This window comes from Ylistrum balloti, unplaced genomic scaffold, assembly GCF_031769215.1.
Source record: "Ylistrum balloti isolate Yb309-2 unplaced genomic scaffold, AGI_CSIRO_Ybal_v1 Utg370094, whole genome shotgun sequence".
In the NCBI taxonomy this organism is placed as follows: Eukaryota; Metazoa; Mollusca; class Bivalvia; order Pectinida; family Pectinidae; genus Ylistrum; species Ylistrum balloti.
In genome coordinates, this window is record NW_026782124.1 from 434,804 (window position 1) to 556,285 (window position 121,482).

General features: G+C 36.3%; 8 protein-coding genes across 9 annotated transcripts; 4 read left to right on the forward strand and 4 right to left on the reverse strand.

Annotated features, from left to right (window-relative positions):
* Positions 1 to 14,502: 14,502 nt before the first annotated feature.
* LOC132549979 (endoribonuclease Dicer-like) lies at positions 14,503 to 34,556 on the reverse strand. Its single transcript, XM_060213974.1, has 16 exons — positions 34,461 to 34,556; positions 33,771 to 33,933; positions 31,611 to 32,998; positions 31,035 to 31,136; positions 30,647 to 30,804; positions 30,315 to 30,456; positions 29,843 to 29,918; positions 28,809 to 28,951; positions 28,185 to 28,361; positions 27,504 to 27,717; positions 23,408 to 26,421; positions 22,445 to 22,662; positions 19,961 to 20,219; positions 19,228 to 19,384; positions 15,770 to 15,845; positions 14,503 to 15,343 (listed from the first exon to the last, which is right to left on the reverse strand). The coding sequence occupies exons 1-16, from the start codon at positions 34,554 to 34,556 to the stop codon at positions 15,181 to 15,183; spliced, it is 6,546 nt and encodes a 2,181-aa protein (XP_060069957.1). The 3' UTR covers positions 14,503 to 15,180.
* Positions 34,557 to 35,600: 1,044 nt separating this feature from the next.
* On the forward strand, positions 35,601 to 39,783 carry LOC132549975 (alpha-ketoglutarate-dependent dioxygenase alkB homolog 6-like). The gene is given in 7 exon segments (XM_060213970.1): positions 35,601 to 35,631; positions 35,634 to 35,695; positions 36,632 to 36,761; positions 37,330 to 37,376; positions 37,820 to 37,930; positions 38,392 to 38,502; positions 39,472 to 39,783. Coding segments are annotated over 7 exon segments (765 nt in total). The 3' UTR covers positions 39,745 to 39,783.
* An 8,029-nt stretch (positions 39,784 to 47,812) lies between these two features.
* On the reverse strand, positions 47,813 to 57,422 carry LOC132549980 (myb-like protein X). Its single transcript, XM_060213975.1, has 4 exons — positions 57,370 to 57,422; positions 49,731 to 54,130; positions 48,729 to 48,917; positions 47,813 to 48,276 (listed from the first exon to the last, which is right to left on the reverse strand). Exons 1-4 carry the CDS (start codon positions 57,420 to 57,422, stop codon positions 47,813 to 47,815), a joined length of 5,106 nt encoding a protein of 1,701 aa, XP_060069958.1.
* A 909-nt stretch (positions 57,423 to 58,331) lies between these two features.
* On the forward strand, positions 58,332 to 69,063 carry LOC132549964 (breast cancer metastasis-suppressor 1-like protein-A). Of its 2 annotated transcripts, XR_009554204.1 has the most exons (10): positions 58,332 to 58,507; positions 59,826 to 59,916; positions 60,293 to 60,420; positions 60,671 to 60,750; positions 62,356 to 62,452; positions 63,462 to 63,554; positions 64,110 to 64,174; positions 64,617 to 64,691; positions 66,127 to 67,792; positions 67,957 to 69,063. XR_009554204.1 is itself a non-coding variant. In XM_060213950.1 (9 exons), exons 1-8 carry the CDS (start codon positions 58,387 to 58,389, stop codon positions 64,659 to 64,661), a joined length of 720 nt encoding a protein of 239 aa, XP_060069933.1. In that variant the 5' UTR covers positions 58,332 to 58,386; the 3' UTR covers positions 64,662 to 64,691; positions 66,127 to 67,825. The 2 variants fall into 2 exon arrangements, 1 of the variants encoding a protein (XP_060069933.1); XM_060213950.1 differs by lacking the exon at positions 67,957 to 69,063 and having other exon boundaries at positions 66,127 to 67,825.
* Positions 69,064 to 71,594: 2,531 nt separating this feature from the next.
* Positions 71,595 to 75,976, reverse strand: LOC132549977 (cytochrome c oxidase assembly factor 6 homolog). Its single transcript, XM_060213972.1, has 3 exons — positions 75,913 to 75,976; positions 74,361 to 74,502; positions 71,595 to 71,912 (listed from the first exon to the last, which is right to left on the reverse strand). The coding sequence occupies exons 1-3, from the start codon at positions 75,933 to 75,935 to the stop codon at positions 71,769 to 71,771; spliced, it is 309 nt and encodes a 102-aa protein (XP_060069955.1). The 5' UTR covers positions 75,936 to 75,976; the 3' UTR covers positions 71,595 to 71,768.
* Positions 75,977 to 76,225: 249 nt separating this feature from the next.
* Positions 76,226 to 83,316, forward strand: LOC132549968 (N-alpha-acetyltransferase 30-like). Its single transcript, XM_060213959.1, has 4 exons — positions 76,226 to 76,892; positions 77,497 to 77,620; positions 78,297 to 78,352; positions 78,871 to 83,316. The coding sequence occupies exons 1-4, from the start codon at positions 76,335 to 76,337 to the stop codon at positions 79,006 to 79,008; spliced, it is 876 nt and encodes a 291-aa protein (XP_060069942.1). The 5' UTR covers positions 76,226 to 76,334; the 3' UTR covers positions 79,009 to 83,316.
* Positions 83,317 to 94,932: 11,616 nt separating this feature from the next.
* LOC132549982 (uncharacterized) lies at positions 94,933 to 97,924 on the reverse strand. Its single transcript, XM_060213976.1, has 3 exons — positions 97,861 to 97,924; positions 95,684 to 95,782; positions 94,933 to 95,075 (listed from the first exon to the last, which is right to left on the reverse strand). The coding sequence occupies exons 1-3, from the start codon at positions 97,922 to 97,924 to the stop codon at positions 94,933 to 94,935; spliced, it is 306 nt and encodes a 101-aa protein (XP_060069959.1).
* A 5,287-nt stretch (positions 97,925 to 103,211) lies between these two features.
* Positions 103,212 to 116,876, forward strand: LOC132549969 (putative transcription factor p65 homolog). The gene is made up of 12 exons (XM_060213960.1): positions 103,212 to 103,329; positions 108,200 to 108,331; positions 108,786 to 109,048; positions 109,246 to 109,391; positions 109,628 to 109,719; positions 110,088 to 110,228; positions 110,677 to 110,775; positions 111,354 to 111,454; positions 111,952 to 112,090; positions 112,925 to 112,996; positions 113,349 to 113,441; positions 113,816 to 116,876. Exons 1-12 carry the CDS (start codon positions 103,320 to 103,322, stop codon positions 114,433 to 114,435), a joined length of 1,908 nt encoding a protein of 635 aa, XP_060069943.1. The 5' UTR covers positions 103,212 to 103,319; the 3' UTR covers positions 114,436 to 116,876.
* The last annotated feature ends 4,606 nt before the right edge of the window (positions 116,877 to 121,482 follow it).

The window sequence follows — 121,482 nt, forward strand, 5'->3', positions numbered from 1 at the left end:
TCAAAATATCCCATAAAATCAGTTGTTATGTCCTTCTCTAGAAAATTAGAAAAAAACATATATGTATATCAAGATGACATGCGTATCGAATACGTTCATAAAGTCAGATAACTAAGCATGATGTTAGACACGAAACTAACACGGAAACCACATTAAATTACATAATAGAAATGTGTAAAAAAAGAAATATAAAAACTCTTGATACACTCATTTATTCAATGAGTTGGTACTTATAGGGTTTACTTTACGGCTGATCGATCAAACAAAACCAGACAGAGCTTTAGTTTTGTATGATAGTCACTAGGCCCGGCAGTCAATAAACAGGGCACTGTGCACAACATCATAATAAAATGCATTCAAACACCGTATGTTTCTGCAGGATTTCCACATTTGAGAAATAGTAAGCGTAGGAAACCCCTTCCCCGAGAGGTAAGGACCCCTCCCCCATTTCTACACCCCGCCCAATACCTATCAGTCTATATTTCCTACTTGTTCTCTTCCTTTATCGCCCCCATACTTTTACGCTAGAAATTCAAATTGTCCTATAACACTCATTCAGACAATAGGTAATCTCCTAACAAGTCAATTTCGTTAACCTTTTGGTAATTCCTAGTAATACTTCCAACCCCTCCCAGTACTTACAACATACCAATCATAAATACATAAATGTCGGAATGTGAACAGCAAGGTGAAGTCAGGAACGGTATGTATTTACAACAAGTATGGACATTGATATAGCGAACAGTTTACAGAGTGGCACACAGAAGTGGAAAGAAGACTTACATATAAACACCCAAACACATCATCACCAACACCTTGCTAACAATTTATCACTAACACATAGCCCGCCGGATGGAACTTAAAATGATGGCCAGCGTGAAAATGTCCAACTCGTACGATAAAGATCCTTCTGTGGTTCTTTGAAAAAGAACAGGTGTGATAAGGTCGGTCCAGAGGTTAGGGTTAAAGTAGTAATAGGGATTAACTGTCACGAAATTTTGATTGTCTCCAAATTATTAGCATATTGATATGTATTTAGTGTTTGATCCCATTCCTCTTAGTGTTAGGCTAGGTCTATAATTTGGCCACAGGGTTCGTCTTTAAATTGACATTTTAAGAACAGATCAGGTAGTAAAGACGGCCCTCACTACCCAACTCTCTTTCATCAATTCATACTGTTCTGTTAAAAATAGGTTTGGGTGAAACTTTTTTATGTAGGAATTTTCCAACCACATTTCATCCTCTTATGAAGAAGAGTTCTCTTTCCCGTAACAAATTTACACACCAGGCTATTGCTAAGTGCCCGGTACACAAATTGGACGTTACACATCCCCCAAAATTCATGTATTTCACATGTTAATACATAACGCTCGAAGAAAGAAATTTTCAGTAGTTTGTATCAGCCTATTATACAAAGTTAGTATAACGTGTCACGGTTGACAGTATGGCCTGATAGGGAATTTTGTATTCGAAAGTAAAAGAATTAACAAAGGGTTGTATTTGTGTACAATATATAGCTGTCTAGAGTCTAACTGATCGAAGAAAAGACAGTGACAGTGACAGATTTCGTGACTTGTCGTTTAGAACCTTTATTTTACATTCAGTATGTGGATCAATTGTACGAATACAAAGAAACGGCTGTGGTAAGTTACTGAACACTTGTATCTAAACACGTCAAAATCACGTTCACTGGTGGTCTCTTGGAGTGAGACTGCACGTAAATTAATAGTGATCTACACTCGACAGGCGATGATCAGTGGTCATGTCTTATATATGTAGAGTTTGCATTTATTTGTTTAACGGGGTTTACCTGCAGCCTGTGTGAATAAATAAACGTTTCAGTGTTAAGATGATGGGAGGAGCTATGTAAAGAGAGTACATCAATGAGTTGTATTGTCAAAACTATAATACCGTCAAACTTCTATGAATCGAATTTCGATGACTCGAATTTCTCGATGAATCGAAGTATTTGTTCGGTCCGGGTTTTATTCCTATGTATTATTACTACATTAACCCTTTAAGAATCGAAGTTGTATAAATCAAACTTTTCGATGTATCAAAGTTTTTTCATAGACCGTAAGCTATGATAACTTATTCAGTTACACCTTGTGATTCACACAAAACAATTACTTGTATTGTACAGGTATTTTCGCCCCGCAACAAAATTTCAAAAATTCCAACGTACGAAGAGTGCTACTTGACAATGGGATTACGATATCCAGCTATCATTAGCTCTGAGTTAGGAGGTTATGTAATGACTGGAGACAGGATTTTCAATCAAAAATTATGTTAAACGCCGCCATTGCCGTAATGGTTAGGTCTCATTTAATGAATTTTGAAAACGATAGGAGGAAATCCTAGGACTTGTATGATGATTTCACCCATGCCCAAGGCGTAACTTTTCAGTTTTACAAAACATAAGAAACACGGTGATTTATCTGTCAATCATGCGGTCGTCAGATCATCGGCAAACACATGTACACCTTTGTCATTTTTACGACCTAAGATGTGTGGTGTCAGTGCTGTAATTTCTGGTCAGAATATATTATGATATTAACTTGCTTTCTTTTTAATTAATTAGTACTTTTTGTAATTTTTTTCATGAATGAAAATAGTATGTTTTAAGAGAAAAATGAATCTTTTCAGTTAAACTTGTGTTTTGGTATTTGTTATGTGTTTGTTCAGGTAAAAACATCGTGTCATCAACTATATATAACCATGACCATGAAAACGTCGATATAACCCATCCCTAGAACTTCGAAACATCGAAAATTGAATATATAATGAAGTGTAACTTGATTCCAAAACTTTCCAAGACATCACCCTTGTTTAAATAGTTTAGGGAGATCTTTTCTTCTTCATTCAAGCTCTCGAATATCTGGCCAATGGCTGATGCTTCTATACATAGATAATCCCAAATGTTGTCAAGAGTTAGTTGACACAATAATCTGCCTGCATGACTCAACAAGTAAAACCTTGTAGCCTGTATGGAAAGGGAAGCTTTTGTGACATTAATAGACAGAATCAATCCAAAAGTCTTAATTTTAGTGTCCGTCAGAATAATTTCAATGATAAATCATTAAATACCACATTTTCCATGCAAATCTTGCCGTAACCTACCTTATAGCGGGGATAAATCGTCCTTTAAAAATCAAATCACCAAAAACTATTCAGATGGACAATACTTTATGACTGGTTTAGACAATGCTCTTTCTGGCAATATCACATTGCTATCACATATTTGTAGTATTTTTGTAAGTAAAACTGATCGAGTCAAGTTATGTCCCCGTGTTATCTCTTCAAGGGAAATATGGATGCTAGCTGCCATCTTGGTGTTGTGTAGTTTTGGTAGCGTATAGTGAATTCGGCTATGGGGTGAAATTCTCTTCAGTCAGATTAAATCCTGTAACAGTACAATAATTGTCATTTAGAGGTTGCACTTCTTGAAATTCGACGTCGATGTTCTTTATAATGCTCCTAATTCCTGTCAAGTGACTTATCGCTAGGTGCATATGAACCAAAAACGTCCCTATGCTGCCGGGTGCGATACTTTCTCAGTGTAAATAATTGCAACAGTAAACTAATAAAAAGCAACATAAATGGTGATACGAAATTCCTAAAATATTGGTCTGTGAAAATGACAGGCTATTGACATGAATGTTTGTTGTTTTATAGGTTGTTATTATTGATTGGATCGTGTGTGTTGGTCACTTTGTACAGTTTATGGACATCAAACAGTACCGCCGACGCCTCTTTCACGCAAAAGTTCAAAACAAGCAAGGAATTACTCTCTTATCGACATCGTAACTCCTCATATGCAAACACCAAACAACACGAATCCTTCAATAAGAGACGATATATTTCAAAAGGCTGGCCAGCTAATCATATAGCATTTCTAAAGATTCACAAGGCCGCCAGTACAACGGTTGCAAGTTTATTTCAACGTTACGGCAAGGAAAACAATCTCGTGTTTGCTATTCCAAGAGGCTTTGGCGGGGGCGGTACTGCATTAACATCACGCTTCTTCTTCCCACCACCAAAACGTGGAACTTATGATATAACTTGTGGCCATGTTCCATATAACAGAGAAGAATTTAGTCGAGTGTTACCTAACGACACTTTGTATATAGGGATCGTGAGGGAGCCATTCAGTCAATTCCGTTCCTTTGTAAGATATTTTCGACCTAAAAACATTCTCAGTTTATCTGGAGAAAAACCTGTATTGATATATTTATCTCAAAATGAATCACACATGGAGTTTCAACGCTATACTGCTACCAGGGTTCGAAGTAAGATACATGATTTCAATATGATGGCCAACGAGTTCGGATTTCCTGAGAGTCTATTTCAGAGTAGAGATAAAAAAACTAACTCGGATATATTTACGCAAACTAGATGAGGAGATGGATTTGGTATTAGTGGTGGAATATCTGGACGAATCCCTGGTACTGATGCGGCGACTCTTAAACTGGGATCTTAAATATATTTTGTATAGTAGCCTAAATGTCAATATGATCGAAGATCTCCGACTCCAATTTGGATCAAAAGAAGAAAGTCTGTATAGAGTAAGATCCTATCTAGATCATGCCTTGTATGATTTTTTTGCTCACAAATTGAAGGAGATTCTTAGACACCAACGAGCTGATTTTTATGAGGAGCTTGCCTACTTTAAGAAAACTAGAATGAAATTCAATCATTTCTATTTGTATTTTGATTCTGGTACCCTGGTCAATACCACAATTTCATTCGAACGCAGTGAGTGGAACCGGCCGTTTGTCATCACGAGAAAGCATTGTCAGCAACTAAGTAGTGCCACTTTTCTAAGACGGCAAGCTAAGAGTCAGGGTATAGTCATGAAAAATCAGGATAAAATACACCTATTTTCGCTTAATTCAGACATTACTAAAAACAAAACACTTTTTTGAGTAAAATAAAATCGAAGGCGTGTCAGAAAAATAGGCGTTATTGAGTAATTGTCTGTTGACATTGGGACAAATGTATAATTTCTTAAATGAATAATTTATACCTGTTAAAAAGTACTTTAAATAGATTGATAACGTAGAATTATAAGATTATTAAGTAACCATAACAACTCAGTATATACAAGTATCCTATATGCTTTAATAAAAATATAACATGTTTATTGACCACAAAACTCTGTACCATGTGAACCTTGATCTATCGGTGTGTTCCCCGAACGACTACTCATGTAATTGACACCTAAATATCTTGAGGTGTTGAGGGGCTCTCAGTGGGGAGTAGGCATAAAGTTTACCTGTAAACATTTTACATGTACAAACAAGTCTTATTACAAAATGGCATTAGATAAGCTCAGGTGCATAAACTATATATTTTATCATAGCATAGTATTGTAACAAATGTATGTTGCACATTAGATATAATATTATATATTTATATTGATATTGCACATGTATTGGATACAACTTGAGTTAATTAAAGATATTGACAGATAGATTAAAAAAAGATTTTTGTTACAATTAACCTATTCAACATATTTCAATATGACTGGAACAGTTATCCGAGATGGATGAGTTGGGATGCAGAATCTACATATGTCATCAGGTCGATGGTTCTGTTCTGGTATCTTTCCTTCAGTGTCGATAGGCGTCGGTCAATATTCATATATTTCTTGGAACGTGGTCGCATGGTTCCTCCGGCTGCTCTCTGGATTCTGTTGATTTCATTGGCATTTTGTATATCTTTGAACATTGAATTGCAGAATATATATATTTGGATGGGCGTGCTGTGTCATCTTCTTTATCTTGCTGTGCCATCCTTCTACACTGTTGGTGGTACGGTGTCCTTCGGTATGGAAATGGTTCCAAAGCTGTCGGTCTCCTTCTATCCAACTGCTCTGTTACATAGTCTGTGAAGGTCTGTGTCTGCTGGGTAAGGTCTGCGTCATCTCGATCTTCTAAGGCCTGGAACCAGACGTCTTCAATGTCTTCCAATGGCACAAGTGGTAGGATTGCTGCGCGTCTCATTAAGGTCTTCACTGCGTCGTTGTCTTTGTAGAGGATCTGTAGGCCTGTTGCTTGTGCTCTTCTCCATATGCTCTGTGTATAGTGGAAGAAGCATCCCTTGGTTGCAGTATCTGGAAAGACCCCTCTAATTGAGTTGTGGACTGCAGTCTCGAAGTCGGCGAGGGCACTGGTTGGAGAAAATCTTCAGTTGAGTTCAGCCATCTTGTCTTTTAGTAGCTGGAAAAATCTTCTGTAGATGGCTTGGCTCTTTCCTGAGAGAAAGGCATACACGACTGGTGTCATCTTCTCGTCAATCGGGATATGGATACCGTAGATCTGGTGGAAGAAGCTGGGACATGTGTAAAGGTTCCATCGCATAAGGAGGTTTCTGATGTTGCAAGGTAGTGGAGGTTCTCGGTAGTGGCGAAGGCTATAATTCTTTTGGCATCCTGGCTGTCATCAAATAGTAGAAATCTGTCCCCGGTTGCTGTCTCTGTCCATTTCCCTCCAAGTACAATGTCGTTCACGGCTTTTGGTAGTTGTGGTGTCTGACTTCGGCGGGATCTATACAATGATGATTTAGCTGTGTTGAAAGTTTGAAGACGCTCAACGACTTCTCTGCTGGCATCATCCCAGTCTTGGCCACGGAGTTTGTTGAGTTCGCCTGTGAAGAGTGTTGGTATTGGAGCTATCTCTTCAGCACAGCGCTTGGTAATCTGGTTCATAATCTGCTTGGCAACTACTTGTATCTGGTAGGCTGGGTGGAAATGGGGCTGTCTACCAAATGCTACTGGAATGTTGTTTGATGTGGTGATGGAAGCTGGACATCTTGTTACGGTGCATCTCCAGAATACTCTGTCTGGTCCACTACGATTAACTCTGTAGATATATCCGTCTAAGGCTAGGTTCTGACCTCCTTTTCGGTTGGTGATGAAATCCACATTGATCTGTGCGTTCGCCATTGCTGTTGAACTTTGGAATGATGAATGTTTGGTCCATGTTTCCTTATATGTGTTTTGCCAGCTTGGGATGTTTCACAGTTTCACACTTTTACCTTGTACAGTACATGTGATTAGCTTGTGTGAGTCTACATTTAAGTGATATCAACATCTTGTGTGAGCTGTGTTCATAAAAAAAAATAAAATTACAATTTACCAAATTGTTATATTTTATCATCAATAATTATAAAAACACATTCTGAGATCTGTTATAATATATGAAAATGATATTGATTGATTTTGATATAACCATTACTTATGATTATATATCAACATATATATATATATATATATATATATATATATATGCAAATTGAAAATAAGCCCAATAAAAGTACAATTTACCAAATTGTTATGATACGTTACCATCAATAATTACAGAAACATATCATGAGATCTATTATGATATATGAAAATGATATTGATTGATTTTTATATATTTCTATATAACCATTACTTATTATTATATACCAACAACATATATCTATATATGCGAATTGAATTAATAAATTTCATATGATAACCCAGTTTTGGAAAATTGTTTATTAATGACTATCATCATGTTTATTTAATTTTATAAAATAATTATAAATGTTCAATAAATCAGTCCTACTGTTTCCCTAAATTTTCTCCTCAATTTCATGTTAATATTTAGGGCAGCTAATACAGGTAACACAGGTAATAACTAGTTATCTCTTCTGAGGGCCCCTTAACACCTTTAGATAATTGGGTGTTAATTACTGGAGTAGTCGTTCGGAGACTAAACCAAGTATGCAATATCACGTTGTCAGTATACAACAGCGTTACCACCAGGTATAGAACTATAACAGGTAAAACAGATGGTGTATATATACAAAGGAAAATACCAGTGTGTATTTTTAAAATATGTAATCTGACAGAACTCCAAAACACAATCACGTCAACAATTATCCACAGAGCTTACGGTAAGCTACCAGATTTCGTGCAAAATGGAAATGTTCTGTAGGTAGAATATCGTTATATTAGATAATACATATATAGTTATACGTTATTGTTTGACAAGTCCAAAAAGATTTTTAACGCCTGTCATTAACGAGATATTGAGTGCTGAGGCTGGCCTAGGTTGCATGACCTTACCCCGTTATTCTTCTAATTGAAATCCATCTGGTGGCTGCTTCCCGTCATATTATTTATGTGCTAACTACAATTTCACCTTTATCAGAATGTTTTCATTCCAAAATGGTAATTCCATTTGACTGGCCTTAGATGTGACTAGATCCCAAACTCGTAGTGTTGTTGTTGCTGCGTGATAGAGTCGGTACTAAATAACACTTTCGAAGTTGTTTGCTATAAAATACTTTCCTCTCATTCATTGAAAAATTCAAGTTAACGTTAAAAATCCCATAGCTTATAGATATCAAATCCGTTAAACTATATTTTTGTTGTCTATATGAGAATTCATGAAAGCAAAAAAAAAAAAAAAACCCTAACAGAGACCAAACCTCTTATTTTACAAATTTGTTTATCTTTTTAAAATTCACAAAAAATTTACATGAATTCCTCAGTACTTGTACTGATATGAAGGTCTCACAATATCAAATGCAGAGTCATTGTGTAAAATAGATTCATGATAATAAATCTGAACAATTATGTAAGACTTTGTTCTTCCTATAACCAAAGCGACCTGAATATAGATGATATTTATGTAATAGCACCGTTTCAGTTATGTTGGTGTCTTCTTGGGATAAGGTATCAATATCAGTAGGATAATTTCAGATCAACATAAAAAGGTGTGCAACATGCATAATTCATTGGTTCAAAAGTGTCAAAAATGTCCACATTATTCATGATTCTAAAATTATTTTTAGAACATGTGCAAGGTATGCCCAACATTCAGGAAAACTTTGAGTGAAAGGATATATGCTACCTTACACATTATATCTGTGATTTGTGTTAAGAGTTAAGGATATATGCTACCTTACACAATATATCTGTGATTTGTGTTAAAAGTTAAGGATATATGCTACCTTACACATTATATCTGTGATTTGTGTTAAGAGTTAAGGATATATGCTACCTGACACATTATTCCTGTGATCTGTGTTAGAGTTATGGATATATGCTCCCTTATACATTATATCTGTGACTTGTGTTAGAGTTAAGGATATATGCTACCATACACATTATATCTGTGATTTGTGTTAGAGTTAAGGATATATGCTACCTTACACATTATACCTGTGATTTGTGTTAGAGTTAAGGATATATGCTACCTTACACATTATATATGGGATTTGTGTTAGAGTTAAGGATATATGCTACCTTACACATTATATCTGTGATTTGTGTTAGAGTTAACAATATATGCTACCTAAAACATTATACCTGTGATTTGTAGTAGAGTTAAGGTGATATGCTACCTTACACATTATATCTGTAATTTGTGTTAGAGTTAAGGATATATGCTACCTTAAACAGTAATTTGTGTTGGAGTTGCTGATGTATCTTGCTTAACACTTTATACCAGTGGTTTGTGTCGATGCTCCTATCATATGCTTTGCTATAGACTCAGATTGTAGTTTGTATTGTAATAAAAGTTTATGCTGTTACCTTTCTTACTTTTGATTTTATTAGAGTTAAAAACAAAGAACAATACTACAAATGCCACATTTTATTTGTTTCAGAAATAAATTTGGATGCTTCCTTCCATGTGTGATGTTTGATGTAACTAATGTTATATCATATTCATTACAATAAGTCATGATCTGGTTATATCCCAATGTTAGATAAGAATACATTTCATGCACATTTCAAATCTCATATTAATCAAATGTAACTCATTCAACATTTTTTTTTACATTATAACAGTTTTTTTTAATAAGTTTGCCATCATCCTCAAGTAAAATTACACTGAAACAACTTTACTATGCTGAACATAAAGAGACTGTGTTACAATACTGATGCCACTACATTTAAACCACTGCTGAAAAAAACTGCAAACCATAAGGAAGAGTAATCATAATTACCACTGATAAATATCAAGTCCTTAGTGATAATCTACTCTGCTTAATGAAATATGGGAGACAAAAAATTTTACATTTAAATACTATACTATTCCTATTGATCTAGCACTTTACAACCATAGCACCAATTAATATGTAAATATACTTTATAAAATCCAGTTTATTTGTGACATAGTCAATACATAACACAAACTCAGTATATATCTACCACAACTTTGTACACAGAACAAACTCAATAGAAAACTTCTTTTATCTTGTTCTTTAGTAATTTCATTCCAAATATACATACTTCCTATAGAATCTTCCAAGTACAAAACTAGAAAAATATTTTCAGTCTTATTTAATTTTCAGAGAATATCGTATTATAAATCTGACCCAATTTTTTTTTAATCATCGTACAATGGAAAGTCACTTTTGAGCAAAAAAGTTGCAACTAGAATTTTTCAGTACTTTTTCTGAATTTTCACAATTTCATTTTGTTTTAAAAGGGTTGAAATCATCCCCGCCAAACACTCTTTATTTACACACAAATCCTAAATTAAACTAGAGGGTCATGGCCCTTAACGGTCATCTGACAATCGACAAATGGATGGATAAACCCCAGAATTTGTTGATGTGGTTTGACAAATATGACTGATTCAAATTTTGAACATTTCCTCAAAGTATAAACTCATAAATCATAGGTTTTGTGCATGAAAAACAGTTGTGCAATCAAGTTACAGAATGACAACTCACTACTGTGGGTACCAAGTTTTTATCAGGCTGAAAATAACAACATATCATCTCTTTCTTTTCTTTCACAAACAAAATTCAAAATATTTTTCTCAATGGTGTGAAGAATCTTGAAAAGTAGTTCAGACTATTTGTTCTAGATGAGTTTTGTTGGATTTTGGACCAAATCAACATAAATAAGATTTGGACAGGACAATCTCAGGATCACTTCATACACGTTTCACATTCAGTGATCATTGCCACTCCATGATAATGTTTCAGGCCAAATTTGGTTGCAGTCTACCTTGGCATTAAGAAGGAGTAGCGTTCTGGAGCAAAATATTGTCTATCTTCCCTTGGGGTCGAATCACCTATTTGAATATAAGAAATGATTCCCCACTCATAATGATCTTTCAGACCAACTTCGGTTGAACTCCATTCAAGCATTAAGGAAGAGTAGCATTTAGAAGCAAAATATTGAATTTTAACTTCCCCATTTGGGGCCCTGGTCCTAGGGGTCGAGTCAACTTTCTGAATTTAAGAAATTATAACCTACATGTATCTACCAAGGGAAAAAATCTAATTTGGTCAGGACAATCTCGGTATTACTTCATACACTTTTGATACTTATTGCTTATTTCAACTCTGTGATAATGCTTCTGACCAAATTTGGTTTAAATCCATTCAGACATGAAGGAAGAGTAGCATTTTGAAGAAAAGTATTGTCTAAATACTCATTTGGGGCCCATCCCCAGGTCCTTAGAGGTCGACACAACATTCTGAATTCCCAAAATAATTCCCTGTCCCCAATAATGTGTCATACCAAATTTGGTTGAAATCAGCCAAGACGTTAACCAGGAGTTGTGTATTTAAGTAAAAGTTTACAGATGGCGCACAGCATACGATGACGGATGATGTACAATAACAACAGGGTATCTTGACCCTTTGGGTCAGATGACCTAAAAATAACGCAAGAAAAAGGATGTTCTTGTAAGTGAAAATGATGATAAGGAAAGCTAGGAACCAATAAACAGGAGATACATTAAATATTTTGGAATGTCATACAAAAGAAAAAATGCTATAGAAAACATGAGTTGTATTATATGTATTACAAAAACACTATAAAAATATAAACATTCATCGTGTACTACAAATCACTACAGAAGAGTTGAAGAATAGATGAAATGATATGCCATGCATGTAACATTGATCATATTGCACAAACACTTAATCACAGCCTTTAATTAGAAAGTGGAAATCATTCTTTCTCACCATTTATATGTCAACTAAATCATTTTGTATAAATGTATTGATAAGAAATTGTATAACTAGTTTATAAATCAACATATTTGACCCCTGTGATCTTCAAAGTGGGTTAAGGTCATATATTTCATAACGCTTCATCCTAGGATGTTCCTGGCCAAATATTATGATCTTGGGACATCTAGTTATTCAGAAAAAACGTTTTAATCATCATGTTTGTCAATAGACATTTTGAAAATAGATCAAAGTTAAGCATGAGAGCACACATTAAAGTCCTTCACCCCAGCAAATTACTGGTCAAGTATCATGGCTCTACAGATCTTGGATATTAAGAAGTTGTTAGAAGGTGACACAGAACATACATTACATCTTTTTGGCAAATGAGTTAAAATCAAAGCAGTCAAATTTCTTTCTACACTTTTTTAAACTCTACAATAAAAAGCAAATGTATTATATAGAAAAAACAGTGTCAGTCAAAGAATTTCCTTTTCCTGTCTATTATAAATTCACAACAACTATCCAGGCCACATGGGTAAGATTAGTAGAATCTGTTAAGTGTATGTGAGATAGGAGACTGATTCATCTCAGTCGAGGACTGACATTCTGTAAAGGAATTCTAATTCATGACAAAGTCAAGTGAGATGTTACAGATTGTCAGCCTGAACCTATACACATAGCAAAATTTCTTCTTTTACATGATTTTTCAATTATTTTTAATTCCATATTCTTTTATCAAATCAAATTACTTCCTTTTTCACATAAACGTCAGAAAGACGACTAGATATTACTGAATTTGGGCCACATAAAGAAGGCAGACCAGATCAAACAAAAGAAATGTAGCACTATATATGGTGCAAGATGTATCAGTCTCATGCATGAGAAATGATTCCTACAGCCAGTTAACAGGAATTTGTACTAGTCTTATAGATAGAAATACTTAAAAAATACCTATCTGCTTTCTTAAGTCAAGACTTTACTCACAACATTCTGCTGTGGAATGTAGCAAAGAGATTAAAAATTGTGAAGTAGATAATAATTTTTCCTAGCAATAGATCTGAAGACAGAACATCATAATAAACTAATTATTGTCAGAAAATCTGATTTTATCTTGTTACATACAATCTACAAAAATAACATACAAAGTCACTATGAGACCGTTGTGTCAACATCTATTTAACGTGAATGCCAGATACCTGACAATGATAACGATATATAAAAGAGTATTAGAGATTAGAACAATATGTACCAGCCATATTTCAAATGGTATTTCTTTCAGGCGTGTTGTAACATGATTGTTCTTGTAACAAGAGGCCCATGAGCTGTAATGGTCCTCTGACTATAAAGATCTATATATGAAAGAGGCAAAATAGGCCTAAATTAAATACATAGAAGACATTGTAGGTTCATCAAGACATTTTCTGGAAACCTGAAATCATATTTTTAAGTCATGCACTACACAATTGCCATTACTCTAGATGTATTGCTTGTTGAAAAAGAAAGATACAGGCCCAATATCAAAACCCTTGACCTTTCAATTATTAAGAGGTTGCTTAAGCATTTCAATACATCTGACCCCAGTGACCTTGAAAGTTGGTCCAAAAAAGAGTAGCATTTTGTAGCAAAATATTCAAAACTTCTCCCTTTGGGGACCCGCCCAAAAGTCCCTAGGGTTGTATCAACTTTCTGAATCTTAAGAAATGATTCCCCACTATCAATGATGTCTCGGAACAAATTGGTCGAAATCCATTCAAGCATTAAAAAGGAAAAAAGAGTAGAATTCTGAAGCAAAGTATTGTATTGATTTCTCTTTTGGGGCGGCATCCCCAAGTCCCTAGGGGTTGAATTAAATTTCTGAATTTAAGAAATAATTGCCTAGCCTAACTGATGAATCAGGCCAAAGCTTGTTGAAATCCATCAAAGGATGAAAGATCAGGATTTTAAAGTCTTGACCCTTCAGGTCTGATGACCTAAAAATGTATCAAATCACTGAAATTCAAGAAAACTTCAATTGTACTACAAAACTTGAGAGAAAGTTGATATTTTGTGCTTAAAAAGAAAACCATACTATATTTTATTTCATTATGTTGAAAGGTCAGGATGACCCAATAACACAGATTGATACATGTAGACAAATCTTTGTTGACATAGCATAATATAGATGATATACAAAGTCTTCTACTTACATGTTCACTCCTAAATCAAACCGTCTTCCCGTTATCTTACTTGTGTGAAATATTACTTATTTTACAATGCACCATTATGCAACCTCAAGATTCCTTTGATGCACATCAAAGGATCAATCTAGTCTTTTCATCTTGTCCACAAGGTGTCACACATGGAACCTTCAATTTTGCCATGACATGTTCCATGGGTGCAGAGAGCGAAAGTGATTGTTACCCCTGGAGTATCGAGGATGGCTCCTGGTCCACTGCTGGACAAACTTTGATAAAGGTGTTTCATTTTAACAAATTTTATAACCATAAATGGTTATTAAATTATCAACTGAATAAATTAAGATTACGATGAAATTATATATCTGCATCAATTGCTGTGAAATGACATACAGTAACTGAAACCAGTGCAGTTTCATTTTAGCACAATATACTGTGTTTTGATCATGAAAAGCATTATAATAGGATTATATCTTGTCTTTTCTTTACCATTATTTGGTCAAGATCATGCTTGCTGGATAAGAAATACTGAGACTCAAGAGCTAGGGTTAAATACTCCATAATATTTTCATCTGTTCTAATACAAAAGGAATACAAATATTCCATTTTACAATAATAAAGTGTTCTCTCTGAGAGCCTCAAATTTCTACAACTAAAGTACCTGAGCTACATTGGATCATCTATCTGTCAGCAAAATATTGTGTCTTGATAAAACGATTCACGTAGTGAAAAACACTAACAGATTCTAGGGGAAAAAAAGCCTGTTGATTTGATGTGAATTTATCTATGGCCATGTAAAATTTGGCACAAACTGTCATATTAAAGATCAAGTACCAGACAGATGAAGGGGAGGGGAGGGAGCATAGAGGTACCAGAAGGGGACGTTCCGAACTGAGGTGAAAGTAAAGATAACCTAGGCTTAATCACATGAAAGGATCTCAAAAACCATGTCAATATGTCCATGTACATCAAGACTAGAATATTCTATTCCCATTAACAAAGTAATAATCTGATCTGTAGCCAGGGACTGTAACAGTGAGGGGAGATGGTCTTAGATAAGACCTTGTGCTTGCATAGCTTTCATGCAACGAAGGGCTTTTTTAGCGGCGGCACTTTTGGCGATTCGGTAATTGCGTCCTATTCCAACAAACACCCCTTTACTGACGACGTTGACGGTGACTCTGATCTTTCCTTCTAAAGTTCGCTCTGGTTTCCTAGAAAAAATTGGAAATTATCATACAACTGAAATGCAAATGGGAAAATACTGCATTGTCTCCCCTTAATGTATTACCAAGCAAAACCAACATTTACTTGAAATACTTAAGCCACCATATTTAGTTTTTTCTTCTCCAAGATATGAAACTGATGCTATTAAAATGGAAAAAAGGAGGAAATTGTATCTTAAGTATTTTTGTCTCATAGAAAATTTGAAAACAAGAAGTATATCTCTAACAAAGCTGGTAAAATTCACCATATCATTTTCCTCTGTATGATTTCATCGCATTTTCAAATAGTGTGTGCTAGCTGGTTTATACAATAAGAACTGAAAATACTTTAAACCACCTAGTGGAGAACAACCCATTACACTCCTATAAATACATCAAAGAAGCTCAATATTTTAATAACCAATAAAGGCTTACTCAAATTTGGCTGTCTCTGGTTCCATCTCGAGTAATTCACGGACTGGTGACTTAGGTATACTCTTCAGGTACTTGTCTGTAAAAAACATCATATCACATGTAACTACATCGTACAGATGAAAGTGTTATTACATTGTACCTCTTAGTGTGTTACTACATGGTACAGGTGAGTGTGTTAATATATGGTACAGGTGAGTGTGTTACTATATGATACAGGTGAGTGTGTTACTACATGGTACAGGTGAGTGTGTTACTATATGGTATAGGTGATTGTGTTACTATATGGTAGAGGAGAGTGTGTTACTATATGGTACAGGTGAGTGTGTTACTACATGATACAGGTGAGTGTGTTTTTACATGGTACAGGTGAGTGTGTTACTATATGGTACAGGTGAGTGTGTTAGTACATGGTACATGTGAGTGTGTTACTACATGGTACAGGTGAGTGTGTTACTACATGGTACAGGTAAGTGTGTTACTACATGGTACAGGTGTGTTACTACATGGTACAGGTGAGCATGTTACTACATAGTACAGGTGAGTGTGTTACTACATGGTATAGGTGAGTGTGATTCTACATGGTACAGGTGAGTGTGTTACTACATGGTATAGGTGAGTGTGATTCTACATGGTACAGGTGAGTGTGTTACTACATGGTACAGGTGAGTGTGTTACTATATGGTACAGGTGAGTGTGTTACTACATGGTACAGGTGAGTGTGTTACTACATGGTACAGGTGTGTTACTACATGGTACAGGTGAGCATGTTACTACATGGTACAGGTGAGTGTGTTACTACATGGTATAGGTGAGTGTGATTCTACATGGTACAGGTGAGTGTGTTACTACATGGTACAGGTGAGTGTGTTACTATATGGTACAGGTGAGTGTGTTACTATATGGAACAGGTGAGTGTGTTTCTACATGGTACAGGTGAATGTGATACTACATGGTACAGGTGAGTGTGTTACTACATGCCGCTGGTGAGTGTGTTACTACATGGTACAGGTGAGTGTGCTACTATATGTTACAGGTGAGTGTGTTACTATATGGTACAGGTGAATGTGTTACTACATGGTACAGGTGAGTGTGTTATTACATGGTACAGGTGAGTGTGTTACTATATGGTACAGGTGAGTGTGTTACTACATGGTACAGGTGAGTGTGTTTCTACATGGTACAGGTGAGTGTGTTACTATATGGTACAGGTGAGTGTGTTACTAAATGGTACAGGTGAATGTGTTACTACATGGTACAGGTGAGTGTGTTATTACATGGTACAGGTGAGTGTGTTACTACATGGTACAGGTGAGTGTGTTACTATATGGAACAGGTGAGTGTGTTTCTAGATGGTACAGGTGAGTGTGATACTACATGGTACAGGTGAGTGTGTTACTACATGGTACTGGTGAGTGTGTTACTACATGGTACAGGTGAGTGTGCTACTATATGGTACAGGTGAATGTGATACTACATGGTACAGGTGAGTGTGTTACTATATGGTACAGGTGAGTGTGTTACTAAATGGTACAGGTGAATGTGTTACTACATGGTACAGGTGAGTGTGTTATTACATGGTACAGGTGAGTGTGTTATTACATGGTACAGGTGAGTGTGTTACTACATGGTACTGGTGAGTGTGTTACTATATAGTACAGGTGAGTGTTTTAAAACATGGTAGACAAGTGTGTTACGACATTTTCAGGTGAGTGTGATATTTCACTGCACAGGTGTGATAATGAATTCTTGAGAGCATTTCAAATAAATCTAAGAACTCATGCACCTAAATATCTATTATGGAATCTCTTTTATCTATTACAAAACCTAAAACATATTGAGGAGCCTACAAATGTATTAAACAACCTATATATCTATTACAAAACCTACAAACCTATTACAGAACCTATATATCTATTACAGAACCTACAAGCCTATTGAAGGACCTATATATCTATTACAGAACCTATATATCTATCACAGAACCTACAAGCCTATTGAAGGACCTATATATCTATTACAGAACCTATATATCTATCACAGAACCTACAAACCTATTGAAGGACCTATATATCTATTACAGAACCTACAAACCTATTGAAGGACCTATATATCTATTACAGAACCTATATATCTATTACAGAACCTACAAACCTATTGAAGAACCTATATATCTATTACTGAACCTACAAACCTATTGAAGGACCTATATATCTATTACAGAACCTATATATCTATTACAGAACCTACAAACCTATTGAAGGACCTATATATCTATTACATAACCTTTATATCTATTACAGAACCTACAAACCTATTGAAGAACCTATATATTTATTATAGAACCTATATATCTATTACAGAACCTATATATCTATTACAGAACCTATTTATCTATTGAAGAACCTAAATACCTGTTACAGAACCTACAAACTTATTGAAGGACCTGTATATCTATTACAGAACCTACAAACTTATTGAAGGACCTATATATCTATTACAGAACCTACAAACCTATTGAAGGATCCATATATCTATTACAGAACCTATATATCTATTACAGAACCTACAAACCTATTGAAGAGCCTGTATATCTATTACAGAACCTATATATCTATTACAGAACCTACAAACCTATTGAAGGACCTATATATCTATTACAGAACCTATATATCTATTACAGAACCTACAAACCTACTGAAGGACCTAAATATCTATTACACAACCTACAAACCTATTGAAGAGCCTGTATATCTATTACAGAACCTACAAACCTATTGAAGGATCCATATATTTATTACAGAACCTACAAACCTATTGAAGAACCTATATCTCTATTACAGAACCTACAAACCTATTGAAGGATCCATATCTCTATTACAGAACCTACAAACCTATTGAAGAACCTATATCTCTATTTCAGAACCTACAAACCTACTGAAGAACCTATATATCTATTACAGAACCTATATATCTATTACAGAACCTATATATCTATTACAGAACCTACAAACCTATTGAAGAATCTATATATCTATTACAGAACCTACAAACCTATTGAACCTACAAACCTACTGAATGACCTAGATAATCTATTACACAACCTACAAACCTATTGAAGAGCCTGTATATCTATTACATAACCTATATATCTATTACAGAACCTACAAACCTATTGAAGGACCTATATATCTATTACAGAACCTACAAACCTATTGAAGGATCCATATATCTATTACAGAACCTACAAACCTATTGAAGAACCTATATATCTATTACAGAACCTACAAACCTATTTAAGAGCCTGTATATCTATTACAGAACCTATATATCTATTACGGAACCTACAAACCTATTGAAGAACCTATAACTCTATTACAGGACCTACAAACCTATTGAAGACTATATAGATCTATCTTCTAATTGAAAAACCTATGTAAAAATTAAAGAACCTGATGTACCTATTTGAGGTTTCATCATCCTGTAGTACACTCTCCAGACCACATCCAGCGACAAACCACTGTCCAAGTAAATTGCTCCAGCCAGTGATTCAAAGATGTCACCAAGAGCCTTTGGTACCTCTAATTCAACATTCTCCTCACTAGCATCTTCATTCTCCTGAATAACATAATATAATAACACAGACATTCTTTGTGATAATTATAACAGGTATCTAAAAGCAAAATTTACAGCACTTTTCTTAAGTGTGTTGAATATGGCTTTAAATAACCTTATTTATCCAGCAGTAAAGCATGTCAGTCAATTAGCACATCCTTACATTTTTCTATTCATTAAAATTAGAAACAAATTATATTTCATTGTCCAGATATAAGCTCACCCCTGACTTTAAGTGATATATTGGTCCTGCAATATGCTCACCCCAATATTAAGTTGGAAGTGATGTGTTGGCACCATAGGGTCCTGCAACAAGCCCATCCTCTCACTTTGAGTAATAAAAAAGAAGCACCTTTGACCTAAGAAGTTATGCATTGCTCCCCCTCCAACACACACACAGCAGAGATTACCATAGGATAACAGCAGAAGATTTTTCTTTGGAACATACAAGTAATACAGATACTGATACTCATAATGTGCTGGAAATGAAAATCAATTTCTCACACGTCCATTTCCTGCTTTCATGGCACATCTATGTAACTCCCAGAAAAATAGGACAAAATATAGCCATCAACTTACATCTTCATCCTCCAAATCAATTTCATCCTCTCTCTCCTTCTGCCTAGCCACAAACTTCTCAATGACCTGGAATAATGGTGGTGAAATGGCCTTGAAGTACTTGTGAAAATCCCACTTTACAGCAAGTGCAGCAAAGATGTTGTTGTTGACCAGAGCTGACCTGAGGTCAGTGAGTACTCCTGGAGAGTACTTACAAGAGTCTTCATACAGGTGTCGTGTTATCACATAATCCAGGATGGCATCCCCTAGGAACTCCAATCTACAACATTTACAAGTATACAACATTTGTAGCCATGTCTTCAACATTTACAAGTGTACAAGACCTTGACATGGTAATCTACAATGTTTACAAGTGTACAAGACCTTGACACGGTAATCTACAATGTTTACAAGTGTACAAGACCTTGACAGAGTAATCTACAATGTTCAAAAGTGTACAAGACCTTGACACGGTAATCTACAATGTTTACAAGTGTACAAGACCTTGACACAATAATTTACAATGTTTACAAGTGTACAAGACCTTGACACGGTAATCTACAATGTTTACAAATGTATAAGACCTTGACATGGTAATCTACAACGTTTACAAATGTACAAGACCTTGAAATGGTAATCTACAAGGTTTACAAGACAAAATCATTCAAACTCTAGTCTAGAACGTTAACAGGTGTCCAAGACCTTGAAACTCAAGTCCACAATGTTTACAAGTGTCTAAGACCTCAAGTCTATAATGACAACAATCATATCAGACCTTCGGATTGCGAGTCTGCAATGTTTACATGTGTAGAAGACCTTAACAATACACTCCCTAAAATGAACATCAAATATCATACAATATACATCAACAGGAGGTTCCAGAGGGATCTTGTTACCAAACATTATTTTTCTTCATGTGTTTATTAAAAGTTGAATATTTTCCCTTCTTCTCTATTCTTTCCTCTGATTTTGTTTCTCTACTCAGTCCCAAAATCAAATGGTTATTAATAAGGACCAAGGAAAATCTACTGAGATTTAAGAAAATATATCCAGCACTTCTCTGGAAATAAATCGATAAAACAACACATGCAGCAAATCACAGTCCCCTACTGACACACCACCATACCAAGGTGAACCCATGTCAAGTATGAAGTTCAAATTCGAGAAAATGTCCAGGCTAGTTTTCTCTTTGAGAGAAGTCAAAGGTCAAAACATTGGTCACTAAGACCTACTTTTGAAACATGACACATTGCCTCACTAAGACAAATCCATAACCAAAATATCAAGTTCCAGTGACAAGTAATGCCATAGATACTGTAAACTTATACAGGTTCATCACTTAATAGACTTCCCACCTAGACACAGTGTGCCATTAAGATAAATACTGTTTTTTGTCAAGTTCTGTGTGTTCACTTGCTTAAATGATGGTGGGCGGAAAATGTAAAATTTTACAAACATGATGAGAAGTATATGATAATCTTCAAAGATCATTCAGTCAGGAAATATGTATATAAAATCACATGAATTCTGTCATATTTGAACAGCTTATATACAAAATCTCAAGAAAATACCCCGTTTATGGAATCGCAGTCGCAAATCAACAGCACAATCTTTGAAAAATATTGTTGGTTCATTCCTTCAAAATTTGGATTCTGTCAATCTATGGCTATGATATCCATCATTAATTTTGCAACAATCTAAAGATTAACACCATTGTCCTGTAGATCAGGGCTGCGAGATGATCTTTTTGTAGGGGTTTTAGTTTAAAGACAAAGAAAAATCTGTTTATTACTTTATGAAATAATACTTGTACATAACATACGTAGTATTTAAAGTATTTCCTTACAAATTAGGACCATTACCAATTTTTTTCTTCATTCACCTCTCTGATGCATAAGTAAGCTGACCATTTTTAAAACTATTCAAACAACCGTTGTTTGACCAACCATCAGTAACAATTACTGATATGACTCAGCCTCCTGTCAGTATAAAGTTGATAATTTTAAATATATTCAATCCTCTGTCAACAGAAGTAGGCAATGTTGTTCAACCCATCATCAGTAACAGTTGGTGATTTTGTTCAACCCATCATCAGTAACAGTTAGTGATTTTGTTCAACCCATCATCAGTAACAGTTGGTGATTTTGTTCAACCCATCATCAGTAACAGTTAGTGATTTTGTTCAACCCATCATCAGTAACAGTTAGTGATTTTGTTCAACCCATCATCAGTAACAGTTGGTGATTTTGTTCAACCTATTCTCAGTAAAAAAATATATGATTTTAAGTGTATTCCAAACTCTGCCAGTATAGTTGGCAATGTTGTTCAACCTACCACCAGTAAAAAATAGCGATATTGTTCAATCTATTGTCAGTAAAAAGTTGATGTTTTTAAATGTTTTTAACCATGTCAGTATAAGTTTGCAATGTTCAACCTACCATCAGTAAAAGGTGATATTATTCAACCTACTGTCAGTTAAAAAGATGATAATGCTATTCAACCTACCTTTGGTAACAGTCAGTGATATTGTTGTAGTGATAGGAGGCATGGGTGAAAGCCTGGAGAAGGTATGCCCGATCAGAGAATTTGTAGCCAATCTTTTCCTCAAAAGATGTGTATCCTATCAGGAGGTGTTCCATCAGATGTCTGTCTGTTTCCGAGTTAGATAAGAGAGGTGATGGCGGGCACTGGTAGCCATAGGAACTGACATTCTGACATTCCCCCTAAATAAACAAATATTTAATATTCATAGAGCTATATTGCACATTAGCAGCAAAATTGAAACATCTTGCAGAGTGAAGGGCAGAATATGATGCCCATAGGACCTGTATCACTCACATTGTTTAGTTTATTGAAACTGATTAATATAACTAAAGGAAAAGTATTTAGAAATTTCTGAATTTAAGAATAATTAGCGAAATCTTAATAGAATCCTTTCAAGCATTAAGAAAGGGTAGCACAAAAGAAATAGGTCATCTTGACCTTTCGGGTCAAATGACCTGAAAATCCACTTTGGTGTTAATTACTAGCAGTGAATTATAGGACACCGAACAATAGACCACTAAAGGTCAACGGATGCAGCAGTATGAAAATCAGGAGATGTGTCATCAGAATACACGTACAATGTATTTCAGAATCTCATCTGAATTAGTTCTCACTCCGAGCACAGAGAATGAAACCATTCCCATCTTAATAGAATTCGAAATACAGTTAAACCTACATTAAAACCAGTCTACTCTACCAACCAGTGGTACAAAACACAATGAGGCAATATGTTCCAAAACACAGGAATAGGTTCACAGCATTTCAGGTATTAAGCAAAATGTCAGATCAATAAGGGGTAAGATCTGAAAGGTTGTCAGAATACTCTGGGGTTCTATTAGACAGGCTGTCAGAAAATTCAGGATAAGATACAACAGCTTTTAATTATTGTTTCATTTAGTTACAGACTAGAATGCAGTCACATACCTGTGAGCTGGTGGGCATTGTCACTACCTCCTCCATTACATCACCTGCTGCAGCCACCTTGGGCGGCAAAACTTTCAATCCAAGTGAATACATGAACCTGAGTGCCGCCTTCTTTCCACAGGAAGTGAGGTAGCAGCCAATCAGTGACTCAACACAGTCTGCGATGGACTTGTCGGGGATACTGTGGAGCGTTTGTAAACAGTAAGAGTAAATATCGACACCCTTCACCTCGTTCACCTCCATGTCCTGTTCCTCGACTTCTTGCCACTGATCGATGTCCTTAATCTGTTGGTCTATTTCATCCTCTGTTAATGTTTTACCGTCAACCTGTGACTTCCTTCCATCTGTTTTCTCTGTTGAATTTTCAGGAGTTACCTTACCGTTTGTTTTACTCAACACCACATGTGGCACAGGTCCCTTGCGTTTTGTCTCATTAATGACATAGCCTGGTGGTAGCCAGTTTTCATACGGTTCAAACTTAGTGGAGATCATGCACTCTGCCAGACCTGTTCTTTTACCTAATCTATACAGATTACAATTACTAACCTGCTTACTACGCAGGTAGCTCAGTTTACCTTCATGAATACCTGGATAAGTACAGTACAGGAACACAGTGATAGCATACTTGAGGAAAGAATCGCCGATTGTTTCCAGTCGCTCCAGACTAAAAAAATCATTAGCATTAGACATTGTGAGAGCCTGCAGGATGGTGCATGGACTTGGGCCAATATATTTACTAAGGTCAATATCTACATCTAGTGACAACAACGGCTCTGGGAATGCTGTTGCTGCAAGATCGACAGAAACTGACCTCTTCACCTCATCTTTATCTGATCTTCCAAAATGTCCGACAGAAGCAAAAACATCAGCTTGTTCATCACTTTCACAAGTCTGTTGCTCTTTCCAACTGTTCTCATCAAATTTGGGGTCCTCCTTGTTTCTGACAAGTTCATCCAGGACTTGGTCCCTTGTACTGTCCATGATCAAATGTCCACATTTGTCTCTGCTATCAGGGGGGTCACCCCAACCTGAGGATGTGTGAGCGTTATCACAGTCAAGATGAATATCACAGCTTTTGGTTTGATCAAATTTGTCTCGATTGCCATCAGAAGGTAAACTTTCACAAAATGATTCATCTTCCTCCTTATGTAATGGATTAGAAGAATCTGACGTTATTTTGCTGAAATCTTTCATGAGGCCATTTGAAGAAAGTTCCTTCGAAAAAGCTGTATTTCTTTTGCATGATTTTATGCATTCAGTAATTGCTGTAGAATCAGATTCATGGATTTCCAGACTAGAGAGTTCTTTTTGTACACGACTCACAGAGTGAGATATATCACAGTCTTTATCATTTGGCTTGCATTGTTTGTCAATTTCTTCTGCATAGTTTCCATTACATATCAACGTTTTGCGAACCTCATCTCTCAATGAAACAGACAACTGACTGGTATTGTTCTCATCACTTTTTCCTTCATTGACAGAGGTAATTTGACTAGAGTAGCCTGCCCTTTGTTCATGCCCAGCAGGTGGAGCCTGCATTCTTTCTGACGTTAACTCTCCATCTGATACTTTATCTCTTTTCTTGTTTCTTCCAAAATCATCAACAACCTCAGTTTTCACAGTTTGTATCACAGATTCATGAGGCTTCATATTTTCACAATGATCTATAATTACATTCTGGCTGGATTTCAGATTTTCAGTAGCACCCGTTGTTGTGTCATGGCCGGAATTGAAATTTTCTGATGCGGTCATTGTGTTTTCATTGCCAGATTTCACATTTTCACAGTCAGCCATTTCTATTTCACTTGCTAAATTCACATTTTCACAATCAGCCATTTCTCTTTCACTTGTAGAATTCACATTTTCACAGTCAGCCATTTCTATTTCACTTGCTGAATTCACATTTTCACAGTCAGCCATTTCTTTTTCACTAGTGGAATTCACATTTTCACAGTCAGCCATTTCTATTTCACTTGAAGAATTCACATTTTCACTGTCAGCCATTTCTGTTTTTTCATTGCCAACATTCACATTTTCACAATCTGCACTTAGTATTTCATTGCTTGATTTCACATTTTCACAATCTGCCCTTAGTATTTCATTGCTTGATTTCACATTTTCACAAACATCTATTGACTTGTCATGGGCAAATTGAACATTTCCAAAATGCCTTTCCCCTGAACACACACCAGCATTATCTAACACTTCTCTGTGCATACTTCTGTCTCCTGATTTTTCTGAAGATTTCAACACTTCCATGTGTATATTTTCATTCAAAGATGTAGCCTGTCTGTCATTGCTATTCACATTTTTGTTTTCTCTCAGAGATGACTTTTGTGCATTTTCATCAATATGTTCTTTATCCTCCTGTAAAGAGAAACCAAAATCTAAAGCTGGGAATGAGAATCCCTCTGGGAGGTCCACCTGCCCAATATTAGCATCTGTTGCAATTCGAATTCTCATCTCCTCTGCCACCAAGAGATAATTTAATCTGTAAAGAATTGTTGGAAGACAGACAGCTTTCCTCCAAAGTGAAGATGGAAATACATGTACTTCACAAAGTTCTGGGACTAGAATTTGCTTCTGTTGTAAATTTTCTCTTCTGGCCTTTTTAGTCTCTGCACTGCTTGTTGGCAAGGCAACACCTTTTTGGTTCATGTATCTAGGGGTTAAAAGGTTAAGACGAGCTGATGTATGATCAACATCCAAGAGAGGCTGCTCCTGATTGGTCACTGTCAGACCATATTTGGTGGTATAATATTCACTAAATGTCTTGTAAAGCTCAGGGGACGGAAAGGCTGAGGAAGGGTTGAGATCACTGCGGATTTCTGCCACATAGAAATGCTGTGGTTGATCAATATTACGATACGAAGGCATAACTACAGCGTCTTCGTAATCCTGTCTTTTAAACTCAAAGACTTCACGCTTAGAGTCATATATATTTCTCTTCACAGACTGTTTGGATTTCTTCACCAAGTCAATAAAATCCCAATCAACAAAGTAATTGGAGTCATCTGTTTCTGAAACAGAAAAATATAATGAGACCTGTCTTTTATACAGAAATTAGTCCCCTTCACCAAGAATATTTTAGACCAAATTTGGGCAATATCAATTTATTCTTAGAGGAAAAATTTACCCATTTGGGTCTGTCCTAGCACAAACTTTGTTTCCCTTCACCCAAGAAGGCTTCTGATGAAAATTTGGGTGTCCATATGGAGAAGTAGGATTTTATGATATTTGCACTATTTCCCAATAGGGCCCTGCCCCTCCCACCTTAAGAGGCCAGAATCCACTGATTAAATATAAGCGATTCCGCTGCAACCAAGAATACTTCAGACTAAATCTGGGAAATATCCATTCATTCCTACCGGAAGAGTAGGATTTTAGTGAATTTGCTATATTTTCCCAATTGGGCCCCGACCCTCATCCCCCAGTGGGATGAGATTCATCGTTTATACAAAATTTATTTCCCCTTTCACCCAAACATGATTCATGCCAAATAAGGACAAAATCAAACCATTCCTATCAGAGGATTAGGATTTTAAAGAATTTGCTCTATTTCCCTCAACTGGGCCCCACCCTCCTACCCCAGGGGGCTGAGCACCACCATTTATACAAAATCTATTCCTCTTCATCAAAAGATGTTCTTACCAAATTTAGCCAAAATCCAATCACTCCTACAGGAGAATTTGGATTTTAAAAACTTTGTTATTTCACCCATTGGGACAAAATTTGGTCAAAATGGTAAAAAAAGGTTGTTCATGACTAGAAACATTTTGTAGAAAAAGTTGACAGAGGACAGATGACACATGCCAGACAACAGATTACAGACAACAGAAGAGGGGTGCCACTGAAGGGTCAAGTGAGCTTGAAATGTACATACACAGCTCACCCAATGAGAACAGATTTTTAGACTCAGCTGACCAATAGCATGAAAGAGACGAAACCACATATTTTTTGTTCCTAACTGGAAACTTTCTATGTTAGGTGCTCAGATTCTTGAAGATGTCAGGAGAGCATTCTAAGATGAAAGCAAACAGGGTCAGGATCATTCAAACATCAAAAGGTTTATTGTCAATCCTAACAGATAACTTACTGCGATTCAGTGGAATGATACAATAGCCTAAATCAGCCCTTTCTGGATGGAACTCCATTGGATCTTTCTCCAGTCTTAGCACCTCTGTGAACACAAATCGGTGGAACTCTCGCAGTTTGATGAGCTCTTCCTGTGTGAAGGCTGCATCTCTCCGTAACAGGTTTAAGGATACAGTTACCTCCCCTGATCTTGTATACAATGGGAATGTTGGGATCTGAAATATGACATACAATGAAAGAGACAGAGACAAGAACATTATATGCTGCCAGTGAGAATCTATATCAAGTCCTTTTACTGATCAGTGTATGGGTGTACCACAATTTAGTTCATACATATCCACAACAAAAGATACTCTAACCATTTCTAAAACAACAACTTTTAATCGATCTGAAAATTCCACATTTCAGTAACCTCCGTAATACTTTCCAACTGATATCTCATTGTGAAGTGAGCATTACTACTAAAACAATGCTAATCTAGTCCTTCCAGTGTTGGTTAAACTGCTTACTTGGCTGTTTTAGTATACAGACAGGCAATACTTTTCATAGAAATATGACTAAAATTCAATGAGCCCTCTTACTATTAGACCATTAATATCACTAAATTCAAATGATCCCACCTCTCACCTCCTGCAAGAAATACCAAATTAACAGGATATATAAGTCAATAGTGTTATCATACCTTTGGGATATGTTTAGAACTCAGCAATCCAAACCCTCTCTTTGTTTCATCTGGTGTGTACACTCGGCGCCCTCTCGTGTTTTGATCATCTGATATCGGCTGGGTCAGAGTTAGATGGATGAGATAAAGGAAGTTCTGATCTTCTGTAGGGTGACCTTTAACTAGTGCAGATCCAAGCTGTCAATAAATAAATAAGATCATATCCCTGTAACACTACTTCACCACAACAAACAACAGAGTACACAATATCAAATCAATTTTGATTTTACTACTGTAGTACTATATACACTTGTGGTACATCTACACACCTGATCCATCACACACTCATGGTACAATCATACATCTGTGGTACAATCACACACCTTTATTACAATCACCTACCTGTGGTACATCTACACACCTGATCCATCACACACCTGTGATATATCATACACTCATGGTACAATCATACATCTGTGGTACAATCACACACCTTTATTACAATCACCTACCTGTGGTACATCTACACACCTGTGATACATCTTTTTACACAGCTTTCGTACATACTTGTGGCCCCATCTCATGCCTGTGGTATACAATGTTGCATCCACACCTGTAGTTATGTGATAATTATGACAAACAAACCTGTTTGATATAGTACTGCTTCCTCTTTGTTGTACCAGGTCTCGCTTCACCAGCAAGATCTTCATTGTCCCATGCACTGGAATCTTCTTCCTCCTTCATGAAGAGTTCTTTTCCAACAGGAAGTAGCTGATCATCGATTTCACCTATAACACAAATCCACATCATGTCAAAATGTCTATGTTCTACCTAATAGCCTACAATGAGCCTCCTCCAGACACCAAACTTCATGTCATGCCTAAGGTCATCTAGGCTTACTAAGAATTCACCACCTTCAAGGAGTTAAGAAGGAACAAATTATCTACCTTGAAACCCTGCTAAAATCATTCAACATTCCTGCTATTGTGTCAAATGAAATATTTCCTTTTTTCAACATTACACATGGGGATGTAAGGAGACTATTGGTAGTAGTACACTACATTGTATAAAACTAAGCCAGCAATGTGTTGATATTGATGTAAAATATCTAAAAATTATATAGTGGCAGTCTAACTTACTTGAAGTACTAAAAAGATGAGGAAAAGCTGTCATCTTTTATTCCACCTGACAGGTAGAAGGTAACGCAGATATTTGTATCTTATCTGATTTACTGAAGATCTCAAAAAAGCTTGTATGTTACTTCATCAAGTGAAGATCGCAAGAATGTTTGTATCTTATCTGATTCACTGAAGATCTCAAAAAAGCTTGTATGTTACTTCATCAAGTGAAGATAGCAAGAATGTTTGTATCTTATCTGATTCACTGAAGATCTCAAAAAAGCTTGTATCTTACTTCATCAAGTGAAGATAGCAAGAATGTTTGTATCTTATCTGATTCACTGAAGATCTCAAAAAAGCTTGTATCTTACTTCATCAAGTGAAGATAGCAAGAAAGTTTGTATTTTACTTCATTCAGTGATTGTCACAAGAATGTTTGTATCTTATTTCATTGAATGAAGATCTCAAGATTGTTTGTATCTTATTTCATTGAATGAAGATCTCAAGATTGTTTGTATCTTACTTCATTAAGTGATGGTCACAAGAATGTTTGTATCTCACCTGACTTGTGGAGGATCTCACAAGCTTTTAATGCTACAGCTTGCTTGGCTAACATCTTGGTAGGCATGGGAATACCCTGAATAAACCAAAACACAAGACTTTCTTTAATAACATCTATCAGGAACAGGGACAAAAGAGATTGACTAACAGGAAACCGTGTACACTGTATCTACAATGTCATCCCAATCAATATAAATTTTATTTACTTTAAAACAATTGTGAAAATAGCTAGGCCTTATATTAATCACTCTTGTTGGCACAGATGGAAGCACTGTGGGAGGAAACCAGGATTCCTGGTAAAACACTGTGCAGTTGGGTTGGTGAACCTGAACTTTCCATGTCTATTCAGGAATTTGAACCATGGACATCTCAATGAAACATGAGTGCATTCCACTACAGCACCTGACCACCTAAACCTCACTCCAACAAAACTTGGTCTCACTCGGACATTAAGTTATAAATCTTGTCTAACCTGGATTTCTTCTTTCATCGGTGAGTTGATTGGAAGCCTTAAGGTGGCACTGTAAACAGTCTGGTCACCTTTCTGTGTTGAACAGATTGTACACTTGGGAGTCAAGTGGGTGAAAGCATCACTTGGCAACTTTGCACAATATCTGTGAGCAGATGAACAAAGTTAATAAGATATAGGTTTCAACATATCACAAAAGTTCCTTCAACTTTACTGTTCTAATCCTAACAGCATCATTTGTTTAAGCTTTCTAGATATAATTAACATAAACTACTAGGTAAGTATAGTTATTAAAAGTTTATACAATATGAAATTCCTGTAAAAACAGTGTTTACCTGTTGACGAGAGCAATGGCAGACGTGAGAGTGACCTGAACACCTCCCTCCCCATCAGAGGGTTTGTAGGGAGGCAAAATGTCATGGTACAGATCGGTGATGTTCTCACAATTCATTTCATCCTCATTATCATTAGCTTTCCAAATTCCTTTCAAGACCTTCAATAATCAAAATAATTTACTAAGACTACTTTGTAAAGTAATGACAAACGATACATATGCAATGTACACTAGACAATACAAAACACTTTTTTGTTTTTTTGCTTTTTTAAAACATTTTCAATCATTCAAAAACAGGACTAAATAAATACAGTTATAATTACCAACATGTCAAATTCCATTCAGTATATCTAAAACATAGTTTATTTATTTTATCATAACATTTGTACCCCTTCAATATCCTTATATTTTGCCAACTCCGACCTGAAGGCCTTCAGGTTTGACTTGTCCGCTAAAATCACATACTCAGATTCCCGAGCACGAGCTCGTCCCTGAAACATCAAAAGGAAAATTCATAAAGAAAAGTTGATGATGACCGAGATAAAATAAACAGATATATGCATATGAAATAAAGATTTTAACTGAAACATTTACACAATGATATCTACAGATAGTACCATATCAGAAAAGTAAACTGGTGGAAATCAAAGTCGACTGGGACAGTTACATTTCATTCACATCACTAGTTTTTCTTCAACCCTTTATAAAATTTTACCAAGATGGCTGAGGTAATCTACTGTTATAAAGTATTGGTTGTAAAATCCTTAAATATTTCTAGTATTCAGACTCCATTAATGACTTGACAAGCCTCATCCTGGAACAAAATATCAATAAATATTCCTGCACTATACATTTCAATTATTTGATGTAAAAAAAACCCACTACAATCAAGTTGGGTTACAGTATTTATCCCATAGCAAATGCCAACCAGATCGGTGATATACATATATATATATATATAATACCTTTGACTGACTGTAAGAGCGGTAATCCTTCGGGGGGTCAAATTTGACGATGAGGTTACACTTTGGTATATCAACTCCTTCTTCCAACACATCAGTAGCCAGTAAAAGGTTGAGTTCCTGAAGACGAAATTTGCGTAGGATTTCTTCCTGTTTTTTATAACTTTTACTGCCCTCTTTCTTGGACCCTTGTCCTGTGATGTGGTGACTCTTGATAAAGCACAACTGGTCATCCCACGCACAAACTTCTTCTATGAATTTGTTTAAGGCAAATGCCACATAGCGGTGATCGACAAACACAATGCCACATAAATATTTGTCATCACTTCCAGAGAATAATTGCAACCCCGACTTGTCATCAGGAATATCCTTTTTAACTGCCACGTGAATAACTTTGGACCCTCCTGTTCTATCCTCATCATCAGAAGAATCTGTTAAGGCTAGACTGTCATCTGACATGTAGGAATCTTCATCCAATCCATCTGCATCTTCGCTGCTGATGATCTTAAAGTCACACTCAGGTTTAAACCTTCGCAAATGGTCTACAAGTTTTTTCACTTTTGGGGTGGTGTACAATAGCAGTTCCTCAATGTCATACTCTGGAGAAAAGTTGTTTTCAAAGTGATTTATAAACAGTCGGAGCTGGGTGGCAGCCATGCGTAGAAATTTCTTTTTAACATCAATCGTCTCATGTTTGTCAATTTTTTCGAGCTGTGAGACAAACATCTGGGCGAGACTCACTGCACACCAAGGACCGAGACGATACAGGATATTGAGACACTCCACTATAACAGTCTTTGGTGTTTCTATCGGGTCTTCATTACCTTCCAATTTGATATTACATTCCTGTAGAAACTGAAGCGTGTTTTCCAAGATAATTTCTAGCTCCTCAACCATACCCGTTTTATCTTCATACTTATCACACTCAAACACAAGCTCTGTGGGTCGCATTCCATACCTCTCTGAGTAAACCAGTGTTGATGTCTCAGCAGACGCATTGAAACGTTTCTCTAACTGTTTGATGGTTGTAATCAACTCTACTGGGTCCTGACAGTGCTTGCTTGTGAAACAGGAAGTAAGACCAAGAATTCTGGGAGATTCTTCTGTACTGCATTGTGCCTGTAGTCTTTTGGTAATGCAATCATATGGATGATCTGGATCCAACACATGCTGGCAGTGATCAAAGATCAGCACATTTACTTGCGATAGCTTCAACAGATTTTCTTCAATAAGATGTTGAAAGAATGCAGGAAGCATGACTACTGCTTGTGACTTGTGAATTTCCTGTATCCACCAGTCATGGTCCCTGTCCTGACAGTCTGTTGAATACTGACCAACAGTCAGATCTGTGTGATGACCAATCACAAGAGCATACTGGGCTATGTCCTCAGCTGAAATTAGAAATGATTTGAATGACCAAATCATCCAGAAATAACAAAGTCATGGAGTTAAACCCTCATCATCATGAATGACTTTGACCTTTGATGGAAAACCCTCCAAAATGTGTGCTTCTTCCTCTTTTAACCCAATCATAAGGAATTTGATTACAAATAAAAGAAATTGTTACTTACATAGATTGAAATCCCTTCCGACATACAAATATGGCCCTGCAGAGTTTTCTAATGGTATATTTGTTTTTAAATAAATAACAAATGTCCTCAGGATTTCACAGGTTCACATACACATACAGCTATGTATGCACAACATCTTTTCCTTGTATGAGAATACCCTATGCTAAATTCACCTGTATTACATTTCACTCTCAGAGCAGTGTTAAAAAGTATGTTCTTATTTGCTCAAAAGGGAGTCACACATGCATCACATAACAAACTTTCTCATCAGATTTCCTCCAAACAATTTCAGCCTCAGTTTATATTCACAAATCAAAGCTAATTCAAACTATTTTGGAATTCAGATTTTTCATTAACAGAAATCTATTTCCACACTGAGAAAACTTGATTTATGAATGGAGACAGGATAAAAATGGTGCTGTAGACTGTAAAAACAGTATTATGAGAAATGATGGGATAGATTGAAGCAGGACCATCTTTCAGATTACATGACAATTCAATAATGGTCTTTAGTCACTCTTCAGTGTCACTGAGGGCCGCGGGAACTACAGCAACAATATACATATATGTATACAATGTGATTGGTAGATACCATTGTTGACGAGAAACACGCCTCGCTTTCCTCCCTGGTCAAGTGGCTGCTGTAACTGATGTCCAAGCTCCTTCAGCAACATTACACTGAGGAACATGCAACTTGAGGTGGCGCCAAGACACACCAGAGTGTTCTGCTGAACTGCAGCATCCAACAGCTCCACCTTGACAGCAAACAAACAATTAAATTGTCAAGCATACTTAACAAACCAGAATAATTAATATACATTTGACTGTTTTAAATCTGGATGCGGCATATAACTTTAAAGAAACTGTTCACCAATAGCTTATTTGAATTACCTGTCACATCATATCCAAACCTTTTCATGCATGCATCAATATCATTAGACAATTCCAAACAATTTGAAATTGTGCATTGCATTTGTCTGAAACTGTGTAAAACATATTTATATGTATTAAGGATGATTGTCACTATTAAAACCAAAAGAGAGATAAAAGATAAAATTGATGCCTTTTTATTTAATAATACCACACTGAGAGAAACCAAAGTCTAGAAGTGACCATAAGATCTAAATCGTAGGACATCTTTCTTGTTCCTTACAAAGTGAATATTTTATCAAAGGAAGTCATTTTCAGATCATAAAATATCTCTTAATAAAAAAAACAAATACTACATCCAAATTGAGACTTAATTGGTCATGGTGGTCAATACAGAATACTCAGTATGTACCTGATATGTTCTTGGGGTGAATGTATGTGTAGGAATATCCTCATATCTAAGATGGCGTGGCAATCGCCTGGAGGACTCACTTCCTGTACGACCCATCTGTAACATAATACATGAAATCATGTATAATCAAATATTACCCTGATACTAACAGCTAAAATTCATGTAATTTCCTTGCAAAGTTCGCTGTCACCTTGCAGTAAATTGAACTATGTTTTAACCATCTTTCATCAGCACTGTATGTAAATGTTCATCCCTCATGTAAGGTGCAATAAAACTTAAGTGGTTCGCATCAGAATGGAAGAAGAAGCCCTTGCAGTGGTGTCTACTTTCAGAGTAACCAGTCTACCAGATGATAGATGAGCATAGGTTTTCTAATAACTTGCAGATTAAATCTTATTGAAATAAATACTGAGCGGTCAAGTGGTCAATGACTAATACTCTTCTCATAATGGGGCGCCAACTAGCAGTCTCTCATTCTCGACTGGCTATGTGTCATACCACTTTATATGTACATGTATTAACAGTTAAGGAAAATCAATGCAGCTAATAATGGTAAAGGTCATGTATGCTCTCTTCTATCACATTTCTTATGTTTAACTTAACTTTAGTATTTCAGTTCGTTTGTTATTCATTCTCTGATGATAGTACACTGTGATAGGCCTACTGCAATCCACATTTGTATATTCAATATACTATCTTTAAAATCAATCACAAACCAAATCGTGTGTCATAATGTTACGCTTTTAAATAAAAGAAAATGTGTTCAGTTTACAAATGCCACAAGGCATTCTTTGTAAATCAGAAACGTCGTTTGCTTTACAATGCACAAATGTTTAGGTTTATATATTCATCTTGATTGTTTGACGATTGCGAACAATGCATTTCTGAGAACATTCTTTACCGATTGTCGATAAATCAATTGAAAACAAATAATTACGTATAAATTAAGTACCGTGCGAGTAGACAGCTTCTTGGGCGGGTTAGGTGGCTTCAAAACGTCATTGCAGCATCAAGTTTTTGAGAAACACTGAGCTGGAGAACAGAAGTCCACCATGCTGGATTTTCAAGCGGAAGTGAAGCCCAAACAATTATAAAATAAAACTTGATTGGCTGCAATCGAGACGCTAAATAATTTGACCAATGAACGTTCTCATAACAAATGTAATTACTTTATAAACAGAAAAATAAGAATGACAGAACACATGACAGAACTAGACGCACAAAAGGTCTTAAAAGTAAGATTAATGAAATATTTCTATTTAATCGAATAATTTAACCACAATTCGATCATTTTTCAAAACAGTTACCGTTTATTTTGTATGCGTCAGAACAGGAGAAGATTTGGCCCCAAATTAATAGGATAAAGTGAAAGTAGGGGTCTTAATTATGTAAAAAAAAATCCGTAATTGGCCTGCTTTAATTTTTGTACAATGACTCTAGAGTTTGAAATTCTTCTACTTCTACATTTTGATAACCACTTTCAAAACGATGTTGTTTGGAGCGAGCTTAGCACATGTGGACTGCGTGGTTCAAACAATATTCATAATCAAAAATCAAGATGATAATTACAGTGAATTTCCCTTGATAATGGCAATTAAGCTCCACAATACACAGTACAATAGCTCATTTATAACTTTTTCTTTAAGTAGAAAACAAGCCAAACCATGCAATCCTTCATCATTATATGTGTAACCCTGGTAAATACTAGCCACAATATACTGCTTGGCTAGAGAGAACTTCTCTTTAGCTCGATCAGTTGAACATCAGACTAGTACACCAGAGGTCCCAGGTTCACATCCTTGCAGAAGCGCTGAAATGAATAACAACCTCTTTTACTTTGGCGCCCATGTAGGCACGCAGGAATAATACTTAGCTTTACTTTCACAAGTACCTGTGTATCCCCCTAAAACTTGAGGATGAGTTATTTCCTGGAGAGGGAGTATGTAACCCTGGTAAATTCTAGCTGTAATATACCACTTAGCAAGAGAAAACTCTCTCTTTAGCTCAACTGGTTGAGCATCAGACCAGTATGCCAGAGGTCCTGGGTTCAAATCCTACCAGAGGCATTCTATTATGAAGACCGCCATTACATACAAGTAAGAATATGTCAAATGAGAAGGAGACTGTAAAACATGGAAAAATTAATGTATTATTTTCTATAATTATCACAGGCACCACCAACAATCTATTACATTCCTGAGTATATTACAAAAGAGGAAGAGGAATCACTGATGAAAAATGTTTATTCAGCACCAAAACCTAAGTGGACCCATTTGTCAAACCGACGACTCCAGAACTGGGGTAGGCACAACACATTTCTCCTGTATACCCAAACTTGCAAGATCTAAGAAGTAAAATGTGCTGAAAAAACTTTGAACAATTTCTCAAAAACTAAAACAAGACTCTTCAATCAGTTTTTCAGTAACTAATAGTTCTTGGGTTACATCTTATATGGCATGTGAGGAAGAAAATCTGTATCAAATCAGTAGCGCTGACCACTTTCAAGGTCACTGGGGTCAAGTGCTGTGTTAAAAGTTAAATTAGGCCAGAAGATTGCTTGGGCGAAGGCATTTTGAGTTTGAGTAAATTCTTCCAGCACAAATCTACTTTTCATATTTTGGAGAATTTATGAGTGTTTTTAGCCCCTTTGGCCTCTTGTTAATGACTGGGGTTTAAGTTTTCAATGAGTACTTAAAATTCCTTATCAGAATGTAAGCAAATTCTGATTAATTTACATGCTTGTATTTATAAAATCTGTTGAACGGATATCACATCATTTATTATAAAAATGATTGTTTTAATGACTAAACATAAATTTTATAAATATTCTGATGGAAAATTTCTGACTATCTTTCCCCTTTTTTTTAAGGTGGATTACCGCATCCAAAAGGAATGGTAGCAGAGGAGATGCCATCGGTAATATTTTCAGAGCGTTTGTGAGTGTTGTGGAATTAGATCGTCCACAAATGAATTTGTATATTTATTCTCTGTGTATCCTGTTAAACATTTAATCAGTCTTCACACCTACTCTATAACAAGAAAATGTTTTATACAAGTCAGAGACCTGTTTTTTAACATAGGTCATGGTTAAAGGAATTTCCAAACCCGTTTTTTTTTTGTATGAAGCTTAAAGACCTTGATTTAATACCAGGATTATACAGTTATTACCAAGTTTCAGTAATGACAGGCCAGTTTAGATGGAAGGGTTATTATTCAGCAATGACCCTTTTTAGGGTTAGGGTTAAATGGAAGGGTTATTTTATTTTATTAATAATTTATGTCATTGTAATAATAAATTTTGATGCAATTCAAATTTTCAACATTTGCTACAGTACATGTTAATTTTGTTTGTATTTCAGTGGCTGAAAATCTACACAGAGAAGATAGTAGGTACTGGTGCCAGACTTTTCGGAGATAAAAGTTTAAATCATGTCTTGGTGAATGAGTATGAAGCTGGACAAGGCATAATGGTAAATGTTTATAAAATCAACCATTCTTTCGGGCTATTGTATACATGGCATAGAATTAATTTAAGAAGACATATTCAAACTTGTTGTGTGCAAAAATGGATCCATATACCATATATTTTAGATATATTACAAGGGCTATTTTTAAATGGTAGGAAAGAGTTTTTTGTTGCAAATGGTCATAGGTAAGTCAGATGATCTTAAAAACCAGCATACAAAGATCAAACATTATAATGGTATAATGAATCAAGGTGTAAAAGAATTGGGAATCATCTTTTAAAACACCTCTTCTCAAGAATCGCTGGGTTGAAAAGTGAACCTTTTTAAGGAAATTACCAGCAGTAGGAAATCACATGATGGTCATTGAATTAGGTTTGTTTTCATGTTGGTTTCGTTTGATTTTGATGTGATTTCTGATAGTATTATTTGTTGGAGTTATGTGCCAGTGGTTTATCCATTTACAGCCCCATGAGGATGGCTCATTGTTCTTTCCGACTGTATCCACCATCAGTCTCGGATCACATACCCTGCTGGATTTCTACTATCACAGAGAACAGGATGAGGATTCCACTCAGGTACATTGAAGATATCATAAGTCAAACATTTACAAGATTTGGACCAATCAACAATATAAAACAAATGTTCACATGATCTAGACTGATCAAAAACATAAACATTTACATGATATGGACTTACCAAAACATAAATCATTTTCATAACCGGGATTCAAAACAGGTAGATAATGTATTCAAACATTCACAGGATCTGGAATAATTTACACAGTGGGTAAAATACAATAAACAGTTACATGAATTGATGAACTCTCATTAAGGTCACCTGAAATTGCTGAAACTTGCTACAAATATTTCATGCCTTAGTGGCTTGAATGAGTTTGTGTCGCAGAATTTTACAATTTTGCAGGCTTATGCAACATAACATGAAGTCATTTTTAAACACAGCTGTTTGATTCATCAATACTTAAGGAGTTATTGTCCTTTGTTTTTTTGCAGCATTTTCATAACATATCAAGATTTCCCTCATTTTTTCAACAATTTTTCAGAAAATTGATAGGCATTACAAATAATTGTGCATTCTTCAACTGACTGTGATTTTTCAATTTTGGAAAGAGTTATTTCCCATTGTTTTTTCTAACATTTTTATCTTTACCAGTCTCAACCCATTTCTTCAAAATTTTAGAAGATTGAAAACTACAACATGGTATTGTGTTCTCATAAACGGCATTTTGATTCAACAATATTTCAAAAAGCTACTGACCTTTACACATTTAATATTTCAGATTTTTATTTCAAAAAACAACACGAAAAAAAGGGAAAAAAATATCATGACCATGACCAGTATTTTCAATCAGGTAGAGTTGCAGAAAAACATAAATTCTCTGAAGAAATTGAAACCTAGGAATTTTTAGGTTTCCCATATTTCAAATCAAAACGCAAACATAAAGAAATAAAAGATCAGCCTGTTTAGGTTCATATCATATATATTCTCAAATGAAGACAATTTTTTTAAAATCATATATTTTACAGAGCAACATTACATCACAAGATGATCGCCATTTTGTGTCTATATTACTTGAGCCCCGGAGCCTTGTGTTTGTAACTGAGGACATGTACAAGCAACATCTTCATGGAATAGCAGAACGAACCTCTGATGTGATCACAGACAAAGTGGCAAACCTTGACATGTGTAAGTCTGTCAGTGTTGGTGACACACTCACACGGTCAACTCGTGTCTCACTCACCATCAGACATGTTCCAAAAACACTGAAAGCCAAACTCTTCTTAGGAAAGAAAAGATGACAAGATCTGTCATATTAAAGTTATGTTTTATTGTTTGAAGTTTGTTTTTGATTTTGTTCTGTTCAGTCAAAACAACTGATTTCTTTCATTGAGTTGATATCCAAGACCAAAAGTTTCTCAAAATGTTCCCTGCAGTCTCCGTATGTTCCTTGTGAACCTTGTTAATTTCACCTTCTCCCATAGTTCCCTTCAGTCCCTTTAGATAACACCCTCACAATGACCAGAGGTTCCTGATGGTGTTCCTTCACATCCCTATTGATAATATCATCACATTAACCACTGGATCTTCTGAGTGTTCCCTCCTCAAGTCCCTATAAATAACACCCTTTACAGTGACCAGAGATTCCTGTAGATAGCATCATCGCAGTGACCACTGGATCCTCTATATGTTCCCCTTCTAGTCCCTATAAATAACACCTTCACAGCGACCAGGGGCTCTTGTTAATGTTCCTTGAAGTCTTTTAGAAAATACCTGCACAGTGACCACAGGTTCCTCATAGTGTTCCCTCTGGTCCCTGTATATAACACCCTCATAATGACCACTGGTTCCACTCGGTGTTCCCTCCAGTCACTTCAGATAACTTGCCACAGTGACCACAGGTTCCTCATAGTGTTCCCTCCGGTCCCTGTAGATAATACCTACACAGAGACCACTGGATTTTCTCGGTATTCCCTCCTCTTGTCCCTATAAATAACACCTTCACTGTGGTCAGAGATTTCTTCCAGTGTTCCCTCCAGTTTCTAAAGATAACATCAACACAATGACTTCTGGTTCCTCCCAGTGTTCCTTCCAGTCCCTGTAACAGTGACCAGTGGCTCCCCCAGAGTTCTTTTAGTCCCCCTGTAGATAACACCATCACAGTGACCAGAGGATCCCCCAGTGTTCCCTCCACACCCTGTAGATAATGCCATCACAGTGACCAGTGACTCCCCCAGTGTTCTCTTAGTCCCAGTAGATAACACCATCACAGTGACCAGTGGCTCCCCCAGTGTTCTCTAAGTCCCCCTGTAGATAACACCATCACAGTGACCAGAGGTTCCCCCAGTGTTCCCTCCATTCCCTGTAGATAACACCATCACAGTGACCAGAGGTTTCCCCAGTGTTCTCTTAGTCCCTGTGGATAACACCATCACATTGACCAGAGGTTCCCCCACTTTTCTCTTAATCCCGTAGATAACACCATCACAGTGACCAGAGGTTCCCTCAGTGTTCCCTCCATTCCCTTTAGATAACACCATCACAGTGACCAGAGGTTCCCCTAGTGTTCTCTTAGTCCCTGTGGATAACATGATCACATTGACCAGATGTTCCCCCACTTTTCTCTTAATCCCGTAGATAACACCATCACAGTGACCAGAGGTTCCCTCAGTGTTCCCTCCATTCCCTGTAGATAACACCATCACAGTGACCAGAGGTTCCCCTAGTGTTCTCTTAGTCCCTGTGGATAACATCATCACATTGACCAGATGTTCCCCCACTTTTCTCTTAATCTCGTAGATAACACCATCACAGTGACCAGAGGTTCCCTCAGTGTTCTCTTCATTCCCTGTAGATAACACTATCACAGTGCTAGAGGTTCGCCCAGTGTTCCTTCCATTCCCTGTAAATAACACCAACACGGTGACCAGAGGTTCCCCCAGTGTTTTCTTAGTCCCTGTAGATAACACCATCACAGTGACCAGAGGTTCCCCCAATGTTCCCTCCATTCCCTGCAGATAACACCATCACAGTGACCAGAGGTTCCCCCAGTGTTCTCTTAGTCCCTGTAGAAAACACTATCACAGTGCTAGAAATTCGCCCAGTGTTCCTTCCATTCCCTGTAAATAACACCAACACGGTGACCAGAGGTTTCCCCAGTGTTTTCTTAGTCCCTGTAGATAACACCATCACAGTGACCAGAGGTTCCCCAAATGTTCCCTCCATTCCCTGTAGATAACACCATCACAGTGACCAGAGGTTTCCCCAGTGTTCTCTAAGTCCCTGTGGGTAACACCATCACATTGACCAGAGGTTCCCCCACTTTTCTCTTAATCCCGTAGATAACACCATCACAGTGACCAGAGGTTCCCCCAGTGTTCTCTTAGTCCCTGTGGATAACACCATCACATTGACCAGAGGTTCCCCCACTTTTCTCTTAATCTCGTAGATAACACCATCACAGTGACCAGAGGTTCCCTCAGTGTTCCCTCCATTCCCTGTAGATAACACCATCACAGTGACCATAGGTTCCCCCAATGTTCCCTCCATTCCCTGTTAGTAACACCAACACGGTGACCAGAGGTTCCCCCAGTGTTTTCTTAGTCCCTGTAGGTAACACCATCACAGTGGCCAGAGGTTCCCTCAGTGTTCCCTCCATTCCCTGCAGATAACACCAACATGGTGACCAGAGGTTCCCCCAGTGTTCTCTTAGTCCCTGAAGATAACACCATCACAGTGACCAAAGGTTCCCTCAGTGTTCCCTCCATTCCCTGCAGATAACACCATCACAGTGACCAGAGGTTTCCCCAGTGTTCTCTTAGTCCCTGTGGATAACACCATCACATTGACCAGAGGTTCTTCCAGTGTTCCCTCCATTCCCTGTAGATAACACCATCACAGTGACCATAGGTTCCCCCATTGTTCCCTCCATTCCCTGTAAATAACACCAACACGGTGACCAGAGGTTCCCCCAGTGTTTTCTTAGTCCCTGTAGGTAACACCATCACAGTGACCAGAGGTTCCCTCAGTGTTCCCTCCATTCCCTGCAGATAACACTATCACATTGACCAGAGGTTCCCCCAGTGTTTTCCTAGTCCCTGTAGATAACAACATCACAGTGACCAATGGTTCCCCCAGTGCTCCCTCTGGTCCCTGTAGATAACACCATCACATTGACCAGTGGTTCCCTCAGTGTTCCCTCCATTCCCTTTAGATAACACCATCACAGTGACCAGAGGTTCCCCTAGTGTTCTCTTAGTCCCTGTGGATAACATGATCACATTGACCAGATGTTCCCCCACTTTTCTCTTAATCCCGTAGATAACACCATCACAGTGACCAGAGGTTCCCTCAGTGTTCCCTCCATTCCCTGTAGATAACACCATCACAGTGACCAGAGGTTCCCCTAGTGTTCTCTTAGTCCCTGTGGATAACATCATCACATTGACCAGATGTTCCCCCACTTTTCTCTTAATCTCGTAGATAACACCATCACAGTGACCAGAGGTTCCCTCAGTGTTCTCTTCATTCCCTGTAGATAACACTATCACAGTGCTAGAGGTTCGCCCAGTGTTCCTTCCATTCCCTGTAAATAACACCAACACGGTGACCAGAGGTTCCCCCAGTGTTTTCTTAGTCCCTGTAGATAACACCATCACAGTGACCAGAGGTTCCCCCAATGTTCCCTCCATTCCCTGCAGATAACACCATCACAGTGACCAGAGGTTCCCCCAGTGTTCTCTTAGTCCCTGTAGAAAACACTATCACAGTGCTAGAAATTCGCCCAGTGTTCCTTCCATTCCCTGTAAATAACACCAACACGGTGACCAGAGGTTTCCCCAGTGTTTTCTTAGTCCCTGTAGATAACACCATCACAGTGACCAGAGGTTCCCCAAATGTTCCCTCCATTCCCTGTAGATAACACCATCACAGTGACCAGAGGTTTCCCCAGTGTTCTCTAAGTCCCTGTGGGTAACACCATCACATTGACCAGAGGTTCCCCCACTTTTCTCTTAATCCCGTAGATAACACCATCACAGTGACCAGAGGTTCCCCCAGTGTTCTCTTAGTCCCTGTGGATAACACCATCACATTGACCAGAGGTTCCCCCACTTTTCTCTTAATCTCGTAGATAACACCATCACAGTGACCAGAGGTTCCCTCAGTGTTCCCTCCATTCCCTGTAGATAACACCATCACAGTGACCATAGGTTCCCCCAATGTTCCCTCCATTCCCTGTTAGTAACACCAACACGGTGACCAGAGGTTCCCCCAGTGTTTTCTTAGTCCCTGTAGGTAACACCATCACAGTGGCCAGAGGTTCCCTCAGTGTTCCCTCCATTCCCTGCAGATAACACCAACATGGTGACCAGAGGTTCCCCCAGTGTTCTCTTAGTCCCTGAAGATAACACCATCACAGTGACCAAAGGTTCCCTCAGTGTTCCCTCCATTCCCTGCAGATAACACCATCACAGTGACCAGAGGTTTCCCCAGTGTTCTCTTAGTCCCTGTGGATAACACCATCACATTGACCAGAGGTTCTTCCAGTGTTCCCTCCATTCCCTGTAGATAACACCATCACAGTGACCATAGGTTCCCCCATTGTTCCCTCCATTCCCTGTAAATAACACCAACACGGTGACCAGAGGTTCCCCCAGTGTTTTCTTAGTCCCTGTAGGTAACACCATCACAGTGACCAGAGGTTCCCTCAGTGTTCCCTCCATTCCCTGCAGATAACACTATCACATTGACCAGAGGTTCCCCCAGTGTTTTCCTAGTCCCTGTAGATAACAACATCACAGTGACCAATGGTTCCCCCAGTGCTCCCTCTGGTCCCTGTAGATAACACCATCACATTGACCAGTGGTTCCCCCAGTGTTCTCTACGTCCCCCTGTAGATAACACCATCACAGTGACCAGTGGTTCCCCCACTTTTCTCTTAGTCCCCTGTAGATAACACCATCACAGTGACCAGAGGTTCCCCCAGTGTTCTCTTAGTCACTGTAGATAACACCATCACAGTGACCAGAGGTTCTCTCAGTGTTCCCTCCATTCCCTGCAGATAACACCATCACAGTGACCAGTGGTTCCCCCAGTGTTCTCTAAGTCCCCCTGTAGATAACACCATCACAGTGACCAGTGGTTCCCCCAGTGTTCTCTACGTCCCCCTGTAGATAACACCATCACAGTGACCAGTGGTTCCCCCACTTTTCTCTTAGTCCCCTGTAGATAACACCATCACAGTGACCAGAGGTTCCCCCAGTGTTCTCTTAGTCACTGTAGATAACACCATCACAGTGACCAGAGGTTCTCTCAGTGTTCCCTCCATTCCCTGCAGATAACACCATCACAGTGACCAGTGGTTCCCCCAGTGTTCTCTAAGTCCCCCTGTAGATAACACCATCACAGTGACCAGTGGTTCCCCCAGTGGTCTCTTAGTCCCCTTGTAGATAACACCATCACAGTGACCAGAGGTTCCCCCAGTGTTCTCTTAGTCCCCCTGTAGATAACACCATCACAGTGACCAATGGTTTCCCCAGTGCTCCCTCTGGTCCCTGTAGATAACACCAACACGGTGACCAGAGGTTCCCCCAGTGTTCTCTTAGTCCCTGTAGATAACACCATCACAGTGACCAGAGGTTCCCCCAGTGTTATCTTAGTCCCTGTAGATAACACCATCACAGTGACCAGAGGTTCCTCCAATGTTCCCTCCATTCCCTGTAAATAACATCAACACGGTGACCAGAGGTTCTCTCAGTGTTCCCTCCATTCCCTGCAGATAACACCATCACAGTGACCAATGGTTCCCCCAGTGTTCTCTAAGTCCCCCTGTAGATAACACCATCACAGTGACCAGTGGTTCCCCCAGTGTTCTCTTAGTCCCCTTGTAGATAACACCATCACAGTGACCAGAGGTTCCCCCAGTGTTCTCTTAGTCCCCTTGTAGATAACACCATCACAGTGACCAATGGTTTCCCCAGTGCTCCCTCTGGTCCCTGTAGATAACACCAACACGGTGACCAGAGGTTCCCCCAGTGTTCTCTTAGTCCCTGTAGATAACACCATCACAGTGACCAGAAGTTCCCCCAGTGTTCCCTCCATTCCCTGTAGATAACACACCATACTGTCTACTAGTTCCTGCTATTTTCCCATCCAGTCCCTGTAGATAACACCATCACAGTGACCAGAAGTTCCCCCAGTGTTCCCTCCATTCCCTGTAGATAACACACCATACTGTCTACTAGTTCCTGCTATTTTCCCATCCAGTCCCTGTAGATAACCCCATCACAGTGACCAAGATTTGCTGTCCCATCCTCCGTTGTTCATGCATTTTGAAACGGTCAACATATATTGTTTTTTATCCGGTTAATGTTCTCTTGGAAATGCTGATAAAGTCAGGAATTCATTGGAACTAGTGCAGTAATATCAGTCATGTCAAAAAGGACATGGACAACGCATAAACACATGATTTTATTACATGTCTTATAACAAAGACAATAAATGCAGGTTTTGAAAATAATTGATGACCATTAGATAAATGTTATATATACACAAAACGATAATTAATTCATATATAAGAAATGAATCTGCTGCAATGTCATTGCAATACTTTGGCACTAATTATTGCATATATACATAAAAATGTTGATATGTAGTTATACAACACATTGGGATCCTTTTTCTGTAATATTCAACACTATGTTCACTCATACTAAATAGTCCATTTCTCCTACAGTTGTACACTGACATATATTTCACTGTTTCACAATTCATTGGAGAATTGATATCGACTTTTCAATCTTAAATCACATTGGTGTAATTAAATATGACGTGATATAACTGATTGATAATTAAAACCATTAATTATAAGTACTGATATCAAATACTCCATTTGGATAATAAATATAACTATAACTACTGACGTCACTATAACAAAAGTTGTGATATCTCAAAATAGAAAAAAAACCAATAACCTAATTAGATGTTATCACTAAATGGAGCTAACTGACATCGCATGTAGCTGACCCCACCCCCTAAACAAAATCATATACATGTTGTAATATTGACTATGAAAACAAGAGATCTCGATCTGTCTGATTGCATTGGCAACGACACCTGTCAAAAGTTTCTCTGGAATTGAACATTTAACGATGTAGGTAGATGTAGAGCCCCAGGTGCAACATCAAAATGATCTCTTTAAGGAACATTGGAACAGTATATCATTTGACAAGAAATCGGTAAAGTAGGTAATATAGATAGCATACATACTGTTATAGGTAAAATGGCACATTGTATATACTGTAATAGGTAAAATGGCACATTGTATATACTGTAATAGGTAAAATGGCACAATAATAAAACAAAATTTTATCCAAATGTATGCCTCAATATTCCTGGTGTAGCTTAGAACACAAATATTAACTGGGCAAAAATTCTCCCTATTGAAAATTCAATTGTTTATCAGAACGTGTTCAGAGAAGCAAGCAGCCATTAGAATTATTAGATGCCCTTATTGACACTGGTATCTGATAATAAATACAGGTACTGTGGATATTGCACAACTCCCGGGACTTCATTTGAATTTCATAGCACTAATTAAATATTTATGTATATTTGTATATATATGTATATATATGTTTATGTATATAACATTTTACGCCTTATCATTTTGATTCAGATTTACAAAATCCGAGAACTTTTATCTCTTAAACAAATGTGATGGCCTCATTTCAGTACAAATTACTCTGACGTTCAACTCTTGACTGATTTAAAAGTTCAACAAACGTATGATATAATTCGGATTCGGTTATATAGTGTAACTAAACAGCACTTCGTTACCACAGAAAGTGTCTTTCTTATGTGTCTTGTTTTACAAGCTATTGACACATTTAAAAAAGTTTTCCCCAGTGTGACGTACACATTACAATGCGTTCTTGCTTTCATGGGATTATTTTTAGTATCGTCGGAATGTTAATACTAATTATACATTCTAGACAAACATTTTATTAAAGAAAAGGACATATCAATCGAGAAGATGAAATATACCGTTTCACTGGAGTGATTCGTGTTTGGTCGCTGTGTCACCGCCACCAAAGGACGTTGAAGTTCATTGCATACAGGAACTGTGTCCACTGAGCAAAAATGAGAAAATCATAACATTTTCGTCCTTTTATATCTCTAAAACCGGTCGATGCATTACCAAAATTGCTTTTTGAATAATAAGCGGTGTCTTTGTGCAAGAGGCTACAGAACACTTTAAAGTATAGGAACGGTTTCTTCTGTCAGTTTGAAAAGTGAAAAGGCGAAAAAATATCTTAATAATTGCGTTGAATAATTAAACTACTTTGAAATTAAATAAAACGATGCATTTTAAGTGAGACTGCTTGGTCTAATTTTCATCTCAGCACTTCTCAAGGAATAGTTCGACCCAGTCCAAGGTTTCCAAGTGACACCGTCGAAGAGCTTGGGCGGTATTACGCCGTTTCTGTAGTAGATCCCATTTAAATTTGACATGTAACACTTGTAATACCACCAAGCTCCACTGAAACGTTTGGCACAGCTTCCTCCGAATTCTTTCGTTAATTTGTCGTTATCTACGTCCGTAGTTGAGAATTTGTGGTTGTTATGCTTTGCCATGCCATCACCTGCGTCTCCATGGTAACCACCGATATGAAGTCTGTACCCTTCCTCCTCGTCATCAACCATGAAGTAATCGTACTCAGCGAACTTTTTAGTTTTGTTCCAGTCCGTAAGTTCAATCATCAAGGTGTAGTGGTCCTGATTAGTAAGGTAGTGAATATGGTCGTTTCCAAGCCAATGCTCCCCACGAATGCCTGAAAGATAAGCAACGTTCATTGTGATATCTGAGAGAAGCTCTCTTTGGGTTGTGTTATCAATGCTTGTACGAAAGACTCACAAGAGAATAGCACATTTCAATACCAAGCAAGAAGCAGATGAAGTAGCACCAAATAATGAATTAAGCTTGATATTGGAGCTGTTTTGTCCTTTTAGGACTTGTCAGTGATGCTAAGAACCGAAAGCTAGGTACAGTCAACCCTCGTTACCTCGAAGTCGTCGGGAATATGGGAAACCTCGTGATAACCGATTACTTCATTTAAGTTCGAAGGTTTTTGTATAAAGCTAGTAAAGTACCGACGAAATGCTTCGAATTTAACGGAGTCTTTGAGCTATACAATTTCGAGATAACGGGATTAGCCTGTATCAGATTTCATTTCTTCAATATTTCGTAAAGTTTTGCTTCGGATCCGCTATGAAATATTTTTACCTCCAAATCCTTCTTTAAAGTCTCGCCATTTCTTCATGAATTTTGTGGTACCGTCTTGCCTTTTCTGAATCACAGTCCATCCACCATTTTTCATATCACAGTAGACTTCCACCATTGACTTCCTGCCGTATGGTTTGATCTTGAATACACCGTTCTTTTGCTTACCACGTTTGTAGTAGTCATAGCAATCTGCAAGGGTAAGTACCAGAAAAAGTAGTCTGATATTTGCAGAAAAGTATTGTCTTGCAAAGTAATGATACCAGAAGTGTATTTTACTATTCACTAATAACGTCCTATAGTTTCAACAAAGCCGTCTAGTGAAGAGTATTGTAGTAAGGTAGGTATTCCTGACAACTGAACACAGTGGATGACTAACCTGATGTTTCGAATAGGCCTCATCCACAACATGTGATACTACTGTCATTAGGTGAATCATATATAATTTAAACACAAAGCAAGTCTTGAATTTCTTGAAAAAGATGATGACGACGAAAATCGAAGTTTCATCTTTGTACATTGGATTCTATGGCAAGAAAGTTTTAGCTACAAACTCTCATCGAGGAGTGACTTATTTTCCATAAACACGTGATCAAAATTCCTAAAAAAAACGATTGAGTAATAGCTAAATAAGGTACATGTGTCATTCAAATGCTCAAAACACCGACTTGGAGTCAAACAGAGCAAATTCATCGATTACATTTACCAATTGGTCTGAAAAGCCAAAACGAGGCAATTCAAGTTTACAGTAACAGTTTGGAGCTGTATGAGTTTTACCTAAGTATGCTAGAACGTTGGTAATGAAATGTTTTATTACAAGGCACGAGGTTGAAAGGAGAGAGGCGCCAAGAACGGAAATACAGTGGTAAAAGTAACTGAAGGAAATAGTCTCAGCGAGTCGACATTTAAAACTTTACAGGAATTATTCGAAACAGGAGAAAATGGTAGGGAAAACACTTGCTACATCGTATGACAACATGAACAGGGCAGTAATTAAAAGTTTACCTTTTGGCTCTTTCTGTCCATTGGCTTGGTACTTTATCGGTTTCCTCAAAGGCTCCTTAGATTTTTTCTCTGCAGATTTAACGTTTACCACTTTCTCTTTTTCCTTCGTCTTTGGCTTTTCTTTCTTTTGTTGTTCCTTTTTAAGACTTTTGACGTCCTCCTTTTTAACAGCTTCCTTTTTGTCCTGCACCTGCTGTGTCTCAGGTGTTTCAGGTTTTGATTCCTTTGCATTGTTTGCATCTGCTTTCTTCTTCGTAGAAGTATCATCCATTACCTTGTCGGCATTTTCTGTGGATTTCTGTTTCGAACTTTGAGGTACTTTCTCTAAGTCTGATTCCTTGGAGGAACCTGTATGTTTTTGAGACTGTGCGTCCTCGGCTGTGTTTAGTTTCTCGACTTCTGCTTGCGATTTTTTATCCAGGAGCATTTTGTCTTTTTCTTCTCCGGCTATAGGTCTTTCCTCTTTTTCAATTATTTCGGATTTATGTTTTTCTGTATTTGACGCCGACCTCTTCACTTTTTCATCACCATCAGTTGCTTTAGAGTTATTGTCTGATAACTTTTGGCTAAGCACATCTTTTGTGGTAGTACCTGATTCCCCTTCTTTCGTTAAAGAAATATCGACTTGCTTGTCTTGCCTTTCAGTGACTTTAGCTACTTCTGGCGCAGTATTCTTTACGTCGTCTTCCTTTTCTACTACTTTTCGGCTTTCAGTGGGGAGTGTTGTGTTAGAATTTACATCGTTTCCATTTATTTCATTCTCTTTAGCATGTGAGGCTTTTAGCAAAGAAGCATCTTTAACGTTGTCCCCTTCTTTTTCAACCTGTTGAGTTTCATGTGTAGCAGGTACCTTATTGGTATGTGAATCTCCTTGCTTTTCATGTTCTTTATTTTCAGACGTTGTCTTCACAGTATCTTTTGTGTGCCCTTCTTTTTGTTCGGTAGTTTGACTGCCGTCAACTTTAGTATCAACCGTATGGATGTTTTCATTTGCAGATTTTTTATTTGGGGAATTTTTTTTCATTTTTTTCATTTCGTTGTTCGAGGAGACTTCTGATTTGGAAGCTGCTTCCTTTCTGTCGATAACTGAAGGTGCTTTAGAAGACGAATTTTCGTCAACATTAATTTCCTTGCCCAGTTCAAGTGTTGAAGGTCCTGGTGTCTTCAAGATATTTTTCTGTGTTTCTTCAGATCTATCCTGTTTGCATTTTTTCCATTGAAGTAGTGAATGAGGAACACATATCGATTTGATAAACGTTGCGAAAACGCAAGTTCCGGAGGAAGCCCCACACCAGGGTTCTGTTTTCTTCACACTTTCATTTAGCATGTATCTCTCAAGTTCCTCTTCAGATTTATTCTTATTCACAGAAGGCATTTTTTCTTGTTTTAATTTCATCTCGTCATCTTCCAATGTTGTTTTTCGAACATCTGACACCATTTCTTCCAGTTTATACAACAGAAACTTGTCTGTTGTTTCGGTCACGCTCCGTTTGTTTACAATTTGCTCCATCTGCTGTCGGATTTTTTGTGCCTCGAATCTCTGTTGAATATTTTGCTCTGTAAGGTCCTGAACTCTGGTCATAATCTGGGTCATCAACGCTGTTTGATTCATGATCATGTTATAAAGCAGTCGATTCTGGTCCTCCAAATATTCAGATCTCGACTTAAGTTGCCTTATAGTCATAGACTGATTACTCAAAAGTTTCGTCAAGTAGGTGATCTTTGCCTGAAAGTCAACACTGATGGGATGGATTCGTCCGCTTACAGCAGAGTACCCATAAGCTGGTGTTTGTTGGGAGTTATGGCCGAGTTCAAGATATTTCTTCCGATCCTTCACCATTGAATCGCTCTTTTCTTTGATTTCAGTGTAACTCTGATTAAGCTTCAATAGTTCATTCTCAAGTCGAAGTATATGATTTTCCATCCTTGTAATAGTACTTGAGTGATTGTTTTTGTTAAGTTTTTCCTTCAATAATTGATTTTCCAACCTAACGACCATCAGCTCAAGATTCTGAAGTTTGTTTGAATAACTCTCTGTTTTACTGACCACTTGTTCTTGAAAATCATCAAAATTTGATTGAATTTGTTCGAGAAAATGATTTTGGTCTCGCATGCTTGTAGCCTTACTATTGATTTCCTTTGAAGGTTGTTTTTCGTCAACTTTTCCATGCTCACCTTTTGTTCGTTTTTCTTCAATTTCTGTTTGTTTCCCATCAAAAGTTCTTTCTGATTTTTTCAGCTTATCGATTTCTAATTTCATCCCTGACACTTCACTCTCTATCACTTTCGAGTCTCCTATTTCTACTGTTGGTGACATTTCGTCATTTCGTCTGTCATCATTGTCACTGCTGCTCTTATCCTCCGTGTCCGTTTCTGGTGTTAAAACCTTAACTGTAGTTTCTGATATTGCTTGAAAGTTTGTTTCCTGTTTTGTCTTTTGTTCAATTCCTGGTCCGGTCTTCTCTGTGGTTTCATCATTCCCTTTGTTTTCATCTCCATCTCTGACAATTTTCGGCTGGTCAGAGTTTGCGTCTAGTGATGAGATTTCACTATCTGACATTCGAATGTCGTTGTCACTAGACAAATCGTTTCCTTGATTGTCTTCTATCTTTTCTGTAGCAACAGTATCAGTGATATCTGTTTTGCCTCCGCTGCTAGCTCCAATTAAATCTGTATCTTTCTCGTCGGTTTTTTCATCATCTTTAGAATGACTTTGTGTATCTGACTTTTCCTTTATACTTCTTGATGGTGTTTCCAAAATGTCTTTTTCTGTCTCGTTCTCATTTCCAGATTTTGATGTTTCCATTCCTAGTGTAGTTTCCTTGGTTATATGAGAATCACTCTTAGTGTTCTTTTGATTTGTTTGCGTTTCGTTTGATTTTAATCCATTGAACCTACTTCCAACACTATTTCCACTACAAGAAGTGTTCGATGTAGAGTGTTGCAACAGAAGACTACATGGTGAACACACAAGTCTATTGTAAGTTAAGGTCACCGGGGAGGATAATCTTGATACACTAATATCTTGATCTAACTTCGATTTTTCCTGACTAAAACTATTTTGTAGTTTCGTTTGATTACTAAGTGTCGTATTTTCTACAAATTCAACCGTGTTCTGCACGAGATCGAATATATCAAACTGGTAGCTACATATTGCCCTACACATTCCGAAAGGAACGTGCTCATGTTCTCTTACTGAATCGGTAACGGGTGTGTTAGACGATAGTCTGGAAATGTCCCCTTTTTTCTTCTCAGTGTTACTGAAACCCCCGACACTAGCCTCCACTTCACTTTTTTCCTTTTGGTTAACAATCTCCTTGGTGTATTTTTCCTTGTCGTTGCTTTCTTCGTCTGACAATTCTTCACCAACACCAGACATTCCCTCTGCGTTTGTTTCCTGTGTGCTGTCCGCATCGATCGCTGCACTTTCCGCAGTTTGCTTGTCTTTATCTTCACCTACGTTTTTTTCATTTCCTTTCTGATTTGTTTGTCTATCTGACGGTTCATTTTCCATCCCTTTGGTGTCATCCGTTTCTTTAGTTTCGACTTTTCTGTTTTCATCCTTTTCATCCTTGCTTTTATCTGTAGAATCATCATCACTGACTAAAGTTTCCTCGCTAATTTCTACAGATCTATCGTTATCATCAGATGTTCTTTCATCAAATTCCTCAATTGATGAAGATGTTAAACTTTCATGTTCAGTTTTATCTAAATCCTTGGATGGATCATCTGATAATATCTTTTCTTCAACTATTTTCAATGTCTTCGTTTCCTCCTCGTCTTCTTCTTCCTCCTCTACTCCCTCTTCGTCATCGTCATATGAATCATCAGAAAGCAGTTCTGTTTCATCTACTTCCGTTTCTTCATTTTCGGTTGTATCTGTTTCATCATTATCAGTCTCGTGTGAAGTGTCTTGCTCTGTGTCCTCGCCTGCTGATTTAACCGTAGCACCTCCACTATTGTCCAATGCATTGTTCGTTTCGTCGTCGTTAGCATTACCGCTTAACAATGAATCATCTTCGCTCGATTTCATTTCTTCATTTGATTTTGACTCGCTTTCTTCTGTTTCTGCTGTAGTCCCGGCTGTGGAGCCTCCATCTGAATCATCAGATGACGCAACTTCCTGTGTTGTATCAGAATCACTTCTTTGCTGGTCATTATTTTCTTCGTTGTCTTTTTGTGTATCATTCACATCTCCTTCGTCGTCAGGTTTTAGCATCTCCTCGTACATTTCTAGAATATCACAACTGACTTTTCCTTTTGATGTGTCCTTTTTGCTTCTCAAAACCATTTCGTTGATAGTCTTTCGTATGATAATTTGTTCTTCACTAAGTTTCCCGTCAAAAGCTCCCTGTGATGTTAATTTCAGATACCACATTCTGACGTCACAGTCTTCTGTTCTGAAATTGTAAGGAATCGTATATTACTGTAAAATACATCACGAGTTGTGATTAACAAGGGAAGCGAGATGAAAGGCTTGCATGTGTGATGGCCGTGGTTTGAAGTTTGGGAATGTGTGGAATGGGGAGAGGGAGGCACGAGTTGATTGAAGTATAAAGGGGCGTTTGATGGCGAAAGAGGATGGATGAGAATAAAGAGGGGTATGAATTGGAGTAAAGTAGCGAAACATGTTAAGGATGGAGCAAAGAGATTAATGTGGTGGAGATGAGAAGAAATGTATGGTTTTGAGAGAGTCTGGGTGAAATATGGGTTGTAGAGGGGTAGACGTTATTGGATATGGGTTGTAGAGGGGTAGACGTTATTGGATATGGGTTGGAGATGGGTAGACATTGTTAGATATGGGTTGTAGAGGGGTAGACGTTATTGGATATGGGTTGTAGAGGGGTAGACGTTATTGGATATGGGTTGTAGAGGGCTAGACGTTGTTAGATATGGGTTGTAGAGGGGTAGGAATTGTTAGATATGGGTTGTAGAGGGGTAGAAATTGTTAGATATGGGTTGTAGAGGGGTGGACATTGTTAGATATGGGTTGTAGAGGGGTAGACATTGTTATATATGGGTTGTAGAGGGATAACATTGTTAGATATGGGTTGTAGAGGGATAACATCGTTAGATAGGGGTTGCAGAGGGGTAGACATTGTTAGATATGGGTTGTAGAGGGATAACATTGTTAGATATGGGTTGTAGAGGGATAACATCGTTAGATAGGGGTTGCAGAGGGGTAGACATTGTTAGATATGGGTTGTAGAGGGGTAGACGTTGTTAGATAGGGTTTGGATAGGGATAACATTGTTAGATAGGGGTTGCAGAGGGGTAGACGTTGTTAGATATGGGTTGTAGAGGGATAGCATTGTTAGATAGGGGTTGGAGAGGGGTAGAAATTGTTAGATAGGGGTTGTAGAGGGATAACATTGTTAGATAGGGGTTGGAGATGGGTAGACATTGTTAGATAGGGGTTGGAGAGGGATAACATTGTTAGATATGGGTTGTAGAGGGGTAGACATTGTTAGATATGGGTTGTAGAGGGATAGCATTGTTAGATATGGGTTGTAGAGGGGTAGACATTGTTAGATATGGGTTGTAGAGGGATAGCATTGTTAGATATGGGTTGTAGAGGGGTAGACATTGTTAGATATGGGTTGTAGAGGGGTAGACATTGTTAGATATGGGTTGTAGAGGGATAGCATTGTTAGATAGGGGTTGGAGAGGGATAACATTGTTAGATAGGGGTTGGAGAGGGGTAGACATTATTAGATATGGGTTGAAGAGGGGTAGACATTGTTAGATAGGGGTTGGAGAGGGGTAGACGTTGTTAGATATGGGTTGTAGAGGGATAACATTGTTAGATATGGGTTGTAGAGGGATAACATTGTTAGATATGGGTTGTAGAGGGATAACATTGTTAGATATGGGTTGTAGAGGGATAACATTGTTAGATATGGGTTGCAGAGGGGTAGACGTTGTTAGATATGGGTTGTAGAGGAATAACATTGTTAGATATGGGTTGTAGAGGGGTAGACATTGTTAGATATGGGTTGGAGATGGGTAGACATTGTTAGATATGGGTTGTAGAGAGGTAGACATTGTTAGATATGGGTTGGAGATGGGTAGACATTGTTAGATATGGGTTGTAGAGGGGTAGACATTGTTAGATATGGGTTGTAGAGGGGTAGACGTTGTTAGATATGGGTTGCAGAGGGGTAGACGTTGTTAGATATGGGTTGTAGAGGGGTAGACGTTGTTAGATATGGGTTGCAGAGGGGTAGACGTTGTTAGATATGGGTTGGAGATGGGTAGACATTGTTAGATATGAGTTGTAGAGGGGTAGACATTGTTAGATATGGGTTGGAGATGGGTAGACATTGTTAGATATGGGTTGTAGAGGGGTAGACGTTGTTAGATATGGGTTGTAGAGGGGTAGACGTTGTTAGATATGGGTTGTAGAGGGGTAGACGTTGTTAGATATGGGTTGGAGATGGGTAGCGCGAAGTATAGGTTCGGGAGGGGTAAAGAGAGTTATGTATTGAAGAGGGGTAAAGAGAGTTATGTATTGAAGAAGGGTAGAGAAATGTATGTATTGAAGAAGGGTAGAGAGGTATGTATTGAAGAGGGTAGAGAGAGGTATGTATTGGAGAGTTGAATTTGTCCTTATTTCTCTTTCTGCCTTTCAGAATATCCCATTTTATATCATGAAAATTTTTCAAATATTGTCCTATATCCTCCTTCGTATGAACCGGAGAGTATTGTATAAAACCCGTGGGAGATCGGATCGTTAACATCAAAATCACATGCAACAGTGATAAAGACAAAATTAAGTTAAATTCATATTTCAGACCTTTTGTGACGTAAATTATACAGTAAAATATATGATTTGATAAATAACTTGTCTATGACAGATTAAGTGTAACTACTGAGCCGTGATCATCTGCATATGCCAAACGGAAGCTAAAACTACATAGACCGCGCTGCTGAGGCTGATTTGACACGTGCCGGTTGGCATGGCGGGCGCGCGTGCGATGGGTAAATAACACGGCGCGTGCCTGGCAAACATCACAGGGATGTAAAAAATATATATGTAGGTAAAATGATCCATATCACATAGAAGTCTTTAATTAATGAGAGTTAGCCGTTTTTCAACCTTTTTAACTTTTTCATGAGTATATATTTATATATGTTGTCAGTCAATAGATATTATGAAGACATCTACAGTATAGGGTCGCGTTGATCACTCGCTACCTTTCTACAAAGTTATCTAAAATAAATTTAAAATTTAAAACGGCAAAAATAAAACAGACACCCCGTATCCTAACCGAAAACACACACACACACACACACACACACACACACACACCTATTCCTACTTTAGTGCCACTTATCTCCGAGTGAAAAAGAAAAGTTGGTTCTCATCTGATAAGGGTTATATTGACAATAGTTGCCGGCCGTTTACAAGCACCCAGTAAACACCAGCTTTATCAAAATCTCGCACTGCTATATATATTCATAAGTCGATAGCATATATTCCACATGTAGAAAAATAGGCATAAACAATAACAAAATAAATAATAACAAAGTAGAAAAACAACGTTTGTATCATTTAATGTAGAAAAACAACGTTTGTATCATAGTAATGTAGAAACAAACTATCAATAATTTACGTATAAAACAAAAAATCACTTACCTGATTAATTTGACGACAAATAAGAAAGTTATCACTGCACTTGCCGTGTTCATACTTCTTTAGTTATTTAGATAAAATAATCTGTAAGTTGTTTGTGTTTTGCATGGACTACCACGTCGGTTTTTATTGATAATTGACACCACGTGGTGACGTGGCTTCGTGTACACATCACCAGGCATCGATCACATACCCCGCCTTTTAAATAAAGACTTGTTTCTTTGTGTATATAAGCCATATCTGACGACACAAACTTCCATATCGATTAGGTTTGTAACATGTGTTGAATGAACTTGCTACGTCACTTCAGTCCGAACTTTCACCTCTGTCGCATAATGTATCGTTCTCGGGAATAAGTAGGATATATTTGTTCGTTTAATGGTCATTTTGAAAAATATTAATTTAAAATAGATTTGTATATAAAATGTCATTTTGCATCTAGAAAAGCTTCGTCGATCCAGGGACGTATAATACATATGATGTATTATACGTCCCTGGTCGATCAAATAGCTTTAAGATATGAAAACAACTTTATGAAATATTATATATGATAGTCACATAATACGCTTACTTGTTTTCAGATTGTGTGTAATCTAACACCTCCTCTAAAACACCAAGAACTTACATGGTATCTCAATCCTCTGTATTATACGTCCTCATTTATTTATTTATCTTTATTTATTTTATCTGGTTTTCTCTGTGACGTCATTAGGATATACAAATTACGTGCATATTATGGATGCACACAAGATATACGGTTGTCGTTGACTTTCGGTATGCACATGTATGATTCTTATTAACCCCAACAAATCGAGATCGAGTACAAGTTATGTGTTTATATTGTGAACTTATGCAAGTCTATGAAAAGGAGGCCTTCCCAAACTGAGAGGGTATATTCCATTGGTCATGCGCACACGTAATATTCTATTCTTACACACTTCCGCTTGGCGCACTTTGAAATGGAGGCACGTTTTGTTTTGATGGAGATTTTTTCATGTTGAACATCGTTTTGTCGAAGAAATGCCAACTATAGAAAACGGCAAAGGCGACGGAGAAGAGGAAATGGAACAGGAAACGCCAGATAGTGACAAAAGTTCAGAAGATGAGTCTGAATTGGGTTCTATGGATGAAGATGAGTCGGGTATGTGATACCGTTAGAGTGATCTCCCTGTAAGGAATCCCTGTGCATCGATGGAGACTGCATTAGTTCAATGTTCTTTCTTTTGGGAATATTTCTAACCACATCTCAAAACCGATGCGTTATTTTTTGGCTGTACAATCAATAAACTGTATTAACTCCGTTACTAAATAACGCGAAGTTGAATGAATGCTTTGTTCACAGATGCTATGTTATTGCCATTTTTATCACCTGCTCCCCCGGGCCCCTCGTTCGAATTATTCTGACTTTTTGATTCTGTCGACTTTTCAAAAAATAGTTACATCAGTCTGGAGTTCATTGACTGATGTTGATCGCGTCTATAGAACGTCAGAATAATTAAGACTACAGCCCCTCCCCTCTTCCCTAACCCCATCTGCTGAAATGACATTAATGAATGATTGACTAAAGGTTTACTTTCATTTTATGTGTTTGTTTATTTGAATGTTAATGTGTAGTGTAAACCAATGAGTAACAGAAATACAAGTAAATAGATGCTACTTAGATCCCTAGGGGAAGTAACATTACACTCCAATCTCCTGATACACTTGGTTCAACTATGGATCCAATATTACAATTCTAGAACGCTACTGGTCAAATTGGCATATTATCACATATACTGTATATGTATTGGTGCTTATCACTTATTTTTTATCATACGAGACCATTCTTGTCCTAGTGTACTGATGGAGCCACATAGAAATTCAAAGTAATATGTAGCTGGAAGGCGACTGATAATCCAATAGTCATACATTTAAAAATCCCATATAGTAGTCAAATAGTCAAAATATGAAGGAGATCAAAAACTATCAACAGTCTACAAAGGTAGGTTTCATTTTAAAACAATTTTGAACATGTGTATAAAGGCAATGGCAGTTGTGTGCAAGTAGCCTTGTTCTGCATTCAAAATAATATTCACCAGACAGCTAAAGGGATGGGGCCAGCTTTCGCAGTCATCTTTGTGCCAAAGGAGATGGGTTTCCATGGACTAAATATATTTTCGCATTATTTTAGACTGAAATATGGCGTTCTGAAAAATCATGAACCCTTTAAAAGATGAATACGGTAATGAAAATTACACTTCTCCAGTTAGAAGCCTTACTACCATGCCTAAGGGAAATCATTACTAGCTGAGTGTAATTAGGTGACCTGTTTTCCCTGCTTCACAAAGTCTACTACTAACGGTAGAATAGAGTACTATTTTCACCAGTCACTAAGGCCAATTACAATGTTTAACTTCTGTACACATTTTCAACACTTGGTGTTCCATTTAAAGTAAAATGTAACATATTGTCTGTTTCAGAACTGGACGAAGAAGAATGTGAAAGACGTAAAAATGAGTTCCTGGATGACATGATTGATCTTGAAAGACAATTCACAGACCTTAAAGAGCAGTATGTATTATGTGAGAGAAAAAAAAAATTAATTTGTTGATGAAAATGGCTTCCATTAACACTCAAAGCATTTCACATGTATGCAATCATTTTGGTTTGTCTGGTGCAAAAATGAACATTTTTTGAGTAGGTTGTGTAAAATATATGACCAAAAAATGAAGGTTGGTGCCATACCAAATACTTATATTGTTATTGCTACAGTATGAATTGATTGTATGAAATATAGACAAGTCAATTGCACCTTTCAGTACAAATTTAGAATAAGATAAAGCACAGCCAAATAATGAATAAAACTGCATCACACAGATGTTTCATATTTCATTCTCGTCCGTGATACTAGAAATCTAAAATTTAAAACCTCACCATATATTTATAGGCTTTACAAGGAGAGGATGGGGCAGTATGAAGCCAAACTTGAGGAAGTAAAGGCAGGGAGAGCTATTGAGTACCTCAACCCTCTGGCTGAGCTCCAGGACAATATGAGGATTCGTATACAGGTGTCAGGTACAGAGTAATGAGAAAAGAGAGACCAACTATAATAGGCAGGAATGTTCATAGTCATCTCTGTTATAGATAAAGTTAAATAGACAATAAAGAATATGACTTATTAACAAATTAAAAAAAATATTTGTTTTACCAAATCAAAAATTTTTTGAAACAGATTTTGTTTTGCCGAAAAAAGATACATTGTGAACATAAGGGATCAATTTTAATGCATTTCAAATATTGTTGGTTTTCATTATATTTATTTCAGGAATTTTGAAAGAATACAGAAAAATAAGTATCCAGAATAAATATGAGAGTGAAGAACTTGCTACGAGACAAAATATGGAGGTAACTTTTTCAAAATTATGTTAAACCATACTCCTCTTAAGATCACCAAGTCCTTTCTACCATAAAGTCACCCTGGCTGTCTTATCTTACAGTCACAAAGATCACCATTTGTCTTATCTTACAGTCACATAGTCACTATGTCCGTCTTATCTTACAGTCACATAGTCACCATGTGTGCCCTACCATACTGTTACATACAGGTCACCATGTGTGCCCTACCATAGTCACATACAGGTCACTGTGTGCCCTCCAAAACAGTCACATACAGGTCATCATGTGTGTCCTCCCAAACAATCACATACAGGTCACCATGTCTGCCCTACTATATAGTCACATACAAGTCACCATGTTTGCCCTACCATACAGTCACATACAGGTCACTGTGTGCTCTACTATAGTCACATAAGGTCACCATGTCTGCCCTACTATACAGTCACATACAAGTCCCCATGTTTGCCCTACCATACAGTCACATACAGGTCACTATGTGTGCCCTACCATACAGTCACATACAGGTCACCATGTGTTCCCTACCATACAGTCACATACAGGTCACTATCTGTGCCCTACCATACAGTCACATACAGGTCATCATGTTTGCCCTACCATACAGTCACATAAGGTCACCATGTATGCCCTACTATACAGTCACATACAAGTCACCATGTTTGCCCTACCATACAGTCACATACAGGTCACTGTGTGCTCTACTATAGTCACATAAGGTCACCATGTCTGCCCTACTATACAGTCACATACAAGTCCCCATGTTTGCCCTACCATACAGTCACATACAGGTCACTATGTGTGCCCTACCATACAGTCACATACAGGTCACCATGTGTTCCCTACCATACAGTCACATACAGGTCACTATCTGTGCCCTACCATACAGTCACATACAGGTCATCATGTTTGCCCTACCATACAGTCACATAAGGTCACCATGTATGCCCTACTATACAGTCACATACAAGTCACCATGTTTGCCCTACGATACAGTCACATACAGGTCACCATGTCTGCCCTTCCATACAGTCACATACAAGTCACCATGTTTGCCCTACTATAGTCACATAAGGTCACCGTGTCTGTCCTACTATACAGTCACATACAAGTCACCATGTGTGCCCTACCATAGTCACATACAGGTCACTGTGTGCCCTCCAAAACAGTCACATACAGGTCATCATGTCTGCCCTACCATACAGTCACATACAGGTCATCATGTGTGTCCTCCCAAACAATCACATACAGGTCACCATGTCTGCCCTACTATATAGTCACATACAAGTCACCATGTTTGCCCTACCATACTGTCACATATAGGTCACTATGTGTGCCCTACCATACAGTCACCTTCAGGTCACTGTGTGCCCTACCATAGTTACATATACGTCACCATATGTGCCCTACAATACAGTCACATACAGGTCAATGTGTGTCCTAACATACAGTGACAAAGAGATCACAAGTTTTGTTTGTGTTTCTGTACTTGAATTTTTTCTGTTTTATTATCTCCAGACAAGAATGATTTATATTTTTTAACATGCAGATTTATTTCATTTTCCACTAAATTTTTCCTTTCTGTTTTCGACTTTTAAGAGTGAAAAGGATATATTATTTGACACTGTCAAGCAGGACTTGGAGGAGAAGATCCGACGACTTGAAGAAGACAGACATAATATAGATATATCATCAGGTAACTAGGCAGATATAAATATATCATCTGGTAACTAGGCAGTCATAGATACATCATCAGGTAACTAGACAAACATAGATACATCATCAGGTAACTAGACAAACATAGATACATCATCTGGTAACTAGGCAGACATAGATACATCATCTGGTAACTAGGCAGACATAGATACATCATCTGGTAACTAGGCAGACATAGATACATCATCTGGTAACTAGGCAGACATAGATACATCATCTGGAAACTAGGCAGACATAGATACATCATCAGGTAACTAGGCAGACATAGATACATCATCAGGTAACTAGGCAGACATAGATACATCATCAGGTAACTAGGCACAGATAGATACATCATCATGTAACTAGGCAGACATAGATACATCATCTGGTAACTAGGCAGACATAGATACATCATCATGTAGCTAGGCAGACATAGATGCATCATCTGGTAACTAGGCAGACCTAGATACATCATCAGATAACTAGATGTTTAAACATAGGTTGGAGGGAGATGTCATGATTCTCGACATCTCTAGGTGACCATGATAGCTCAATTGGTTAGAGTGTTGGCCTACAAAACATTAGGTGATGATCTGAACTAAGTTGTTCAACAGTTCAATACTTCTTTTCCATGGCAGTTTGTGCTTTCAGGAAGCGGAAAAAACCACCAAACAAATATATCAAACACTGGTGTTTAGGCAGAAAAACATTTGCAAACACAAAATTAAAGATAAAAATAGGATGTGCATGAAATATAGTGTATTGATGATAAATGATCATATATATATATAGAATACATGATCAGGGCCTTAAATATCAGCTGTATTTTGGCTAGGATGAAAAAGACAAAAGTGGTGAGCCTCTGTTTTCTGTCAGTGCCGAATACAGCAAAACTATATGTGACAGGTGCATTCCGACAATGGCAGTGCCAATTGCAGGACAAATTGTAAGTGATGGTAATTTTATGGTGTATATGTACATACATGTATTATATTTTTATACTTCAGACTTATGGAACGAATCACAGTTTATGAAGAAAAATAAAAAGAATAAAGACCCCTCCAACCCTGACAGACGAAAGAAACCTGTAACAGTGGCTGGTATCCTTCAGAGAACCATAATAATGATCAGTCAGCACTTTAATTAACTCTCCATGAATTTGTTCCATGTTCATTTGTGTCTTTGTTTTCAACTTTTTCCAAGTGTACTTTCAAATTTACTTTTATAGAGATATTTAAATTATACATTATTTTTACAGTCAAATTAAAATTCGAAATAATTCACCATTTTATTGTCATCATAGGAGACTGCCATTTCAAAAAACAGATTAAACTACTGTCGTAGCCCTACTTCATTCAACAATAATCAAGGTCAGAAAGCTGATATCGTCAACCTTATTTGTACACTTAGATTGAATCGAAATTCGGATGAGTCGAAATATTTTTTACAGTCCCTTTAATTTTTGAGATAACAAGTTTCAACTACATTTTGTGCTTAAAACATGTAGCTTAAGTGTTAAACCATAAGCACACTTCTAGATATCTGAAAGTTTCAACAATGTGGACAACATGCTTACTATAACATTCTCAATTTTTACCTTACTGTCCACCTGTTTGTTTTTGTCCAATTTTGTTATTTCTTAACACCCATTTCAGGTCCCTATATAGTTTATCTATTAAAAGATGTTGATATTATTGAAGACTGGACAGCTATTAAAAAGGTGAGTTTCAGTTTTTGTAGTCATGGTCATAATATTACAGGATACCAACTTTCTTTTTTATGACAACTAATTATTGTTATTTCAGCACCAAAAGGGGTTCAAGATCATTTGAACTGGCACGAAACGGAAGAAACTAGACTGCACTGTAGTAGATGATTATGGTCTTTGTTTTAATTTGCAATTGTTAACCTTCACAAATTTATTTCTGTAAACTATCTTTGAAACAAAAGTTAATTATGATTTTAAGATTCATTAAGATTACTAAAACAATTCCACAACATTGAAGTTTTTTCCTCATTAAATTATCACAACACCCATTACCTCTAAATGTATATGATTATGTTTGTATACTTACACTAATTGTGAGTTTGAATCCAATTATGAATGGAACATGTACCAAGATACATGTTTGTTTACAAGTAAATTGCTTCGTCTTTTTCAGGCTTTAAAACAAAATCAGAAAAGGAAAGCAGAGATCGAGTTTTGAGGCTTTTAGATATTCCATTAAAATACGAAGGTATTATTGTTTATCTTAATTAGAAAACTGTATGTTCATGTTGAATTTTGATGAGGAATCTGCCAACTGAACCACAAAGCTGTCACATAAAGTGGGAACAGTTCACAAAAGTATGTTAGGATCAAGGTCGTGCTCATAAAGAGGGGGCAAAGTTTTGCAATGTGTCTGTCCAACCATCCTTCCTTCCACTCTCCTGTTCAAGCCTTATCTTTTACACAACTAATCATTTCAACTACATATTATGAGATATGGGTTGTGCAACTTAGTGAGACAGTGTGTCATTTATCAAAAATAGGTCACTCTGACCTACATTTTGACCTTTGAACTTCATCAAACAAAATATATGTCCAAGATTTGTCTTCTACACTATTAGTCACTGGAACTTCATACTTGTCATATGGGTTCACTTCGTTGAGGGAGAGCGTTAGTAGGGAAATGTAATTTGCATAATTGTATTCTTAGATTTGTGGCTAGCTGTCACCACTGATGCAATATTTTTTTCTGATCCCAGTGGACAGAAAAGGCAGAAAAATAATGGTAAGCCTTAAATGTCTTCAGAAGTAAAGTGTTTTCATAGGTTTACAGATACACAGATGCCAGTGACAATTTATTTTCCAAATAGCTGTATTTTAAATATACGGGCAATCAGAAAATGAATTGTGACTGGCACCGTTGTTTAGATACACCAAATATAGCTGGTATTCATATTATGTAAAATTAGATTTGTGTAAGAAAACCAACTTGATTCAGTCAAGGTACTTATTGCTTGTTGTGAAGCATTGACCAGAAATAAGGGGGATTGAGAGAACATCCTGATCAAGTTTTGCAGAAATATTTTAGCAGGTTGATGTCTTAAAGGTTTTGTAGAAATATTTTAGCAGGTTGATGTCTTAAAGGTTTTGTAGAAATATTTTAGCAGGTTGATGTCTTAAAGGTTTTGTAGAAATATTTTAGCAGGTTGATGTCTTAAAGGTTTTGTAGAAATATTTTAGCAGGTTGATGTCTTAAAGGTTTTGTAGAAATATTTTAGCAGGTTGATGTCTTAAAGGTTTTGTAGAAATATTTTAGCAGGTTGATGTCTTAAAGGTTTTGTAGAAATATTTTAGCAGGTTGATGTCTTAAAGGTTTTGTAGAAATATTTTAGCAGGTTGATGTCTTAAAGGTTTTGTAGAAATATTTCAGTATTATTGTAAGATGATTCACTCTTTTTTTCTTTTCTTTTTTAAGCTGTTCAGGAAGTGTAATTACACAGTATGATAAGATATATCCAAGTTTGTAGGATAATGTTGTAAACATTGTGTGTAGAAATTTATGGTTGTCGCAGTCATTTTAACAATATGACAGTATAACAAATTTAGTTCTGATGGTCTTAAACAGAGAATATTATACTCCCACTCATACATCATCTTCATAATGTTTATATTCTTTATTTCAGAAATCAGGAAGTGCCCATCATCATGACATGAAGTTTGACCTTGGTCCATGATATAAATGTGTATGTAGGAGACTTTTCAGAAAAGCCTACATATACATCAGAAATAGGAAAAAACATTGTATAATGGCATCTTATAGAGGTGTACATCAAAAATAGGAAAATTCCTTGGTGATTGTCGGAGATATAGCATACTTCAGTCAAAAATAGGAAAATTCCTTGGTGATTGTCGGAGATATAGCATGCTTCAGTCAAAAATAGGAAAATTCCTTGGTGATTGTCGGAGATATAGCATGCTTCAGTCAAAAATAGGAAAATTCCTTGGTGATTGTCGAGTATATAGCATACTTCATGATATAAATGTGTATGTAGGAGACTTTTCAGAAAAGCCTACATATACATCAGAAATAGGAAAAAACATTGTATAATGGCATCTTATAGAGGTGTACATCAAAAATAGGAAAATTCCTTGGTGATTGTCGGAGATTTAGCATACTTCAGTCAAAAATAGGATAATTCCGTGGTGATTGTTGGAGATGTAGCATACTTCAGTCAAAAATAGGAAAATTCCAAGGTGATTGTCGGAGATATAGCATACTTCAGTCAAAAATAGGATAATTCCTTGGTGATTGTTGGAGATGTAGCATACTTCAGTCAAAAATAGGACAATTCCTTGGTGATTGTCGGAGATATAGCATACTTCAGTCAAAAATAGGATAATTCCTTGGTGATTGTCGAGTATATAGCATACTTCAGTCAAAAATAGGATGATTCCTTGGTGATTGTTGGAGATTTAGCATACTTCAGTCAAAAATAGGATAATTCCTTGGCGATTGTCAAGTATATAGCATACTTCAGTCAAAAATAGGAAAATTCCGAATTGTGCATTTGAAATATAGCGTATTTCAGAGATGTATAGCAGAAATGTAGATGCCACATTTTCTGTCTGTGAGACACACTATACATGTCCTGATAATGACATTCCATACATACATATGTTGGAAAATCTATACAGTATGCTTTTCCAAGCATTGCTGTGTAGACGACTATTGCAGCTAATTTCTTTTGATGGATTTTCAGTGTTGTGTTCAGTACAGTGTAATTTCTTGAAGAAAATACATACACACGAAACTGTTTGATATAAACACCCTTTAGTAAACAAGTGACTGTTACAGTCTTACTTACATGGGTACACTACCTCCAACATATCAAAAGAGTGTACCATTTGGTGTCAGAATTGATATTTGATATAAAGGGGGTTGAGTGGTCAAGTCATCTTTATCACTAGTCCTCCACCTCTAGGATGCAGGTTTGAGATGGACATGGGGCAGTTGTCAGATACTGATGGAGGTCAGCAGTTTTTCTCCAGGAACTCTGTCTTTCCTTCATCACCTAAATCTGGCATGCCCTTAAATGGCCCTGGCTGTTAATAGGAGGCAAAGCAAAATGAACTGCTATAAGTATTGTCATTATGACCAGGGACTTGGATATATCTTGGTCTAGGTCTGTGTAATGACTTAAAATTTTCAGAGAGTTATTGAAAGTGACACAGGAAAAAATTTGTTTATCTCACAATTAGAATTATCATTTGAATATAGCTTATCTTAAAATGCAATAAGATGACAGGTCTTCTCGTCATTAAATAGACATGTGGTTTTTATCTCCAGAGGTCAATGTCATTATAATGACATGTGCTTTTTATCTCCAGAGGTCAATGTCATTATAATGACATGTGGTTTTTATCTCCAGAGGTCAATGTCATTATAATGACATGTGGTTTTTATCTCCAGAGGTCAATGTCATTATAATGACATGTGCTTTTTATCTCCAGAGGTCAATGTCATTATAATGACGTGATTTTTCATGTCCAGAGGACAAGGTCATTTAACTAATATTTTTCCAGAAGTCAATGTCGTTAAATTGAAGTGTTACTTTCATGTCTAAAGCTCAAGGTCGTCATATTGATATATGGTTTTCATGTCAAGAAGTCAAAGTCATTAAATTAACATGTGCTTTTTACACATTGAAGGTTCAAGGATACACATATCAGACTTTAACTTTTTTCAGTTTCTAAACTGTTACAGTTAGAAAAATAGATATTAAAAGTTTGTAGAAAATAGTATAACTGATCTGAAATCATGTGTGAACAACTTTTTTTCATTTTCTTTTCACAACATTATTTACATCAACTTGTTTTAACCGAGTAGCAGTGATAGAAAAGATATGAAATGCATCTCTGACATAGGTTAGCCCCAAAAGAACATTAAAAATAAGAGTGACTGTTAACACGACTTTGTGTAGGTCATGTATATTGGTACATAACATGTTTATAAAAACCCAGTACGGAAATGAATCAGTGTGATGACGAGATATCCAAAATTCAATTTTAGAAAAAGAGATCTTAATGTTAAAGCAGTATCAATGTGTGGTAGTGCTCTGAGTGTGATTATTTTAAAAACTTGGGGTCAAAGATTTTAGTCATCCTTAAAGCACCACAAACATTGAACCTGACAAAACGTGATACAGTTGAGTCCTTGTAAATTGTTGTTCAATTTTATTCTCTTTATATATCTACTTTTGATGTAAAACTGGGTCCAACTTTTCAAAAGCATTTTGTCAAATACTAAAATTGTATGTATTTGGTTTTGAATTTTCTTTACCATTAAGACAAACACAGGAAAATGTCTCATATCTGTCATACACGTTTTTTTACCCAGAGATTTAGTCAGATTTTGCCAGGATTTTATGATGCATGTAATAAGTTTTCCTTCACTGAATGGCTACTTTCTTTTCACTGCAATACAAAGTGTTCATTATGGCAGTTAAAACAGACATATTCTCCTAGGTTTGTAAACATAGTGAAGGATATTTATCAATCTGTCAATACAACTGTCATTTCTCTTGTAAAATTTTGTAAATTAAAATATAAATGATGCATAACGATTTTGTTGGTTATATATATATATATCTACCTTTTTTTTAATTGACTATAGGTTGATTTTAAACAATCCTGCAGATAAATGAGTTTGTTGGGGTTATCCCCCTTTCAACAGCCATTTAGGGCGAAGTCTCCTTGTAGTTGTGAAGTACATAATAGTTCCTCACTATTGGCTGTCTACATGACAATGTATAAACATTGTATAAAAGATATCTGGAGTCTTAAAGATTTAAACTTATTTGAATGATGGTCTTGTTGAGTGAATATTTGTCTGGTCACAAACTTTACAGACAGACACTGTTTATTATATTTTACTATAAATATCTTGCATAATAACAACCATAAGCATCCTGTTTTATAACATCCATAGACATCAGTGTAATAACACATCACCCTGTGTAATAATATCATAAACATCTCGTGTAATAACAACTATTAAGAGCCTGTGTAATAACTCCATAAACATCCTTTGTAATGACACAAAAAACATGCTTTGTAATAATTTAAGCAGTAAAGAGAAAATATTAAACTCAAGCACCACAGAATTCAGTAAAAGTGTGTTGTTCCACCATGACAATGCCCCTTTTCATAAGTCGGTCATTGTAATGGATGCTATGAACGATTATGGTTTTGAATTGATGGAACAGCCATCTTATTCGCCTGATCTCACTCATCAGACCACTTCTGGTACCAACATTTGGGCAGATGATGAGGTCATACATACAGTGGAGGACTTTCAGGACAGTTAAGAAAAGGACTTTAAAAGTGTCCTTAAAGCTTTTAAACCTCACTGGCAAAAGTGTATAGATACTGAAGGGGATTATGTTGAAAAATAATGCAATATATCCACCAAAAGTCGAACCTTAAATAAGAGGCTTAATCTGGGTGTGCTTATCACAGGAAAATAAAACAGTATTGAATATGGGTGGGCTTATTACAGGACAATGAAATAGTATTGAATATGGGTGGGCTTATTACAGGACAATGAAATAGTATTGAATATGGGTGGGCTTATTACAGGACAATGAAATAGTATTGAATATGGGTGGGCTTATTACAGGACAATGAAATAGTATTGAATATGGGTGGGCTTACTACAGGACAATGAAATAGTATTGAATATGGGTGGGCTTATTTCAGGACAATGATATAGTATTGAATATGGGTGGGCTTATTACAGGACAATGAACTATCATTCAATATTGACAAACTTATAATAGAACGATGAAATAGTAAAAGATATGGGTAGGCTTATTACATGACTAGGAAAATCATTATATATGGGAAGGCAAGGAAACACCATTGATTTATTACTTTACTGAACAGCAATAAATATGGGTATGTATATTACTGAACATGATGTCTGATATAAACCAAACTTGTTCACCACTACCAAGATGATGTTATATTAACAAGCAGAAACATATGCTGTCTTATCATTTGTTAAGCAACCAGCCAGATTATAATAAAGTTATTTAAATTGATAAATGTTAAATTCCCATTTTTGTCCTATGGGTATGCAGTTTTTCTGTGTAAAAAGGAAAGAAAGTTTGATAACTCAGGCAGTAGAGGGTTGTACTTTGTACTACAACAGGTGATGAGATGATCCAACATGTGATGCGATGATTCAACATGTAGAGTGGTTTGTCAATCTCCACTTCGGAAAAATTGTATAAGAAAATCCAACATGTAGTGTGGTTTGTCGATCTCTAATTGGGGAAGATTGTATGAGAAGATCCAATATGTGGAGTGGTTCATCAATCCCTATTCAGGGAAGCAATTGTCCTGTAGTGCTCGTGTCCTTGGACAAGACAAATTGTTTTGAATGCATGCGACAGGCCTTCCTTATGTTGTTCAGCGAAGTAACCACCAGCTAGTACAAGGAGATCCTGCTTAAAATTGCCCTTGCTGTTGACATGGTAATACACAAATAAACCTTTGTCTTACAGCTCAAATTAAGGTCAGACTGGGAGAAATCAGTGGGAATGGATTACCAACAATATCTCAATCGTTTATCCTGCTGTCAAGACTAATCATTCACAAGTTTAGACTGTAATGTAAATTCTTAAATTATAAAATAAGCCTAACAGGTCAATTCATAAGCTTAAACTCAAAATAAGGCGGTGGGCTTATTACCAGACAATGAAACAGCCTTGTAAACTCACAGAAAAGCAATACATATGGATGGACTTAATACCAGGAATGATCCATCCTTGATACTACAGAAGTTACAATCCCTTTGGCTGTCTGCACCCCTGGAACCATTTTTTGATACTCCGCAAAAAAATTGAAGGCACAAGTACAGTAATTCAAAGAGAAAAAAAAGACCAATCACAGACTGATACATCCTTTTGAAGATTTCAAAGGAGCAACACCATATTTCCAAGCCATTACAATATACTGTTATGTGACTTCTAGATTCGTCTGATGTACAACAACGAATAAAACTAGTATTTTCATCTTGTCAACAAGGTGTTGTGCAAGGATCCTTCAATTTTGCCATGACATGTTCCTGGGGAGCAGTGAGTGAAAGTGATCCCCTGGGGTATCGAGGATGGGTATGGGCTTACTACTAATACAGTAAGTCCCATTTTCTTCCCAATGATTCAAAATACTTAATAGTTATTTTTGTAAGAAATCTATTTTATTTGTATAAAGTAAACACAAACGGAATGAAAAATAAAATTAAAAATTAACAAGACAAGAACTAACTAAATGGAACAAATATTTTTTTCTTTTTAGCTTCGACTTCTGGGCTCTGTCTCACAGGCGGTAGTTGATCAACAGGATCATATAAGGCATATTTTCTAGTGGCTAATTCATTCATTCGTTGGTTATTGAAGTGGGTGACCTGCAACAGAAAAGAGAAGAGAATGCCAAAAATAGTATTTCTGCTTAAATTTGAAACCAAATATGCTGTATATGCATTTTTCAAATTTATCTCCCTGACTGAACTGGAAGGATAATGGAAGTATTGGAATATCATCAATAAAGTGTTTATCCATACAACATACAGACAGAAGCCCAAGGCAATGATTCTGTAAGTTTTCATTTTATGACACAACTGTTTTCTATGACCCTGAAAACAGGTCACAGCAAGCTACACTACATGTAATTATAATGAATCTAGGCCTTACTGGTCTGAAATGGAGGTCATTTTAGCATTTTTCCATCCAAATCAAAACAAGAGGCCCAATGGACTAGCATCACCTGTCTGGTATTCAATGCAATACCTTAAAGGGATATTCAGTTTATTTTAGGGTTTCATTTAACACTTTATTTTATTAGAAAATTACACAAAAGGACTTGCTTCAATTCACCACATAATAAACAAATAAACAATATTTAACCTTTGGAATGGTATTTTGATGGTGGCAATAGTTTTAAAAGTCATTAGAAGAAGTTCGAAAAAGGTACAAAATGGACAGAAATTTGCCAACTTGTGCAGAAATATCCCTCCAATGTTTCACATCACTGACAAACAATAGTCCTTGTTGAAGAGAATTTATTTGAAGGTTTTAACAACATTGACCCCCTCTGACCTTGAATATGGGTCAAGGTAATTCCTTTGTGAAATTTTATTGTGCTTCATCCCTGAAGCGTATCAGTCAAATATCATGATTCTAGGCCTAATAGTTAATCAGAAGAACCGGTTTTAAAGTTATTACAAATTTGACCAGTAACCTTCAATATGGAACAAGGTCAGTTCTTTTCAAAAATTTGACTGGCTTCATCCCAAGAACCTATTCTGATTCTAGCTACTGAGCGAGCTAACAAGAAATTCCACAGAATCTTAGTACTCACCTCAGAGAGATTAAGGTATGAATATTGAGTGAGGAGCATAAGTACCTGACACCCTTGTTATAAAACGTGCATGAAAACTGTGACCATATCGTGTTCCAAGATATTCATCTTGCCCAACATGCCAATCTACATCAAATTTGATAACCCTACATGATATAGAGTAATATGCTAAGATTTATTTTTTCCTTGAACAGGGTCGACGGTCAAATTATAGTTCACAGTGACCTTGTTATGTAACACAATATTCCTAATATGTAAGATGTTCCTATGGAGGAAGTTTAGTGTTCCAATGTAAAACAAGGTAGGAGATATGCTTAAGACATGATTTATACACAAATCACCTTTTGTCCAAGAAGTTTCTATAAAGCAGGTTTAGTGATTCCACATAAATATATAATGAATACAAAATTTTAGGAGGACCTACTTTGCTACTGACAACAAGGGCTGCCCAGGATGTATCCACTCAAGTTAGATGATCCTTCAGCAAACAGTTTCGATAAAATTATGCTCTTAATAAAATATACACTACTATAACTGAAGCTTATTGTCTCAAAATGACTCGAGTGGAAATTCCATTTGAGTCAAAATAATTCCCATTTCCCAATTTTTTTTGATATATTTGTAATTTTAGTTCGAATGACTCAAATTTCAATGAGTCGAAATTTCATTTGAGTCAAAGTGATTTTTCAGTCCCTTCAATTGTACAGGGAGGGAAAAGTCATTCTTTGTCTTGAAATTAATTTTTGTCAAAACATCAGCATGTCATCTGAAGAAATTGGTCAATATATATACCATGCAGAATGTCGCTTGTGCGTAACCCACAGCTAATTACCTTGTATAGGTCTATGTACTCACAACAAGGAATAATTACCAGTTTAATTAAATGTTGGCTTCTTAATTAGTGTCACCATCCTGTAGTAGTGATTTACCTTTCTGTGTAACTAGTAGTGCATTTACACATAAAAAGTTAGCTTGGTTGCATGCATCTTCAGGATAATAAAATGGAAACCATCAAACCAGTACAACTTTTTGAGGAAATTTGATCCCTACAACTTTGCTATATTTAGTGCTTGGACAGGTAAAAACTTTTCAGTGCTGCCTTTTTCATATGTTTATTCATTCACAGTAAAGTCACATTATTATGATCTGTAGCTTCATAATCATTTCTTGTAGCTTATTTCTTGTTTCATGTATTAATGGATGATGGACCACAGACGAATAGTAATTTGATCAGACCACCTCATGTGACAAGTTGTGCTAAAAAGACAGTGAAATTTATTTGTATCCAGGAACATAAGCACCTATCAAATTTGTGCATAAATACATTTCAGGCCTAAAGCTGCGGGCCTAGGTGTATTGTCACTTAATACCATATGGCATTAACACACCTATAGACATCCTGATAGACTCCATATCAGATTTGGTCTTTATCTCCCCATTTTCCCCTATCCTATCATCAACCCCACAATCTATCAGTAGTGAATGGATCATTTACCCAAGTGGGATGGCAAGAGCCTTCATACTCTTCTTTGAGATGTTTACATTTGGATTCTGCAAGTTTATCACTTGTCCTTTCTAGGCATTTCCAATAAGCATCCCTTGAACTATAACATTTTCTTCTACTTTCTTTGGTGTCTCTGAAACAAGGTAAAAATAATTTAACAAGGAATTGAAAACAAGGTGTTAAGAAGCCCTTTTGATTCATATGGCATTTCCAAAAAATAAAATATGTCAAATATAAGACATGAGTTAACCAAATTGAACCATAAATAGGAAATAAAAAAATTAATAATGATAATGAGACTACAAGGTAAGTTTATTGTAAATAAAAATACATTGGAGAAACCAATGAAAATTCAGATCCTGCATTTCAAAACACATAATTGACATAAAAATGCAGAGAGACAGCTAAAATAGCATGCAACTTCAATTTCTAGTCACACTTCATTGACAATTTGCTCTTCGACCCATAACCTACAGAAGAAACAGGAACACTGCTGGGTACAGCAATTCGATACTTAATCATTGATAGGAATAAAACAATTCGATACTTAATCATAGATAGGAATCAATGTCCAAAGATGAAATTTGCAATTCAAATCATCTTCTTTTATCTTGATGATAATAAGAGACTGAGTCCCGATTGGTTTTTGTACACTGATCCCTTTAAATCAATTACACAGAGAGCAGATGATAAACTATTTACCTGTTTTCTCCAGTGGGTTCAATCTACCTATGTTTTTGCAGAAAGCTGGTTTTAGTGTTATTGGATTTTCAAGAAGAGTACTTTATAACATTTCAGAGTATTCAAAAAGTTCAACAAATGAACTTTCTGTAAAATATTTCAATCCAGAATAAGTGGCCCATTGGCCGAAATAGCCATCTGACTCTAAACACCTATACATGAAAGAGGCCAAATAGGCATATATTGCTCAACTATTATACAAATTTATATATGGCATACAAAGAAGACATTGTTGGTTTATAAAAACATTGGACTCGTGTTACCAAGAATACTATTGCTTGTTGACAGAAGAAATTTGAAGCCCGTCATCCAATTATGTTAAAGAACCAATATCAACAGCCTGGACCTTCTGGTTATTAGGAAGAAGTCATTCTAAGACTTTAACACATTTAACACTAGTGACATTAAAAGTAAGTCAGGGTAAATCCTATGAACAATCTTGGCAGCACTTCATCAAAACATGCCACAGGCATCATATCAGCATCCTGGACCTTTGGTTATTGAGAAGAAGTTCTTTAAAAGTTTCAACACAACTGACACCTGTGACCTTGAAATTGAAACAACTTCACAAAAGAGAATAAGTCAAATATGTGGTTTTTTTCGGAGAAAACATTCTTTTCTTAGCCTGATTGTTTTGTTTTTCCAAATCCTATTTTCTGATTATGTAACCGGTATCATCTGCAGCCCTTGGGATATATTAGTGTGATTTCATATTGTGTTATTTTTTCACACTATTCCAGTTAACTACATAATTCTATTTTTCAGTGATAGACCTGCAAAGTAAAGTTGTAACGTGACATACCTTTTATTTGCGGCAGTCTCCATCTCTCTCACATGTGTCGCAGTGTCCTCAAACCGGAAGTGCCTCACAACACACCATTCATAGTATGCCTGCGCAAAAATAGTTTATTAATTTCACATTTTTATTAATATATAAATTATCCCATTGTACAGAAAATACAATTGTGTGTAATCAGGTACTTGAAAACTACAATTTGTATTGAGTTTCATTTTACAATGTTTTAGTGAGTAAAATGCGTACGAATATAGATAAAAAGTACTTAACCGGAAGTAGTATAGTCCACAGCAACATGGACGATGTTATTTAGAAAGTCACGCTATGTTGAAGGAATGGGAAACGACACGTGCATCGACTAAGCATTGAAGATGTAAATCAAACATTGTCTTTTCGCAGCTTTTTAATAACATGAACACTTTGATATAATGTCAGAATGTACTCATGATTGCACAGGAACGGAAACTGAAGAAGTATTGCCCGATTTGCAGAAACGCAAAATGGAGGGGGACGTTGTGACATTAGATGCTGGTGATCCTCAAGCCTCGATCAAAACATTTAAAATTGACAGTGAGTTACCAAATGGAAAGATCAAACATCGACCTAATGAAAACGGTTTGGTATCACATATATTGACGACTGAAAGTCCCAAACAGACCGAGAATTGTGATGCCCCCGAGGAAGTGGAAGTGTGCTCCTCGTGCGAAAGTGAAAATACGATAGATACACCCCTGACGGAACGGAGTAGTATTGACTGTGCCGGTCTTGGAAGTGATGCAGAATCTTCTTTGTGTGAAGCTGTACAAAACTTGGGGGTATATGCACCAGGGACAAGTGATATAAAAGACGGAATAGAGTATATCGTGTACAAGTCAGAATTGCAAATGCCTGACATCATGAGACTGATCACTAAAGACTTGTCAGAACCATACTCAATTTACACATACAGATACTTCATCCACAACTGGCCAAAGCTTTGCTTCCTTGTAAGTTCCAAGGAATTCTAGTATTCATCTTATGGTAAAGTACCAGCCATTTGGCTGAAGATAATTGTTGATCTGCTTATTCAGTACTGAGAAAGCTAGATATATTACACTTATGGCCCTTGGTTCAAGTGCTTGTAGATGTGTTCAAAGATCATATACATTTAATATTCATGGACATAACAGGATTGGCACAACCTTGCATATGGGTAACAATCCTGCACTTGATTGATAGTTAATCAGTTATTTACTCAAATATAGGGTCATTTGAAATATACAAGTATATCTATCAAATTGAAGAAAAATAATATTTACAAACACAATCATTATAAACAGGTGATATATTTTTAGAAGTGTCCAGAATGAAAAAGTGAAATGAAAAAAAAATGAAGGATAATGAGACCAAAAATTAGATTTGAATGTACCTTTCTGATATTTATTTTGATGGAGAGAGAAGCACTTTGACATATTATGACATGCATTTCATCAAAATGTCATATGTCAACACCATTTTTATCATTTTTCATTTTCAAGTCTCTTTCAAGTTAATTTTGTAAGTGAAATATATTTTTAGGAGTTTTTTTTAAGCTTTACTTTTTCTCATTAGGCTATGGATGGAGCCAAATGTGTGGGAGCCATAGTTTGTAAATTAGATATGCACAAGAAAATGGTACGAAGAGGATACATAGCAATGTTAGCTGTAGATTCTGATTACAGACGGAAACGAATCGGTAAGTTGACATCATCTCCAAGACAAGTAAACTTGTGACATTATGATCACGATTACTTCATATTGCTAGTTGCTGTAGTTTCGGATTTAGTATACAGTCATAATGTTATACTCGTACAGAAATCTGCTAATTTAGGGTTTAAAAGTTTATGTTATGATTATGACTGTACAGTGTAACTTGTCTGATTGCATGTTTAATAAAATTACCTGTAACACAAAAGTCATGGGCACATGTTCAATTCATGAAGGCAAATCATGATATTGCTGGGGAAGGCTTTCAGAAGTTTTAGCATGAAAACATCCTTGTGACATACCAGAGTATTTCTGTAATTTTTAGATCTGTAAGATGGTGAGTTTAACAGTTGACAAAATTAATTTGAAAATGGTAAATATTGTAAGATTTTTTCAGCTTAGTCCAGAACGCCATGTCCAAAATTTTGATGCATCCCGATACTAAGATATGGACTGGGTATTAAGAATTTGACCAAGTCCTGAAAGAAAATTATGAGTCCTGGACTCGAATAGCTGAGTCACAAAACTCACTGGAAAAGATGTCTATATTATGATTTTTAAAAAAAATTATGACCAAAAGAAATCTGGTTTTCAATTTGTTGTACCTTATACTGAGTGTATGAAGTACATGATGTATACTATCCTATACCTTCATTTTCCTACAGGTTCCCATCTTGTTCGCAAGGCAATCAGAGCTATGATACTAGATGACTGTGATGAGGTAAGCAAGTTTGAATAATAAAGTGTTTCATGCGATTGTTAGAAGTTGGGATAATCAGTAATTTTCATCTTGACTGTTAGTACCCGCTTTTGCACAATCTTTGTATTTATCAGCAGATATTCAGAATTTTCCAAAGATATGTCTTTAAACCTACAAGACAGGTGTAATGTACCTTCTTTTAAATACATTTTGATTAGACAGCATTAATTCAGACTCCATACATCTTCTTTATACCAAAGGTAACTCTTAGTTTAGGAACAAAGTGTTCTTCACTTGTAATAATCTAAGGTCAAATGGTCTAGCTTTTGAGAAGTTGTGAAAATCAGCTTTATATTTGACACTAAAGTCAAGCTTGCCATTTTGTACAGAACATCCGTCACTCAATTTTGATGTTGATACAGAGATGTTTGATTTAGTCTATGGAATTTTACATGGAAACAAGATATAAATAAACAGATATACACAATGAAATATTTTTCTAGGAAACTATTGTTTTTTTTTTCTTATTTGGATTTCAGGTTGTTCTTGAGACAGAAATAACCAACAAAGCAGCCTTGCGTCTATATGAAAATCTAGGATTTGTACGTGACAAAAGATTATTCCGTTACTACTTGAATGGTGTGGATGCATTACGACTAAAGCTGTGGTTACGATAGACTTTTTACAGAAATGTTAGTTATCAACTGCGGAACTGTTTTATTGTTAAAGGGTGTTGTGTGTGAGGAGGGGAAATACACTGGATAATTTATTTTGCATCATGCATATATACAGTTACCAGAGAGTGTGTTTGTGTGGAGTAATTTGTGTACAGATGTATGTAGAATCAAGAATCATTATCCCTTTCTTGTGTTCAAGGGATCAGATGTGTAATTAGTTATAAAATCATAATCAAGAACTGTATGGACTTACGCAAGTGGAACTGTGTCTTCTTGATCTCACTTGAAAAGTTTCACATTTTATTGCTTTGATTCATCACCAACTGCAGATCATTGAAAGCCATATATTGTTAATGCCCGCTAAGTATAAAGGAATACTGATTCTTGCCTAAAGAGAGACATTTAACTGCCAGAGTGAGTGATTTTACTTGTAGTCTTAAAATTGTGTTGATGACCTCCAACAACCAGTGAAAATCAATGTATCAAGTGCTTTGTGATGAAAAATTGTATCGGAACTATTCTTTCATATTTTTTATACAAACTTAATAACCGTGCTTTGTTTTGAAGTGTTTTCTGAAATTGTATACACGTCTGTTTTAGTTACTGTGATTTTATAAACTAACTGAAAGTAAAATATCTACTTAAGTTTCAAAGTCCCAAGTATTCAGGTTCGATGCACCTATGTTTTGAATTACAGGAAAGAGTTTTTTATGGTAATCAATTTTTGTATATTAACAAAGATGTTTGACATTCATACACCTGGCTGTAGAAGTCGTTCTAGTCATCTTAATAACAAAACTATAAATGATTTAAAAGAAAACTTATCAGATTATTTGTTACAATTCTGTATTTATGTGGCCGGGTATTTTTTGGGTGAGGGTAGAAGTTTGATACAGCCAGCAGGGTGAGATATGTTGACATTTAAAAGGATTAGTGACATTAGTGTGTCTCTCCCTAGTCAGTGTAACTAGGTCATTACATTACTACGAGAGATATTACTCTACTTGGCTAAATGTTTTTCGCATTGTTATTATTACAAATAAGATATCATTTCAAAATTAAAATTTCACTTGACAACTTGTTAATAGTTGTGTTGCGTTCAGACTGAGGTAGTCCCAGCACTTTATTGTTTCTTCAATAACGGAGACTTTCATTTTGTGGGAAAACTTGTAAATAAATGTGAAGAGATCAATACAGATAAAACAGATATGATATTTAGAACTTGATTGCATAGACACCTTTATGAAAAAACAAAGATATTCAGTATTATGAGTGAAACTTGACACGTATGTTTACTGTAAAAAGAGTTCTTAGTTATATTTTGAAATGTCATTTTAACATCTAGTGCTTAGTTATATGATATATTCTTGTAGAAATCATACAAGTACAAACATACTTGAGATTTGTTAATGTACATCATCAGAAGGCATGTAAAGAAAATTTTGTTGGAACAAAGAAGCAATTATAGTTGTGAGAGCATTTTTTTTCCCTCAAAGTCAATACAATTAACATCTCAATATCATCTTTCCTTTATTTGCATCCTAGACAAGTCAACAACCCTATTAAAACATTTTAACATGTAAATAGGACGTCAGAAATGTCAGCTGGACTGTGCTGGGAATCGATAATTGTTAGAAAAACATCGTCAGTGTTTCTGTGTCTAAAAAATTGCCTTTAAACATTGATCAATGATGAATACAGAAAATAAACGTCCAAGGAATTATGTTTGAGTCACTTGATAAAAATTAAGTAAATAGAATTTTTGTAAACCATTATTAAAACAAAGGTTGGGAGATGGGCTGGTTCTAGCAGATGTGGCATTCAAAACTTTTTACATGTTCTTACTGCCTGCTGTTAACAGCGAACTGTCTGTGTGGGCCATTGTTATATCATTGATTGTTACATACATGTTCACATTATTTATTATGCGTGTGTGGATGTGATGAGTGTGTGAATTATGTCACTGTTGGGTTTCGGCTTGCTTGTGGTGGTGCAGACACTTGTACTGGTCTTCCTGTGTTATGCAATTACCTACATGTGATCCCTAAATTGATTATCATCTCTTCGCAAGATCATAAGGCTTTCATATTTTTCACTGTACATCAGGCCATACTTCATCATTGTGTTAACTGATGCATCCTAGCTGCAGAGATCGGATTATTTACACAGAGATGCATGAAAGAGGCAGATTTTTATCAACATATAACTGGCTATATTTAATATAACACCAGGTAGGCATGGTTATCTCCCCTTGTCCAATGTCTAGCTGCAATCATGACCATTTCTATTTCATAAAACTTTGTAAACCAGTATACATTGAAGATTTTTAAAAGAAAAGTCAACTTGCTGTTTTAATGTAATTATTTAAGCACATCATTGATGCATTCATCATATAAGACTTACCAGTATAAAAACTATCAGAAATCTCTTCTACTTTAATCTAAGTTGTCTCTTACAATTGTTGTGATAACTACTGTTACTTTCAGGTAGTATTGTTACATGTTTTTGTTGGGATGAATTTAGAAAATTTTAGGAAAAATTGATATTGCAAACTGGAGGGAAAAAGTCCTATAGTTTGTATTTCCTTAAGTCAGATTTTTTTTTTAATTACACGAAAAATTATATTGTAACTGTGTTTCATCCAGTGTGGCTCAGTCTCGAAGATTCTTCCTTCTTCATTGTGAGGTTTCCACTTCCCAAGAAGGCACTCCTGGAAATACCTTGAAGTTGTTATGGGAAAAAATGTCATTGGTTATATCCTCCCAAGGCATCACAACAATAGCTAGCTCATGGAATAACTAAGCTGATGAATTATCTTGATCCTGTCTGTCCCATAATTCTGGACTATCATGTTCTGATAATAATGAGAATATTGTTGTCAGCTAGATAAGTTTTGGTCATTAAGTATGACTATGTTTTCAACCAGTACCTCCTCGATATTGTTGGAGCATACTACCAAAGTTGAATGAATTTGGCTTAAAAGTTTGTTAGTATATTCTGCGAGTATGGTATTAGTTCTCTGCATTCGAATGATTCAAATGAAATTCAATAATATCAAAAGTAAAATGATTACATGGGAATACCATACATCTGATAATACTGATGAAATATCTGACCTTGATAAAATTCATCTATAAAGGGTGTTAATATATTTCGTTGGTTTTGAAATGTATTTGTACAATGAAAAGAGATAAAGCTGTTGTCGAGATTATTTGATTAGCATTTGAACAAGTAAAGACAGCTGGATATTTGTTAATATTTGTTGGGAGGAGAGTAATGTTTGTTGGGGGCGAGGGATGTTGACTGATAGATGGTGAATGTTGATATCAGGTTTAATTTATACTGTTGTGATGAATATTGCCTGAAGGCTGTTAATCAGGAACTTTTTAATACATTTGTATCTGGAAGTTCTGTTACATTCAGTTTAACAATTATTTTAACCAAATATAAATAATGGTAATACATTACTGTTACAAACTTAGATGTTTTCTTGCTCTTAGAAGAGATCAAATTCAAAATACTGAGAAATATGGTGAAAATAAGGATGGGGGAGGAAACAAAGTTAATGTTTTACTTACTACAATCATATAAACAAAGAAATCAAACCTTTAATTTTCATCTGAATACCTAGTATGTGGAGAAGTGGTAGTCGCATATTCATTGATTGTTAAATAAGTTAGATATTAACGCAACGCAAGTAAAAATTACTGTTTCTGTATGTAACGCACAACAAAATCCTGTGATTTTACTCTTTGTCAGTCAGAACTTTATTCAATAACAGGGATGGTGTGTGTGTTATCTGTACATAAATATACATAGACGAGTTACAGACTCGTTCCTAATGGTGATGGATTATTCCTTCATATTTCAGTACATTCTGTTAAATCTTATTTATTGAAAAGAATTAAGATATAAATTTTAGATTCATTAAGCTTTTTTCAACAATTGAAAAGAAGACATATTTTGGTAACCCTAACAAGATGAGAAAAGACTACATAAACAAGTTTCAAATTAATACTTTGTTAGTGACTTCTTAATTGATTGAAATCCTGTTTTTTGATTTTCTGATTAATGATACAAAGAAACTTATATCTCAGTTTTCAATTACTGTTACTATGGGAGAGGGATGAAGGCGGGGGCATGGGGGATATAACTTAATTTTCAATCGTTGTTACTATGGGAGAGGGATGAAGGCGAGCCAGGGAGGATATACCTTAACTTTCAATCGCTGTTACTATGGGAGAGGGATGAAGGCAGGGGGAATAAACCTTAACTTTCAATCGTAGTTACTATGGGAGAGGGATGAAGTTGGGGGCAGGGGGGAGGGATATACCTTAACTTTCAATCGTTGTTACTATGGGAGAAGGATGAAGGCGGGGGCAGGGGGGATATACCTTAACTTTCAATCGTTGTTACTATGGGAGAGGGATGAAGGCGGAGGCAGAGGGGAGGGATATACTTTAACTTTCAATCGTTGTTACTATGGGAGAGGGATGAAGGCGGGGGCAGGGGGGAGGGATATACCTGAACTTTCAATCGTTGTTACTATGGGAGAGGGATGAAGGCGGGGGCAGGGGGGATATACCTTAACTTTCAATTGTTGTTACTATGGGAGAGGGGGTTTGAGAAGGGCAACTGCAGGTGTGGTGGTGATCTTTGTTTTATTAAATGATAATTTATGAAAAACTATGTAATTTAGATTTATACTTTGTTTAAATTTCAATAGAACTCTGAAAGGAATGACTATTCTATAAAAAAGGGATGTTGAATTTTGACACAGAAACCATATTAGAGATGTTCTTGCCATGTACAATAATGGTGTTCACAAGGCTACTGGTCACATACACCTAGTGTTGTTATGTTGTAATCCAGAAACTGTGGTTCTGGTTAGACCAGACCAACTCAACCAAGATATCTGTTGCTTGTATGATATATAAACTATTTTAAGAAAAGAAATATTAGGACTGCAATGTTTGTAACATTGATTCATATTGGAGTTGTTCCCCTTGATCAGTATTGTACTGATAAATAAAGGTTTTTTTAAAAATACACATGTTTGTTTTGTTTTAAATATTTATTTCGTTTTCCTGATACTTCCAAAGAATACTCTGCAATTCAAAATGGAGTTCGATGGCATGGATATTAAAAGCAGTGAAGAAGTGTGAAATGTTGCAATTTGAAAGTTTGGGTCACTTATACAATCAAGTTCGTAGCTCCAAAATGCAGTTATTTGTATGATCATGTTAAGCACTTCATGGGTATTAGTAGCACAGAGTTATCCTGCGGGATCAAAAAGACTTTCAAGTCATGTGTTTAAACGATTGTATGAAAGACACATATAAACAGTTAATTTAATAAATATATTACTTTAGTAATATGTGGTAATCTATTACATATGACCTGTTTAGTGATACAAGGAAGAGGGGTTTGGAAAATCAAAAACTGACCCAGCTTAATGATCAATTTTTCAGAAGTAATGATTACTACAAGTAATTGTGTTCATTTTGTTTTGGTGCTACTATTTTGAGCATTTAGACCTACATGCTGCACCTGAGGTGTTCAAAAGTTCACCAGCAAATCTTATAAGATATTTCACAGATTGAAAAGGGGCATTGTATCTGTTACAATACCATTGTAAAAGAATTTTTAAATGAACATTCATTTGTTAGAAATCTAGAATAAGTTTAACTGCAATGACCTTATAAGGCAGTCTTTTTTTTTTTTTTTTTTTAAATATGCCCTCAATACTACTTCTGGTTCTTCAATCCAAAGGCTGCAATCCAATATGGCTGACATTCAAACAATCACTTCAAACAAAATGCTTTATAAAATTCAGTCACTTTTTATTGTTTGCCAGTACATATGCACACATTTAGGTATAGAGTGTGATATTACCTGAGTCTATGGTTTATAAAGAGCACATATATTTATACTAGCTTCTTTCTAACATGTCACATATGTAATGGCAACCACCATGCTCAGTAATGTTATGGGTGCACATGCTTGAACATAAACACAATTGAATTGAAGACAATTTACAAGATCGGGTAGGGTTATGTCTTGTGCGATCAAAATACATATGCAAGGAACATATTTATTTATTTTCATTTGCCATTGAAAACAATTTGTGATGTTTCATGTTTGACCATTTTATGTAAAAAAAAGATACATGAATACTATTAAAACGACCCTTTTCTTCCTCCATCCTGTTAAATCATCATCCGATCTTGTAAATTGTATTACCGCATTTAGAGCAATACAGTGGACCCTATTATCACTTGCTTCACACCATGTCTAAATGAACATTTCATTTTCATAATGTTTATTGTAAAAATTTTTTATTTGTTTTCTTTATATAACACATTTCACAAAAGATTGCAATGAGCTGTCTCTTTTCTAGGACTAAAACCAATGCAAATTGTCGATAGTCTTGCACAGCGGCTTTAGATTGATCAGTTTAACGCAGATTTAAAACACTGTTTTCAACTACATTTAAAATTCTTTTCCAGAGCAATTAATTTGTAGTAACTTTATCAAATTTCATAGAACATATAAAAAGCACTCGAAATGAAAAATATGTTGCAAAAATTGTATGGATAGGAAGTAGTACACGTAAAGTTATAGTTCCGCATTCAAAACTATAACCAAATACATTACTGTTTCCAAAAACTTTTTCCTTCTCTACTTTCACTGTAACCTTAGCAACTACTACTTATTTACATTTTTGTATCAGAAATTATTTCAAATTGGTGATGCTTTTACTAAACACATTGGTTGTATCACTTCACAATTTACCAAAATGACTGCAAGAGAAAAGACTGAACACCCAACCATGTTCGCATATATATCCAAAACTCACATTTTTCACACAATTTAAGGTAGGTATATTTGTGGTCTGAACAATTTACACATTGTCTATTGTCCTGTTACATATAAAGATGCCAGGTATCATGTGGAATTCATCCATAAAGGCATCCAGCAAAATAGACATCCCCTTAGATTGTGCCTTTTTTTCAACAGGGTATGCATGTATTATTGTAATTTTGTTTCCCCCTGTTAGTTTTACTTTAATGGTGCCATGTAAGTTCATTTGTGTACATAGTCAAGTCAGAGATCAGATTCTAGATAGTCTATCTATATCTAGAAAGAATATACCTGGTTTTCACTCACAGGTATAAAACATTTATACATATTCCATATAATCTATTGAATAATGAGCATAATGTAAAACTGTTTTAGAAAATATGGAAATTGTGAAATAAAGTTCTTGACTCAAGAAATAACTGCATCTAAGTCAAAGCCAATATAAAAAGTAAGATATCACAAGTGATAATTGAAACTTAATCTTGAAATCCATTGTACTTATCAAATCAGTAACTTATCAATGTTCATTGTAACATTAGTTTCAATTTTAAATGCCCATCAGAGGTACTCCTGTCACGTATCATTGAGGATCAAATATAAGTAGAATCTACAATGATGTGTTTGTTGAGGAAGTATTCACATACATACATATTGAAGCTTATAAATTTTCATACATATTTTATACATGTATATTTAGAATCATTTATACATATTTTTTATGATGTGTCCCAGGGAAGAAAGGCAAAATTGACCTCAATTATTTCATGTTGACTTGTGTATCTAATCTTAATAGTTTAGCTCACAAAGTTATTTTATGAGTGTAGTTGTTTTAAAGCTATTTAAATAATAGATCTGGTAATCAAAATATATATACAGATAGTCTAAATTATTCTGACATTCTGTCAACTTTTATATTTATTGGTCTGGAAACACTGATACTGTATCTAAAAGTTGATAGAACATCTATTATTGATAGAACATGATTCAGATAAATATACAGATTTGTAACCCTGGTAAAATACTAGCCGCAATATACCACTTGGCTAGAGAGAATTTCTCTTTAGCTCGATTGGTTGAGCATCAGACTAGTAAGCCAGGAGTCCCGGGTTCGATTCCTAGCAGATGCATTTAGATGAAAAATTACCTCTGTTACAGATTACAGATTGCTGTAACAGAAACAAAATGTAACTGAATTACGGACCTGACCATTTCGTCTTGATGATATCAAGTCATGATATCACTTTTTTTTTCTTTGTAATTTATGAAGTACATAAACTGTTCTAACTTACAACACATATAAAACAACTCCTGGCCACTGATAGACAGGGGTATCTTTGTTGGCCCTTTATAAGTGTAATGATATATCAGTTATTACTTTATGTTAAACAGTATTTATACAACAATAACGATTCATCTAGATATTTGTAATTGAGTTTGAAAAGGCTGAGTGCTATAGGACGTTAAGTCTTCCAAATTAGTGACAGTAAATTCTTGAAACAATTCTTCTACCGCAGACAGAACTGTATTCTGCCTGAACAACTAAAATTGTAGACCGGTGACCTGTCTAGCAATCCTCCAGGGTTGTCAACAATATGTGTTCTAAATTTCTTTTCCAAATCCTCTCAAGGGATTTAGTTGCAACTTGCCTGGAGACTGGATTACTATATATTTATCTGTTTTAAGACAATGTTATCACATTGAAAACATAGCAAGCATATGAACTGAAATGTGGATTGTTAGGTTGAAGACGAAGTCTCAAGTGAACTGTTGTGATCACCTTTTGTCCAGTGTTGTGCATTGTAAACAATTTACATTTTCGACTTCTTCTCAATAACCTAAAGACACTTTGGGTCAGTAGCATGCCGGGATGAAGGGCTACTAAGTTTGTTCAAATAAATGGCCTTGACCTACTTTCAAGGTCAGGGGGTCAAATGTGTTAAAATATTTGAATGAATTCTCAATAACCTAATGGAACAGGGTCATGATGTTGCACCAGTAGTGTGCTGGGATAAAGAGCAACCAAGTGTGTTCAAGTGAATGACCTTGACTTACATTATAGGTCATCGGGGTCAAATGGGTTAAAATCTTTAATCTCAATAACAAAATTTTTCAGGGTCATGATATTGGGTCAGTGGCATATTGGGGTGATAGGGTACCAGGTTTGTTCAAATGAATTACCTTGACTTACTTTCAAGGTCACGGGGGTCAAAACATTTCCTCAATGTCCTGGATGTCCATAGATTTGATATTGACTCTAGCAAACTGGAATGAAGAGTTACAAGGTTTGTTTGAATGAGTGACCTTGATCTGCATTCAAGGTCACAGGGGTGAAATATTCTGAAATTTTTAAACAATATTTTTTCGGTAACTGATAGGCCAAGTCTAGCATTTTGGGATGATGGGCTACCAAGTGTATTCAAAGGAATGACCTTGGTCTTCATTCAAGGTCATAGGTGTCAAATACATGAAAATCATTTACACACTTCTCAATAATTATGAGGCCCAGAGACAGGATTTTGGGCCTAAAGCATGTTAAGATGAAGGGTTACCAAGTTTGTTGAAATTTACAATCGTGACATTTACTCAACGTCATAGGGACCAATCTTAAAACAACTTCTTTTCGATATCCAAGAGGCTCAGGAACTCGATATTAGGTCTGCAGCATGCTATAGTGAATTTCTACCTAGGTCGGAGAACTAAATGACCTTGACCTTCATGCAAAATTGGAATCATATACATGAAAATCATTTTTACTACTTCTCCTTAGTAACCATGAGGCCCAGTGACCTGATATTGGGTCGTTAAATTGAATGACCTTGACTTTCATACGAGGTAATACAGCTTTAGGGGTCGTATTATTAAAATCTTTAAACAAATTTTTCGCAGTATAACAAAGACCCAAAGACAGGATAGTTTGCCTTGTATAACCTTGACATTCATTCAAAGTCGTAGCATGCTTTGACAAAGGGAAACTTAACCTTCCAACTTTAAACATTAAAAAACTTTGTATGCATTTATCAGTTCTGTTCTATCTGCTCCAATGCTGGGACTGATGGACAGGTATAACTGGCCAAAGACCTGAAGACCTCAGATGACTTTTAAGACATCTGGGTTTCTTATTCCTTGGTACGGAAGCGTATTCCGGCCACATTGTGTTTATTTTATCAAAATGTCGGATTACTAACTCAAAATTTCGGATTATTAACTCGAAATTTCGAGTTAAAATAAAGCACAATGTGGCCGGAATACGCTTCCGTACATTTGAGACTGAACACATTTTTGTAAATGAAAAATTGTTAACTTGTCTAGTAACAGGACGAATGTGAAGTAGGGGGTCACTTGCCTGACCATATGGATTTTCCCCCGGTACTCTAGTTTCCTCCCACTTTATGACTCCCCGTATGCCTTACATCCGGGCTAACTAAGTGTGGAACATGATTGAACAAATAGCTATTCCTAAACTTTTTCTCCAGTTCCACACAAGTTGGTTTGGGCTTATAACATGCCTGAAATGATCTTGAAATGGTCCTGACAATGTGTTGTTTTTTAAGTCGGCATGATATACAATATCGCCTCCCCCTCTGCCATCTTGATAAATGCATTTTCAAACTTCTTGATTCCATTGTTAAGAATTGAGGGTATTTTTGCCTTAACTGCTAAATATTCCTACTACTACTTCTACTGCTCCGGTTATATAAAGGTCTTTATAGTCGTATAACTGTTAAGGTCCATGGGCCCCTTGTGTGATAGTCCATGAGTCAAATGCTATAAAAATCATCCTCTACACATCAAAAAGACTCGGGGTCATGATATTTGACTGGAAGTGATGTTGTATTGAAGGATTATTAAGCTTGCTCAGATGAATAACCATGACGCAATACCAATGTCACAGGGGTCAGATTATAGATTTTTTCCCAAATTGTAAATATGTTGCACCAGTATATGGTATGTGTAATATTTTTGAAATATAAAATTGATGTCTAAACTACAAATTTATATATCAACATCATCAATTTACTTCTTGTCAATATAAAAATGGCCCAGGATATTCACTCAAAAGCATACTCTTATAACATAGAGAACAATGAATCGTTGATATCTTACTGTGGAATTACCATGTCAATATTCTACGGCTAAATAACCGCCTGAAATCAAGTGGGAAGTTAACATAAACTACACATATATATACATGCACATAATCCAAGAGCTGTAAACTGGGTCACCAAGTCAAAAGTCAAGGTTACATTTTTACTAGAATGTATTATATTGGCAAATATTTTGTTATGCCATTTTTAAGCTAAGCTCACCAGAATCAAATGATCATAAGTTGAAGATGAATGATATTTAGTCTAAAGAATGGGCATATTAGATTAGGAAGTTGCTAGTTGTGTAATCCAGTTGAAGGAAGATACAATATCTTTAAAGCTTACTTTCACATCTCTCCTTTAGATGTAGCACTATGTAAAAGACATGAGCTTCATGATTATATACACTTCATATTATCAAATTTAGAAGTAAAAACATGATTGTACTTTACTGAAATGGTCGTTTACAGTACTTCCAGTACTTTGATTCATACTTCTATCAGATTTTGTATATAAAGAAATGCGTTTGTAAGACAAGAATAGAAAACGCCTAAATGTGTACCGAGTGGCACAGGTTTTAGGTCAATTAAGTCTCAGGGTGACGTACTGCGATCGCCTTTTTGCTGCGCGAGTTTCCTGGGTTGACCGTCCAGGCGCTAGCTGTTGTCCACATATATTTAGTAAAGCGCCACACGACAAAATCAGAAACCTTCTAATAACCGTGACTTCCTGATGGCGAAGAAGTCAAATATTGGTGATCCGTCGAGTAAAGGCACTTTTCCTGCTTAAATTTGGCGGAAAATGCATTTTTAGAGTGAACATGGCGCCCTATTGCTTTGCCACGACAGAGCAAGCTGTTAAAATATCTATCCTTTCCTATGACGATAAGTTGGAACAGAAAGGCCTTTCACATTTAACATTACAAATGGTTTCTGTCGACGTAAATTAACAACTTTCTATTCTGTCAGTGAGCAGCCATTAAGGTGATAATGCACTTGAGATAAAAACATACACACACAATGATAATGAAATAATACCAGGTTAAACAATGGTTTTACCTTGATGTTTACTGTGCAAGACATGGAGATATATCTCTCCCAATCTGTGGTATAGGCTGTGCATAGATGCTACTTTCGCCTGTCAATTTTCTGACGATACACTCGTTACTGTGGATTGTGCATCAGTGATGTATGGTCTATCTGATGATTCATTTTACACATTGGAATTACTAGAATTTGTTTTCCTCCGTTTGTCTGATGACAACTTTCATTCTAAGACGTGATTTAAAGATTTAAAGTCTTAAAAGATTAAAGCCTAAAGTTTTATTTAAAGGATTACGTGACCTTCATAGAATAACATATCGTCACAATCTATTGACATAATTTTTGAAACAGGGAAATATCTACGTCCTGGTTTATTTTATTTGAACGGGAACGAACTTCCTCACAATAGCCAGGGTCAACTAAGGACGCTTCTCTAAGGCAACAACAAAAGTCAAGGGACAAACGAGGCCGGGCATCGAATGGGACACCTTAACACCAGGAACAAACGAGGACATGTCTAACAGGACATCAACAGCTAGGGAAATACGAGGATGTGTGTCTAAGGGAACACTAATAGCCAGGGACATACGAGGACGTGTGTCTAAGGGAACACTAATAGCCAGGGACATATGAGGGCACGTGTCTAAGGGAACACTAAAAGCCAGGGACATATGAGGGCACGTGTCTAATGGAACACTAATAGCCAGGGACATACGAGGGCATGTGTCTAAGGGAACACTAAAAGCCAGGGACATACGGGGACACGTGTCTAAGGGAACACTAAAAGCCAGGGACATAATAGGGCACGTGTCTAAGGGAACACTAAAGGCCATGGACATAATAGGGCACGTGTCTAAGGTAACACTAAAAGCCACGGACATAATAGGGCACGTGTCTAAGAGAACACTAATAGGCAGGGACATACGGGGGAAAATGTCTAAGGGAACACTAAAAGCCAGGAACATACGGGGGCACATGTCTAAGGGAACACTTAAAGCCAGGGACATAATAGGACAAGTGTCTAAGGGAACACAAATAGCCATGGACATACGAGGATGTGTGTCTAAGGGAACACTAATAGCCAGGGACATAATAGGGCACGTGTCTAAGGGAACACTAATAGCCAGGGACATACGAGGACGTGTGTCTAAGGGAACACTAAAAGCCAGGGACATACGAGGACGTGTGTCTAAGGGAACACTAATAGCCAGGGACATACGAGGATGTGTGTCTAAGGGAACACTAATAGCCAGGGACATAATAGGGCACGTGTCTAAGGGAACACTAATAGCCAGGGACATACGAGGACGTGTGTCTAAGGGAACACTAAAAGCCAGGGACATACGAGGGCATGTGTCTAAGGGAACACTAAAAGCCAGGGGCATACGAGGGCATGTGTCTAAGGGAACACTAATAGCCAGGGACATAATAGGGCACGTGTCTAAGGGAACACTAAAAGCCAGGGACATAATAGGGCACGTGTCTAAGGGAACACTAAAAGCCAGGGACAAAATAGGGCACGTGTCTAAGGGAACACTAAAAGCCACGGACATATGAGGGCACGTGTCTAAGGGAACACTAATAGCCAGAGACATACGAGGGCATGTGTCTAAGGGAACACTAATAGCCAGGGACATACGAGGGCACGTGTCTAAGGGAACACTAAAAGCCAGGGACATACGAGGACGTGTGTCTAAGGGAACACTAATAGCCAGAGACATACGAAGGCATGTGTCTAAGGGAACACTAAAAGCCAGGGACATAATAGGGCACGTGTCTAAGGGAACATTAAAAGCCAGGGACAAAATAGGGCGCGTGTCTAAGGGAACACTAAAAGCCACGGACATATGAGGGCACGTGTCTAAGGGAACACTAATAGCCAGAGACATACGAGGGCACGTGTCTAAGGGAACACTTAAAGCCAGGGACATAAGAGGACGTGTGTCTAAGGGAACACTAAAAGCCACGGACATAATAGGGCACGTGTCTAAGGGAACACTAATAGCCAGAGACATACGAGGGCACGTGTCTAAGGGAACACTTAAAGCCAGGGACATAAGAGGACGTGTGTCTAAGGGAACACTAAAAGCCAGGGACATACGAGGACGTGTGTCTAAGGGAACACTAATAGCCAGGGACATACGAGGGCATGTGTCTAAGGGAACACTAAAAGCCAGGGACATATGAGGGCACGTGTCTAAGGGAACACTAAAAGCCAGAGACATACGAGGGCACGTGTCTAAGGGAACACTTAAAGCCAGGGACATAAGAGGACGTGTGTCTAAGGGAACACTAAAAGCCAGGGACATACGAGGACGTGTGTCTAAGGGAACACTAATAGCCAGGGACATACGAGGGCATGTGTCTAAGGGAACACTAAAAGCCAGGGACATATGAGGGCACGTGTCTAAGGGAACACTAAAAGCCAGGGACATATGAGGGCACGTGTCTAAGGGAACACTAAAAGCCAGGGACATAATAGGGCACGTGTCTAAGGGAACACTAAAAGCCAGGGACATATGAGGGCACGTGTCTAAGGGAACACTAAAAGCCAGGGACATAATAGGGCACGTGTCTAAGGGAACACTAAAAGCCAGGGACATAATAGGGCACGTGTCTAAGGGAACACTAAAAGCCACGGACATAATAGGGCACGTGTCTAAGAGAACACTAATAGGCAGGGACATACGGGGGAAAATGTCTAAGGGAACACTAAAAGCCAGGAACATACGGGGGCACATGTCTAAGGGAACACTTAAAGCCAGGGACATAATAGGACAAGTGTCTAAGGGAACACAAATAGCCATGGACATACGAGGATATGTGTCTAAGGGAACACTAATAGCCTGGGACATAATAGGGCACGTGTCTAAGGGAACACTAAAAGCCAGGGACATACGAGGGCATGTGTCTAAGGGAACACTAATAGCCAGGGACATACGAGGGCACGTGTCTAAGGGAACACTAAAAGCCAGGGACATAATAGGGCACGTGTCTAAGGGAACAATAAAAGCCACGGACATAATAGGGCACGTGTCTAAGAGAACACTAATAGCCAGGGACATACGGGGGAAAATGTCTAAGGGAACACTAAAAGCCAGGAACATACGGGGGCACATGTCTAAGGGAACACTTAAAGCCAGGGACATAATAGGACAAGTGTCTAAGGGAACACAAATAGCCATGGACATACGAGGATATGTGTCTAAGGGAACACTAATAGCCTGGGACATAATAGGGCACGTGTCTAAGGGAACACTAAAAGCCAGGGACATACGAGGGCATGTGTCTAAGGGAACACTAATAGCCAGGGACATACGAGGGCACGTGTCTAAGGGAACACTAAAAGCCAGGGACATACGAGGACGTGTGTCTAAGGGAACACTAAAAGCCAGGGACATAATAGGGCACGTGTCTAAGGGAACACTAAAAGCCACGGACATAATTGGGCACGTGTTTAAGGGAACACTAAAAGCCACGAACATAATAGGGCACGTGTCTAAGGGAAACTAATGACCAGGGACATAGGGGGCACATGTCTATGGGAACACTGATAGCCAGAGACATACATGGGCACATGTCTTATATATTGGAACACGGCGATTCATTACTTCACTTGTTATAAGTTTAGTAAATGTTATATAAAAGCAAAACAAGCAGTGGTCAGTGAAACATCCATTGATTTAAATGTTACGGTTTGTCCAATCCTCCTCCTTAACCAAAAATACGAAAACAGTCACGTGAAAGATGTGTCCCTCTTGCATGCGAACACTGACGGTAAATGTTCTAACAAAATCAGAGGTGTTCTGATAACTATCGTTCTTTGATCCCTTTGGATTAAACTGATATTGTTTCATAGACCTGAAATCGGTGGTTTTCCATGAAACTGCAATATTGTATCCCTTTTCTGATGACAGGTGTTCCTGGGTGTTTCAACTGGGGACATCGATTCTTGAAACCATACGGCACTGGCAATTTGGACAACCTTGGATGTCTACTTTTAAACCATGTTTACTACACTTAAGTCTACAAGATTCGTTATTGCATGATGTTTTTGGGGGTTGGTAGGATGAATCTGGAACAAAAAGGAAAATAGATTAAAACATGGATACAGTTGTAAGAAGAGTTTAGGGGAGACGCACGCGTGACAGATACCATTCAATACAAATTTAGATAATGCTAAAGACATACATGATACGTCAAAAACAGACAGGGGTATACTAGTACTTCGATTTTGAAAAATCGGAATTTTCACTTTAATGGTAATTTTAGAAGAACGTCAAATACTTGTGTTAGACATAAAAGCTTGTGAGTATGTTACTACGAACCACTGGGTGTGTCTACCACCTACAATCTATAATATAGCCCGAAAGATACTCTCCTTTTCAAGATCGTAGAATTAGATGCGGAAGAGCCAAATAAGCGAGACGAAAGACCTAAAGTGACTTCATCGTGTACGTCTGCACTGGCATCGTCTCCGCATTGCATTTTATGAATTAGGACCCATTTTAAGATACATGCAGAACGATGACACTTTACAATAATTTGTCCATTTTCAGTCATACTATGACTCCGAACTACACGGGAAGTTTCGAGAAACGTTGTCAAGTGGAAAACTAAACAATACTTCGGTGAGATAAGATTGGTTAAACACATTCAGACAGGAAAATTGATTGTACTTACTGATGTCCGGCTCACACTGACAGGACCAGCAACTTGGTCCGGTCACATCTGGGTCAGAGCAGTAGATGGCACATGGGGTACACTTAGACATCATGGGGGCTGCAATGATAAAAGTAATCGTAAACAAATATCATGTTATCATGTTCAACGAGAAAGACATTATATTGTGTGTTAGTTACAGAAACTCAAATCGATCAACCGTAGGAAAATATCAACAAAAGAAAAATTTGCAGGTTTGAAAAAATCCCAGGATAATGAAAACGAGTATTCAGGAAGGCAACTGTTAGCTTGCTCTCTCATCCCAGATATAATATATGTGTGATTTTGTTTAATGTTTTGAAAAACAAATATTGTTTAACCAACATTTAGCACTTGGAGAGTCTTTGTTTTATTATTTTACGTTGTCTCTATGTCACAACAATAAATCCCCATTTTCTGTTTATGGAGGACAAGAACAAGTGTGATTACGTGTTGGTTTTGAAAGCTAATGGGGTTTTTTCATACTGTAAGTGAACAATTTCAGCTGACTCAATGTACAACATTTCAACTGAAGAAGTGGGTAGGAAGAAAAGTTCCATACACGATATCAACCTCGTTATAAACGTGTGTGTTGGAGGTGAGATGAAGGAGGCGGGGGAGGGGGGTAGGATGACCTACATATTGGCTAACAATTGATATTAAACCCGTCAGATAAATTAGATAAATAACTTTAGTACAAGGCAAATTTTGATATTTGAACTGAATGGCACATAATTCAATAAATTTCAATGTATCAGTATTAGATATCAAGGAAACAGAAAAAGAGTGCATATGGTTTACAACGAGTTATTTTGACTGTCCCACATCCTTACTCAATTGATCGATATCATTTTCTTCTGTTGTGTTTCAAATATCTACATTTTTTCTCAAATGTTACAGCTGTCATTAACAAATAAAAATGACACTCCAGTGGAAATTATAACTTTTTTTGTAATCGGGTTCATCGACTTTTTAAAAATATTGATCCTATATGCAAATATTGTCATGCAGTGGGTGTTTTACGGGGAAAGAAAGAAAATTATCAAAAGCCAAGAGATACAATTGGTGAAGGAGATGTATTTTGGTTTGTTCAATGTCACGCCTCAATCATAAGTCGTCGGAGAAATGACCTCCGATCTGCAAGTCTAACATATGTAATGCTAGTGAAGAGGCGGCCTTCCCGTACCACGGTACACGAAAAAGTTGAATTTTTATCATACACATGATAAGTCAAACGTCTTTCATCCAGTAGTTTTATTTTATGGAAGACTGTCGTGCATTAGCATAGTGTGTGTTTCATTAGAAATGTATATATATTATAAACAAATTGTCATATTCATATTTAACCTTTAACTTCCTCTCTGACGTTGTTTGTCGTCATACATATAAATTAATATTTAAGTAGATACATATATATACTCCCAGGTTAAAAACAAGCAGGAACCTAAGCGACAGGTATAAACAGTACATACAGTCATACCTTCGGAATGTAGTACATACTCTCGTCACTTAGTACCAACAGGTACTGTTAGATACCATTCTGATCAAGGTTTTGAAGATCTGGAGAAAATTGCACTGATTTTTTATTTTTTTTTTAATATTGATTTTGCAACATGTGTTAATTACATATAAGCAACTATAGCTACAATACCGTGAATATGTACACAGTTTGTGTTTTTCAACCAACATTTTGAACTATTTGTAGTGTTTGTATTTTCAATTGAAACTGATTATTTGATATTAAAACGACTGCAAGTAGGGGGAGTATGTATATATATGTGTTTGGTCAATGAAGTAATAAAGATAGTACGGACAAGTGAATTTTCACTACATTACATAAATTACATCACATACATAGAACATAAAACAAATATAAAGTTATAAATCTTAATCGAGAGCGGTGGTGTAAATTTAGGTGTCTCGATAATCCCTTTGGCCGATGGACGCCGAAGGCCCTTTTATAAGGGACAAAAAACACATATTTATATTAACTAACTTCTGTCGACGATGTAAGTACCAATAATAGCAGCAGTATTAGTAGTGATGAATAGGCGTCTACATGTAAAAAAAATGATTATCAAAGTGTCTTCAGAAAATATAAATGATTACAAAATAACAGATATGAAAAATCAAATGAAGGATAAGAAAATCCCACTTACCTGTAGATATTAATCCTGCAGTACAAACGACCGTTATAGTAATTTGAAATATGATGCTAGACATTTTTCTAAGCAGGACAACATGCTCCTAAGTATGTCAATTAAAGTCTTACTAAAATCATACACACCGGTGTCGCTAGTACCTGTGTATGACGTAGATGTTCACTACGACAGGCACTTTCTACCTGATTGACAAATGTTCAATTAGACAGGCGGTAGTCAGGACCAGGTGGGGATGGTCCGAACTGTCTCTTTCCCTGGAGTCTGATCCGGTAATGGACATTGTCGGACCCTTGCGCTCCTGAGTACGGGAACGGGCGCGCGACACCTTTCAGCTCTCCGTACAGAGAGTGAACTCTCGATCTTATTATTGGTGAGTGTCTTGTACTGTTGGTAAAACGTCAATATTTTGATTGGAGCAGGTGATGGCACAAGATGGTGGAATTTCTTTTGTGCGATTCCGCGCTTTGATAAAGGTATACATATCCACATTACTATGGTTGTAACTAAACCTCGTAAAATAGGAGAAATCTCCGGGCGAGGTAGCCTGAAGTGGCCAGTGCCCGGTACACGATGACAGTGCTAAAACTTGGGTAGTGGACAGGTGACCTCTAGTCCACACACTTTACAGAATATTTAATGTAGTGTGAAAATCCAAAGAATTTAAAATCCTTTTTAGTTTTTTTATCGAGTTTTTTCCACGATTATAGTTAGTAACACTTGTACAAATATCATCACGTGCAAAAAGAAAAAAAATGAGTCCAGTTTTAGGACAAACCACCTCGTTTAAAACATAACCAAGTCCCATCCATTTTTTTAGATCAAGGTACGTTTCAGAAAAGAATAGAAATTGAGTATAATTTATGCATTATATGAAAAGCCAAAATCATTATTTTATAAGGTAAAGACAGAAAAAAATAAGACTTTTATTTTTACAGTCATCAGTCATGTTAACACCAGATTCCTATCATTAAAGATATGAACAGAAGGTATAAAAAAAAGATTCAATATTTGATCAAAACTACTCCTTGAGTAAACGTTGTCTATGTTTGCCGTAGTGCTCATGTTCTGTAGAAATATCATTATAGCAGACTTAGAGGATTTATCGATTAGCAATAGTACTTCTATACATTTTTCATCGTTTATTTATTGTTTATTTACTTTTCAAATCTCCACTGTAACAAAAAAAATCAATGTTAAGTAAAGTAACGTTTAAAAGAATATACGCTATATATATTTTTTTGCAAGAAAAAATCTCCGTCTACAAGTACAGGTAGGACGTAAGAATTATACCTGCTGTCCACATCGCAAGAGGCCACTGAATTTGGGATCTTAATATTTTCCCTCTTTGCTGAGGAATTTTTCTGTTTCCTAATGTATCTCTTGACGCCGTCTCATTTTTGGTCTCTACTTGAGCGTTCGCACATGCGAGGAAGGCTTTGGAGTCTACGCAATTGGTAGTTTCTTTTCCCTACTTCAACATTCTGCGTTTTGGTAGTGTATGTAACGAATGTCATCAGTGAAAAGTATAAGGTGGCCGTTAAGAGTGACTGCTGGAAGCCTTCGGCAGAATACTTCAGTATGGTAGCACTATATACATCGCCAAATAAGGCTTACACAAACTTAATTATCGCTGCTTTAACGAAATCACACCTGCACCCGTATGACGAAATATACACCAAATAGCTGATATTGCGCCCAAAAACAAAACAGGTACACTGTTACCTGTATAGTGGCAAAAATATGACACTGACAACGTGCCAAATTATCAAAGGATGGTATACCTTATAGCATATAGTTACTCACTAGTAATGCACGCTCATTTGTATTCATTAATTCTCTGATAGGCATGCGCATACTGCTGGGGAAACACCTTTTAATAATATGTTATTTAAAAAGAAAAATAACGCCGAATGTTTTCATATCTTCTTAGCTGATTCGATAGAATCCAAGCTTTGATAAGGAAGACGCTGATAGGTTAATCAGGGGTGTTTATTCCGAGAAATCCTGACTTCTTAAAAAAAACTTGTACAGTCTTCCGAGTACAGCTTACACGGTAAAGGTGGCGATATATATATCTAACGATCTATATATAAACAACTGTCAGAAATGTTTCTTTATATATATATATATATATGTATATGTGTGTGTGTTTAATCACGTGGAAAAGCACACAATTTATTCGACAAACCTGTAGATATTTTTCTTCCGTACAATTAAAAACGAATATATTTATACAGAAGATCCCTTGCCATTTGCCAGCTAGTCAACAAGGTATAATATTTTAGAACAAAGTAAATTTATCAGAAAGAGAAATTACATCCAACCGGTGCCAATTACGTCGTCATTATACGTGACCATGGAAACGGTGACGGATTGATTGATTGATTGATTGATTGATTGATTGTTTGATCGATCGATCGACTGATTGATTGATTGATTATCTACATGTATTTATTTTTAGATTTATTACTTGTGTTATATATATACATAAATACGCTGTTACTAATAATAACGAAAACACCACAAAACCGCCGTTACACTAGCTATCGCATAGTTGTTGTACTTCTGTATATAATATATATTCTTTGGAATATTGGGATTCCTTTAAGTTGGCATATCTATCAAATAGTTTTATTTTTGTCTGTCTTTTATTAATAACATTGTTAAAAAACTTAAGATATCACAAAACAGAGTTTCATTGTTGTAACGTTAACTGCAATTTCACAAGATTGCGTAATACACCTGTATCATTGAAACTTACTTACTTAAAGAAACAATATCGAGCATTTAATTTAATTTTAAAAAAATAAATGAAAAAACAAACACTGTTGAAGGATATATGACTAGATTATTAAAGACAGAGTTCACACACATCTAGCTCTTATTGGTGTTAAGAAATATGTACTTGTCAGAAGCGTGACGTCACTCTTAGAGAAGAAATTTGAAATAAAATCCCCAAGATTTTTCTAGTTTTTATTTTCATCCTTTGCTCATGCTTATTATCATGACCGTATCAGTTATTAACGTTCTATGAATTTATTTTGCAAATAACTATCATTCGTGAAAATTCACACCGTGTTAATGTAATTATCGTTAACAATTTGCGTGAAGCGAATATTTTATATTTATATCAACATTACACAGTTTTCTGGTTTTTCCGTGAAGATTTAGGTTTTTCCATTGCTCATGCCTACGTACACATCCGATGTCTCTCCGTGTATCTCCGAGTATTTCCGCTGTGGGGACTGTCTCAACTAATGTTTAGATTATAAAGGTTTCACAAACACATATGTATATAGTAACAGAACAAAGTATAAACAGGTTCAGAAAATAGAAATAAAGCAAACACGGTAACAAATTGTACATAATTACAGGTCATAGTAAAATGTATGCATAGTAATATCTACACACACACACACACACACACACACACACATATATATATATATAGTAACAGAACATTGACAAAATATACATAATAACAGAAATTAGTAACAAAGTATATATAGTAATAGCCACACACACACACACACACACACACACACACACACATATATATATAGTAACAGAACATTGACAAAGTATACATAATAACAGAAATTAGTAACAAAGTATATATTGTAATAGCTACACACACATATATATATAGTAACAGAAAATAGTAACAAAATATACACAGTGACAGAACATTGACATAATATACATTGTGACAGAACATTGGCAAAATATCGACCTACACATAGTAACAAAGTATACATAGTGAGAGACAACATCAAGAAAATACCAACATGGCAACATGATCATAATTCAAACTCAAATTCCATAAACCTATGGCAAAATATAAACTAAAGAAAAATTTTAACGGAGTATAATAACAAGACCAGGTGTTCCGGAATAGTAAGCGTCTTCTGCTTCATCGACGTCACCCGCCATGTGAACCCTGGTCAATTCAAGTAAGTAATTTGACGTTGTCAAATGAGAACAAGGTATACAACAACGGAACTTACCGGCAAACCAACGAGCACCAAACACGTTTAGTGTTCTGTCGCACAAAGAAATAGAATATTTCTCAATGAGATCACTATGACGATCATAAAACTTTAAAATATATATATACATACATAGTTAAAGTACAGTTACAAAATGTGCACTATGTAAGAGGGCAAAGGGACAAAGTATACACATAGTAACAATGTGTATATAGTAACAAGGTATACCTAGTAACAAAACATAGTAACAAAGTGTTCATATAGTATAATAAAACAGTAACAGAGTTTACATAATTACAGAACATATCAACACATAATAGATCATAGTAACAAAGTATACATAATTACAAAACATTGTAACAAAGTATACATGATTACAAAACATTGTAACAAAGTATACGTGATTACAAAACATTGTAACAAAGTATACATGATTACAAAACATTGTAACAAAGTATACATGATTACAAAACATTGTAACAAAGTATACATGATTACAAAACATTGTAACAAAGTATACATGATTACAAAACATTGTAACAAAGTATACATGATTACAAAACATTGTAACAAAGTATACATGATTACACAACATTGTAACAAAGTATACATGATTACAAAACATTGTAACAAAGTATACATGATTACACAACATTGTAACAAAGTATACATGATTACAAAACATTGTAACAAAGTATACATGATTACAAAACATTGTAACAAAGTATACATGATTACAAAACATTGTAACAAAGTATACATGATTACAAAACATTGTAACAAAGTATACATAGTAGAAGAGCATATAAAATACAGGATACACTGTAAAAATATTGTTACAGCAACTTGGATAATAAATGCCGAGAGAGGATACTTTAGTTCCTTTGGGATTATTAGATGAAACAAGCCGGTCAAGATAGTATTGCAAACAAGCACAGGAAATTAAAATAGGTAGTAGTATTATTACTGGTAAATCAATAGCGAAAAATGTCAAGAAGCCTTTTATGAAAATAAATAAATGTCTGCAAAAAAGGATTGTTTGCAAGTTAATGTTACTTTTCTTTGTGCATCTATTAATTTTCGCTAAGTATATTTGATTACTTCAAAATTATTTATATTTCTATAGCACAATCTTTAACATGTTTTCATTTTGAATGGGGAAAAAATGGTACTATAGTAGTCTATAATTTGGGTCTTCGAGAATTCATAATAAACGGCTTTTGAAACGACCCCTCTTATTTGTCGGAGATTGCCGAGTCATTTTTATCCAATCAAAACGCCATATTTTGATCGGGATGTGTGTTTCCCCGTAATCTATTTTTAGAAGTTGACGTCCTCCTGGAATTTTTCAGGCTGTACAACATACTTCTCAACTTGGTTCTGGAGTGATTTTAGCTAATCTTTGGGAAGCCCTCACCACTTTACAACCTAGTTCCACGGGACAAGAATATAGGATACTTCTACAGCATGGATTTCGGTAAGTTTGTTCAGAATAATTTGTTGTGAAATTGCAAAATCACGCGCGGCAAGCGGTGCAAAGCGTTATTTTGGTTGGATATAGCGGCGATGTTTTCAGTCGCCATGTTGTGAAAACTAACTACCATGACTTGTGACATCGAGAGAAACGCATATTGATAGAAATAATTTCGCTCTTATTTAATAACTAATTCATCGTTTCTGCGAGTTTTGTGATTTGTAATCATTTGTAGATGGGAATTTCTTGCTCGTGTCCTCGGCAAGTGGACGTCATATCATGGTGGAAAAACCAAGGGGAAGTCAAGTGAAATGACGTAGAATGCGGGGCGGGTTTACCGGGGCAATACTCCTTGCTGCAAAATGTTGACAACTATTTGTGATTAGATATGAAACTGATACAGGAAGAACTGTACACGATCTATGAGTTCATATTTACTACTTGTAACCACATGCATGAACACGCTATACTGCCTTTTCATTTGATATGAATAATACAATGTGTTTACCATTATTGAGTAATCTTGGTAAATCCGGAAGACGTGACAATACAGAGTTACTATATAGATCACGCTTATTTACATATAAACTGCTGCTAAATTTATTCAACGTTAAAGACAAAGATCTACCAGTAGGGTGTAAATCATCACAAGAAAACAGGTGAGACTTGTCACCCAAAGATGTCATTGTCAAATTTCATAAGGAACCTATCAAACTTAGTAAACAGGTATCTGATTTAATTTACAAATTAATGACACATTGAAGATAAAAACACTATAGACTCAAGGCTGTTTATACATGACAACCAGTTGATAAGGGATGATGGGATCACTAAAATATTAAAACAATATTAGGTCAAGAATAAGTTTGGGTTCCTTCACCAGGTGCAAGACATTTTGACGGACATCGAACTCAAGTTTTGTGTGGTCCATAAATGAGATGTTTGACATTTTGATGGACATCTAACTCACGTTTTGTCTGGTCCATAAATGAGATGTTTGACATTTTGATGGACATCTAACTCAAGTTTCCTCTTGCCCCTGCACCAGACATTATATATTTTGATGGACATCTAACTCAAGTTTTGTGTGGTCCATAAACCAGATGTTGGACATTTTGATGGACATCTGACTCAAGTTTTGTGTGGTCCATAAACCAGATGTTGGATATTTTGATGGACATCTGACTCAAGTTTTGTCTGGTCCATAAACCAGATGTTGGACATTTTGATGGACATCTGACTCAAGTTTTGTCTGGTCTATAAACCAGATGTTGGACATTTTGATGGACATCTGACTCAAGTTTTGTGTGGTCCATAAACCAGATGTTGGACATTTTGATGGACATCTGACTCAAGTTTTGTCTGTCCCTAGCACCAGACATTAGGCATTTGATATACTGGTACATTGCGGGACTCGCTCAAATTTAGAAGATTCACTATATCTCTAGTAATGGAACTTGTGAAAATTTTAGAAATGATGTTCTGGTCTTGTTGAAAAAATCCTATAGTTATTACTGAACTCTGACAACATTTTGGTCATGACATCCCAATGTGTTAATCTGATGGGCTCTGACTATCTATCCATAATTTGTGTATAGATAGTCAAAACCCTTTGGACTACCCATGTGTAAAGTTTTCTCATGGTTCAGACAGGAGATTTTGTTTGTGGCATGAGTGCAGAATTTTAAAAATAAAAAAAAATAATAAGTAAGAGACATTATGAAATATGATTTTTTTTTTCCGAAAAGAAAGAAAAAAAATATGGTTTCCATTGATATATCAAATATTAACAAAGTTAGTTGGAAAAATACATCAATTTTTATTCATTTTACTATTTTATTTTTATCTGGCACGTTGGTGTGGATTGTACATAGTATTAAGTACTGTCTCTGTCATTCAGCTGACACGTTGGTGTGGATTGTACATAGTATTAAGTACTGTCTCTGTCATTCAGCTGACACGTTGGTGTGGATTGTACATAGTATTAAGTACTGTCTCTGTCATTCAGCTGACACGTTGGTGTGGATTGTACATAGTATTAAGTACTGTCTCTGTCATTCAGCTGACACGTTGGTGTGGATTGTACATAGTATTAAGTACTGTCTCTGTCATTCAGCTGACACGTTAGTGTGGATTGTACCACAGGCACTCGAGGCCAGGATATTATTTTTTAAACATTGATTTTTGTTTTAGCACTCATGACTGACGTTATTTAAACGAAATATCAGCAGAATTCAAGTTTATGTGCCGGTTGACAAATCCGAGGTCCACGGTCATTAAAAATACACAAGGCAAGCAACTCCAGATTTTAAAAAATCGACCCCTCGCTTGGAAACTGGCTCAAAAAAAGTAGTTATGATAAGTTCCTTGTAAAACAATATGTATCCGTAGGTAGTGTGTATATTTACCTTTTATTTGGTGCATAACATTACAGGCAACGAGAAATTCACAATACGTACATGAGATTAACATCTCAATAACCGGAGATTTTATCGTCCATGTAATTATCTTTGACGGAAGTAACATGCCATTTCAAGGGCGGTCACTCCGACTTTTTGGGAGAGGAGTTCCGGATAGCACTATACCAGTGAACAGGTAAGAAAGGTTCCGATGTCATTACGCGCGTAACTTCAAAATAGATATTTTTATTTCTACAAATACATTTGCGGGGATGGAAAAATAATGGCTGGGCAAAGAAAGTCCACATTTGCCAACTCGGATACAAATATCATGGTAAGGGATTATACAGAATGCATCAACTTTCAATCAAGCTGGCGGTAATGAGAATTTTTTTTTCAAAAAAAAAAAAAAAAAAATAAGAAAAAAATCATGCAGATAATGAAAAAAGGGCGCAATTTATGAAAAATATCGTGGGGGGAATATATTAACTTAGATATTGGAAATTAAATGATTTTTTCCATAGTGATTTTTGTCAAGTTATTGAGAATATTTGAAAAGAGGCGCAATTTAGAAAAATATCGTGGGGGAAATATATTAACTTAGAAATTGGAAATTAAATGATTTTTTCCATAGTGATTTTTGTCAAGTTATTGAGAATATTTGAAAAGAGGCGCAATTTATGAAAAATATCGTTCCTTAGATAAAGCCCTACACCGTTTGCAGCAAAAAAAATACATTGACCTTTATTCAAGGTCACTTTGGTCCAATGTGTTGATTTTTTAAACGACTTATTCCGATTAACCAAAAGTCCAGGGATCATGATGTTTGTTAAAATGTTTCTTGGGTGAAGGGCAACAAAGTTTGAGAAAAGATATTACTTTGACATTATATTCAAGGTCATGGATAAACCCTTAAATAACATCTTCTGATAACCAAAAAGGCCTTGGGTCATGATATTTGGTCAGGAAGTCCATTGTATGGATGTTTGCCAAAACATACAGTACCTGTAGCAATACAAGCCCTTTGGGCCTCCTGGTTAATAAGTAATATGTATTTCTTTTCAAATATTCTCAATAACTTGACAATAATCACTATGGAAAAAATCATTTAATTTCCAATTTCAAAGTTAATATATTTCCCCCACGATATTTTTCATAAATTGCGCCCTTTTTTCATTATCTGCATGATTTTTTTCTTATTTTTTTTTGTTTTTTTGAAAAAAAAATTCTCATTACCGCCAGCTTGATTGAAAGTTGATGCATTCTGTATAATCCCTTACCATGATATTTGTATCCGAGTTGGCAAATGTGGACTTTCTTTGCCCAGCCATTATTTTTCCATCCCCGCAAATGTATTTGTAGAAATAAAAATATCTATTTTGAAGTTATGCGCGTAATGACATCGGAATCTTTCTTACCTGTTCACTGGTATAGTGCTATCCGGAACTCCTCTCCCAAAAAGTCGGAGTGACCGCCCTTGAAATGGCATGTTACTTCCGTCAAAGATAATTACATGGACGATAAAATCTCCGGTTATTGAGATGTTAATCTCATGTACGTATTGTGAATTTCTCGTTGCCTGTAATGTTATGCACCAAATAAAAGGTAAATATACACACTACCTACGGATACATATTGTTTTACAAGGAACTTATCATAACTACTTTTTTTGAGCCAGTTTCCAAGCGAGGGGTCGATTTTTTAAAATCTGGAGTTGCTTGCCTTGTGTATTTTTAATGACCGTGGACCTCGGATTTGTCAACCGGCACATAAACTTGAATTCTGCTGATATTTCGTTTAAATAACGTCAGTCATGAGTGCTAAAACAAAAATCAATGTTTAAAAAATAATATCCTGGCCTCGAGTGCCTGTGGATTGTACATAGTATTAAGTACTGTCTCTGTCATTCAGCTGACACGTTGGTGTGGATTGCACATAGTATTAAGTACTGTCTCTGTCATTCAGCTGACACGTTGGTGTGGATTGTACATAGTATTAAGTACTGTCTCTGTCATTCAGCTGACACGTTAGTGTGGATTGTACATAGTATTAAGTACTGTCTCTATCATTCAGCTGACACGTTAGTGTGGATTGTACATAGTATTAAGTACTGTCTCTATCATTCAGCTGACACGTTGGTGTGGATTGTACATAGTGTTAAATACGATTTCTGTCACTCACCTGATTGGTCAGTCATCTCTGTCACTGAGCTGACTTGTTGTGTTGATTGTACATAGTGTTAAATATGGTATCTGATATTCCACTGACGATTATCACACCCAAGGTCCAGGTTCGATTCCTGGTCGGAGCCCTCTACAGGAATGTGTATTTTCCCTTTTCTTTCACATTCGCTCTCAACAAAATCCCACATGTTGTGGTATTTGGAGTCTAGGTTTTTTTAATGTTTGATGATGTTAAGTCGTTACAAATGTCATCAAAGCTTGGTTAATGTGTAGCATTATTTTTTCTTTCAGGACCTAATTTTACGGACGAAATTCAGATCACGAGTAGTGAATTACAGCAACTTATCAACGAAGGCAAACTCAATATGGATAACATTACTGACACGTCCATACTGAATCAGCTGACAGACCAGTCAGTTAACAGTAAGTAAATCAGATGTTGTTACACATGATTGATTCTTATACCAAGTCAGTTAACAGAGCAGCTAATCAAGTAAGTTTGTAGACAACGCTACACATGATCAAATCTGGTACTGAATTAACTGACAGAATAGCCCATCAACAGCAGTTAGTAAGTATGGGTTATGTTACACTTTATTTACCACTGTTTGGAATCAGTATACAAACCAACCAATCAGTAAGTGAATGGTATGTGTAACACATCATTAACTTCTGCATTAAAACAGGCTACAGAACAATCAATTAAGAGTTAGAATTAGATGTTACCAGTCCTGCACTTTACACTGCATTTGCTTATGTCTGTCCAATGGATAATTTTATTTATCTAATTTTTTTTTATTTCAAAAATTTGATTTAAACATTTAATGAATTTTTACTGTACATATTTTAAGGAATGTTATTATTTCTTATCTACCAGTTCAACCTCCCTTGTCAGCGATGCCCACCAATGAGAGTTACGGAGGTCATAATCAGGCCAAAGCAGGCAGCTCGCGAACATCCAATCGGTTAGGCAGTCGTGCAGGCACAAAGCAGACTACACCCGATGGTGTGTATGTGGAAATTACTGAACAGCCAAAACAAAGAGGACTGCGATTCCGTTATGAATGCGAGGGAAGATCTGCTGGAAGTATTCCAGGAGACAAAAGCAGTGCCGAGAGGAAGACCTTTCCAACAATCAAAGTAAGATCAATTTTTTCACTGACTTTTAGAGATTTGTTAATACAATTTATTAAGTAAATAAATTTTGTGCTGTTGACTCATTTTGTAAGGGGTTCATCTAGTGCTGACCAAACCTCAATAAAAGTTTTTCATTTTTGAGTTTTGAGTGCTGATATTTTGACAAATGTCATTACAATAAATGTCTTGTAATAACACAGATTATGAACTACACTGGGACAGCTGTCGTAGTGGTATCCTGTGTAACCAAGGATTCACCATATGAGCCTCATCCTCACAATCTCGTGGGACGTGATTGTAAACGGGGAGTGTGTACACTTAAGGTTAAAGACACAAGCACTATCAGGTAATTAGGATACGTTAGATGTTTTTCCTAAATACTTTGAACAGTAAGTTAGCTACAGCAATCTCTCTCTAAAAGCAGGAGGTTTGCAATGTAATCATACCTTATATTATAAAATAAAAAAGATATAAATATCTTCACTTCTTCTTTTGAAGAAATTTATCTTTGCGATATTACAAATAATAAAATAATGTATATTAAAAATATGTATACTTGATATCATCAATTTTTTGTTCTAGTTTTCCTCACCTTGGAATTCAGTGTGCGAAAAAGAAGGATGTTGAAAATAACTTGAAGCAGAGGAAAGAAATTAATGTTGATCCATATCAGAGTAAGTATCTACATATCATTTATCTGTGTCTGAGTAACTTGATTTTCTATCCTATTTCAATAATTTGTGGAAAAGAAAATTCATATTGTCTCTATTCAATTTTTATTTTGATTTTTAAATGTTCCTAGTTTAAATTCAATTTCTTTCTCTCTTAGATATCATGAAAATTTGGTATCAATGTTTTTGTTAGTATTTGTACAATGAATTGGAAACAAAGCAAGAATAGATATGTAGCTATGAAAATTATCTGTGAAATTGATATATTTTGGAGCTTTAATGAAAGGCACTGATTATATAACGGTCATTGTATTGTATATATCAGCCTTTCCTGTTTCATTTTTTTTTCTGATTGTTGTTTTTCCTTGCAGGTGGCTTTAAACACATGAACAAGGCTGGAAACATTGATCTGAATGTAGTGAGACTCTGTTTCCAAGTATTTCTGCCAGACGAATCGGGGAAGATATCCAGAATTGTACCTCCAGTAGTCTCCCTTCCCATCCATGACAAAAGTAGGTCATCAATCTGATAGGTTGAATGGGATGTTTCAGGCTATACATTATATTTACCAACAAATAGGCCCACGTCTGGTGATAAGCCCACCCCTAACATTTTCAGCAGTGCAGATATGTCGGATACTATTTCATTTCCCTGTAATAAATCCACTCAAACATGTTTTGTTAATCCCTTCAGCTTATACGGGATAAATGTGATACTCTTACAGTAGATATTTTATTATTGGCTTATTAAGAGTTACCCTAAATATTTTAAACTACAATCAATGACTATAAGGTTTTTTTTCAGTTGTTTGAGCTATTTGGCTTGATTATCTTAAGTTCCCAAGATCAAATTGATTAAAGATATTACAACGATTTCCGAAATTGGAACTCTTGTGAGAAGGAGATGCACAAAACAATAATGTAGCATACATCCTAAACTGTTGTTCTTTTGTCATTGTAGAGGCCTTAAATGAACTTGTGATATGTCGTGTAGACAAATCCTCAGGAAAGGCCAAGGGAGGAGACGAGGTGTTTTTGTTGTGTGAGAAAATTAACAGAGGTAAGCAACCTGCTGGTAGTGCTGTTATAGATCACAAGGTCAGTTCTCCATCTTGAAACAACAATTAGGATCCTCACCTGAAATCTTGTACGAAGGTCATGTGATTAATAAGATTAATAAGAAATGATGAGAGGATAATACTTTTTCTGTTTAAGTTGTTAGTTTCAAATTTATATATCTTACTCGTGTATTATAGAGATTTATTTCACAAAGGTTCAAGTTTGGAGATCAAATACTACACCATAAACGATGCTGGAAAAAATAGCTGCCACATATTTATTAATTTTGTGAATGCTGCTAAAACGTGTTTCATTACGTGATTCTGTAAGCTTTATGCAGTGAAATTTTGGCTACAATTGAACTTTCAACCATTTTGTCCTCTCTTCAATGAGACAAAAATGAAATGTTGACAGAAAATTTAATTTATTGCTGCAATGTATGATAATATGCTTTTTGACGAATTTGACACGGGGTGAATACTAATATTTTAATCAGAGGGGGTAAAATAATCAAAGGTGATTGTTTCTGTGTATACAGTATATATTTGTAATGTAATGGAAAGCTCTTTTATTCTCCAGAGGATATTGGAATTCGATTTTACAAGGAAAATGATGCCAATGAGTCTCTGGTCGAGTGGGAGGACTATGGAGACTTCAGTCAAAATGACATTCATAGACAGGTAAATGCAGTTGTTTTGATAGTACTTTAAAAAAAGTTAAGGATATTTGTATTCAGAAGTCTGTGTATCTTGTAAAAATTTAAATGTAGATTTGAATACTTAATCTCTTGATGTTCATTTAAATCCTGTTAGAGAAGTTAGAGAAATAATACCTTGGAAGTAAAATTGTAACATATCCATTATGTATATCTCTGTAAAAAACTTTAAATACTGAAACATTGAATTAAATCAGTTTGCTGTTGACTTACTCATATTCATTATTGACTGTTTAGAGCTTGAAGCACCTGATTTCCTAAATTTCCTAGATAATACTCCATTAGTTTAACAGAAGCATTTCAAATCTTGTACATGGACCATATTTTTTCTGATGATGATTTTACAGGTGACTTCAATTTTCTGTTGGTTTTGTAACTGCTTTTTACTGAATGGATTTCAGAACATTCTTAATATCTAAGTAATAGTTGGGCTAAATATTCTGTAATTGTTCTTTATTGCAGTACGCCATCGTGTTTAAAACACCACCATACAAGGACATCTTCATCACAAGACCAGTCGAGGTGAAAATGCAGTTAAAACGCTTGAATGACACAGAAACTAGTGATCCTATTCCTTTCACATACATGCCGGAAGATCCTGGTAAGTTTGTTGAAGGTTTGGATCCAGTGCTTAGGTTAGATTCACATTGTTAGTATCACAAGGGAATTATGGGTCCTAAGCAAGATTTGGAGTGATAACATGTATAAAAAAACACAAGAAAATTCCTTCTTATTTGTCATGGGGAAGTATATTTCAAAAACAAATGTCATAAATCGACTGGGACCTTCTGAGATATTGGTGTTAGGCAAGTATTGACAGTTCATGTTTGGAAGGTAGATAACTGTGTAACGATAGACAATTTACAGGTAATGTGTGTTTAATCCAGGCTAATAAGAGATGTTTATTTGGGCTAATGTTTTAAAGAACATACTGAGACATCTCCATAATAAATACTGAGACATCTCCATAATAAATACTGAGACATCTCCATAATAAATACTGAGACATCTCCATAATAAATACTGAGAAATCTCCATAATAAATACTGAGACATCTCCATAATAAATACTGAGACATCTCCATAATAAATACTGAGACATCTCCATAATAAATACTGAGACCAGCTCATCTCCATAATAAATACTGAGACCATCTCCATAATAAATACTGAGACCAGCTCATCTCCATAATAAATACTGAGACATCTCCATAATAAATACTGAGACATCTCCATAATAAATACTGAGACCAGCTCATCTCCATAATAAATACTGAGACATCTCCATAATAAATACTGAGACATCTCCATAATAAATACTGAGACCAGCTCATCTCCATAATAAATACTGAGACCATCTCCATAATAAATACTGAGACCAGCTCATCTCCATAATAAATACAGATTTCTGATTATAATGTTTGATAATGTTTTAGATCCAGATCGGTTGATTGAGAAACGGAAGCGTAAAGCAGAAACACTCAACAGCTATGGTCTGTTTGGGGATAGTAAGTGTTATAACTTTGGAGTTTAGAAATCCAGACCACGTTCTGAAAGTTGTGAAACTTCAAATTATCAGGATTATTAGGGTCTGATGATACTTCTGAAATAATTTCTGTACACTTTATTTGAATATATTTTTACAATGCAATATTCGTCCAGTTGGAAGGAATTATCTTTGACAGGAAGTCTGAAATAAGATAGTTAATTATGAATGATGAAAGTGTCTTAAGTAAGATAATGAATTTTAATATAAAAGTGTCTAGAAAATGACCTATAGATATAAGATGTTTCAAAAAATGAAATTGATGTATTTACTATTGAAATATTTCTAATTCATTAAAAATGTTCCTTCTTAAGGTTTTCAATCCTTATCACAAGACGACATCAAACAGAGGCTGAAGGTGAAGGCCACTAAATCGAGAATCAAACAAGAAAAACCAGAAAGTAATAGTGAGTTGACTATTTGTTTAAGCTGTATGTAAGATATGTGACATTTCAAAGCAGACAAACTCATCTTAGATTTCCTGCGAAATGTCTCAATCATGTCCATCCTTTATGAAACGCTGTTGTTACCGTCTTTGCTTGGCAATAAGTCAACATATATCAAGTGGTCCTCAGTAGAGTTTCAAATAAACACCACTTTATTTTCCACCAATTTTTGGTCAGAGGTGTTGTGTTGGCCTTATTATCTTATTGCAGGACAAATACTGTATTATATTTTCTGAAAGGATTGAAAATAATAGAAGAACACTGGTTATAAATCAAGAATTTTTGATGTTGTGGTTTGTATATAAAACCTCTAAATCTTTGGTTGTATTTTCCAGATTTTGACTTGCCCAACTATACCTTTGACAATCTTGGATCTTCAGCAATGCAGACTGAGGCACCCACCACAGTTCCCTCCTCTATGAGTGTACGAACAGCTGACAACTCCGGCATGGGTAGCGTCACAGTTACACCGACAGAATCAGTAAGACAGCAGCTGGCAAGTCTCCCAGAAAACCAGCAATTTGAAATCCTTCGTCAGCTAGCAATGAATAAGCTGCAGCATGAAGCAATACAGAAACAACAGCAACAATCTGGTAATGTTCAGGTGCAGTCTTCTACAACATCCTTCGCTGACCTCTTCCAGACACAGAATCAGCAACCTGTTGTACAGCAAACCAACTCTAGCAGTAATGTGTTGCTTGCTGATGTTTCTATGCAACAAGGCTTGATGTCTGGGGCAACAGCCTCTGACCAGGCAGGTGGGGCGACATTGGATGTGAACATGTTGCAGACCTATTTAGGTGACCAGGGAACAAACGTGTCGTTTGAGAGTATTGAGGGACTTTCTGGCAATCTGCTCAACATTAGTTATGATCCCAACGTAGCTGCCATGGAGAACGTGATGAGCATCAATGAGACCAATCAGGCAATACAGGGACTGAGTCAATCAGGGTGATAAATGTCACAACAAAGAGAGATTTTAATACAGGTGTTGTTGCTTTATGTTATATAAAGCAGTGTTAAAAGTATTGTCCAATGGAAACATCCGAATGCTTGTAATCAAAATAGCCAGGAATAGAAGCAATGCACTGTATGACTGAAATCTCTGGCTGTGGTACGCACATTCCACACATGCGGGTAGGTCCCTGTGACCTGGTTGTGTTGTTGAGTCACAGATAAACCAAAACCTAATGCCTGCTTACAGTGATGTTTGTGGATGCTCAAACACGACCCCGAGATGTGTCTAAGTAGTGTTCATGATTAGCTGTTTCACTGTTGTCATGGCAACATAAAAATTTGCTACTACTCCGATATTTAAATCGATAAACACCTTGAAACCAAAAATTATGTAATTCTGTGATTAATTTCTTTGCATCATTTCCATGATTTTACTGCTGAATAGAAGGTTGATAATGAAATTGAATTGTGTTGATATACTGAGATTGTGAAGTTGTAAATGAGTCTTCCAAGCTCAGAGTTCTGCTAACATTTCACAAAGAGACCAGTGATGTCTGATGAAAAACATGCTTGTAGTTGCTCCCCTAACTACTGTATATAGCCCCGAGGTCCTGATAATTGTCATTGCCTCTTGTATAATGTGTACATCTCAAAACTCTGATGATCATCACGCCATTATTGTAGAGAATCTATTCTGTCTTCAAATAGTGCTATATGTCATATGACTACAAATTTAGTTCTAAATAGCTATAACAGTTTCTGGCTTTAGCGGTAATTGTAGAGTTATGTCTGGGCGTAAGAAGCTGTGTAACAGCAAATGAAACCATAAATTATGGTTTATGTTTCTTGTTATCAAGTGGGTCTTGGGGAAATTTCTATATAAATTTATAACAGTGGAGAAAGCCTTCACACAGGTTAACATGTGGTGAATTCATGAACTGAATTAGGACAAACAAAATACCATGTTATTTTATGGCCATGATATTGCCTCAGGAATGACAGACATTTAATATATTGATATTATTCGTCTCAATTAGATAATAAATGTCAGTATATCAATTGTCTTTCAGCTGGGACATAGAAGACATGATTTTCGTAAAACTTTTACATTCAACTTTATTGTGATTATTTTAAACAATTTTCTAATACATGTACAGCCAGATATTTTCATGGGGGTGAAATTTTTTAGCTATTACCCAGGGCATTTACAGGATCACAAAATTTAATTTGTGAAAAAATAAGACACATGTGAATTTTGTTTGCAATTTTAAGTGGTTTAGAATTAGCTGATGCAGCCATCTCCTATTCTCACATGGTTTTCAACAGTTACAGTTGATTGAAGTGCTGGAGAGGTTCGTGGTAAAGATCACTTGTTAAATGATACAGATTTCTTGCATTTATATCATAAATCAAAAATATATATCCACATATATTTAAATTGCAAAATTTAATTATCTTGTTTTAACTTGAAATCACAAAAATTTTGCCCCCTGAAAAAAACCAGCTGTATGGTAATGTTATGTGAATTAAGAATTTAAAGAGCTGATCAAGCTTTTGATCCAGTTGTTGTAGACGCCCTTTGTTGTTAAGTGCTGACCTTGTAGATCATGAAACGTTCCTGTTGGATCTAACAAGGTTCCTGATTGTTATTTGTCAAACTTATTTTATTGTACTGTTTTTATAAAGATAAACCTTTATATATCTGTACAGTTTCTCCTGTGTTTTTTTTTTTTTTAATTTGTCCTTATAAATATCAAGTTGTTATTGTCGAAGAAATTGAATGATTGAATTTGTATACGTTTTAGTCAATGAGGATAATATGTATGCGACATGATTAAATTTTAAGTAGGGTAAATAAATTTCATTCCTAAGACAAGTCATAGTATGAGATAAAATTATGGTTAAAATAGATCTAGTGTTGATGATTTAAGATGTCCATTCATCATCAAATTACTATAACAGAACATTAAGGGGAAAAAAGAGAACTGAAAGAAATTTAGAATTTGAAGTGTAAATGTTCTTTAGCAAACTTATTTTTATCTGTTGACTCCTTGAAATATTTGTTAAAAGTCAAGTTTTGATTTTAATCTTCAGATGTAATACTACAAATATTACACTTCTGCTCTTATTTACAGCATTTAATTAAAGTCTTGTGAATATTCAAAGATAAAACATCATATGGTAGCTATATATAAGATTTAGGGTTCTTTAGAATCTATTTTTAGGTGAAACTATCTGATTGTTGTACATTGTATATTTATGGTGAGAAATATATAAATCATAAAAGAAGTAAATAGACCATATGAGCATGTGTCCTCATTTCAAACAACCATATATGTCGGTATCTGATACTGAAATGTTGGTTTTTTGTGTGTATATATCTGATTTCCTAAGAAAAAACATTCAACTATGGTGTAAATTAAAGACATTTATAAGTAATTATCTGTTGCTGTTTTTTTATTAGATTTACTGGCACCACCATATGAGCTGAGTCTATACTATGGTGTGAGGTCTGTCAAATTCATCTTTAAACAAATTTTTTCTTAAAAAAACATTTGATTTAGTGAAATTTTCCTTAGCTTCCTTGATGCATTTTCAAGGTCATAGGTGTCAGAATCGTTAAACTGCTTTAACAACTTTTATAAAGAGAAATACCTAGAATAATGCAGAATCTAGTTAGCAGACAGCCACCACTACAACAATCCCAAAAAAGGAATGACCTTGAGCAGTGTCACATTGATCAAAGTACCTGGTATGTTAACATACAACAAACATGATGAAATAAGAACTACAATATGTGAGATATGATCAGTTGCTTGCTGGACTAGCATGACCTTCAGTCACCTGGATATTCAAGGCCACTATAGTCAAGCTCCTATGGAATCGATACAATATGCTACAAAGTTGCCTAAAAAGAAATGACCTTAATCAATATACAAGGTCAACATGGTCTAATTTGTTGCAACATCCAATTTTAAGTCCGTAATTATGTAAAATGTGTTAATGAAAACAATTGAATTCCAGGTGAAGATATGGGTCCATTTAACCTGGTTTATTCTATAAAATTGTTTTACCAATTACATTTACATGAAACGTTTTGTCAGTCTTTGTGTATTGTGGATATTTTCTTATTTTAAAAAAAATGAATCAAAAGAAATAAGATCATATAGAAAAAGTGTAAGAATACACAATGAGCATTTATTTGATGTTTGATATGATTTATCTAATGTACTACAGTGAAGTGTCAACATCCTGGTTCACATTTTCTGGCCTGACAGATAATACTTATCTGTGTAATCATGCCCCCTTAATAGGCACCTACAGTACAACACCCACATGTTACATACCACAGCTTTTTATAGAGATTGAAGCAGGAAGTTAGAAACATGGAAGTAGGTATATAAATAGAAATATATAGGGAATCCTGACCAGCCAATGGGGATGTTCAGACTGTCTATTTTTAGGTCTAAATCTCTACCTGTATTATACTGTAGGTGTGGGTTTTCTTGTATTTTTTGTTATCAAGTTTGTTCTTGTTCTTGTTCTTAAGATTCTATTTAAAAAATACTCAAGACTGCTTTATGAAAATTGAAATTTAGATAAAATGTAATTTCTATTAGATCTTATTAAGAGGTAAATCATTCTAGTTTCTTTAAAAACAAATCATTAAGTTTCCATGTGGAGAACAGTGCCCACTAGAATGGAATGATTGGAAGTTTACACTGCTGGAATTTCCCTCCAGTCTGGAGATTTCTGTTTGGGACTGACTGTCCTTTTGAATGCCTTAACTCCCATTTCCTACCTGTGAAAATTTCTGGATGGAGAGGAGGAGTGTGAATCTGTTCCGTCTATATACATGATAATTATCCCCCCTATTCTTTCAACATGTGATGTTAAAGTTTTGAATTGGGTACAGTTTTGACATTGCCTATAAATCCATCCCCCTTCCCTCCCCTTTATTTTCTCCTATTGGGAAATTTTCCTGAGAGGAGTGTGTGTATGTGTGTGTTGGTTATGTGGTTGTGAAGCAACATAATTTCACCTCCCCTTTGTAAAAGTTTCATGGGCAATCTACCATTTATCCAACCTGGCTATTTTTTTCTCTCAGGGTCAATTTATTGATAAAAAAAAAGTTGCCTTATGGTAAGCCCACCCATATCTTTTGTTGTCAAGTATTGGTACCAACAAATACTTTTTTCAATATTCTGTAATATGGCCACACTCTGACTTTAAGAAAATGGGTTAGTTCCTTGGATCCTGTTTTAAACCCACCCCCTGAATTAGAGCCAAAGGGGATGGGTTGGCTGGCCCCTGGTCTTATTTGAGAAAAATTACAGTGAAAATTCCTATCTTGGAAGTTTTAACAAAGGTAATGGGTTGGCCCTGGTCTTATTTGAGGAAAAATACAGAGCAAATTTCCATCTTGGAAATTTTAACACTATAACTAGATATCTTAAATGTCCCTTTACTTTTAAAACAATGTTTATCTAAAATTATGGACATCAGCAAACATTGTACATTTACACATAATAAAACTGGCGACAAGACAACTTACTGTTGCGTGAACCAAACTGAAATGTATAATTATCAATAAATACAAGCAATTGTGTCGGTATGATTCACCTTGAGAATATAGAGTTTTTGGGTCATCTGAAACAAAGTCTCAGGGTGACCTTCAGCAATCCCCTTTTGTCTGGCGTCATGCGTTGTGTGTCATATACTTAACATTTTCAACTTCTTCTGGAAAACTCCTGAACCAATTTCAATGAAATTTTACAAAAAATTTCCATGGCAAAAGTTGCACCAAAATTATAAAGGCCCCTAACCCCCACGGGCATGAGGGGTGAGGCCAAAAAGGGTCAAATTGGTCAAACTTCATAAATCTTCCTCTCAAATCCCAGGTACTTTAGAATCAACTACTATTCATGAATGAAAAGGCCTTCAGATGCTTTACCAAAATTGTTAATTTCATGACCCTAGGTCTCACATTTCCCCCTGGGGAGGGGGTCAAGTTTATTATAGTTTATATAGAAAAAATCACATTTTTGAACATTATTTTCTTTCGGAAACAATTTGAACCAGGTTAGAATTATTAGTTTAAGATAACAGTTTAATGAGATACATATATTGACCTCGGCTGACCCCAAGGGGCTGTTGGACGGAGCCAAAAATGGGTCAAATTGACTGAAATTAAAAATTTTTTTTTCTCAAATCCCAGATATTTTAGAATCAAGTACTCTTCATCTAATCAGTGACGTGTATGTTGTGATTCAGACCCTCTTTATATATACTTCTTAGCTTTTGTTTAACAGCCCTGCATACCTTATGGTATCCATACTAAGAATGAAGTATTCACTTAACACCCACCTGACTTACACCTGACACTGGCTGCTTACTATTAAAATTCCTACGACAGGTTACCAGAAGCATTGTGACTCAGGTGACTTTTGTTATACTGCTCTCACCTGGTCTGAATGATATCACCTACACACCAGGTGATAGGACGTTATAATGGTATAGGGGTCTGTCTGTCTGTTTGTGTATATCCATAAAGTTTCACATGTTAGATGATCATGTATAGTTTTAAACCAATCTCTATCGAACTTGGTGTGGGTTATTAGCATAACATGAAGTTATGATTTCTAGAGGGGCAGTTTGATTCAACAACTTTGTAGGAGTTACTGTCTCATGAGTTTCACAATCTGAATCTTGTGTAAAAGATTTAGATTCCAACCAACCTCCATTTGTTCTTGGATCTGATTGGTAGATTGACAGATTTTCCTGTTACCAGGTACAGTCTCACAGACGAACGTCAGTGTTCTGGGATTACAAGGTACAGTCTCACAGACGAACGTCAGTGTTCTGGGATTACCAGGTACAGTCTCACAGACGAACGTCAGTGTTCTGGGGATGTGTAGTCAGTTTTTCCATCTCTGTGACTCTTCCTTTTACCAGGTGTCATCTCACAGACGAACGTCAGTGTTCTGGGGATGTGTAGTCAGGTTTTCCATCTCTGTGACTCTTCCTGTTACCAGGTACAGTCTCACAGACGAACGTCAGTGTTCTGGGATTACCAGGTACAGTCTCACAGACGAACGTTAGTGTTCTGGGATTACCAGGTACAGTCTCACAGACGAACATCAGTGTTCTGGGATTACCAGGTACAGTCTCACAGACGAACGTCAGTGTTCTGGGATTACCAGGTACAGTCTCACAGACGAACGTCAGTATTCTGGGGATGTGTAGTCAGTTTTTCCATCTCTGCGGCTCTTCCTGTTACCAGGTACAGTCTCACAGATAAATGTCAGTGTTCTGGGATTACCAGGTACAGTATCACAGATAAACGTCAGTGTTATGGGGATGTGTAGTCAGTTTGTCCATCTCTGTGACTCTTCCTGTTACCAGGTACAGTCTCACAGATAAACGTCAGTGTTCTGGGATTACCAGGTACAGTCTCACAGACCAACGTCAGTGTTCTGGGATTACAAGGTACAGTCTCACAGATGAACGTCAGTATTCTGGGGATGTGTAGGCAGTTTTTCCATCTCTGCGGCTCTTCCTGTTACCAGGTACAGTCTCACAGATGAACGTCAGTGTTCTGGGGATGTGTAGTCAGTTTTTCCATCTCTGCGGCTCTTCCTGTTACCAGGTACAGTCTCATAGACGAACGTCAGTGTTCTGGGATTACCAGGTACAGTCTCACAGACGAACGTCAGTGTTCTGGGATTACCAGGTACAGTCTCACAGACGAACGTCAGTGTTCTGGGGATGTGTAGTCAGTTTGTCCATCTCTGCGGCTCTTCCTGTTACCAGGTACAGTATCATAGATAAACGTCAGTGTTCTGGGGATGTGTAGTCAGTTTGTCCATCTCTGTGACTCTTCCTTTTACCAGGTACAGTCTCACAGATAAACGTCAGTGTTCTGGGGATGTGTAGTCAGGTTTTTCATCTCTGTGACTCTTCCTGTTACCAGGTACAGTCTCACAGACGAACGTCAGTGTTCTGGGATTACCAGGTACAGTCTCACAGACGAACGTCAGTGTTA

Excerpts from the sequence above, each read along its gene's own strand:
- LOC132549979 (XM_060213974.1), bottom strand. The coding sequence starts at position 34,556 with ATGGGTCGTACAGGAAGTGAGTCCTCCAGGCGATTGCCACGCCATCTT. Across the intron at positions 31,137-31,610 it reads GCTCTTACAGTCAGTCAAAG|GGACGAGCTCGTGCTCGGGA; the intron begins GTATTATATATA and ends TTGATGTTTCAG. Across the intron at positions 30,457-30,646 it reads GCCATTGCTCTCGTCAACAG|ATATTGTGCAAAGTTGCCAA; the intron begins GTAAACACTGTT and ends ATCTGCTCACAG.
- LOC132549982 (XM_060213976.1), bottom strand. The coding sequence starts at position 97,924 with ATGTCTAGCATCATATTTCAAATTACTATAACGGTCGTTTGTACTGCA. Across the intron at positions 95,783-97,860 it reads TGCAGGATTAATATCTACAG|CCCCCATGATGTCTAAGTGT; the intron begins GTAAGTGGGATT and ends TTATCATTGCAG. Across the intron at positions 95,076-95,683 it reads TCAGTGTGAGCCGGACATCA|ATTCATCCTACCAACCCCCA; the intron begins GTAAGTACAATC and ends TTTTTGTTCCAG.
- LOC132549968 (XM_060213959.1), top strand. The coding sequence starts at position 76,335 with ATGTCAGAATGTACTCATGATTGCACAGGAACGGAAACTGAAGAAGTA. Across the intron at positions 77,621-78,296 it reads TTACAGACGGAAACGAATCG|GTTCCCATCTTGTTCGCAAG; the intron begins GTAAGTTGACAT and ends ATTTTCCTACAG. Across the intron at positions 78,353-78,870 it reads TACTAGATGACTGTGATGAG|GTTGTTCTTGAGACAGAAAT; the intron begins GTAAGCAAGTTT and ends TTTGGATTTCAG.
- LOC132549980 (XM_060213975.1), bottom strand. The coding sequence starts at position 57,422 with ATGAACACGGCAAGTGCAGTGATAACTTTCTTATTTGTCGTCAAATTA. Across the intron at positions 54,131-57,369 it reads TTTGTCGTCAAATTAATCAG|AACAGAAGACTGTGACGTCA; the intron begins GTAAGTGATTTT and ends TTACAATTTCAG. Across the intron at positions 48,918-49,730 it reads TGGACAGAAAGAGCCAAAAG|ATTGCTATGACTACTACAAA; the intron begins GTAAACTTTTAA and ends TTACCCTTGCAG.
- LOC132549964 (XM_060213950.1), top strand. The coding sequence starts at position 58,387 with ATGCCAACTATAGAAAACGGCAAAGGCGACGGAGAAGAGGAAATGGAA. Across the intron at positions 60,751-62,355 it reads CTACGAGACAAAATATGGAG|AGTGAAAAGGATATATTATT; the intron begins GTAACTTTTTCA and ends TCGACTTTTAAG. Across the intron at positions 64,175-64,616 it reads ACTGGACAGCTATTAAAAAG|GCTTTAAAACAAAATCAGAA; the intron begins GTGAGTTTCAGT and ends CGTCTTTTTCAG.
- LOC132549969 (XM_060213960.1), top strand. Across the intron at positions 109,392-109,627 it reads AAAGACACAAGCACTATCAG|TTTTCCTCACCTTGGAATTC; the intron begins GTAATTAGGATA and ends TTTTTGTTCTAG. Across the intron at positions 111,455-111,951 it reads AAAATGACATTCATAGACAG|TACGCCATCGTGTTTAAAAC; the intron begins GTAAATGCAGTT and ends TCTTTATTGCAG.
- LOC132549977 (XM_060213972.1), bottom strand. The coding sequence starts at position 75,935 with ATGGAGACTGCCGCAAATAAAAG. Across the intron at positions 74,503-75,912 it reads GAGACTGCCGCAAATAAAAG|AGACACCAAAGAAAGTAGAA; the intron begins GTATGTCACGTT and ends ACCTTGTTTCAG. Across the intron at positions 71,913-74,360 it reads GCTCTTGCCATCCCACTTGG|GTCACCCACTTCAATAACCA; the intron begins GTAAATGATCCA and ends TTTCTGTTGCAG.